Source organism: Garra rufa, chromosome 23, assembly GCF_049309525.1.
Source record: "Garra rufa chromosome 23, GarRuf1.0, whole genome shotgun sequence".
NCBI lineage: Eukaryota > Metazoa > Chordata > Actinopteri > Cypriniformes > Cyprinidae > Garra > Garra rufa.
In genome coordinates, this window is record NC_133383.1 from 12333868 (window position 1) to 12478046 (window position 144179).

The 144179-nt window shown below is 36.3% G+C and overlaps 2 protein-coding genes and 1 long non-coding RNA gene across 8 annotated transcripts in view; all 3 read right to left on the reverse strand.

The window, feature by feature from the left end:
* Positions 1 to 11286: 11286 nt before the first annotated feature.
* On the reverse strand, positions 11287 to 70105 carry LOC141299287 (uncharacterized). Its single transcript, XR_012341748.1, has 3 exons — positions 69767 to 70105; positions 31761 to 31814; positions 11287 to 11987 (listed from the first exon to the last, which is right to left on the reverse strand). It is a non-coding gene; the product is annotated as an uncharacterized lncRNA (long non-coding RNA).
* Positions 70106 to 83986: 13881 nt separating this feature from the next.
* On the reverse strand, positions 83987 to 119517 carry usp25 (ubiquitin specific peptidase 25). Of its 6 annotated transcripts, none has more exons than XM_073829078.1 (26): positions 119303 to 119517; positions 115813 to 115890; positions 115184 to 115328; positions 112983 to 113106; positions 112695 to 112857; positions 110915 to 111001; positions 109088 to 109225; positions 108319 to 108392; positions 107950 to 108023; positions 107320 to 107471; positions 105669 to 105796; positions 104267 to 104362; positions 103845 to 104009; positions 103487 to 103743; positions 103326 to 103396; positions 103018 to 103246; positions 101638 to 101859; positions 100257 to 100399; positions 96509 to 96682; positions 95878 to 95973; positions 93680 to 93858; positions 91336 to 91414; positions 89797 to 89876; positions 89354 to 89477; positions 88278 to 88473; positions 83987 to 85504 (listed from the first exon to the last, which is right to left on the reverse strand). In XM_073829078.1, the coding sequence occupies exons 1-26, from the start codon at positions 119342 to 119344 to the stop codon at positions 85326 to 85328; spliced, it is 3495 nt and encodes a 1164-aa protein (XP_073685179.1). In that variant the 5' UTR covers positions 119345 to 119517; the 3' UTR covers positions 83987 to 85325. The 6 variants fall into 6 exon arrangements, with proteins under 6 accessions (XP_073685179.1, XP_073685178.1, XP_073685177.1 ...); XM_073829077.1 differs by having other exon boundaries at positions 100257 to 100396; positions 108319 to 108395; XM_073829076.1 differs by having other exon boundaries at positions 108319 to 108395.
* A 9041-nt stretch (positions 119518 to 128558) lies between these two features.
* nrip1b (nuclear receptor interacting protein 1b) overlaps positions 128559 to 144179 on the reverse strand; it is a 32500-nt gene continuing 16879 nt past the window's right edge. Inside the window, exon 2 of the mRNA XM_073829983.1 lies at positions 128559 to 133713. Coding sequence (XP_073686084.1) covers positions 130254 to 133367 — 3114 coding nt within the window. The 5' untranslated portion in view covers positions 133368 to 133713 and the 3' untranslated portion in view covers positions 128559 to 130253. The remainder of the gene's footprint in view (positions 133714 to 144179) is intronic.

Sequence of the window (144179 nt, forward strand, 5' to 3'; positions counted from 1 at the left end):
TCTTTCTTAGCCTTTTATAATCTGAAGAACCTTCTTTCGCCACAAAGAACCTTTTGTGAATTAGAAAAGTTTTTTAGATGTTTAAGGATCTTTATAGAACCATTTAGACAAAAATGGTTCTTCTATGGCATCATGAAGCACTTTTATTTTTAAGAGTGTAGTTACTTTAACACCCCAAGCAAGCCAGTTTGTCCAGACATGAAGACGTTCTTTTCTATTTGTTATGTCCCATTCATAGAAGTATCCAGTAACTGCATGGATTTTTCCAGTGTAACAGTGTAACATCTGTGACTTTGTTTAATTAAACACAGCACTAGCATATGACAGCCAGATCACTACACAGACTGCATTACCACAGTTTTGCTGTGACGTATTGATAACCAGGTTTACAGAACACAATCAGCAAGTCTTTTAAAGATAATTGCTGCCTTTTTGTCGAAAGCCATATGCAGGTGATTGAGTTTCATAAACAGTGAGTCACACCTGTCCAGCAGATCCTTCTCAAATAGCAGGAACATCTGTGAGGAATCTTCCAGAAAACAGATTTAATGTATATATTAGATTAGGAGATAAGACTGATGTGTATTAAATGTCACTCCACTAAACAGGAGAATGATTGGGCTGTATAAGAGTTGATCTGTTGCGTTAGTGCTGGTCAGAGGTTAGAGTTTGAAGAGCTGGTTTCTCATCAGTATGAGTGGTCAAACAGAGCCTGTGGTCAGATAACTCACCTGTGCTGAGCATCACAGCCGCAGTAGTTCGGCTGCCATGGCAACGCAAACTTCATAACAATAATTCTGGAAAAGTGGAAGCGTAGGCCAACAGTCTTCAGGCTACAATAACCTACGTCTTGTATCCCTGCAAGACTCCAGTATCTTTTCCGTCATCTATCAAGAGGATATTTAATAACATTCATAATTTATTAACACAGGTAAATCTTTAGCAAATCTCAATATAAATGTACATTTTTCATTCTATAATAATGTTGTGGTACTTAATTTATTTGTATTTTAAAATTACAGTAACATTTTTATATACTGATCAACTATCTATAAAAATAATTATCGGCTTATTGGTATTGGTCAGAAATGTAATGTGACCCTGGACCACAAAATCAGTCATAAGGTTAAATTTTACAAAGCTGAGATATATACATCATCTGTCATCTGTTTCTATTGATATATGGTTTGTTAGGATATGACAATATTTGGCCGAGATACATCTATTTGAAAATCGGGAATCTGACGGTGCAAAAAAATCTAAATACTGAGAAAATCACCTTTAAAGTTGTCCAAATTAAGTTCTTAACAATGCATATTACTAATCAGAAATTACATTTTGATATATTTATAGTAGGTATTTTACAAAAAATCTTCATGGAACATGATGTTTACTTAATTTCCTAAAGATTTTTGGCATAAAAGAAAAATCAATAATTTTGACCCATACTATGTATTTTTGGCTATTGCTACAAATATACCCCAGCGACTTAAGACTGGTTTTGTGCTCCAGGGTCACATATCGCTTTAGTATATCACTATTTTGGTCTGATGTGGTGTTGCATCTGTTTATAATATGGCTCTAATGCAAATATTTAAAAACATGAATTATTTATTAACATAAATGTAATCTTTAACAAATCTCAAAATAAATATTCATTTTTCATTCTGTGTATAATAATGTTGTGATGCCTAAATTCACTTTATTTTTTGTATTTTTCTAAAATTACAATAACATTTTTAAATATTGGTCAACTATCTGTAAAAACAATTATTGGCTTATCGATATTTATCTGTATTTTTATACTGTGGCATACATTATAATGCTGCAATGCCTAAATTCACTTGTAGCACTTTAAGTAATTTTATTAGTAGTAGTATTTTATTTTTTAATGTAGTAGTAGTACATTTTATTTAGATTACAGTCAAACCAAAAATTATTCAGACACCAGATATAATTGTTGATATTTTTTACTAGTAGGTGCAGGACACTATAATTCATTTATATAAGTGAGGATAGCAAAATAAAGTAAACTGACATATTATACCCAAAAATTCATATAGTGGACTACCAGTAAAATTGATCAAAATTTGCAACCAAATTGTTACATTACCTTTCTATCAGTTATCTGACATTATCAAGATAAATTTGTTCTGACACAATTTAACTTTAATTTGACCTCTTGTCATATTTTATTACCATTTTCTAAACTACGGCAAATAAACTGTGATATTGTGAGACATTTTGAAGGTGTCTGAATACATTTTGGTTTGACTGTAATTTATTTGTGATTATCAAGATGAATTTGTTATGAAACTGTTTAACTCTGATTTCTTGTCATATGTTAGCATTTCATAAACTACAGTGAATACACTGTGATAATGTGAGAAATGCTCAAGGTGTCTGAATAAATTTTGGTTTGACTGTATATACAATTAATGTGAACGTTATTATCGCTTATAAATATTTGCCAGGCTCCAGTATATCACTATTTTTGTCTGATTTGACTTAGCATTTGTTTACAACAGCTCAGATGCTCATTTATACATATTTAAAAAACAATTTTTTAACACAGTTAATAAATAAATATACATTTTTTTCATACTGTACATAATGTTGATGACTATATACAGCATTTAAAAAAATAGCATTTCAGTTTTATTTTTTAATTTTTATTGATAAATGTAAATGATAAATGATCATTTACATAAATGATAAAAATTTAAAAATGATAAAAACTCACTGTGATTATCTACAAATTAAAATACTGGAACAATATATTTTTGTTTGTTTTTGTTTTTTTAATTGTTGTGGGTTCCATATATTATTATCATGATTAATATTTAAAGTGATGTTTGAGGATCAGACTTACCCTAGTTTTTTTTAACACAATTCACCAAAAATCACATTATGAAAACAGTAAATAGTAACTATTGCAAATAGCAATAGACAGTCTTATAACATAATTATGGCTTTACAAAAGCACATTAAAAAATTAAACAATAAATATGAGAGCATAATGATGTATTTAACAAATGTGACCCTGGACCACAAAACCAGTCTCAAGTAACGTGTATATTTGTAGCAATAGCCAAAAAAACATTGTATGGGTCAAAATTATCAATTTTGCTTTTATGCCAAAAAAACCATTAAGATATTAAATATAGATCATGTCCCATGAAGATATTTTGTACATTTCCTACCGTAAATATATCAAAACTTAATTTTTGATTAGTAATATATGCTAAGAACTTTATAGGCGATTTTCTGAGTGTTTAGATATTTGCACCCCCAAATTTCAGATTTTCAAATAGTTGTATCTCAGCCAAATATTGTCATATCCTAACAAATATACATCACTGGAAAGCTTATTTATTCAGCTTTCAAATGATGTAGAAATTTCAATGTCAAAAATTGACCCTTATGACTGGTTTTGTGGTCCAGGGGCACAAATATGTTTAATAAATTATAACATTTTCACAAACTGTGAGTAATTACAACTCTAAAATTTGATGTTTATGTGTTTGGCAATGGATCTTTTCTATCCCTAATCAGGCTTATTGTTTTGCATTTTAGGCTCATTTTGACCACAAAGTATGTGCTTTCCGCAAATATAACTGTGAAAGTGTAGTTTATTATTTTTTCGAGTTGTAACCGCGGAAGTTTCAGGAATGTTTAATACGGTGTGCAAAACAATCCCGCCTGGTCATAAAGTGCCCACAAACCGTATTACTTTAAACATGCATAGTTAGCATGTGACTACATTGAAATCAATAACAGCATCTCTTTTTATAATTGATGATAATAGCGCTCTGCTCTAGTCCAAGTTCTTCATGGTAGTGGCGCGCAAACAAACTCTTTATCGTGAAAAGTAAACCTATAGGTGAGGCTTCCGGTTCACTAACCGCTTTCGGGAAATAAGAGAAGAACAACGTAGTAAGTGGTAAAACTGTTTGCACTACAGTGTGCTCATAATTAAGACAACATTAAAATAATATGGCAAGACACACCAATTTGCTATATCAAGCAGCAAAACGAGTTTTGTACAGCTAGAAATATCTGAATGAGGATGAGACCGGAAACCAGACCCATAAACGGGACGACGACGTCTGCCCATCCTTTAGACAAATATTCAAAAATAAATATCGGTGAATTACCTTCATAATGTGAAATTAATTACTGGCTTATAAGTATTGGCCATATTGTTTTTATTTCACCTGTATGTTTTGCATTATGTGACATAGCTTGTGTTCCTCACCGCGAAGTCACCACGATGATGGACTTCATCTCACAGACCATTGAACTTCCACAGCTGTCCTGTGGACGAGACTCTCACTCCAACAAGCCGTCATGTCCGTCAGACTGGTTGCTCCATCTGTTTGCATGCTATAAAAGTTCCCCTCGTGTTCTGGCTGGGCTCGGCTGTCAGATCCCGCGCTGCGACAGACGTGCGCGCTCATGTCTAACACACAGCTGTATGAGTGTTTGTGTACGAGCTCCAGCAGAAGAACAGGCATCGCTGAGCCGCTGAGCGACAGGAGACACGTGGCCTCTTCTCCTCTACGGAACGCGGGAAAGCCCTCCTCCAGCCAGCTGTGGCTATCAATGCTATTATTACCGTCAACTATCACACTGTTTTGAAAGGAGAACCGTGATACTTTAGCATTACACGTGCTGGCGTGAGACCGGTGTGGTAAAGTCACTTGCCAGCACTGTGCTGGAATGTCCAAACAAATCATGTCATGATAAGGTAAAAATGTAAATCTGACTGATTATGAGATATATGTGAACAAAGTCCGACAATAAATACTATGATACCAAGCACAAATGTAGGTTAAATAGCTTTAGCAAGTAAATAAAAACATTTTGACGGTGATTTTATTAGCAACTGAACTACAAAATAGCTTAATACACAAAAATGCACCATCAGAGGATTATCTGTTTACATATTTTGATCATTTTATTTCATTCATTTATAATATATTTAAGCTTTACAAAAAGGGGAAAAAAGAAAACAGGTAAAAAAAAATCACATTAGACAAATATGACAAATTAAATGTATTTAAAAAAAGATATATATATACACACACACACACACACACACACACAAATACACAGTATATATAGATCTCAAAATATATTTTAAAACTGTAGAATATTGTGATAAAATTATTGATTTTATTTTTTGTATATTATTATCTTAGATAAATTGATATTCAAAAATGAATATTATTCAATACAATCTATCTTTCTATCTATATATTTAAATATTTACAGATATTTCTATTTTATTTATAATCAATTTAAGCTATCCAAAAAAGTAAAAAAAAATGTATTAAAATATACGTAATTTTGAATATACATACACACAAACACAGTATATATAGATGTCAGAATAAATATATATTTTATACTGCACATGATATTGTGATAACTAAATTCACTTGTAGCTATTAAAATTATTGATTTTATTTTTGATAGTATGTATTTTTTTAAATTTTTCCAAGATAAAATTGTATTCGAAAATGGATATTATTTAATCTTGTCTTTTGGTCTATCTATATATTTAAATATATCTATTTTAAATGTTTTATTTTATTTATTTGTAATACATTTAAACACCAATAAAATTAAATTTTACATTAGTAACAAAAGAAATAAAATAGTCAAATATGACAACAAAAATAGTTAAGTAATTACATACAAATGTGTGTGTAGATCTCAAAATAATTTTCATAATATTGTGATAAAATAATTGATCTTATATTATTTTTAATTTCTTTTAAATAGTATTCAAAAATTTTGAATATTATTCAGTTATCTATCTTTCTGTTTATCTATATATTTAAATATTTTATTTTATTCATTTAGAATACATTTAAACTATCCAAAAAAGGTAAAAATCGCATCAGTCAAATATGACAACAAAAATGGTTATTACATTTATTAAAATAAATGTACACACCATATATATATATATTTCATACTGTACATAATATTGTGATAAAATGAGTGATTTTAAATTTACTTATATAAAATAGTATTAAAAATGAATACTATTCAATGATCTATCTTTATATCTATATATTCATTTTTTATTGTATTATTTATAATAAATGTAATTTTATTATAAGTGAATAAAAAAAATGTGATATTTGAAATAAATGTAAAGTAAATAACAAAAATGCAAAAAAGTTGTTCAAGTAGTTTCTGCTATTAATCATTCCATTCAAGTAATTTTTACTGCCAAACATTTTTTTTGTTAGTTTAACACTGAAGTTATCTACATAAATATTAGGTATGTTGATCATCTGACATTTGGTAAGGATTTGGACACTCGGGTTAAAGAGTTTACTCTGTCAGCGTCCTCGAACTTCCAGATAACACACGAAGACTCACTCTCATGCTGGGCTTTGTGTCTCAACACATCTTCCCCCTGCTCTCAGCTGTTTTCTTTGGACTCCAGGATTCATGCATTGGCTTTGTTAATCTAAGAGAATGATTGTTTAGTTTGCATAAAAGATAATTCAGTTTTCCTTTCCTAGTTTTTCATTGGAGATCCCTCGAGGCTGAACTTCAGAAGGAAGGCCAGTAGATTTGATAACGTACAAGCAAAGCATTTGTTTTACTCACCCTCGAATCAAAGTTTCCTTTGTGTGTGGGACCGGATCTGTTTCCCAGGCCTGCAGACTCAGGAGGGTCCTTTGAGTTCAAAACAACAAAGAGGCCTGCGCCTCCAATGACTTCCAAGAGCTAGAACAGAATCGCCTATCCTCGCACACAGAAATACAGCCAGATAGACGGGCAACAGCCTGAATAAACAGATCTCTGGATCTATGAAAAAAGACTTCACTTGCTCCAAAACAAGTTTCCAAATCGAAGCTGGCTGGGGGAGTGACTATGTTTGGAAATTATGTAATTCTACCGTATTACTTTTTAAAAAATGTTTCAAATCTTAAAGAGATAGTTCACCCAAAAATGCCCTTGTGTCGTTCCAAACCTGTAAGACCTTCGTTCATCTTGGTCCTCTTGATAATGGTTGGAGGAGAAGAATTGTTGAATAAAGTCACTATTTTTGTTATCTTTGTACACAAAAAGTATTCTCGTAGCTTCATAAAATTACGGTTGAACCACTGATGTCTATTTTAACAATGTTCTTACTACCTTTCTGGGCTTTCACTCTTAAAAATAAAGGCTCCAAAAGGGTGTTTTTGCAGTGATGCCATAGAAGAACCATTTTTGGTTTCTCAAAGAACCTTTCAGTGAACAGTTCTTAAAAGAACCATTTTGAAGAACATTTTAAAAATCTAAAGAACCTTTTCTATTATAAAGAACCTTTTCTGCATTTGAAAGGTTCCATGGATGCTCAGGGTTCTTCATGGAACCATCAGTGCCAATAAAGAACCTATATTTTGTCAGTTGCATTGATGTCTATGTCTATGTCTATGTCTGTTTCATCAAAAATATCTTAATTTGTGTTCTGAAGATGAACAAAGGTCTTGCGGGTTTGGAATGACATGAAAGTGAGTAATTAATGACAGAATTTTAATTTTTGGGTAAAGTCTCCCTTTAATATTGTACACGGTCATTGTGGTTATTTCAATTTTTTATCCAGTTTTGTGTAAATATGACAACTTTTGGCAGTCTGATCAATTAAAGAGTCAGATTAAAGATCATCCTTGCTTACTAGCAATGGCAGGTCAAGTTGATCATTATTTGGCATTATTTTTTGCATACAAAAATGTGCATATATGCACAGTATGTGCATTGCATTATAAAGAAATAGTATTGTAGTTTGCAATTTTGGACATTCCCATGGTTTACAAGATCATTGAGGAAGTGTTTCTAACCGACAGGTCAGATTGTCTCATTTTACTATCAGTAATTTACCCACACTCTTAAAAATAAAGGTGCTTTAAAAGGTTCTTCAAGTGATGCCATGGAAGAACCATTCAGTCAAAGGTTCTTCAAAGAAACATCTCTGAAGAACCTTTTTTCACCACAAAGAACCTATTATGAAACAGTAATGTTCTTCAGATGTTTGAGGTTTTTTATGGAACCATTTAGTCAAACAATAAATGTCTTGTGAAGTGAAAAGCTTCATGTTTGTATAAAACAAATCCATTATTAGGATGTTTTAACTTTAATACATAATCCGTAATAATCCATAATCCATGATAATATTTCCTACACTTTTAAAAATAAAGGTTCCAAAAGGGTGTTTTTGCAGTGATGCCATAGAAGAACCATTTTTGGTTTTCCCAAAGAACCTTTCAGTGAACAATTCCTAAGAGACCATTTTGAAGACTTTTGAAAAACCTTTTTTGACTATAAAGAACTTTTTCTGCATTTGAAAGGTTCCCTGGATGTTCAGGGTTCTTTATAGAACCACTGATGCCAATAAAGAACCTTTATTTTTAAGAGTGTATAATGTTCCTTTACATATTTGTTTAGAACTATTTTGGTCGGTTTTGGCTTGTAAACTATGCTTGATCTGTTCATATTTCTCTCCTAATTCCGATTACTTTTTCCCAACAGGAAACAACATTATGGATATAAGACTTGTTTGAAGTTCAAAATGTCTTGATGGATTTGTTTGATACAAAAACAGCTTTTCACTTCACAAGATGTTAATTGATGCACTGAAGTTGTGGAAATTAGTTGTGGATTATTGTGGTGTTGTAATCAGCTGTTTTGACTCTCATTCCGACGGCACCCATTCTCTTTAGAGGATCCATCGGTAACCAAGTAATGCTAAATTTCTCCAAATCTGTTCCAACATCTACAACATAATTTTTAGGTGAACTATTAAAGGATTAGTTAGTTCACTTCCTAAATAAAATATTTCTGATAATTTACTCACCCTCATGTCATCCATGATGTTCATTTATTTGTGTCAAATTTATTTTTATTAGGATAAACCCCTTGAGATGCATCATCTCGTTTTCAAGGGGGTCCTAAAATACATCACGACCATCACAAAAGAACAATAATAAAATAAACAAGAGTACAATTGTGGAAGAGTACAATTCTTTCTTCGGTTGAAAAGAAATTCAGGTTTTTGAGGAAAAGGTTCAAGGATTTTTCTCCATATAGTGGACTTCAATAAAGATCAACGGGTTGAAGGTTCAAATTGCAGTTTCAATGGAGCTTCAAAGGGCTCTACACGATCCCAGCTGAGGAATACTGTCTTATCTAGAAAAACGATTGGTCATTTTTTAAAAAAATAAATAAAAATGTACTCATCGGACTAGCTTGACCTATAGCATTACATAGTCACGTTGGAAAAGTCACACGTGACGTAGATGGAAGTACCAACCCAGTGTACAAAGCGAACGTTCCAAGTCAAACACCCTTTACAAAAGCCTTTAAAAAGGTAAAACGTCAGATGATGTTTAAGTTGGAGTACACAGGCGAAGAACAAACCATGCGTGAACTTTCCAACATGATTAAGTGATTATAAAGTCACATATTTGTGGTTAAAAAGTATATAAATTAGATTTTTTTAGAAAATGACAGAGCGTTTCAATAGATAAGTCACTTATTCCTCGGCTGGGATCATGTCAAGCCCTTTGAAGCTGCATTGAAACTGCAAGTTGGACCCTTAACCCATTGGCCACCATTGAAGTCCATTGCATGGAGAAAAATGAGAATGTTTTCCTCAGAAACATTAATTTCTTTTCGACTAAAGAAAAAAAAAGACATGAACATCTTAGATGACATGTGAGTGAGTAAATTAGGAAATTTTCATTTTGGAAGTGAACTAATCCTTTAAGCCCAGAGTTTCAAAGTTGGAGGCATGTCAAATACAATGGACGCAGTGTCTGTACTGATGGTGGATTTCCTGAAATTTTACAATTACGATAAAATATTTAACATATTTAAATCGAATTCACAGCAAAACACACTGAGGCACATTCCTTACTCATCATTTTGTAGAAGAAGAGTTTTTAACGTTTTTTGGCTCTAATAAAATGGCTAAAACACACATAAATCCAACTTCCCTAGAGGACATAAACGTGTCATATGTAGAATATTCCAAATCACTCACTTATGTGGTTCTACTGCTGTCTTAGAGGCAGCTGAGATTGTAGGCAGCTCACTGGGTTTTGGAACAGAGCTCTACTCTTCGGAAACCACAGAAGGTCTGAAAGGTTTAAATCTGAACATACTTTGCATGATTTCAGCGTGTCTCTGTGAGACTTGTTTAATATGTGGTTGGGGCGTTTTGCGTTAACAGCAGCTAGCTGGCTAAAGCTCTCTGCTTTGTTCTCCAATCCTGAGGTTAACGATTTTCCATCGTGGGAGGCGGGGGAGAGCAGCGGCGGAATTAGGATTCAGCTCCCATCCTCAGCGCCGAGCGGCTGTCTGCTGCCTACCCAGCAACCCTGGCGCTTTGTGACAAGGAGATGGATGATATCTGCAGCCTGGCCGGCCGCTCTACGGGTAAAGACACACACACACACACACGTCTGCAAGCACACAGGGTCGCACACACACACTTTCCAAAGCCAGCAAGGTTGTACGCACACACATTCACACATGTAACTAATGCTGTGATGCTGCTGCTGCTACAACCTTTAACATGTAACACAGAACAGCAAAGCCGCATACAGGTTTCTTTGATTGTTTACTTCATTCACAAAAATATTGCACTTATACATAAGGTGGGAGTACTTAAAAGTGTGTTAGGTTAATGATTTCATGTGTTAATATATACCAAAAATGAGACAATAATTAATACAGTAATATAAACAATTTATTAGAAAGTCTTAAACATTTACAGCATTTAAATATACAAATATGCAAGAGATATTGTGTGTCTGTGACTGGACAGTGACACTATGTGAAAACAGAAGGTCAAAGGATCTGTCTTTCTTCTCCGCCTCCTTTAATGCAGGAGTGTATTTGTGTGTCAGACTCACCTGCTGAAACTGCTACTGCAAACTTAAACACACACACAGCTTCATTTCTGCAGTACACACTGTGAAAAAAACATTAAGGGTTAGAGATTGAGAAAAATATGTAAAAAATATTTATTTTTAATTAATACATTTGTGTTATTTTCCAGTAAAAATACCTAAACATCCTTAAAACATAATTTATATATATTTATAAACACACACATAATACAAATATTATTTTTATAATACAAATATAAAAATACAAAATCTTTTTATTTAATATACTAATATATATATATATATATATATATATATATATATATATATATATATATAAAGTATATATATAATTTTGATGTTATGTGTGTGTATATATATTTATATTATTATTTTTATTATAATTTATATATATATATATATATATAGCCAAACACTTGCCAGTAACTTAATTCAAGATCTTTCCATTCTACTCAGTGACAACTTTTGCACCTTTTGTTCCTGCGAGTAGAAGTACATTTATCTTTTTCCGTTTTTTTTAAAATGGAAAATAATACAAACATATTGAAATTATTTTCCAGTTAGCGTGTTTTGAAAAATGGTATCATTGTATGGCACATCTTAGTAAGACTTAGTAAGAATGTGTATAACCATATCAAGTGAAACTGCAAGCTAAAAAAAATACAATTATATCAGTTCATTCAAAACAACATCAACTCAATCTGAGATAATATTCTGGACAATCATTCACAACAGTCACTACTTTTTTTGGTGAGAGAGAGACAAAGAGAGACAGTTCATTTTAGGATACAGACAGGTTTATATCTCTGCCAGAGCTCACTGTGTGTTGAAGAACAAAAAGATGTCTGGGTATTGTGTGTGTGCGTGTGTGTGTGTGTGTGTGTGTGTGTGTGTGTGTGTGTGTGTGTTTGAGGATTGCTGGAGTGCTCACGCAGCTTTTCGTGCAGGTAACGGGAGCACCTGCGGCCACCGCTAACCGCCATCCGACGGGTTAAAAGCTCCGACTGGAGGAAGACGCTCAGAGCAGCCGCGGGTTCCACTGGAGTCCCATCGGCTGAGAGAAACCTGTGAGACAGAAGCTAATTATCCTCTAAAGCAAAAAGCCAGTTGTGGTTCAATAACTCCAGCACGCTGCCAGCCAGATACCGCGTTTCCTTGGCAACGCCTCCACAGCAGTACTGCAGACATCACAGAGAAAGGCAGGCGGTCACAGGGTACACAGGGCAGGATGAATCGGGGAGGAAAGACTTGAAGAGTGACGGGCCGTGTGGAGATACGTCCTCTACACTGATGCACGCCAATTATGGGCCATTACTCTCTGCTGAGATTGATTTGCTTTCTTTACGTTCGGGGTCCCAGAGATGTACCGTACGTATAAAAATAATGACATTTTCTAAATTACTTTCCCTTCAAATTCTTGCAATATCTGTGTCTGACCTAATCAAACCTCAGCAGACAGATCAAAGCTTTAACCCTTGGATCACAAAGTAGACACGCACTTTGTTCAAATATGATTGTTATCAACTAAACAATCATTTGTACCTCTTTAATATGTGGAAAACATCTTTTTTGATGTTTGATACATGTTATAAAGTTTAGAATCAGTTTTAATACGTTTGGTGAAAATAACAAAGGACCAATCTGAAACATCAAAGCACATTTTGAGATTTCGGCTACATCACACAAAGCTGATTTAGCCATCAAAACAACACAAACATACAAAACAGCTGGTTCTACACTCTCACAAATAAAGATGTATTGGTGTTGATGGTTTCATGAAGAACCTTTAACATCCATACGACCTTTCCATTGGACAAAAGAGTTTTTATAGAGTGTTTTCACAATGCTTCATCAATCGGCCATATTGGCGGCAATGAACGTAAACAATGCCACTGAACTGAACAAAACTTGCATATTTTGCTGATTACTGCTGCTGAAAATGATCAATTATTGTCATGTTATGGGATGTACTAATCAGTCAAACCGGGAAAACATTTGAACTGCTATAGACTGCCAAAAGTTATAACAAATCAAGGAGAGGAGTGCAAAAAAAACTGTCTGAGGAACAAAAGGCATTTGTGGTTGGCTAAACTGAACCAAGATTTCCAGGGCAAGAATCTTGAAGAATATTTATGAATATTTGCTCATCATTTCCAGTCAGGTAGGTGAAATATTAGGCTAATATCTTAATTAATACTGCTCGTATGCATATTTACCGCCTATTGTGCCCTTTCCTGCTTACTAAGTCCTTCTCTATATGATTTAACAGCTTCCACACGTTTTTTTCCATGGTTTAGACAGCATAAATTAGCAGAACAACGTATTCAGTAGTGCATTTTCCGTGCAATCCATGCTGTTGTTTACAGTGGAAAAAGGTAGAAAATCGATAATTTTGACCCATACAATGTATTGTTGGCTATTGCTACAAATATACGGTGCAGAGTCACTTATAAATGTAGCTCAATACCAATAGTCAGTGAAAGTTAAAAGTAACATGAAGTGTGCAAAACAGTGAGTGAAATGATTTTCAATAATCTTAATATGATATGACTATAACAAAATGACTAATACATGGCCTCCTGTGGCTTATAGCTTTAATAAAAGGGTGACAACAAAGAATGATGAATGACGCTTTGTTTAACACAGTAAATTTATTAACAATAATCTGATTATTATATACGTAAAATGTGCAAGTAATATGACTTACAAATTCTTTTTGTTATGGCCAATAACCAATATGATGGCTGGAACAGCGTTTACAAAATCTCAAATGTAACATTTTATATCTGTAAAGTGAAATTAGGAATTAAAATTTAATGTACAGCACAGATTATCAATACCTGTTTAGTACTAAATTAGACTTTAAATATACAGTTTGAATTGGAAAATATATGTATGCATATAAACAAGTGCAAGAGTCGTTTGTTCTCATAAGTGCCAGTATTCGTCATTCTTTCTGTCTGGATGTGTGCAGACATTCTGTGTTTGCCCCTGTTATTTGTACCTGCAGTGAGCGGTGAGAAGGACCCACTGTTTCCCCTGACCTGCACTGATAACATGCACCACAACAATCCCTGACAAGCAATGGAAGAAAGATTCCTGTAATCCTGTAAATTCACCCAGCTCCTGCAGTTTCTCCTGCCTGAGCTCTCAGTGCTTAATCTACTTTCAGTACCTTTATCCCAGACAAATGTTAAGTTTATTTAAACCGCATGCGGTTAGCGAGAACACACACACTCACACACACCATCAGCGGGCTCTTTTAATTCCTCAGTGGCCGCTCTTTATCTCCTGACATTTATTAAGGGAATCTTTCTTGCGGTCTATAACAAGGGCGCGACTCCGTGATTCTCGTGCGAACTAAACGATTCGATATCAGGTATGTTTTATATTTTAAAATGTTTGATTACTGCTGAATTTCTTTAACAACATTTCTGTCTTGTTGTCCAGTAAAATAAATATGCCTAAAACAACATAATTTTACTTTAAAATGTGACCCTGGACCACAAAAACAGTCATAAGGGTCAATTTGTTGACATTGAGATTCATGCATCATTTAAAAGGTAAATAAATAAGCTTTCCATTTATGTATGGTTTACTAGGATAGGACAATATCTGGCCGAGATTTGAAATGCTGCAAAAAAAATCTAAATATTGAGAAAATTGCCTTTAAAGTTGTTCAGATGAAGTTCTTAGCAATGCATATTACTAATCAAAAATGAAGTTTTGATAGATTTACGATAGGAAATTTACAAAATATCTTCATGGAACATGATCTTTACATAATATCCTAATGATTTTTGGTATAAAAGAAAAATCTATCATTTTATACCCGTGCTACTTACGACTAAATTTGTGGTCCAGGGTCACAAATTTGCTTTTCTTTTAAGCACAAGTCAATTAAGCAAGGTTTATGCACTGAATTATATATGTCATTCATTTCATTATGGCCTGATAAATGTAATCTCAGCCCATCTGTTTTATTTTTAGCTAATCTGACAGCCAGGCAATTTAGAGAAATAATTTTGTTAAGTTGTATATAATATTAAACTATTTCGCATTAATTCATCCATTGTTTGCATATTTATTTGTCTGGCTATCTTTCTGGACGCCTGAAGACTTATCAGCCAGAAAACTAAGCATTTTTTGCTCTGATACACACAAATGAAAGAGTGCTGTCAGCCAAAAATGTAAATACGAAACCGCCAGTGAGGCTGAGACATCAGACCCTGACGCTTGCTGGACCATTCAAAAGTCGGGCCGTTTATTAAAAAACAAAATCTTCGTTCCTGGCTAGTTCCAAGTCTTTGTTCCTTTTCTCATCTAGCTGATGAAATGGTCTGTGTGTGTGTGTGTGTGTGTGTGTGTGTGTGTGTGTGTGTGTGTGTGTGTGGGATGAGGGAGTATTTATGTGCTATCTCAGATGAATAGTGTGAGCAGCACACAAGATTTTATCTGTGCGTTGGCACTGCCAGCCTGTGCCGAGTGTCAGACGGATCCTAATAAAACTGTCTGACCCCGCGTTGGGCACCAGGCTGGCGCTCGCCGGTCGTGGCTGACTGCTTGGTATGCACAGAGCATGGCAGAGCTTCAGCTGTTGCTGGGAGCTTTGTGGCACAGACCCAGCCTGATTAGTTGGCATCCGCCATTGTTCAGAACGAAACCAAGCAGGGGAAAAATATAATTAGAGAAAGAGAGAGAAGGCGAGAGAGAAAGAGAGAGAGAGAGAGAGAGCAATAGGGAGAAATCAATTGTTTTGAAACTACATTTCTAATGTGGGTAATTTAGCAAAATTAGGTTTTCAAAAGTTAAACACTCCAGGGAGATAAAGAACAAAGCCAGGCGTTAGCCTTAATGAGTTCACATCTTTAAAACAGGAAGGAGCCCACAGCTCCGTGCCAGCCGGACCCCTAAAACCACCATCCGTCTGGAGTTCAATGTCATTTCTGCTCCAAAACAACATGACGACACATTGAGATCCGTATAAACATGGACGCCCGTGCGTGCCGTGCCTATAAACGCAATAATCTGCGAGCCAACAGCAAAGTCTGGTCTTCGAGAGGTAATGAAGTCTATTCATAGAAATCGGTTTTGTGTAAATGAAGGTGTCAGCATATGTTGGTTCAATATGTCGTTTGTTTTTTTTTTCACATGGACTTGTTTGGCTATGCATCAGACAGTTTTTACGTTATTGGATTAAACAAAAAATTACATTACATCTGGTGGCTACATGAGGATAGAGCCAAGCAGACTTGTTTTATAAAAGCGCAGGTGCTGGGATCTTCTCCGAAGCGCGTCACTATAAAAACGGTTGTACGTTTTAACTTCATTTAAGAGAAGATTCACGATTTTTTACTGTAAGAATGAATTGTGAATCGCAGGGAATAATTGATAATCCCGGCCCTTCCTCCAGCCGCCGATGCGATAAAGGTCATTTATAGATGAGCTGCAGTGGCGACCAGACAGCCAGACAGAGCGATTAGCATGACGACCCTCTCTGCGCCCCTCACCCCAAAGAAAAAACACCTCAGCAGACGTACAGGATCGAGTTTTATTTAAAAACCAGAAGAAACCATCATCATGTGAACATATTGAACATTCAATCTCTCAGACACGCCAGCGCCGCATCCTCTCTCTCGTCCACAGTTTCTCTTATCTCTCACAGACATCCGTCCCACGTCCGTCTCAGTCGGGACAAGCCAGGGAATTGAGTGCTTTTGCCCTCTGCCCAGGTCCCAAGAGCTTAACCTGTGATTTTTAGCACACAAAGCTCACAAGTTAGGGTCTCAGGGACCAGGAGGAGTGCAGTGGTGTCCGCACAGGTTAGTGACTCACACAAGCGCACACACACACACACACACACACACACACACACACACAAAGTATTGCACGCTCACGTCCTTTTTCGTCCAGCATAACAAACAATATTCTGCTAATAACGTTCGGCCTATGGTGCGCACAAGTATATCATGCACCGAATGGCATGCACACAAAAGCAGACGGACGAAAAAAAAAATCAGGTAAGAGGAAACCAGGACCAGGAGCTGTCCGTCGAGGGAGCAGACATAGCCTTTGTTGGTGGAGAAATGCCTCCAGTCAGATGGTCAGTCTCTCTCTGTCTGTCTTTCTCTTTGTCCTGTGTTTCTCATCCTCAGGATCTCTGGTGAGCAGAACCGCTGGCCTCTGACTGCAGCTTCAGACATGAACGTCTGTGTGTGTATGTGTGTGTGTGTCTGTCTGCGTCTCGTCTCCCGCCACTGACTCCATTACAGCGAAAAACGTGTAGCGGCAATTCATCAGCCACGTTCAAGAGCCGGTAAACCGGCATTGGGGCTAAACTAGCAAAAAAAAAAAAAAAAAAAAAACGGCCACCCCACGCCCACCCAGACGCAGTGCCTGCGATTCCCCCTCGCTGCTTTTGCAATAAGTTGTCTTTTTTGTGACTTTGTGAGCGCAGATGGGATCATGCAAGCTCACAACACTAACTGCAAGCAAATCCAATAATGCACACGGCAGCCAAAACATGCAAACGCACATCTGATGCACACATACACACCTTGAAGACTCCTCCTCCCCCCACAAACAAGAAGCATCGTTCATCCTCAGGGACCAGACGGTGTGGACACTCCCGGAAATGAGAGCAGCCGCCACGTGCCTCACACACACACACACACACACACACACACACACACACACACACACACACACACACACACACACACACACACGTCTACCTTCAAACCTGTGCCGACTTTGTTATCTTCAAGGGAAAGGAAAAAGAGAGAGAGAAAAAGAGTGAGGAAGGAAAGCATCCTCAGACAGTGAGATGTCACCAACATCATCTTCATCAGGACCACCGCACATCCTCTCATCACTGACACCCTCCTCACACTCGTCAGTCTGACACGCACCTTGCGCTGGCGACACGCACTCACCCGCTCATCCTCCTCCGGTCTGGACACCTGTCCCGGCGTCTCTGCACCTGTACCTGGGCCGTCTGTGAGACCCGCTCTCGCTCTCTCGGTGTGACTGAGTGCCAGCGAGCGGCAGATTCTGCAGCGAGAGCGCTACCCCCCCCACCCGCCCTCCCCTCCGTCTCTCTCCCTCCCTCCCTCTCTTCATCTCAGCTCCACTTCCCCTCTGCACTGATCAATCCCTCACTTTCTCCGAAGGCTCGAAAAAACGCAGCCAGCCAGCAGCCAGAAATGGCGTCTCGCTCTCCGCGGCGCTCTGTGCAGCCACACGACAATCTGTCTGTCACAATATTGTGACAACATTTCCACAACTGATTGAGGAGGGTCATCCGCCACCCCTCCGGCAAAGCTGCGGAAAAGTGTTTGACCGCCACAGTAAAGCAATTCGTAGTCGTTTTCATCAAATGAAGAAACTAAATGAATGAAACAATGACAATTTAAGGGGAACAAGCTGACGAAACATCAAACAAATGGGAGAAAAGACCATTTGAACTAAACAAAAGGAGATGAAACATCAAAAATCAAATAACAAAAAGCTATTTAAACAAAACGAGGAGGAGAAACAGCAAAATAAAGACAACAATGAGAAGATGAAACAACAACGTATAAACAAATGAAAATTTAAACTGAAAGAAACAAATAAAAAACAAAGGCAATTAAAAAAAAAACAAGGAGATGAATCTAAATAATCAAACGGTAGCAGGAGACGAAACAAAGAAAAACAAAAGCAAATGAAACAAAATAACTGTCATTTAAACAAAATGGAAACAAATCTATTGTAACTAAACAATAAAAACATCAATATAAACAAACAATAAGATGTTAAACAACTGAGTGAAACCCAATGCAAACAACCATCATCATGCAGCTGATTGAAAGTGCAATGTGAATCAAAAATAATAGGCCTCTCGAGACATTAGCATAACAAATTTCTGCATAAACAGTTTGTAAAAAACATTCAACACATTCGGTTTATTAGTTCATTCTCACGCAAATTGGACTGAATGACATATGCATTGTATTCCATGAACAAGTCCACCCTGGACCACAAAACCTTAAGTCTTAAGTAGCCGTGTATATTTGTAGCAATAGCCAAAATAACATTGTATTGGTCACAATTATCAATGCCAAAAATAATTAGGATATTAAGTAAAAGTTCCATGAAGATATTTTGTAAATTTCCTACTGTAAATATATCAAAACATACTTTTTGATTAGTAATATGCATTGCTAAGAACTTCATTTGGACAACTTTAAAGGTGATTTTCTCAATGTTTTGATTTTTTTGCACCCTCAGATTTCAGATTTTCAAATAGTTGTATCTCGGCCAAATACTGTCCTATCCTACCAAACCAAACATTAATGGAACGCTTATTTATTCAGCTTCCAGATGATCTGTAAATTAAAAAAATGACCCTTAAGACTGGTTTTGTGGTTCAGGGTCACATATACAAAACATGCATTAGTGATAATATATGCACTGCTAAGACTGATAAATATTAAACAAAAATTTTACAAAGGCGACGTGCACACCCTGTGTGGCTCTCCGAGCACCAGACGCATCTTTATCTGTCTGGCAGTGGCCCTGAATGACCTCTGACCCCTGTGCTTGCACTGGGGGGTGTGTGAGAGTCGTGACCCCATCATAGAGGGGTGCTGGGCGCTGACTGCCCACCGCACACATCATTGATTACGAGCTTAATGCACAAACTCGCCACGTCTGTTCTACTGCAATGCAGAGCTCCAAACACACACACACACACACACACACACACAGAGGGAGAGCTCACAAATCCACATAGATTCAGTGTTTAAACTCACACCATCTTGGGCAGTGTCTGAACACAGGTTTGTCGATACGACTGAGCAGCATACAGGTTCAAGTCTATCACACTGTAGGATGGAGAACTGTGTGTTTGTGTGTGTCTGTGTGTGTGTGGGGAAGGTTGGTGGGATCAGCAGGGACCGAAAGGGAATGATGGTGATCAATCAACACACACACACATACACACACACACACACACAGGCCATCAGCACAGCGCTGTCACCGCACAGTACCAGACAGCACACACACAAAGACACAATGAACGCTAGAAAGAAGGGAAAACACCATAAACCACTACACAAAGAGCAACATATTGAGTTCGACGTCCGTCTCTAATTAAACTGTGACTTTACAAGCCTTCAGACCCACTCAGAAATCTCTTATTTCTCATATCCTGGAACACAGTTCTAGTCATTTTAAAACACAATGACTCAAATACACAAATGAGACTCTAAAGATGTAGATCTCTTTAATCACAGCCAAACATTTTTTTTACTACATTTTTACATTTTGTGAAGAAAACGTGAGTAGCGTTTGCCTGTGCAAATCTCATCTCTACTATGCCTCGGTGTGGTTGCTAATGAGTTCTGGATGACTGCCAGGGTGTTGCTAAGGTGTTTCAGGTGGTTGCTTACTAGTTGAAGTCTAAAAAGCCAACCAAAAGTCTATATTTAAATTTACATGGATATGTTTTGCAGATGATTTTATCCAAAGCAACTTGGGTACACATTTTATCAGTTCTTGCTCTTTCTTGAGCTACAGGAAAGCTATAGGATTCAGGTACCTTTATTTGATACGTGTATTCATTGTTTTCAATTATTTTGGTGTCTACCAGTTTAAAAATGTATGCCTGATTGCTTAGAAAAGAAAAAAAACTGCGCATCTCCTCAAAATGCCAAGTGATTTGAGATCATTCATATCTGTAGCATAAACAATGTGGGATGAGTTACGCATCAAACTATAATAATTAAAGGGATCGTTCACCCAAAAATATAAATTCTGTCATTACTCACCCTCAAGTGGTTTTAAACCTGTAAGACCTTCGTTCATCTACAAAAAACAAATTAGGATATTTTTGACGAAACCTAAGAGCTTTCTGAACCTGCATAGACAGCAAAGTAACTACCACGTACAAGGCCCAGAAAGGTAGTAAGGACATTGATAAAATAGTCCATGTGACATCAGTGGTTCAACCGTAATTTTATAAAGTTATGAGAATACTTTTTTTTGTGCAAAAAACAAAACAAAAATACTGACTTTATTCGACAACTTCTTCTCTTCCCTGTCAGTTTTCGACACATGTTTTTTGTTCAAGGTTGAACCACTGATGTCACATGGACTATTTTATTGATGTGCTTACTACCTTTCTGGACCTTATCAGTTGCACTGCTGTCTATGCAGGGTCAGAAACCTCTCAGATTTTAATCAAAATATCCAACCCAGGCTCATTGGAAATACATGCCTCTATATACATTTCTCGAATACCGTAATTATGTACCTTACTGCATGTTTCACAACAATTTGAAAAGTGAAATGTCCAGAGAGTGGCACTAAATGGTTAGAGAGTCGGACTTGTAACCTGAAGGTTGCGGGTTCAAGTCTCAAGTCCAGCAGGGATTGTAGGTGGGGGGAGTGAATGTACAGTGCTCTCTTCAACCTCAACACCACGACTGGGGTCAGTCCCTTGAGCAAGGCACTGAACCCCCAACTGCTCCCTGGGCAATAGCAATATGGCTGCCCACTGCTCCGGGTGTGTGTATGTGTCACCATACTTGGCCACATGTCCTTTCCTTTCCTTTAAAACACACATTCAATACAGGACTGTGGCACATTTTTATTACGTTGGTACAGGCATGCATTGCTGTGTTTTCATTAGGTTGCTTAAAGTACATATTGTGGCTGTTCAGAATTCAAATATCTGGGAAGTGTCGCTAAAGGTTAATGCTCTATCGTTTTGGAAATATCCCCTACACCAAACCCAACCCTAAACCTAAACGACAGTCTTAACAAATGCAAAAGTGATATAAAAACGGATTTGTTGATGCAGCTGTGCTGTTTTAACTTTCTTGTGCAGATTTCAGCTGTTTTGTCGAACCGTAGTGCAACGGGGTTCGTACAGGAGCTCTTTAACTTTTTAAATGCAATGAGTGCAGTCATGTGAGCTACAAAGCAAACCTACTGAATTGCAAAACTTATGCATATTAGGGTTGGGTCGATAGACGATGCCATCGTCCATCGCTGATGGCCAAAAGACATCACGATGCTGAGCCTGCATCGCGATCCTCCGCCCCGCCCCCGCATCCTCCAAATGCATAAACCCGCGCTTGATCTTGTCTCGTCTGCACGCACGCACTGTCATGATCTAATGCACTTGTTAATTCCGGATCTTTAAAAACAAATACCGGAACGCAAAAATCCAAAATCGGACATTTTCCAGAACAGGATCCGGCTCAAATTAAGCACTCGTGGACATGGTAGGATACAATTAATTAATTCGTTATGAATAAATTATTTAACAACAACCATCCCTCACCCCCGCCCCCCGCAGACGATGCCATTGTCCATCGCGATGTTTCACATTAGACATCGTACGATGCCAAATTGGTCGACATCGCCCAACCCTAATGCATATGAAGCTCTATGTGACCACAACATTTAAAAATAACAGTTTTCAAATCACGCAGGATGTTAAAATGGTTTTGAAGCCATAATATAATATTCTGCAAGTAATTGTGTGAAAATTAGACTTTATTAATTAAAACTGTGGTGTAAATCGTACTTGAAAAGGAATAAAAGTTGTTGGAGTTTTACTGCCTCTAGTGTTCATTTCAACTGGAAACTGCAGTGATTGATGCATATAGGTATGTTTTTTTTAGTTTTGCAGAAATGTTTATAGAGGCATGTATTTCCAATAAGCCTATGTTAAAAAAAAGTTCCATTTGTGTTCCAAAGATGAACAAAGGTCTTACGAGTTTGGAACGACATGAGGATAAATAATTAATCAGAGAATTTTCAATTTTGGGTGAGCTATGCCTTTAACATGTGGGAATAATTCAGAATAATTCAAAATAGTTTTGAAGGTAGTTCCATCAACATCTTACAAGCATAAGAGAACCTTACAGAGACCATCTGAGTGCACAGACACACAGCGTTCAGGTCTGCTGAACGCAGGTCTTTAACCGCTATAACATCATGTCTGACTGGCTGGCGGCTGAGCGTGCAGGCCCCGCCCCTCCGAATCGAACTCATTGATCTCTCATGCAGGGTCAGAGGTCAAATGCGTATCGACTGGAAAAAGTGTCATCAGCAGCAGCAGCGGCCCTGACTCCAGACAGATCAATAGCACCTCTGTCTGCTACGCTTAGATTACTCTTATTCATCTGTCATAAATCTCAGCACCTCATCACCACGGTAACGTCTGGCGGCTCCTGATGCAGCTGTGGCCCTGTTAAGGTCGACAGTGGTCTGGGACCAGTAGGTCATGTTCATCAGCGCTTCGCTCTCGTGTACAGGGGGCAAAAGGCTAGACGGCCAATCGCAGACCTTCTAATCAGAATCAATGAGTAGGGTTTGGTCACACGTCTGGAAGAATCAGGCAGAAGTGGATGACAAAAGACATTCTGTCTTTGATAACAGTGAATTCAAAGACGACTTGAACTGATTTATCTTCGTTATTGTGCATCAGTGCATTATTTCTGAACTACACAGTGTTTGATCAAAGTGTTTTATCAAAACGTATTAAATTTGGACTTCTCTTTCCTGCTGATTTAAAGGGACAGTTCACCCAAAAATGAAAATTCTGTCATTAATTACTCATCCTCATGTCATTTCAAACCCGCAAGATCTCATCTTTAGAACACAAATTAAGATATTTTTGATGAAATCCGAGAGCTTTCTGACCCTTCATAGACAGCAGCATAACTGAAATCGTCCTAGGCCCAGAAACATAGTAAGGACAACAGTAAAACAGTCAACGTGACGTTAGTAGTTCAATCATAATTTTATGAAGCTACAAGAATACTTTTTGCGCTATGTAACTCTTGATAATGGTGGAGGACGGTGACTTGGAGAAGAATTGTTGAATAAAGTTGTTATTTTTGTTTTCTTTGCACACAAACAGTATTCTTGTAGCTTCATAATATTACAGTTGAATTACTTAAGTCACATTAACAATTTTATCGATGTCCTTACTACCTTTCTGTGCCCTTAAATGTGTCAGTTGTGTTGCTGTCTATGCAGGGTCAGAAAGCTTTTGGATGTCATCAAAAATATCTTAATTTGTGTTCTGAAGATGAACAAAGGTCTTAAGGGTTTGGAAGGACATGAGGGCGAGTAAACAATGACAGAATTTTCATTTTTGGGTGAACTATTCCTTTAACCAAAGTAAGACTGAAAAACTAATGCTAGCTAAAAACATCACAGCCTAACGTATCATGATACAATCACATTTTGAATAGTAAAATCAAACCCTGGATTGCAAATGTCACTTCATGTTATTTTAAGGGAATCTGTGAATTAAATATTTCAATATGTTTCAATACGTTAATTTTGTACGCATTTGTTCACTTAAGAACTGATTTGACCATAAAGTTTACCGATTAGTGTGTTTGCACAGCAAAACGCTGACAGTGATGAAAAAATGACTCATTATAGAAAACCCAACAACACAAGAAAACCATGTTTACACAAGATCTTCCGCAATAAATTGTCAGTTTCTCCTCAATCTTGACACCATATTGTAAACAGACATCTGCACACTGAATAAACTGACAGAATGGTGATAAATGCCTGTGTATACAGAGTAAAATGGAATCAACAAAATCTAGGTGTATTGGTCAAATCATTTATGTTTCTGTTACTGCAACATTTTAAAAGGATAGCTGACCCAAAAATGAAAATTCTGTCATTAATTACTCACCCTCATGTCGTTACAAACCAGTAAGACCCTTGTTCATCTTCAGAACACAAATTAAGATACTTTTCATGAAATCCAAAAACTCTCTGACCCTCTATACACTTATAAAAATAAAGGTGCTTTGAAAGGTTCTTCACAGCGATGCCATAGAAGAACCATTTTTTGTTCCAAAGAACGATTCATTCAAAGGTTCTTTAAAGAACCATTTCTTTCGTACCTTTTTATAATCTGAAGAACCTTCTCTCTCACAAAGAACCTTTTGTGAAACAGAAAGGTTCTTCAGATGTCAAGGGTTCTTTATGGAACCATTTAGACAAAAAAGGTTCTTCTATGGCACCTTTATTTTTAAGAGTGTAGAAAGCAAGGGTCTTTCCATGTTCAAGGTCAAAAAAGGTACCAAGAACTTTGACAAAATATTCCATGTGACATCAGTGGTTCAGGTTTTTTTTTATGTGCACAAAAAGTATTCTCGTAGCTTCGTAAAATTATGGTTGAACCACTGATGTCACACGGAATATTTTGTTGAAGTTCTTGGTACCTTTTTTGACCTTGAACATGGAAAGACCCTTGCTTTCTCTGTACCTTTCTAGACCTTGAACGTGGAAGGACCTTTGCTGTCTATGGACGGCCAGAGAGCTCTCGGATTTCATCAAAACTTTATAATTTCTGTTTTGAAGATGAACGAAGGTCTTACGGAATTTAAACGACATAAGGGTGAATAATTAATGACAGAATTGTCATTTTTGGGTGAACTATCCCTTTATGACATATACAGGACCTTACATTTTGTCCAATTACTGAGTGTGATCAGTGTAAGACTGTGCATGTAAACACACTGTTTATGGATATTGGTTGAAACTTCAAATAAAAATGTAAATTCAACACTTTAGCAGTTGAGTTGACTAAGAAAAACCTTCAGGACACTGCGGTTCTTCGCCTTTCTGAGGACCCACTGCTCACTGCAACAAAAGCTTCAACTTTCTCGCGATCAAATTCACTAATTTATTTGTTCAGCCATCACATAAATCTAAGCACAGCTGTAACCAACGAGTTGCAGCTCGACTTGCTTGCCAGCTGGACTCTGTTTTGCTGAACCAGCATGATTTCAAGCCGGGTTTGCTCCGCTACATCTGGAAGAGTCATCCGAGAGCAGAGGTGAAGGCGGAAAAATCCCTGCTAAAATGAAAGCAGCTCGACTCCCTTTGTCAGTTTAAACAGGAAATGGTGGGAAACAAAACGACAGGCTTTCTTTGCAATTCAACATACTGTGTGCTATTTCACCCAAAAATGAAAACTATTTCCTCAGTTTCATGTTGATCCAATCCTGATTGAATTTCTTTTGTCGGTGGAACACTAAATATCAATTTTGAAGTACATCCAGGCTATTCTTTTCGAAAATAATGAAAATGAATGAGGACTGGGGCTGTCAAGCTTTATAATGAAACAAAAAAGTATCAAACATTGAAGTGGTTGACAGTCATATGATAGTTTTGTGTGAAGAATAGAAACTCCTTAACTGCTGAAAATCTCAATATGTGTCCTACATCTTGGCAAATTCAAATGATTTAGTTCACAAAACTGTTTTTATCGTATCATGCGTTGTGGTACTGTCATGAACGTGCACTGAAGACTGACACGGAAGTTGAATAAAGCCATTTTTGTATTCTTTGCGCACAAAAATATGATTGTAGCTTCATAACATTACAGTTGAACCACTAATGTCACATGGACTATTTTAACAATGTCCTTACTACCTTTCTGGGCCTTGAAAGTGTCAGTTGCGTTACTGTCTATGCAGTTTCAGAAAACTCTCGCATTTCATCAAGAATATCTTAATATGTGTTCTGAAGATGAACGAAGGTCTTACAGGCTTAGAATGACATCAGGTGGAGTAAAAATGACACGATTTTAATTTTTGGATGAACTATTCCTTTGAATTTCACTCTATTTATTACATAAAGCATGTTGTATGATTTCAGAGTCATATTGATTATAATATTTTTTGCACTTTTTCTAAGCTTGACAGTCTTTGTTCTCACTCACTTTTGCTATAAAAGTTTATGACATGAGGGTAAGCAAATTAGTTTTTATTTTTGTGTGAGCTATCCCTTTAAGAGTTTTGACTGCTGTTTTCTATAAATTAAATCCTACGAGCCTGAACAGAATTCAGATGTAAGCTGCATGAAGGTTTGGCTGACAGAGAAAGACAGCTGACACCCGACTAAAGGGGACTGAAGTGGACTTAAGCCTTGGGTAGAGGAGCCGCGTCTTTTCAAGCTTTAGAGGGGCTGCATTAAGCCCGTTCCAACCCTGTCGTCGTGTGAGAGGGGAATCAATGACGGAGACTCTTACGCTTGCCCATTGAATCCTTGTTTATTTCACTGCTCATTTGTCTGTGCTTAATTGATAGCAGTTAAGTCCCTTTCACCATGTTGGCTGCGTTGCTGTGGGGCCTATGTGTGCTTACAGACGCTTTCAGGCCAGACTAAAATACTTCATGAACACTGGGCCTCACAGACTGCAGGCGTTCACGCTGGAGACCCACCAACACAAGATGCCGGGCAGACATATGAGGCTGTTAAGTGCATAGCTGCAACACGCCACTGAAAAATGAGAACAAAAGCTTATAAACCTAAATTCTGGAAGCATGCTGCAGAAGAAAACCTTTTCTTGGGTTTTGAATGCCATAGACATGCCAGATACTCAATAATGCATTTAAAAGCACTGCTTTTAGCTTGTTAACATTCCCAAACAAGGAGTTTTCAAATGCTGATCTGCTGGATTCATCAAATTCCAAGAATACTGAGTTATCTAAGACACATATAGACAATCAACGTCTTAAAGATGCTCAAAAGACGACATACAAATGTGACCCTAGTAGGGTTGGATATCGAAATTTTCAATAACCGGGTATTCAATAAGACATGCACTTCGATTCCGTTTAACGATTCCCACGTTTGCATTTTAATGTGATTTTTAAACTTATTAAGTGCAGGAAGGAAAAGAACTTGCACTCAAACAGTTCTGTGTATTTCCACTGCAGAAAAGGTTGTTCCGGTCAGGAACTGACTTCTCTTTCACATTTATTGACCGGTATGCACGAAATATGTCAGTATTATCATAAACACAGCGTTTTTTGTCTTAAGTGAACATAAACAGATAAGAAAGAAAACGCATGTGTAACAGTATTTTTAGATCTGTGTTCGCTGTTAAAGAGACAGTCGTCTAATAAACGTGCCGCCTGTCATTAATTTTAAAGAACAAGAGAAAATCACTGACTGACTGAATATCTTTCGTAAATTTAATGAGGATTAATCAATATATTATTTATGAAAAGAAAACTATGCAGTGTTTTTAAACTTTTGATTTCAATTTCTGTACCTGACATTTGTTCAGTTTTATTGATTTAGTAATGGTTTGGTTTGTTCCTATTTTATTACTTGTCTTTAACAATTTAATGTTTAATTTAAAGCAATCTATTGTTTTTTTCTGTGGTATTTTTTGGTAAAACTGTAGGCAAAAGGCAGAATAAATATGACATCTAAATGTTTGACTTAAAACTTTTTAATGGATTTTTAAAATCTTACTGGAATCGGAATTAGGAATCGATAAGAACTGGAACCCGGAACACAAAACCAGTCATAAGTCAACCAGTCAATTTTTCTTTTTTTTTTTTAAAGTTTTTTAAGTTGTCCAAATGAAGTTCTTAGCAATGCATATTACTAATAAAAGTTTTTATATATTTACGGTAGGAAATTTACTTAAAATTTAGTTTACTTAATATCCTAATGGTTTTTGGCATAAAAGAATCATTTTGACCGATACAATGTATTGTTGGCTACTGCTACAAATATACCCGTGCTATTATGACTGGTTTTGTGATCCAGGATCACAAATGAACTTTAGAGTAATGTTATCTAGTCTAAGACTAGACACCATTCAAAAGTTTGGGATCAGTAAGTTTTTAAGAAATTGCTAAGTTGTCATTTTAATAATGCTGTGCTTTTGAATTTATTCGTCCTGAAAAAATGTATCACCATTTCCACAAAAACATGAACTGCAAATCAACATTTTAGAATGATTTCTGAAGGATCATGTGACACTGAAGACTTAATAAATTTCATTAGAAAATATATTAACATAGAAAAGTCTTAACATTTTAATAATATTTTTAGAATATTTGCTATACTTTTGACCAAATAATTGCATTCTTAGTGAATAAAAGACATATAAGAAACTTCTTTTAACAATAAAATAATCTTACGACCCCAAACTTTTGAACATTAGTGTCTAAAGAGTGTTAAACTAGGATTGCAACAGCTCTGGAACCACTTAGCCTGAAATCTTAACTATGACTATATTTGTAACAGCATACTAACATGCTGCTCCTAGTATATCTGAGTATATAAAATATACAGAGTGCACAGTGTATATTCAATATTCAATATTCTGTATTCAATATAAAATAGCCAGATGACCTACTGCAGTGTTCACAAATGAGCAGTATACAACATATTACAGAGTGCACTTTTGTATGCCATAAAGCAATGTGCTTGACTTGACCTTTCATTTCCACCAAGATGGATGAATCAGAGGTAAGTTCTGCTGCAATATTTAGCATTTCTGGGTGGCCAAAGGGTCTAAAATAAAATCTTTTAAAAAAATCTTAAATGCAAAATGAAGTAAACTGTGAAATATTATACACAAAAATTCTTCTGACCATGTTTTTTGCTGAAGTGTTTTTCTTTTTTTGTTCAGACTGAACAAAATTAAGCATTGCTTGGTAATTGGTCAACAAAGTATTGATAGTTGTGTATATTGTCAAAGTTATCTGACATTATCAAGGTGAATTTGTTCTGACACAGTTTAACTCTGAATTCTTGTCATATTTTATTACAATTTCCTAAACTACAGTGAATAAACTGGTAATGTGAGAAATGCTTTAGGTGTCTAAATAAATTTTGGTTTGACTGTATATAAAATATAAAGTGCTATACAAATCTCACTTTAAAAATGCAAAACATCTAAATGTGTTACAGAATGCAACTTGCTGAATTAACATCCAGCATGATGTTCATAAAAATGCATAATTTTTTAGGAATTTTACACTTTCCCTTCCTATTAAAAAAATATTCATTATGCATTATACACTGTACAGTATTTAGGAAGTAGTGAGCTAATAGTCCAAATATATCCCACATTAACTACTTGACCAACTCTCACAGGAAGTGACATCAGTGCTGATTATTACAAACGCCACTAGATTCAGAAGCTAACAACACTGGTGCTGCACGCTACAGTAAAGATATTCCATTTCACACTCTGTTTATGGCCTGGGCCTCTGAAAATCCCTTTAATCCTCAACAATTCAGGGGGCAAAATAAAACTTGGATGTCAGGGTCTTTAGTAGGGCCACAGAAATGCATCTAGAAGCTGACGAGATACCGGATCACAGATCACAGGAAATTAATTTCTCATGCTAACAACCGAAATCTCAAGTTATATATCACCCAAAGAACTATTTGTTCTCTAAATGATGATTGATTTATGTGCAGGTTTACTGCTTTTTAGGGTTATCCAGAACTACATTTTCAAAATCAACTATTATTGTGCTGTCTGAACAATTAATGTGTATGTAATATTTCAAAGAGAAAGAATCAGACACGCAACTTTTCATAGAGGGTGTTTCATTCAAAGAGCTGCAGCACAGCATGCTGTCAACACACTAATTAAAGCCGTGTTGCTAAAATATTAAAGATAAAAAATATTTAGATAAACAGTCAATGACCATTCCCTTCGTTTTTATCCCAAATATCTGATGCTGTCTGATTATAACAGCCATCACAAACATCTCAGGGGAAAACAGGCTGATATGCAGCAGTGGTGACAAAACACAAGACAATTTGACATCGCACTCTGTCAGCTGAAAGGGAGACTGGGTGATTTCTGTGGTGGTTCCTGCTGTCGTTTTAGTGATGCTGTATTATATTACTAAAAATATGCTGCGTGTCTTCTGTCCAAAAGCAGATATGCACAACACAGAGTATGACAATGAAACTGGCAGCCTGTCCACCCTGAAGGAACAGGAAACATCAATTATCTGTATTATTCCGAATCCTCTGTGTGTTACTGCACTGAAATCCAACAAGCCAATATCTATCTCTTGACTTCATGTATTTGAAGATGGAAAAAGCAAACATATTCCATAATAAGAGATCCAATGGATGCCATTGAAAATTCCTACTTTGTGAAAACAAGTCTTGCTTGATGAAATGAGTGTACTCCAAGGAAAGCTAGAAGGTTGTACAGTTAACTCCCATGGTGTCATTCGAAACCATACAACCTACTACCTCAGCCTGGATGCACACGTCCACACTGACGTTCCTCTGGACCTCCTGGAGCAAAACAACTTCTGGCCTTTCAGAGAAAAAACGTCTTTTTTTTTCATCAATGATTTGATGCACTCAATAAATTTCAGCAGCGGTTCTCAAACTGCTCCATGATTTGATTGGCTCATTAAACAAATAAAATAGATAAGACAGGATTATAATTGATAAAAAGCACCAAAATTGAATTTATCGACTGCTTAATCAACCCATTACACTTGGATAATTATGTATCTGTTGTCTCATTGCGTAAAGTGCGCAAATGTACACTAATTTTTAGCAAACAAAGTCTAATTTATTTCAACGAAATAAGAACAAAACAGCAGTCTGACAAAATTATGTAATTAAGGACTATCCTTATAAAATAAGGTCATTTGTGCACTACTAAACTTGATGGCTTTTATGTTGTGGTCCACCACCTAAAAAAAAAAAAGTTTAAGAACCACTTGCGTAGCGAGTTCAAAGAGTGCGATGAATTCACCACAGTGACAGAGACCCACAGAATCGAGCTTGGGTTGCCGATTACGCCACAAGATCGGATCTACGGGTTTGTGACAAGTGGTCAGAGCTTCATATGAAACCCAATCCTAGGTCATACTCATGTCTCCGAGACTTTGTGGATGAGCTATCAGATCAGATAAACCACAGAAACATTCCTCGCTGCATGAACAAAACACTGTCACGGAGTCACTGTAAATATAGAAAGGAGGAGAAGAGACAAAAACATCTTCTACTGACCTGGTCGAGTTTCAGTGGAGATGTATCCATATCTGCTCTTGCCTTTTTTGTGTGCTGTGAAGAGAAAGAAATCAGAACGTCAGGAAACATCTTCACAGGTAAAAATCTATAGCAAATGTAATTCAGCATTGTGTGGAAAACAAATTAAATGAAATGTCGTTCACAATTAGGTTTGCTTGCAAGATGTGCCATTTCTGAGTCAAACAGGATATATAATGAAAAAAAAAGATAGGCAGGGACTTTATTTTATTCGGCAAGAATGCTGGATGTAGAAAAGTGTTTAAAATTTGAATTTAAAAGTAAAAGGTATTCTCAAGCTTTTGAAATGACTTGTTTGTTATGTGTGGTGTTGTGTTTTTGTGTGTTAAAGCTGCCGTGAAAATGTAATTTCCTGTAGAAGATCAATAAAGTATTGTATCATTTTGTCGAGGTGCTGTCAAAATTAGCGTGTTAACGCAGGTGATTATTTTTTCCAGTTTAACATGTTAAAAATATTTAATGTAGTTAACGCAGGGGTGGGGTTAGAGACACCCCACTTACAACTGCTGCTTCTGTCTCTTTTTTCTTGACTAGAGGCAAGTTTATTTAGTCACAGAACGTCTTCACAACCACATCAAACATGAGACTTTTCAGATGCGCACTCCACTTTACCTCAGCTGCAGGCGCTAGTTAAACGATTGCGGGAAAGGTAGAGATGACGAGCTTCGGTAGAACAACCGTAGTCAGATGAGGTGTTATCAGGGCATATGTCAGTACAAACGAATGTACCTGTCCTGTCAGGCGTTATACTGTGTTTGTAGTATTCATGCTTCGATTGCATGCACGAATATGGTGGCCCACGCTGTAGCTGTATCATTTCATATTAAACTACGAGAGAATGAAACGATGAGCATGCGCGTCAGATTCACGTCACGCTCAGCAGCGGCAGTCCTTAAAGTAATAGCAGCCAAATAAACTAATAACCCAGCTGCTGTGATATCTGTTTAAAATAGAGGAAATCAATATCTTTTGTTGCTTTAAGGATTCATCTATATTTAATTTAGTATTTAGTGTTTGATAACTTACTGTGTCTACTTGCTGAAGGGCACAGGTAAATAATAGGTTTGTTACTGTCTATTGGCATTATTTTTCTCATTATATTTTTACTATATTGGTATTTATAATTTGACTATTGTCTTTATTAATAGTGTTTTTACTACCTAAATTATATATATGTCTGCATTATGTTTGTATTTTCTGTATTAGAAGCTCCTGACATCAAGACAAATTCCTTGTGTGTGTAAACACACTTGGCAATAAATCTCTTTCTGATTGTGAATCTGAATATGTAAGGATTGATTTAAAGTCTAATAAATGTTCAAATTGACAGCTCTCTATTATACTGTAATGTTGAATGGCTATAGTTAATGGTTAAATATTAGAAAACATCAGTAATATTCAGTGATACCTTCAGTCATAAAAAATATTTAACAAATATTAAAAATATACTGTCCTTATGTTGTTTCTACACTAATTTGTAGATTAAATGCGAAATCATTGCAATATAATAGTGTATTTAAAAACTAACGCCGGTTTCACACTGCACGCGTAAGCAGGACGTAAGCAGCGCGTGCACAGCGCGTAAGCAGAGCAGAAGCAGCGCGCATCCATTGGGCTTTCACACTGGCAGCGTTTGTCGCGCGCAGCTGAACCGCAGCTTGTGTACTGCAAATATAGACGAGTATCGTTCATTCGGTCCCACATTTCAGGTGTTCTCCGACAACTGTCTGTCATGTGCATTGAATTGTGATATGGTGGTATGTTGTAGATTAAGTAGAAAATGAGAAACGCTAAACTATTGAATATATTTTTAGACAAAGATCTTAAAGGTCTTAATGATTACCAGTTTGGTTTAAGATAATTAAAGGCAACAGTTTTTCAATAACGAAAAGAATATGTAAAAGTATGATATTTGGGGTACTAATCGCCCCGTCTGTTGGGGCTAAAGGCACAATAATTTACAAGATAAGTAATAGATGACTGACTTTTACATTTGTTGACTCATATGGTATATAGCCTATCATATTTTTTTTATGGTGGTTGTCCTTGTCCAACTTTGAGATAATGAAACCATCATATTTAAAAACATGATAAGACATATCATATAAAAATATAATTTGTTGTTACTACTGTATATAAAATTATTATAGGATCTCCTTCAATACTTTCAGAATCTTCACTTTTAAAAATGATTTTGTTTCTGTATTTAAAATATGTTTTATATTAACATTTTAATGGCAGTAATATACATTTATTTATTCGTGTATATATCAAAACAAGCAGAAAATAGTACAAACTTTGCTAAAGTGATTGTTTTGAACAAGTAGGCTAACTAGACATTATTTACAAAAAAACAAAAAACATTATTTTTACTGGTGAGCCATTTAAACCGTGATTGTGTTACATGTGATACATGATTTTATGGTGAAATTGATATTTTTCGTGTTAATCAGGCCAGTTTTGATCAAGACCGATGCACTATGGCTTTAACCCAGCGTAAGCGGCGCAGCAAAAATAGACTCGGCGCCAAAACGATCACAGCACTGACGCTTCTGCTCTGCTCCTGCTACGCGCTGCCGCGCCGTCCCTGCGTGCGGTGTGAATGCTCTAATCTGTTAATATGGGCGCCGAAAAAAATACGCGCTGCTTACGCCCTGCTTACGCGTGCAGTGTGAAACCGGCATAATGTTTGGTGGGATTAATCTTGATTAATTTCAGAAAAAAATGTGTGATTAATTAGTTTTTTTTAACCGATTGATAGCACTACTAGAAAGCCAAAGTTTGTCAAGACAAACAAAAAAATGTTAGGATGAAGTAAGTGTTTCTACATGACAGGTATTTGTTGGGGAAGAGATTAAAAAAAAAATAAGGAGGGCTTGATGATGCCATCTGGGAAGGAAAGTCGTTTCAGAGGCGGAGCAAGTTATTACATTTTGATAAATAATTACAAAGACAAACATTTTTTCTTTAGAATAATGTGTAGTTGTGTAATCCAAGTACGTATCTTGCAGTTCAAACAATCGTACAAATGTCCAATACAAAGGAACGTAAAACAATTGCTTCACCATCCATATTTTCACTTAAATCAAATGGTAAATTCTGATGGCTACACAAACACTGTAGATGGGAAATATTGAAAAGTTTGGCGGAAACAGCTTGTTCGAACACATCCCTGCTAGAGAACGCCATGCGTGACTGTCTGCGAGAACAGGGTGAGCTTAGACAAGAACACGGCGGTTTTAAAAGACAACACACAAGCTGTCGAGGCTGTAAAAAGTGAGCGTTTCACAAACAGCTGCTGTCCTCTCACTGCCTCACCTGCTTGCTGATGTTCATCGGACGTAAATGTTCAACTCACGGTACACTTGAGCCATTCCAAAGTGGGCGGCGTTTTTTGCACCCATTCATTCACTGAATCATGACTTGTTTTAGAGTTTCGGAAACAGTTTGAGCACGGTTTATTACTCAAACTAAAACAACCTGTGAGATTTAAAATTAAAAACGGAATGGACGTATAAAAGTGGAACTAAAATACTTTTGCTAAGTAAGAAAGTCAGCGTAGTCCGCCATTTTCTCAGCAAGGAAAAGACAAGAGAGGGAAAAAAGAGAAAGAACTCTCACTAGCATCGCTTTCCAAGTTTCTCCTTTTCTGTTCTGGCACCTTCACAAAACCTTCACCAGTGGGTCACATGATGGTGCTCGAGCCCAGAAGCATTCAGCTGATGTTGAGTAGACATCTTTTGTCTAAAATCTAAAACCCTTTCGCCGAGCATTCCACGAAAAAAATGCCACCTTCCAGGGGGGCTGAAAAGGGGTGGCGTTGGGAGTCATGGCAACCTCTACCTGGCACGATGCCCATCGTAAGGACAACAGGACATAGAAATCAGCTGAAATTCAAACAATGATGCTAAGTCACTCAGAAGATGAGAGAAGAGGAAACATCTTTTAACGATGCTTTTGGAGTAATTCTCCAGCGACGCTGCACTGGAATGCAGCGAAGAGCGCATTCGCTTTGCAGATGGTAGTTGAGAAAAAACGCCCCGTCGGACTGCGTGTCTCCCGTTGCCTGTGCGTGTGAATGGAGTGACTCAGTCAAGCTTTATTTCAAACACACAGACAGCGATTCATCATCAATCCGTGAGTCATGATCGTAGTTTGTAGATTGTAGTGGGTTGATGAAGTTTCCCACTAGGGTTTTATAAAGTGTGATAGCAGACAACGGGGCGCATATGTGGGCGTTTCCTGCATCTTGTTAAAGCTGCACACATGAGATCACAAATGACCTCTGTATAGAATCTCTACAGTCTCAGAGTTGAAATGAGGTGAGAGCCAAACAACAAGAGGAAGTAGCTATAGTTAACAGGGGAAACGTATAATTTACGACAGAATAAGGTCTGGATAACTAGATTTGAATTTAATTAGAACTCCTCAAATTCCTGAATTTCAATTGAGGCAGGATGTAAAATTACAATTCAAATTAAAATTTGAATTTGAAATTATCTGAGAATTGTTAGCTTGACAAAGTCTTTTCAAGTTTAAAGTTTAAACATTTATGGACATTACAAAGAGAAAGAAAGTCCACAGAACAAACGGTTGAATAGTAGGCAGAACATTAGCTAGAACAACAGAAAGATAGATAGAACGATGACAGACAGATGGAAGGACGAACAAATAGATAGATAGATGACAAGATAGACGAAGGAAGGACAAACATAGATAGACAGACGGATGGACGGATGACAGACAGATGAACGGAAGGATGAACAGATAGATAGACAGACAGACAGATAGATAGATAGATAGATAGATAGATAGATAGATAGATAGATAGATAGATAGATAGATAGATAGATAGATAGATAGATAGATAGATAGATAGATAGATAGATAGATAGATAGATAGATAGATAGATAGATGGACGGAGGGACATACGGAGAAAAAGATAGATGGAAGGACAAACATAGACGGACAGACGGACGGATGACAGACAGACAGACAGACAGACAGACAGACAGAACATTAGCTAGAACAACAGAAAGCAATAGTACAAATGTTTGAACAACAGACAGGATGATAGAATTTTGGATAGATAGTTGGACGAACTGACGGATAGATAGACAGAGTGACGGATGACAGACAGATGAACGGAAGGACGAACAGATAGATAGACAGACAGATAGATAGATAGATAGATAGATAGATAGATAGATAGATAGATAGATAGATAGATAGATAGATAGATAGATAGATAGATAGATAGATAGATAGATAGATAGATAGATAGATAGATAGATAGATAGATAGATAGATAGATGACAGACAGATAGACAGATAGACAGACAGACAGACAGACAGACAGACAGACAGACAGACAGATAGATAGATAGATAGATAGATAGATAGATAGATAGATAGATAGATAGATAGATAGATAGATAGATAGATAGATAGATAGATAGATGACAGACAGATAGACAGATAGACAGACAGACAGACAGACAGATAGATAGATAGATAGATAGATAGATAGATAGATAGATAGATAGATAGATAGATAGATAGATAGATAGATAGATAGATAGATGGACGGAGGGACATACGGAGAAAAAGATAGATGGAAGGACAAACATAGACGGACAGACGGACGGATGACAGACAGACAGACAGACAGAACATTAGCTAGAACAACAGAAAGCAATAGTACAAATGTTTGAACAACAGACAGGATGATAGAATTTTGGATAGATAGATGGACGAACTGACGGATAGATAGACAGAGTGACGGATGACAGACAGATGAACGGAAGGACGAACAGATAGATAGACAGACAGACAGACAGACAGATAGATAGATAGATAGATAGATAGATAGATAGATAGATAGATAGATAGATAGATAGATAGATAGATAGATAGATGACAGACAGATAGACAGATAGACAGACAGACAGACAGACAGACAGACAGACAGACAGACAGACAGATAGATAGATAGATAGATAGATAGATAGATAGATAGATAGATAGATAGATAGATAGATAGATAGATAGATAGATAGATAGATAGATAGATGACAGACAGATGGACGGAAGGACATATGGAGAAAAAGATAAGACGGAAGGAAGGACAAACATAGACAGACAGACAGACAGACAGACAGACAGACAGACAGACAGACAGACAGACAGACAGATAGATAGATAGATAGATAGATTTGAAATGCCATTTAGAGAAAATTGGATTTAGTTTGTATATAATACAATGTTACATTTAACACATTTTTTGGACCAGGTTAAAGGAATCTTATATTTCACCAAACACATTTCCTGTGCTGACTTTATTTGAAGTGCAGTTCAGTAAATTTCTCTTCCTTTTATTTCAATTCAACTTCCTGGGGGGTGAGGCTAATTCAATTAAAATTCACACTTATGAACTGAATTGGAGCTAACTCTTCAGTTCTGAATTAAAAATGTATGAAAGCCATTACAGCTTATAGCAAAATACCAAACCAACTAACATTTATTTTAAAGAAAGAAGTTTTAAATTATACGCAATGAAGGCAAAATCCCTAAATACTGTAAGTGATGGAGCAAAACGTCTCAGAAAAAACATTCTCTGAAATGGTTTTGCCTCAATTGCTTGCAAATGCAACTTGGCTTGAGCTTGTGTGTGTAATGCAATGACATTCAGACATTTTGCGTGGCTTAAATGTCTGAATACTTTATGGGGCCACTTTAAGCTTCACCATAAACGTCAAGAACTCTAGATTAGAAACCGGACCTGCTGGAACTAATTCGGTTAAAGGCCATGTCACGGCTCTTTTGAATCTTTTCCAGGACACACAAGTGTACTTAAGAGCATCGTCTCGCTGAACCGAACACAAAATATGTCATGACATCCCGATGATCTCTGTCTAGCGCAAAACAAAAATTCCCACACTAAAATACACACAGCCCGAAATCGCCTGCGGTCCTGCTCATACCACTAGATGTTTGGATTTGATCACCCTGAACTCATCCACCCATGTTCCTGGATGGATGAATATCCCAACATACTCTGACAGCAGACAAACAGTCAGCAGATCTGCATCAAACCACAAGAGATGATCTGTTCAAGTTGATGCATGTGAGTATATATTGGTGTGGCCCTGAGCTCACAGGAAGAATGAACTGGGGAAAAGATGATATCTAAATCTAGTCCTTATCTGCAAATTGAATCTCAATATATAGAAAAAGTTTAAGGCAGAATATAATTACTTTTTTGTACATAAAATGACTTGTTGCAGTTCAGGGCCACATATAAATTAGGTGTTTCATTAATACACCCACACCCACACACAGATGTCTATGTATTTGAAAAGTAGTGATGTGCAATATATCAAGAAGCATATCAGTACCACAGAATTTTAATGTTCTTTTATCATTATTATGTTCCTGACTAAGCTGATTAGGCATGTCAGAAGATAATATTTGGCTTTTTCTATGCCAGGATTAAAAAGTAATACACAGTTGTTCTTTTTGATATGTCTTTTGTACATTATCATTTAATTTAATATAAATGCAATACTCATTTTATTAATAAAAAAAAGTAGCTTTAAATTGTAGCCAAAACAATTTCTAAATACCGTTATTGGTTATAAATAATACCATTACATTATTTAAAGACAGTATTTAAAGACACTAAGTGTACAAATCTACAAACACTGCCAATGCAAGCTTGATCTGTTAAACAAACCTCTGTACAGCAATCAATATGCATGCGTCTGAGTTTCTTCCTCGTACTAAACCACAGAGACAATCTGTGTCATAAACTATATAACACGAGGACTGTTTGTGCATGTGTGTTTCCTGATGGCGCGCAGCAGGCTGATATATGCTCTGGAGACGCAGGCCTGCGAGGATAAACTATTTTCACATCACTCTGAACTTGCACCCCTCATCCTCAGACAGTCACACCACAGCACTCGAACACAGCTCGCATTCAACAGGGGAAGGAATTGAATTTATGCAGCGAAACGCGTGTTCTCCTCACATCATTTAGCCAGGCTGTGTCAGCTCCATGCATGATTGAAAAAAACATACGCATGAGATGGGCGCTTCTGTCGCATGTCATTTAGAAGCTCTTCGGACTTGCTGATTGTGGTATATATACCACGGTACAAACAGATTTTTGTATGCATGTACCATGGCTTTTTTATGATGCTTTAGGTGACACCTAACAATAAGGTTCAGCTTGTTAACATTAGTTAGAGCATTACATATCATGATTTTTACAGCATTTATTATATCAATCCATAATACATTGACACTGAATTTACACTACCACTCAAAAGTTTTTGAACAGAATGACTTTTTATTTTTTATTTTTAAAGTCTCTTCTACTCACCAAGCCTGCATTCATTTGATACAAAATACAGGACAAAACTGTACAATTTTCAAATATTTTTACTATTTGAAATAACTTTTTTTTCAGTTTGAATATATTTTAAATCTAATTTATTCCTGTGATCAAAGCTAAATTTTCTGCATAATTACTCCAGTCTTCAGTTTCACATGATCCTTCAGAAATAATTCTTATATGCTAAATTGCTGTTCAACAAACATTTTATTATTATTATTTAAAACAGTTGAGTACATTTTTATATCTGATGAATAAAAAGATCCAAAGATCAGCATTTATCTAAAATAAAAAACTTTTGTAACATTATACACTTTTTTGGGTGGAAATAATAGAAATCGATATCTTATTACGATAGGATGCTTTAAACTGATCTAAAGTGATGAAAAAGATATTTATAATGTTACAAAAGATTTATATTTCAGATAAATGCTGTTATTCTGAACTTTCTATTCATCAAAGAAACCTGAAAAAAAATCTACTCAGCTGTTTTCAACATAATAATAAATGTTTTTTGAGCAGAATATTAAAATGATTTCTGAAGCATCATGTGACCGGAGTAATGATGCTAAACATTCAGCTTTGAAATCACAGGAATTAATTACATTTTAAAATATATTCAAATAGGAAACAGTTATTTCAAATAGTAAAAATATTTAAATTTTTTTACTGTTTTTGCTGTACTTTGGATCAAATAAATGCAGGCTTGGTGAGCAGAAGAGTTCTTTAAAAATAAATAATGCTATCAAATTGAACTGGCACATCAAAGAATGACATGACATGTGTCTAAAAAACAGTGTTACCATGATACATGTTGATGATACCAGCTGCTCCTGGGACTAATCTACTTTCATTGTTTAAACGCAGCTTGGCCATTCTGCTAAATTTCTCCTTTTGTATTCTACAGAAAAAGAAAGTCAAACAGGTCCGGAATGACACTAAAGTTCATAAATGATCAGAATTTTGGATGAACTATATATATATATACACAAACAGTTTTTCCAGAAATAAGCGCCATCTCGACACCTCACAGAATGACATTTCATATCCGGAGAAGCAGGACGTTGAGGTCAAAGTTCAACTGAGACCAGCAAAAAAAATAAAAAATCAGAGCAGAGAGGTTTTCCCGCAAGACAGATCGAACCACTGAAAACCAGACAGGGGGGAAAATCAGACAGACGTCGCAGTAATGTGAAACAGTCGTAATGCGGTCCCTTCAGCGGGGCGAACCAACTGCGCTCGCTGCTCGCAGGGGTGAAGGAACCAGATGGCTACGGAAAATCAACGCTGGGTGCTCGTCTTCTTAATGGCAATTATTCATCAACTCTATAAACAATGTCAGCGAAGGTGACGGAATAGTCTGAGTTTAATCTTCCACATATGATGTGAGAAACCAGAACGGCGTTCGTCTGCACCACAGACCCCTTCTCTAAACCACTGACCTCCCCATATGCGAACCGAGATGTTACTCCCAAAAGTAAAATATCAAACATTATTTCTACATGCATTTTTAATGTCCAGCAATTGTGCACCACTGCCTAAAAGTTCAAGGGCCAGATAGGTCATTTTAAAGACAAGCACAAGTGCAGCGGCTCTTCAACCACATCATTCTCAAGCCACAAAAGCAGTTAAAACAGACATGTGCACTCGTGTAAGTTGTACATGATAAATACAAGAAAATATCATGTTTAACTCGATATGTTACTTGCCGTTTCTTTGTAATCATTCGTTACATCTATTACAGTTTCTGAGTGAAAACTGTAAATCCTCCACAATTTTTTTTTTCAAAGTAACGTGACCAAAAACACCAGGGGAAATGCATATGCAAACAGATTTGTGAGAATGTAATGAAATGCATCTGCAGGCACAAAGGCTGATTAAACCAAACACGACAAACAGATCTGCTGCTCTCAATGCAGTTAGCAGTTTGTTTTAGACCCTCAGGAGATCGAGCCAACAAAAAAAAAAAAAAAAAAAAAAAAAAAAAAAGTTGAAGGCACAAATAGGTTTTGTGCAGTGAGATTTGAGGTTTCCCTGCGCAGAGAGGCCAATGCCTTCTGCTTTCCCTTAAACGCTTACAGAGTTTGCCAGGCAACGAGCCAAGAAAATGACTTTGTTTGACCCAACTGCCAATCAGTTCGGCTGGGTGGGTTCGTATTAAATGCCGACACCTTTTCTGCGAAGCTCATTGGCCGCAGCTGCCTCCGGTGGGTGGAGACAGGTTGAGAAACAAGGCTGTTGATGGGGAAAAGGGAAGCAGGGAGCTGGTGCAGAGCACACTGTCGGCCAATGGGAGCTGGGGATTCTAACACATAGAAAAAAGCGTTCAAGAAAATTGATTAAACTAAAACTCATCTCGTGAATTTATTTATGGGTACAGGCTTAAACTTTAATCGATACTCTTAATATAAAGTCCTTACATGGAATAACAAATCATAACTGTTGTATGTTGCTAGGCAGCTTTTATAACCACCAGACAGGTCATCCAATCACAACGCAAACTCTAATTTGCTGATTCGCAAAATGAAGAGATTATGCGAGAAGCAGCATCAAGTTTTCCCACCCCCCTCTTAATGACAGTTCATCACCTTAAAAACTAAAACGTGCACAAGGTAGAAACTCAAATCTCACTTTTCTCAAAAAATTTGAGAAAAATTTGGTTTGGCTGAGCTCTCTATTAAATTATGGTCAATAACAAAATCTTTCCTTCAGAAACCTTAAGAGGGCTTTTAATTAAATGACGTAATGCGTGAACAGTGCACATCGATTACCGAAACCACGCTAACCGTGAGCGACAAGCAGACATAGATCTTGTTTACCATCACAAAGAATCAATCAATACATCGAGACTTCTGAATATTAAACTTGCGCAGGGTAAAAAAGTATTCCACATGTGACGACGCAGGAGCCGATCAATAAAAATGGCATTAAATAAGACTTGAGAAAGCAGCATGTTAATTGACCAAGACCATTAAAATGAATTCAAATGTCTTCAGGCTTAATTAGCCTTGCTTACTCTCAGGACCCCCAGGTAACGAACCAGGGGGAAAAATGAATCTCAGCATAGCTCATCAACTCTTCTGAAACTCACCGGACTGGACACAAATAGGATTTCATGTTCATTATAACCACAGAGATGGAGATTTTTACACAAAGGAGGCTGTCAGATTGAATTGGCTAATCAGACGCGTCCTGAGAACAACTTTTCTTTAAGGATGAGAACAGTAAGGAATTTAATTATTCTGCTTCAGTTTCTGATTCCATTAATGGTTCAGTTTCTTAATTATTCAACATTCTCTAACAAAACGTGCGAAAATTGTACTTTTAGCTCATCACAGGAGCAGTATCCTCACACTTTTGCACACTTTTCTGACAGTGTATAAACATTACTTTTAGTAATGTAATATATTTGACTAAGAGTATTAGTTTAACCATTAGTTTTTGAACAGGAAGATTTTAAAGACGTTTTTAAAGACGTCTCTTCTGCTCACCAAGCCCACATTTATTTGATCTAAAGTACAGCAAGCGCACTAAAATTCTGAAATATTTTTACTATTTAAAATAACTGTTTTCTATTTTAATATATTTTAAAATATCATTTATTCCTCTGATTTCAAAGCTGAATTTTTAGCATCATTACTCCAGTCACAGCTCAAAAAACATTTATTATTATGTTGAAAACAGCTGAATAGAATTTTTTTCAGGTTTCTTTGATGACTAGAAAGCAGCATTTATCTCAAGTAGAATTTTTTTTTTGTAACATTATAAATGTCTATCATCATTGTTGATCAATTTGAAGCATCCTTGCTGAATAAAACAAAACAAAACAATTTTATTTTAGATCTTTCTATTCATCAAAGAATCCTGAAAAAAATGCACTCAGCTGTTTTAAATATTGATAATATAATAACAAAAAATGTATCAGCATATTAGAATGATTTCTGAAGGATCATGTGACACTGAAGACTGGAGTAATGATGCTTAAAATTTATCTTTGATCACAGGAATAAAGGACATTTTAAAATATATTCCAATAGAATTTGGTTATTTTAAATAGTAAAAATCTTTCACCATTTTACTGCTTTTTGTTGTATTTTGGATTAAATAAATGTAGGCTTGGTGAGCAAGAGAGATTTCTTTAAGAAAAAACATTCAAAAACTTTTAACTGCAATTGTAACTTTTTGGTTACGCATTTTAAAATCTCTCTATTATCGGAATACTATTAATCTACACTTTCTCACAGAGTAACCAGTCATTGCTAACAGACTTAGAAGCCTGCGAGAACACAATCCATTTTACTTTTGCAATGTGGTGCATTTTAGAGCGAAACAGAATTGAATTACTAAAACAGCTGCAATGCTTAAAAAGCTATTTGGCTTTCGGTTAATATTATCCAATAGATTGCACATCCTAAGTGAAAAGGACATCAGCAAAAAAGGAAAGATGTTTCAGAGAAGTTAGGAAGGCATAAAGTAAATAGGGTCAATTTTGATTTCATGTCGACTTTAAGTACACACAACAAACTATAAAAGTTCTCGATTCATTTCCAGTTGGATGCAATTAAAGTAGGTGAATAAATCAAGAACCACTCGGACTGAATCGGTGAGCGAGTCATTAGAGTGATTCAAACCTTTAACTCATAATCAGCAGAGTGGAAAACACATTCTCATTATAGCAGTATGGTGTTTGTCCACATTGTTTCTGAAGCAATAACAGAATAAAATTTTCTTTATTTCAATCCCTACCTTATATCAATAATGCACTTGAATCTTCCGAACAAATGTGGCATTCTATATATGTTTGCATTACATCTAAAAAAAAATGCTCGTGGCTTCAAAATAAATGTTTCCAGCTTCATAATGTGACAGCGCTGGGGAATTAGGCGGTCATTTTAACCTGCCTTTCGGCTTCCTGTCTTTCCTTCTGATTTCTCCTCTGGTCTGGCTTTTGTTGTCTTAGAAAATACGCTGCAGACGTGGACAGGAGATCTCAGACGCTGCTCAAATGTGCTCAAGCTTTTAAAAAAATGACACACTTAAAATACACATTTAAGGCTCATTTGAGGCAATCATCTACAATTACAGAGGCCGGCAAAAAGCTAGACTTCACAATCAAGTGGAATATATTAAATTCTATGCTTCTAAAATCCTGAAAAGGATGTTTTATTGAGTCCTGCTCTCTGACATCTCTAACATCATCTCAGGCTTTCACAAACCGGGAGAATAAAGCTCAAGCTCTCGATGTTCAGCAGCAGCCTGACAAACAAACTTAACTGGGTGAAATTTATACAATTATATGGACTGCAGCGCTATACAGACTCACACACACACTGCCTGTCCTGTTCTTAAGCTCATTTCTCTGCAGCCATGATAAATAGCGTTAAGCATGAAAATCACGGCATTTTCCGCTGCCTGATCCATTGCTGATTCAGCAGAAAGCTGGAAGGGCACAGCAGGAATGATATGGAAAGGCATAATTATGATTCACCCCTGCACCGTGCAGGAAATTGCTGAACCAAAATTGTTTTGCATTTTTGTGCAACGCACAAACCGCCACCTCTGACTGAACAAAGACAGCAAGACTAAGTGCTCATTTGCATACAAAGAGTAAACTAGTTTAATAAATAATGGGATTTGCAAACATGATGCTCTAAATGGTATGATTATTGATTATTAGACTGACAGAGCATTGAATAAGCCCTATGAAGGTGAGAGAAGCTTATAGGAAATCAGAAATTCTTAGTGGCACTTTTACAATAAGTCAATGAAATGGTCTAACGTACAAGCCAATCAGCGTTACTTCTACATGACACTCGTTAATTAAAATCGTTTAGTGCCATCTTCATGCACAAAAAGGACATATGTTGTTTTAAATCAATATGACTTTCTTTTTTCCAAAGAACACTAATGAAAACAATGCACAATACACAATAAACCAACTCTTTTACAGTGCAAGTAAATGGGGTCTGTAAATTTTCGAATATGACATCAAAACACCATAAAAGTGAATCATAAGTCATTCGAAGCCATTAAATTTCAGTATATATTAATATATTAACATTTCAAGATATTATACACAAACATGAAATGCACTGTAAAAATTATTGCAAATAAAAAAGATTGAAGTATGTTTTGCAAGACATGTTCTACTTCAAAATGTCACATTTAAATAAATGTTTCTTGTAATTCCTTGCAGTCATTTGCAAAATTTACTAGCATTTAGGGTTGGGTATCATTTCGTATTGTTCCGATTCTGCTTATCGATTCTGATTCAAAAACAACTAGACTAATATACATTTCAAACATTAAATTGATAAAGACAAGTAATTTTACCACTGAACACAGATCTAAAAGTACTGTTACACACGCGTTTTCTTTCTCATCTGTTTACGTTCACTTAAGACAAAAAAAAAAAAAAAAAAACTCTGTGCTTATGATGATATACTGATGCATTTCATGCATACTGGTCTAGAAATGTTAAAGAAGTCTGTTCTGACCCGGAACAACCTTTTCGGCAGTGGAAATGCACAGAACTGTTCGAGAACGGACACAGTTCAGGAACCCGGATTCAGATGTGTGCACTGCACGCAAACAGTGCACAAGTTCTTTTCCTTCCTGCACTTAAATAGTTTAAAAATCACATTAAAATGCGAACACGGGAATCGTTAAGCGGAATCAAAATGCACATGTCTTATCAAATACCTGGTTATTAGAAATTTGGAACCGGTTCTAAAATGAAACCGGTTGTCGATACCCGACCCTACTAGCATTTTCTGATTTTTCCCTTTTTTTATTTAGATTTTCATCAAATATAACCCTGGACATAAACCAGTCATGAGGACAAATTTTCTGAAAGATAAATGAATAAGCTTTTAGTTGATGTTTAGGATAGAACAATATTTGGTCGAGATACAACTATTTGAAAATCTGGAATCTGAGGCTGCCAAAAAATCGAAATATTGAGAAAATCGCCTTTAAAGTTGTCTAAGTTAAGTTCTTAGCAATGCATATTACTAATCAAAAATTAAGTTTTGATATATTTACGGTAGGAAATATCTTAATGGAGCATGATCTTTACTTAATATCCTAATGATTTTTGGCATAAAAGAAAATTTGATAATTTTGACCGATACAATGTATTGTTGGCTGTTACTACAAATATACTCGTGCTACTTATGACTGGTTTTGTGGTCCAGGGTCACAAATAATGATTAATGTTTTAGTGTGCATCTCTGTGGCAACCTATCGTATGGTTGTTTTAGAAGACTTCAGAATATAACACACAAGCTTAAGTACTACTTTTATGATACTTTTATGGTATTCTCATATTTCTTAACTTGACAGCCCTCATCCCCAAATTTTGCAAAATATCTTCTTTTATGTTAAATGGAAGAAAGAAACAACATAAGAGTTGACAGGCGTTTTGCATTTTGTGTGAACTATTCCCAGAAATTAAATGACAAAAAAATCAATTAGCATTCATCTTTTGTGAAACATATCTGCTTTAGTATTTTTGTAGAACAACAAACTCTTCTAAGTAAAAAAAAATAATGTCATAAAAGTAATTAAGTAGTTCAATCAAGTCAAATCCTCATAACAGTGCACATTAATATGCCTAGAAATCAACATGTGGCTGCCAACTCGAATTCAGCCCTGTGACAGACTCCTGATTCTGGGTAAAGCAAACAGGAAGTGACTGGGTCGAGATTATGGCTGCCTGGAGTTTCCACAGGGCCCCCTGCTGAGTTACATGTTCTCAGTTTCTTTTGTTTGCCGTTAACCCGTTAAACCCCTCATGAGAGGCCTTTGAGAAAAGTGTCACATACCCCGGGGGGCCATTTTGTTGGGAACAATGATCCTAAAGGAGTTACACACCATTGCAATAGTCCTCTTCCCAAAGGCTGAGACACTTACGCTCTAAAACAAAACAGAGGTAATCCATTCACATGCTTCAGCATCAAAAGCTTTGAATGATCAACACAGACAAGCGTTCACCTTAAGCAATAAATTGGAGCTGTCAAGAGCAACCCTTTAGTTCGTCAAATCAAATCCGGAGTTTGTTTCCATCAAGATATCTGCATTTACATGAGCTTAGTTGTTGGCGCTTAACGCTGACTTTCGGCCAAGGCAGCTAAAGGTAACCGCACAACTGTAAATCACAGCAGAGCTGCGTCTGTGTGATGGATGATCCTGAGCTCAGACACCGGCGGGAAATTACTGTGTTAAAAATACAAACAGGTCAACAAAGCCACTCTAACACATGTATGGTGTGTATTTATATTTTAGGTTGTGTCGGATTAAAGAAAACAAGGTCTGACCAAGTTAGAGCCTTATCTGATCTTTTTACATATGAGGAAAATATTAAATACATTCTGATTGGACTATACAGAGTTGAAGAGAGAAATTGACTTTGAAATTGTAATTCAATTCCTGAATTTAAACCGAATGTGAACTGTAGCAAACACAATGCAGAACTTGTAATTGCAACTAGAAAACCAACGTATGCTTTAAACTTTGAATTTTGGCATGAAAAAAGTCTTTGTTTAAAATTTTTTGAAAGTAAGTTTAAAAAACGTTGAGGTTTAAAGGTTTAGAGGCATTATGGATAAATAGAACGACAAATAGAACAAATGATAGAATGAACAGTAGAAAGACTGATATGCTGAACGATAGAACAATAACGTAGATAGAACAAACAATAGAACAATAAAATGAATAGAACCTTTGAACCAATGACAGAACAATACAAAGAACGACAGAACAAACGATAGAATAATAGGTAGACAGAACGATAGCTAGAATGAAAGAAAGCGGTAAAACGAATGACAGAATAACAGGTAGACAGAACAATAGCTAGAATGAAAGAAAGTGATAGAATGAATGATAGAATATTAGGTAGACAGAACCATAGATAGAATGAAAGAAAGTGATAGAATGAATGATAGAATAATAGTTAGACAGAACCATAACTAAAATGAAAGAAAGTGATAGAATGAATGATAGAATAATAGTTAGACAGAACCATAACTAAAATGAAAGAAAGTGATAGAATGAATGATAGAATAATAGGTACACAGAACGATAACTAAAATGAAAGAAAGTGATAGAATGAATGATAGAATATTAGGTAGATAGAACCATAGCTAGAATGAAAGAAAGTGATAGAATGAATGATATACAGAATGATAGTTAGAATGAAAGAAAGCATTAGAACGAACAAAAGAATAATTAGTACAGAACGATAGCTAGAATGAAAGAAAGCGATAAAATGGATGATAGAACAATAGGTAGACAGAGCGATTGCTAGAATGAAAGAAACGATAAAGTGAACGATAGAATAATAGGTAGACAGAACGATCGCTAGAATGAAAGAAACGATAAAGCGAACGATAGAATAATAGGTAGACAGAACGGTAGCTAGAATGAAAGAAAGCGATAGAATGAATGATAGAATAAGTAGACAGAACGATAGCTAGAATGAAAAAAAGCAATAAAACGAATGATAGAATAATAGGTAGACAGAACAGTAGCTAGAATGAAAGAAAGCGATAGAACAAATGTTTGAACAACAGATAGAATGATAGAATTTTAGACAGAACGTTAGAACGAATGATAGAGAGAGAGAGAGAGAGAGAGAGAGAGAGAGAGAGATATTGATAGAGAGAGATGATAGAGAGATAGATGGGACAATAAAATAAAAGTGATAGAAATGATAGAACAACAGATAGAATGATAGAATTTTAGACAGAACGACAGAGAATGATAAAATGAATAATGGAATGAACGAATGATAGATAGATAAATATAGATAGACAGGATGGATCAATAGATAACGAAAGACAGACAGACAGACAGACAGACAGACAGACAGATAGATAGATAGAATGTTGGACAGAATGATAGAAAAAAGATAGAATGATGGAACAATAGACAGAATGATAGATAGAACGATAGAACGATAGATTCCAGTTCAACTTCCTGTGATGTGTGGCCAATTCCAATTTATATCAATTGAAATTCTTCAGTTCTGAGTTCTGCATAACCCTGCAGTGTGGACAGACAAATTGCTTAACACTGGAAACTTTCCATGTTGTGCCTGCTTCTAACACTCTAGTGGTGCTCGCTGAAACGCTCTAGACAAACTCAGGCTCAACTCCAACAAGAGGAATGCAGTTTCAAAGAGAACAAATAAAAATGTTAATATTTCAAAGAAAACAAAAACTCTCCACACTGATTTATGTCAACGAAACGACTGTTTATGACAGTGAAAACTAAAACGCAAACAGAATCATCAACTACAGCGGCAGTCAAACAAACCCAACGCTCGTATGCCACAACTCAAGAGAGGCTTCTTAAACATTCCCAGAGTTCAAAGTGTAAGTCGTGCAGTACATCATTACTCAGCATCATGTGGAAGTGTTTGATCTCTCAGCTGCTGAAGAGCTCTTGAGTCTGACCCACGATGCCCCTGTGCTGTCAGCAGGCAAACGCCCCGTCACGGCTCCTGCGTTCAGCTGCTTTTATGAAACATGAGGGACTTGGACCAAGCACACAAAGATGAATGTCCTCACGTGGCTCTGCTAACAGAGCGCTCTCTGTCTTCACCTCAAATCCCTTTTGGCCCAAATTCCTGACTGCATGCCAAGATCCACCTCTCACGCTGAAGAACGACCGAGAACCGGGAGGAACGGCTGAAGAAATCGGCTTCAGCATGAGACCGAACACAAGACAAGTCCTTGTATCTTTCAGTCCGACGACTGATGGCTTGTTGTGTTTTCAAGCGCTGCTTTGCCCGATCGCACCACAAACAGCTAATGGACCTGCCGCCAGACATTTTATGCAAACCTTTAACAACATGTTAGATTTTCACATCTGTTTAAATATTGAAAAAATTATTGTAATTGAATATTGAACCATGCTTCTGACAATACCACAAATCTCATTTAGGTTTTATGGTGCAATCAAACAGACGCTTAATTTCAGGGTTGAGGCGGGACAGCCAAACAGCTCATCTGCCTTGTAAATGGGCAGCTTGATCAAAAATGAACATTTTGGCATCATTTACTCACCCTCAACCACACATATGACTTTCTTTCTTCTGTGGAACATAAAAGAAGATGTTCAGCAAAATATCTGAGCTGCTCTTTTCCATACAATTAAAGTGAGACAGGGAGGGACTGTCAAGCTCTACAAAGGATCATGAAAACATGACAAAAGTACTATTTCCCAAGCCTTCTGAAGCCACTTGATAGCATAGCATGAGAAATAGACTTAAAAAAAATCCAGGGTCATATTTTTATCCCTTTTACAATAAAACAAATGATATTCTTTAATTTATATCTACCTGGTAGAAAATATCATAAATCATAAAAACAACAAATGACATTCATGTCATCATAGTTGTATATACCTTGAATTTTTTACTTAATAAAAAAAAAAAACCTGTTTAACTTTTAGATTAACCTTACAAATGCATTTACAAAAGTGCAATTATTGCCAAAATTTGTTTAAATGTTCTCATTAAACACAAAGAGTCTGTATGTATAAACATGGAAAGCAGGTGTAATTTTAAATGTGTTTGTCTGCTAAAAATCTAGAAAAGCAAACAATCTCTTAGAATTAAAAACACTAGATTGTTTTCAACATCCTCATTAATGCCAGAAAATGCCAGAAAAAATAAATACACACTATACAAAACCTACATAGTTTTCAATTTTCAAATATACTAAGTATTTTGTATATTATATATGTATGTGCTGTAATATAGATTTCAAGCCTTAAATTCTAAATCAGATATATTTCTATTTCTAGAAAGAAATTTGTAAGACATGCATTACATAGTATTTGTATTGCTGATATATTACTATAATAATACTTATAATTATGGTTACACTTAAAACTTATGTATAATGCATTACAGAAATATTTTTATGCAGTTATTATGTGTAATGCACATTATAATGCATTGAATGGTCTCTTTAATAATTGAAACCACAGTTATAATACATCATGATACTTATCTATTCATTGAACACACTTTTAAAAAGTATAATGCATTAAAATACATGACAAATAACCAATTTTAAAATCTGCAAATGTTAAAATTCAATTATTATTATTATTATTATTATTCTTCACAGTATTAATGTGAGTCAAAGCAATCTGTTCATTAGATGTATTTTAAAAGAAAACATTCCAGGTACCCCAAATTTCAAATGGAGAGTAAATGAGACATATATCTATTCCAGGGTTCTGATGATCTATTTGTGTTCAGGACTGCGGGTTAAATCTGGGCTGGTGTTAATCCTGATGCTGCTCTTTGAGCAGGTGAACTCAGCCTAAGACTTTCCCACGATCCCCCGGCAAATCCTCCGCTCTGAACCCTCGGTAGACCGCTGCCATCTGGCCCCTCTGTGTTCTCACTGGGAGGGCAGGCGTCAGCTGCACGGCCAAATTCAGCGTTCCACCACAACCCCCACAGAAAGACAAACAGCAAACCGTCCGCTTACACCTCACATCCACCAACACAAAATACACTTGCTTTCCGTAATACGCAAATAAATGGCTTATAAATAACATTATATAAAAAAACTATAATTTCTCTAAAACAGGCTCTTAGGCAGAAATGAAATCTTTCTTAAGAAACAAACAAACCGCAATGAAATCAAATTACATAAATATGACCCCCACACAACAAAAGACCCCTGACTTCACAATATAAACCTTGACCTTTGGCCCTTTCTACGGCAATCCATCATCACAACGTGAGGCGGACCCCCCACCCCCTCCGGATCAGCCCCAGACAGAAATCCCGCTCCAAATATCTTACTCCAAAATAAGATTTTGATTTGCGATCATGTGACAAAATCTCTTCCTCTCCGCTAGCTCCCACCCCTCCCTCGGTTTGTCGCGTCTTCTAAGCTGCCATGTGCTATAGTTTGATTACAGTCGGGAAGAAAAAGCGCCTGCCCGATGAAGAGAGCATCCCGGACCGGCCGCTCTTAAAATGCGTGACATTTCCTTGGTGGGAGCATGAGAACCGATTCTCCACAATAGCGAGGTCTCCATGCCCGGCCAGTAACCATGGAAGCAGATGCTGTCGCTCTCCCCTGCCCCTTACCTCCCAGCGGCCACGGGCTGCTCCACACTCAAAAGAGGGTCCGCCTCAATTTCTCTTCATCCCGACCGAACTTGCGTGCTCTTCAAAGGGAGCTATTCAGCAGGTCATTGGTCTAGACTTGTTTGCACGGTCCACAGAGCAGCCTTGATGTAACCCTTGCTCTCTGCCTGCCGTGGAACTGCAGACTGCGGGGAACGCTGGGGACGTGGATTTGAAAAGAAGCCCGTCCGATTTTGCCATTGTGCCTTTTCATTCATCGATCGAATGCATATCGAACCTTCTGTCGGTGCATGTGTGAAACACTTAGCTTAGCCAGCATTTTTTTTTTCTTCTGGTCAGACTCGACTGCTCCTTCCTCGTTTCTAATTTCATTTAATGATCACTCATTTTTCTAAAGATATAAAATAATCTTTTTTCAATGTATTAAAAATCATTTTAAATCCCATTGTCTTTACTACTTCTCTTCCTCTTTCATCTTAAGTTAAAGAGGCGATTAAAAATAAAGCCAGTAAGCAAATAAAATGAGATAAGAGTGACAAAAAATAAAAATGATAAAGTAATACTTTTAAAACTATGAGATTTAAACAGAATGAGTCATGTAACATGTTGTCACAAGTGTATTCACCTGTAAAATTAATTGACATCAAAAAGAGGAAATTTTAATTTAAACTGCACATCCAGATTAATCTAACAGATAAATTTAAACTAATACTTCATTATCTAATGCCAAAATTAATTAACACATTCTCATGCTAAATATGAAAAGTCTGTATTTATGAAGGTAGTAGGTGTTAAATGACTCCTTTTTTTGCTGTCAAAGACAGCACACACACACACACACACACACACACACACACACACACACAAAGTAAATCTATTTAAAAATAAATCAAATAAACTACTATTCATTTCGATATTAAACATACTAATTAATATGAAACACAGACCAGAAATACATGCAAAAGCTTACAAATCATAAAAATTACTATTTTTAATTTTGCATTTAATATCTTGTCTAAATGTTTTATTTTTTCAGGTTTTTAATCAAAAGATTTCAAAAGCTAAATCTGAAAACAAGAATTACATTTTAATTAACAATGTCACGACATTGATTTTCACAAATTCTAACATTTTCTGTAAAAAAACAGCTATTTCAAATAAAACATATCATAAAATACTGTTTTAATTTATCATATATTATTTAATATAATTAAATAATCACCAACTCCTTGAAGAAATACATAATGTTATCAAATTATTAAGCGTTCTTTTTGAAATTAATTTCTAGGCTGCATTTCACTTCAAAGATAATTAAAAAGTCAGCAGTGAAATGCATTTTTAAAGATCCACGTATCTCTCCCTGTTCTTATTCAAATGATTTAGACACACAGAGACGAAAGCCTGTCCATCTGACGCAGAGACGTGGAACATGGACAAAACCACAGCAGAAAGTGAGCAAATTCAAAGGCAAAGGAAGGAAAGAGATCAGCCAAGTGAGAAGACAATGTCATTGTTGTCAGAACGCAGAAAATCAATGGCATAAAAGCAGAAAGGAAGGGAAAAAATTAGATCTGCTATAGGAAAAGACACAGACTACGAATAAAGAGCAGGGCAATTTTACCGCAGCTCCCTCAGATATAAGCACACCGCAGAATTGCATTAAAAACGTGATGTTTTACATAAAATCTGCAGCTCGATGTTAATAAAAGGTGATTTATAAGATAATCGAAAAGGTTTTGCCTTACAGACATACTGGGGATGTTATTAATAAGCATTGCAAACCTTTAGATTTTCTATATGCTGTAATCCAATTATTTGATTCAGGTTTGCAAATATTGTTAACAGAATAGACTAAAAACATAGATTACTAAAAATATATATTTTACAATTAGAATTTGCATTTCAGACAATTTTACTTCACAGTAATTTATACTGTTGAACATATAGTATAACACTAATGCACGCGTGTCTAATACATTACATATAAATAATAGTAAAAACAGACACTGATTATTATTTTTAAAGAGCAATTACAATATTATTTGCAATTATAATATAAAAATGTATGTTTAATGATTAAATCAGCTATGGAACTTCAACAGCTAAAACAGAATCTGTGTGCATATTTAAGTAAATTGTAGGGAGGAAAATAATATTTCTGTTTTGAAAATTATGGAATTGTAATAACAAAAATATACAGCAAATCCTGAGAGATCTCATTATTTAAAATGTCACTCATACAGGCATTTAAAACAATTAAATATGTTCTTTTCTATTTTCTAAAATGAGAACTGAATTAAATATCAGCATCTACTTAATGAGCATTATATATTTTTATCTCTATATGGACATCTATTTACAATTTTAAAATATTCAAAAATTCTCAATAGGCAAACAATGCTGCATACAGTGAAGGTAAAGCTTACAATAAAAAAAAAAAACAAGATGTAAAGCTGAATTCTCCTGCTAGTTTGTGAGAAATAAATGGGCTGTTCAGGAAGACCACATGCAGAGATCCACCTGGGTGGGAAAGACAGCAGAAAACACACTCCGGCAGCGTGGAGACGGAGAGTTTAATCTCTCCCAGAGAGCCACTGAACCCACATGAGCACACGCCGACACGACCACAACCATTCAGACCAGAAACATATTCAAGTTTAACTATTCAAGAGCCTATTTGGCAGTAGCTGATACTTGGAAACTAAACAAAAGAGAATTTAAAAAACACAAATTTGCAGCTAAATCCATCAGATTTTCTTAAAATCAATCAGACCAAAATAATCCCTGATCTACATCTTTATACAGGCTGTCATTCATCCATCACGTCTATGCCGTAACTGAACGACACCAGGACAAAACTGATTAAATGAAGCGGCGAGAGGAGAGACAGACTGTCAAAGTGAGACATTTTAAATGGTGCCATAAAACTGCTAAAAACAGTAAGAGTCTATGGTTTTATGTCAGTTCACAGTTTAGGTTGTTAACTACCTGCTGAAATAATCAACCCTGACAAATAATAAACAGCTGGGGTTAGCTGTCACAATCTTTACTCTTCAGAATTGTTTTTGACAGTCAATTGTATAGGCACAAATCTTAAAGTCTTGACTACAAAAAAGCTATTTATTATTGCCAAGAAAAACAAAAATCATTAGAAAGCCTATTATAGAATTTTCAGCCAAAATAAAAATGGTAAAGCAATTAATTAATATCAAAACTATATTAAAATAACCATTAAAATACAATATCAAATTGCAATTTATGCAGGTAAATATATTTTATATTTTTGTATTGAAACATTAATTTATAAAATATCAAAATTATGTGATATGTAACATTAGTATTATATAAAGTAATACAAAAATGCATCAGAAAAATGCACTGAGCATAATTAAAGGATGCTTAAAGCATCCATAAGAACTGAATGTATCCTGTCTGTATGGGCTGGAAAGGAGCAACACATTTAGAGCCCCTCGTTTTATAAAGCTCTCTTGTTTGACATTTAGAAGCCCTCCCACCCCCTACAGGTCAAACATACTCTCACCTGCTTTCAGACGCTGCCGTGGCAGACTCATTGTTCTTTAATGCATTGTAAAACGACCCTATTGTTAACTTAACGGCACACAATAGCTAATTAACAGCTTTATTACCCATTACTGCTGTCAACTTTTGCAAGTGTTTTAACCATCAAGTATTTTCTAATGAAAAGATTTATTGCTAATTACATGCAAAAACATATATTAGAATCCTTAATCATATTGACAGGAAAGTGTGAGGAAAATCTAAAGCCGAGATGATAAAGCTCCCACATTTCTGATCTCAGATCAGCTTAACAGGAACAAAAGAGCGGCCCTATCATTACAGCACAAAGAGCTTTTAATTATGTGCAGAGCAGTAAACGCTCGTCTGTAAGACAGCGGGACGCTCAAGCTCCTGGAGTGTCTAAACACCCACGTTTTAAGGACGAAGTAACGCTGTAGCACAGGTCTCTCCCTTGAGAGACACACACACACACACACACACACACACACACACAGAAAATGACGTCTGCATTTCTGACTCATTTGATGTTTTTTTAAAACCTAAAAATCATAATGACGCAACCCAGATATCATCTGCCAAAAGACACACATGATGTCAGTCATATTTAAAGGGAAATTCCAGTGAGTTCACTTCACTGTCTGTATACAGGGTGTCGCAGGATATAGGTCAGACGTTTCTGTGTAAAAAAATAAATAAAATGAGATAGGCGTTTGAGGTCATTTGCAGTCCTGACCTGCAGAATAATGTCTGGTTCAGCCCTTGGCAAATTTAACGAGAAACAATAAGCAGTCTGAGCATCGCTGAGAAAGGACATACTAAAAAAAAAAACCACAAATATACTACAAATGCTTCTTAAGAGGCAAATGTGTTCATTAGTTGAAATTTAATACAAAAATGACTGATAATATATGACTAATAAACCAAATGAATAAATAATAATAAAAATAAAAAATCCTACATCACAAAATACATTAGTACTGTTGTTTTAATAAAAATGATTAAATCTTAAATAGGAGGTTTTAAAGTATCGGTTTAAAAATTTAAATATACAAAAAATACAAATAAATTTGTTTTGTAACCATCAATATTGTTGATTTTTAACATCTAAAATCTAACAGATATATAGAGAAAATCAGATGATTTTCAAACATAAGAGACACACAAAAGCTTCTAAAGCTGGACAGATCATGAGTTTAACAGACAGGAAGCTGCTAACTGTGATAATGACAACCATTAGAAGGGAAAAACCAAAGTTAGATAATAAAATCTCTACTTGTGTGTTCGTGTGAGAGGACTCTGATTAATACATAATCAGGAAATGTAATGTGACGTAACAGACCAGAGTCGATCGGAGAAAGATTTCGTCCAGGACAAATATTATTCAGAAAAGAAGAAGAAAAAAAAAAAAGCCTGAGGGAATATTATATATTCTGGAACACTTTTTGTGCCTAATGCAGAATTAGAAGAATAAACTGCCAATGAAATTAAATTGGCTTCTTTTTATACCGGATGTGTTTGAAATAGTAGAAATAAATAGAACATAATGATTCAAAAGTGAACCCCTTTACCCATTTTATTTATTATTCCTTTTTGGTAAATATTCTAAAATTATTTTCATAAAAAAAATAAATTTAAAATGTTATTTTATACATTATAAATGACATTTAATTATTTAATGAATTAAAGTCTCACTGTTAATCAGTCAATAAAAACAAAGTAAAATATGTAAATTGAAATGTAAAAATGAATTACTCTTTAATAAAATTATTAATTAATTAAATTATTAATTCATAATATGTGACCATAGACCAGTCTTAAGTAGCACAGGTATATTTGTAGCAATAGCCAAACATACACTGTATGGGTCAAAATTATAGATTTTTCTTTTATGCTTAAAATCATAAGGATATTAAGTAAAGATTATGTTCAGTGAAGACATTTTTTTAATGTCCTACTGTAAATATATCACAACTTAATTTTTGATTAGTAATATGCATTGCTAAGAACTTCATATGAACAACTTTAAAGGCAATTTTCCCAACATTTAGATTTTTTTTTAGAACAATACATCAATAGAAAACTTATTTATTCAGGTTTCAGATTAATTTACCCTTATGGCTGGTTTTGTGGTCCAGGGTCACATATAAAATCTTTTATCATTTTATTTTAAAGTCCCACTGTCTCTCAGCATAAGTGAAGAATTTAAAAAAAGAAGCAACAATTAATTAAGACCACAAACGTGACAGCAGAACAATCTAACAACCAAAACATATGAATCCTGATCAGATCCCACAAACCATAAAAAAAACATTAAAAGAGGAGAATTGTGGTCTGTCTTTGACAATGCTAAGCTCTATGTGTGTGTGAGGGAGAGAAAAAGAGAATGTGTGTGTGTGTGTGTGTGTGTGTGTGTGTGTGTGTGTCGGGAATCTGAACGGGTCGGGGTGGTTGGTGTCTCCGGGCAGTGGAGAGGTCAGGACAAACACAAGCTGCTATTCATGGACAAATCAAGTTTATGTGAGAATCTGCCCCCCTCTCTCAGCCCTCATTACCATCTGAATGCTTCATAACATCAGCGCCTGAAAGTGCAAGATCCTGTCAGAGTGGAAGTCAACAGAGGGACCGGGAGTGAAAAAAAAGAAACAAAAAAAAATTCCTCTTTGCCTTGTGTCTCTCCATATAGAATAGAGCCCCCGCTCTTAAACAACACCTCTGCCATATGTAAGCCTGCCGCGCACGGGTCAACAGAGCAGCTTGGCGACCCGAACACACATGCGCACACACACGTGCATATATGAGCACATGCATGTGCAAACACAAACACAAACACGCACAATTAATATTCCACCCATCACAAATCTGTTGGGCTCATCCGGGTTATACGAAACACACCTCATTTCCTGTGACGCCATGTCAACGTTCATAGACCCGGAAACACGGCGATGAAGAGATAAATAAAAAAAAGAAACAGACACAGTCTGTGCTCTTTAAGGTGGAACCACGAAGAGAAGCTCAGCCAGAGCGGGATAGAGACAGAACGGAACAGGATACTAAGTAAAAAAAAAAAAAAAAAAGGGAACGGGATCCATAGAGACGACAAGCTGCCTGAATGCCATCACAACGAGGATTTACACCTTACACACACACACACACACACACGCACACACCAGAGAAAAAAATCTAAATTTAACCATGTAAAAAATCCTACAAATACTGTTTTTATTAAAATATGCAGAAACTATAATTCGTTTTATATAACAACAGTACAATTTATAATATCCTCTTATTTCTATGTGTGCTTTTTAGCTTTTTTGATTTACTGATTTTAGCCATATAATTTTCTAAAGGATAGCAATTATAAAACAAGCTAAAAATTTCTGTTCTGTAAATCTGAGACATTCTTTTACTGACATATTTATATAAACTGCAAACAATGATTTTGTCTTGTTTTTTTTTTGGTATAAATATTTAAAAATTCTTGAATCAAGATGCATTTATTTTACAAGCTTGTTATGGCTTGTTTTCAGTAAAAATATCACAATTTTGTTAGTTTTTACTTAAAACAAACAAAAATATCTGCCAATGGGTCAGGAAAAATAACCTTGTGTAACATTTGAAATAAGATTATTTGTCCTACCCCATTGCCAGATATTTTTACTTTGATTTTAGGCAAAAACTAACAAAGTTTTGATCTTTTTTTTTACTTACAAGACAATGTCAAGTAAATGCATCTTGATTCAAAAATGTTTAGATATTTATACTAGAAAACAAGACAAAGATACTAAGCAAGAAAATAATTTTTTAGTGTACATAAATCCTTCAGTATTTGTCATACAGTGACAGTATATAAGCCTCAATATTTACTGCTGTATCTTTAGTGACGAAACATTCTCTTTGACTCCATTTAACAATGTTTTTATTCTCTCTAGAAATTCACCCCACAAAGGACATACTTATTATTCTACACACTGAGAAGAATATATACCAAGCTAATCATTCAATATAGAGAGGGCAAATTCATGTAAATTGAGACAATTTTTGCAATTGAACTGACTGTCGAAAGTGTCCAGATTCACCTTATATAAGTGTGTGTGTGTGTGTGTGTGTGTGTGTGTGTGTGTGTGTGTGTGTGTGTGTGTGTGTGTGTGTGTGTGTGTGTGCAGTGAGGAATAACTGACTTAGCCTCTCCATTCAGTTTTAGCACAGCTGCTGAAATTGTCATGCTTATTAAATTAGATATTACAAGTTATTTTAATGAATATTAAAAATAGTGTAATAGTTTACAAGGGTCAATTTATACATCAAAGCTGAATAAGCTTTTCATTAATGTATGGTTTGTTAGAATAGGAAAATATTTGGCTGAAACACAACTATTTGAAAATCTGGAATCTGAATATGAAGAAAATTGCCTTTAAAGTTGTCCAAATTAAGTTCTTAGTAATGCATATTACTTATAATTTGATATATTTACGGAAGTTTAAAACATCTTCACAGAACATGATCTTTACATAATATCCTAAAGATTTTTTGGAATAAAAGAAAAATCAATCATTTTGACCATTTTGGCTATTGCTACAAATATACCCGTGCTACTTTTGACTGGTTTTGTAGTCCAGGGTCACATATGCACAAATCAGTTTCTTGGTCTTTTACTGGTCTTTTTAATTAAAATTAACAGATCGAACAGAAAGGGTGAAGAGATATGTAACTTTAATATGCTTAAGAAATCTTGAACTGCTTCATAAGCATGCAGTTCAATTTAAAAAAAAAGAATAGACATTTACACCTGACATCAACCAATCAGACTGTAACAATGCTGTGACATAAAATCTCTTTTAGAACCTTAAGCATTTCCCTGTGAAATAATTCTGTTTAGAAATCTTTCATGTGAATTGAATTTTTAAATGTAACCAGCAGAACAAACGCATCAACATGAGATACAATCAAAAATTCCGAAACACAAAGCATGTCTAATTGAATCATAGTAAAGGATCCCAAAGGCAGCTCTGTGGTCTAGGGAACATTAATAACATTTGTGGATTGAACCAAAGATGCCGTTCCAAAAGAAAAAAACTCAAGCCTTGATATTGTGTTTCTGTCCACATCGAGTCTTCTCCTGACCTTGACGTGTAACAGGTCCGACATTGGACGCAAACACAAAATAACAACATGACATCAGCTCGCGGTTATTCCAAAGATACACTCAAACCTCTGCTGCCCCAAAGCCCAGACTTATGCAACCGACACTCCAGACAGAGCCAATATGGACCCGATCTCAAATATACCCTGACCACCATTAAGGTCCGATCTTATTACAGCGTGGCCCCCCCCTCTTTTTCCCCCCGACACCGGGGCACAGAGTTCACCGCGCTCGGCTGCTGGCAGACGGCTCCGGTTCAGACTTCTGAATCCCTCAGCTGTGTTACGCTCGCCCTCTGCTCCGGCGGACCCCTCAAGAGCTTTCTGTCTCATGAGCGCACGCATATGTTTGCCTCTCCGGCCGGCCGTAAGTGAAACCAATCACGGAGGCTGTAAACAGAGACCCAACCCCGCTCCCTAAAGGCCCGTCACGGCCCAGATTGGGTTCCCACTTACAGAGGAAAAAGCCTTAGTGTATCGTCCTAGTGGAGGGTTTTTGATCAGTAGAGGAATCAAATTTTGTTCAATTTTAAAATGTTTAACCTATAAAGCCAGAAAATGTTCAGTTTGGACAATTACCAGATTCAGAAATATTACACACAATTTAAAATAAATAAAAAGATATAAGGGCTGTACAATTAATCAAATAAATAATTAAGATTAAGAGTACAGATGGAATCATTAAAATTTTCAGTTACAACACTGCATTTATGTCTATTTAAATTCTGTTACATAAAAAATATTTGACTTGGTACATAAAACATGTTTTGACATGGCAATTATAAATAGTTTGCTAAAAAAAAATCTGTTCTATCAATCAATCATATTGCTTAAAATAACATGTTTTTTAATCAGAATTATACAGCCCTAAATTACATGAATAACTTGTAATTTGCTAATATAATATAATATAATATAATATATTATATAATATAATAATATATAGATGGGTTAAACTTCAATGTCAAAAATAAAACATGGCCATTATATAAAAAAGGTCTATTCTAATAATCTAAATAATAGTGATGATTTAAAGAACATTTTTTATCAGAGTTGTACAGCCCATAAATTACCTACTTGTAATTAATAATATAATAAATATAGTATAATATAATATATAAATGGGTAAAGCTTCATTGTCAATGGCCATTATAGAAAATGTGTTCTATTAATCGAAATAATAATGATAATAAAAAAAATATATATATTTTAATCAGAATTGTACAGCTCCTAAATGACATGAATAACTTGTCATTTAAATGAGAAAAAAATTGGATTAAAAATAAAAATGTTCTATCAACCAATTCTATTAATAAAAATATTAAGCATGAATAAAATAACTTAATCGTTTTATTAGAATTGTAGAGCTATAAATGACATGAATAACTTGTAATTTATTAATATAATATAATATAATATAAAAAACTGGTTAAGCTTCAATGTTAAAACTAGAGCATGGCCATTCTAAAAAACTGTTCTATTTATCAAAATAATAATCATGATTGAAAAAAACAATTTTTTAAAACTGTGCAACCCAAAATGACTTGAAAATTCTTAATATAATATAATATAATATAATATAATATAATATAATATAATATAATATAATATAATATAATATATTATAATATAATATAATATATGGTAGCACTTTACAAGAACATTCCATTAGTTAATGTTAATGTATGAACTAACATTAATAAATACTGTAATAAATGTATTGTTCATTGTTTGTTCATCTTTGTTAATTTTAGTTAATGAAATGACAGTTAATGTTAATTCACAGTGCATTAACTAATGTTAACAAGCACAATGTTTGATTTTGAAATTAACATTAAATAAGATTAATAAATACTGTAGAAGCATTCATTCTAAGTTCATGTTTACTAAAGTCGCTAACTAATGTTAACTAATGAACTAATGAAGTAATATAACGTAATATGATGTTTAAATTTAATTTATTTCAATTCATGTCAATACAGTCAATTCAGCTGTGCCCTTTTTTGTAAAACACCTGCACTTTTGAAAATGTGAAAGGAAAAAAAAAACTATAATCTCCACTGTCCTGCTCCTGAGACGTCACGTAAGGTTGAAAAAAAAATCAGAAAGGGAGACGGAGGGAGGCTGGTTAGCAGAGCGACAGCCTCATTTTAAACCTCCATCTATTCATTCCCTGCATTTCAATTATTTTAGATGTGTAATCCTTTCACTCTCAATAGCAAATGTAATCGTCCCCATGGCCACCGCACCAGACCGGTCAATATAAACCTAGACGACTCATTACTTCACAGGCTGCTGTCTACAGATGCTGGAGACTTCATGAGCACAATAGCAACACAAGCCCCTGCCGCTATTGAGTTTCCACTTCCCAGATTTCCCTTTATTGCCCCTAAACCTGCCTCTCAAGGGCGCTTTAGTCCAACACATACACACACACGCACACACACACACACACACTTTGCCAATGCATTCCCCTGTGTCTGCCCCAAAACGGGAGGATCCCTTTGTATTTTGAGGAATTTTCCCAAAAACTCCAATATTAAAAAATCTAAAAATATACAACATTTGAAGGATGTTAAATAAATGTTAGCATGCTCATTTCATACCTTGAAGTTTTAGAGTTAGAAAAGGTACAAAATAAAAAAATAAAGGTTAAACAGCATAGGAACTAAATACACACAGTAGTAGTGTAGAAATAGAATAAATCTGTAGAATAATAAATCATATGTTGCATTGTGACATTAATTTAATGTCAATTAGGCAAACTTTTCTACATTCCAATTACTGCATTGCTTAAGGGCATTGTACTGCTACATAATTTTGTTTGTAATTCCCATTATTTTGGAGATTTTAATTTATTTTTATTTAAATAAATTATTAAAGGTTTCATTTAAATTAAAAATTAGCAGTACAAATACTACCATTATCTATAAATATTTAACCATTTAAAAAAGGTTTATTTGGTTGTAAAATGTGCTTAACTCTCACAAAATAAAGTCAGATTCTATATACAGTAATTTCTTTCCAATTAATTTTACATTCTGTGGTGAAATACGACCCAAACACATTCTTGACAGGTTCCTTAAGTGTTCAACCCTAAAGTCTTGATGACAGGACAAGACAAACTAGTGATCTTCTAATTGCGTCCAAACAAAAGGAGAGTTTAACCCCTCACTGAGCTGCCCAGGACAGCCTTTGTCTCACACTAAATATGTGTGTTTGCCTTTTGTGTCTGAAATACTCCCCTCTCTTCATACAGCAGTCAAAAGCCCTTGATGAAGAGCAGCTCTCAATACAGTCCCACCCCGTCCCTTTAGGACATCAGAAAGCCAAGAATGAAAGATTGCTGGACATTTAACAAGTAAACAAAGACAAAACAAGGACTTTGAGTAGCCGTTAAAAGCAAAGAGATGGGTTTCAACTCTAGAGCCGTCACCGTGCACCTGCCACTCAGAAATTATGTCCCACAAACGTTAACTAAACACGTTTCTTTTGTTTTGTAATATGCACACACTTCAAAAGGTCACTAAAAATATCATATAAACAGTTCAACCACACCTGCACAAACAGTTTTTTGTAGAATATGTGTAAACATACAACACAGATTTTTTTTTTAAAGTCTGCTTTAAAAAAAGAAAAAACCTCCATGAAACATAATAACACAAAATAATTTTATTGTTAAAGCTTTCCTTATATAAATAGCATACTATTTATATTCCTCAGTTTTGCAATCATCATAAATCCTCCTGGAATAGGTATAAACTCTTAAAATGCGGTCTGTATTTTTATAGAAGATTGAGTTAAATTAAATTTGACTAGAATAGGGAACTTTCAGGCCGTCTGCTGGGGATTTCAGAGCTTTTTTTGGTCCTTATTCAGAGCGATCTGGCCCATTCAATGGTTCTGAATGAGAAACGGATCAGTGCAAACACACACAGTCTCCAGTTCAGACATGACATCATCTCTTTTATGGCTCTCCAGGACACGAATTTTGTGTGTGTGTGTGTGTGTGTGTGAGAGAGAGAGAGAGAGAGAAAAAAAGAGGGAGAGAGAGAGAGAGAGAGAGAGAGAGAGAGAGAGAGAGAAAGCTTCTTAGTGCCTTTTTTGTATAACAAAACCTGCATGTGTGTGTGTGTGTGTGTGTGTGTGTGTGTGTGTGTGTGTGTGTGTGTGTGTGTGTGTGTGTGTGTCTGAGTGTGTGTTTCCCTCTATAAATCACATTAAACCAGGGATTGGAAACCCTTAGACTGACAACTAGTCAAACTAATAATTTGTGGAGTGTCTGAATAGGACTAAACTAATGTACCAAAGACTGAGGGAATGCATTTTTTTCCTTTAAACAAAATATCGGTGATACTTGAAATCTTAAATTAAAATATAATAAAAAGATAGTTAGTTCTTAAAAACTCTGAGTGGAGAGTTGGAGAAGCTGGCATTAGAGTAGGATCCAAACGGCATTTTATTAATATGAACAAAAAACAAATAAAAGGCAAAAAGAAAGTTAATCTAGAGAAAGTCAAAATTCTCAAAAATAAGTTGCACAATCCAGAAACCATCCAGGAATGATCTTTACAGCATTAGCTTCTGCAGAAACCCAATACCTAGAAAAACATGTTTCAGGCCCAGATCCTGATCACCAGCACCGTCTGACCACACAGCACCTGGAAACTCACAGCTCATAAAGCTCTGTGGCAAACTGCGGTTTTCACTCTCCTCCCAGCAAATGACAGTGTGACAAATTTACAGCCTGCGAGGCAGTTAAACACATTCAGCACTCGGCGTTCTGCCTGTCAGCCGAGAGCAAGTACGCATCCACCTTTTAGCCCGTTAGAACCGCAGCGGTGCGACGAGAACACACGCACACACACAAAATAATAATGTTCCTTTCCTTCCTGTCAAAATCACTAAGTTAAGAGCAGTGCTGCTCATTAGGGAATGAGCCGATGTTCCCTCTTAGCTGCAGCACTTCCAGCGTAGACCAGAACAAACGCAGACTCAAAATGTGAGGACAAAAGCTAGAGATTACCTAAAACAAGAGGCAAACAAATAAACAGCATTTTTACAGCCTAATTAAAGATATTAAAAATCTTGTGGAAACACGGGTTAATTCCAGAGACAAGAACAGCATCAGTTCAAGCTCATAGCGGTACAAAATGGAATCGCTAAAGTAATGACTGTTTCCAAACATACGGAAGCCAACAAAGGTCATGCACTATTATATTTCTTTTTTGATTTTCAAATCATAGGCTATTATCTCAACTTTGAAGTTGACAGGAGAAAACAGTAAAGCCAATATAAAGTATAACCAATATATAAAGCTTTTATTTGCAAAAACTGATTTTTTAATTCTTTTTTACTTAATCAAAATAACCCAACTGCAGTTTGATTTTGATTAATTTGAATGCACAATGAAAAAAACATGATTTTTTTTTGCAAATTAACTATTCATATCTATATCAAATTCCATTATCCTCCTGCCACAGAAATAAAAGACCCAAACTGAGAGGAAAACAGACATTTCCTAGGATGTAAAAAGCTATTTTTGTCTTTAACATCAATTTCTTACTTATTTGCATGGAGTTTTAATATATATATATATATATATATATATATATATATATATATAAAAATACACATTTTGCCTAAAATATTGTTAAAAATAATGTGGTTACTATAGATGAAGATGTAGTAACTAGAAATTGCATGCTAAAAAAACCCCACCAATGTAGGAAAAATTGAAGAAAAAAATGATTTTATAGGGTCAATTTTTTTAAATTGAAATTTATACAACATCTGAAAGCTAAATAAATAAGCTTTCCATCGATGTATGTTTCTTAGGATAGGACAATATTTGGCTGAGATGCAACTATTTAAAAAAATTGAAATCTAATAATCAAAAAATCCAAATATTATGAAAAATTGCCTTTAAAGTTGTCCAAATTAAGTTCTTAGCAATGCATATTACTAATCAAAAACTTTTATAAATTTATGGTAGGAAATTTATAAACTATCTTAATGGAACATGATCTTCATATCCTAATGAGTTTTGGCATTAAAGAAAAATTTGTCATTTTGACCCATACAAAATGTATTTTTGGCTATTGCTACAAATATATCCATGCTACTTAGGGTTTTGTGGTCCAGGGTCACATATATAATATATAATTCATATGTAATTTAGACATTTTCCTAGGTTTGTAGGTGTTTCAAAAATGTTTCTTCTCAGGTGACTGATGGGTTCACCCAATAGAAATAGGTTTTCCTCAACATGAACCTCCAATTAGATGACACACTGGTCTAAACCGAGGACTGGCGAGAAGATCAAAAACGAGATCTTTGTGTTTTTTAAAAGCTTGGCCATCAACTTGATGTGCCCTGAAGAAACTTTAATATAGAACAGCAAAGTGCCAAAAATAAACCATCTGCCACAAAGACTTCAGAAGCCCTCATTAAGAAGGTGTGCAGATCTTCTACTTCAGAGGATAGTGACCTACATACCTAAAATAGAGAACTAGATTCAGCGGTGGCCCCTCGCTCACTCGCTTTCTCTCTCTCCTTCTCTGTGCTCTGTTGACAACTAAACTGCAATATCCCACCTTACACAAAAAGAAAATGGCCTGGAAACCGAAAGCTAAGCTAAAACTACTCTACTTTTTTGCCTTTCTGTCCTCCGGCATTTTTCTTTTTGTGCATTCCGTCTTTTCCATGCCTCTGGCCGTGCTTTGAAACAGCACTCCAGAAGAGAAAGCCGCGCGATAATGCCTGTCCAAACATCTCATTCCTGTGACACAGGGTCGTCTGAGGGGGCAACGCAAAAAGGTGAAGCAAGGAAAAAGACATTTTACAAGACTCAGGCTCTGGAAGAATAGGTGAAGTGCCACAGCATCAGATAGACAGGTTGTCTAGAAAACCAAATCATGTAAATAAAAGAAAAACAAAATATGCTTTTTGACAGAATAAAAATATTTATACTAAAATGCCTCGTTACTACAAATATATATTGTGTATTACAACAAAAGCAGTTCAGATCTATTGTCAAAGTTCTTGAATTAATTAACAAGCTTGATACTAAACTTTGAGTATTTCTTTTTTTTTTTTGAATTCGAATTGTCCATTTCAGCTACATATCGCATATTAATTCAGCTTCTCAATGAAATCATAGCTTATAAAGGTAAACAAAAGATGATTTAGATACAATATACATTGAGATAAAGTTAATGCTACACCCTTAAAAAAAACTTCCTGAATACATGAATGAATAAGTTCTCCTTAAATGCTGTGAAAGCAGCACTGATTCAAAACCCGGCAGCCATGAGTGTGTAACACTCTGAGTCTCTGTACAGTCCCTCCAACAGTTTACGCAAAGTTTCTCACTCTCTGCCAAGTTCAAAGCATGCTGTCACGTCCCATAACTTCAAAAAGCAATGCCAGAGGATTTACAAACATTTATAAACGCTCTTTATCTGATCGTCGTCCGTATTTGGTATGTACATACACACACAGCATCGATGCCTCTGGCCGTGACCCTTTAGCCCAGCTGCAATTCAAAAGCACAAAGCTCTCTTTTCACGAAACCTGCAGCTCGAGGCGAGTGATAAACTGCCCGAGTTGTTTCTCACAGGAAACTGAGCTCTTGACGGTTTAGAGAGGCAGAGAGAAGCCAAACAAAACAGCACAAAAAGAACAGCGAGGATTGTGCGATCCTTTGTGTCCATGTAACTTTAGCAAAAAAAAAAAAAAAAAAGAAAAAGAAAAGGCAGAGTACTCACGGAGAACACGAGCGCCTGGCCTTGTGAAGGAAAGAATCCGACTTGTTCTGGTCCATTCCGCATTTCGCCACCACCATAAAAATCTCCCTCCTAGACCGGAGCAGCGGAGGCTGGCGAAGCAACCCTAGGGCCCCCGGGGAAACAGCCCCGGCACTGGCTGCCTCTCGCTGCCTGTCAGGCTGGGAAACCGGCTTCTGTGTGGGGAGCAGCTGTTCCCCTCCACCTCCGCCTCCTCCTCCCAACCGCAGCACTTCTGTACAACCACACAAAAGCGGACTGAACGCGGCTGCCTCCTCCCAGCGATCGCACAAGCGCAGACAAGCGGGGCTGAAAGGCTGAGGCTGGTGGTCAGAGAGGCAGGTATTTAGTTCGCACCGTTTTCTAGTTTGTGGAGTCGCTGCTTTTTCAAGAGTGGGAGGGGACAAGCTGAAAGCTTCTGGGCGAGGAAACGGCACATAATCCCTAACGGCAGAAACTTCCTACTCTCTGGCAATAAGCAGGACATCCCCCGTCCGACGGAGCAGGAATGCGAGGCCCACTTTCAAAGAGGCCCAGTTACAAACAGGGCACAAAGTCACTTGAGCATGACCTGGGGGTCAGACATGGCAAGTGCGTGTAAGAGAGCCTGTGTGTGTGTTTAAGCAGGCATGACTGCTAAACAGACATGTGTCTAGAGAAAGTATGGTACTGCTGAAACAAAAGAAGACAACCGTTTGAGGTTTTTAACTATTCATTATTATATTAATATCCACCTTAATGTGAGTCTGTGTTTATATGATTTTGATTTATGCTTCTTTCATAACTGAAAACAATTTCTTTTTGTGAAAGATTAATCTTTTCTCGGGAAAAAAACCCTGCTCCGCCTCTGAAACAACTTTTCTTTTCAGCTGACATCATCAAGCCCTCTTATTCTTGAACTCCGCCCTTTTAACCACCTGTCAGAATAGCAAACTATTTTATTAATAGACTGTCAAAAGGTCAGGCATTTTATTATTAATTAAAATTAAAAGCGCAAATACTATTTTTATTTGCGAAGACAAAATCTTGACGCCATTTCCCAAACTATACATGCAATTTAGATTTTTGTTTTTGGCAGAATTTTTTATGCAACTGACTTACAGTCAAAGCAAAAATTATTCAGACACCAGATATAATTTTGGATTTATTTTTTACTAGTGGGAGCAGGACACTATAGTACAATTATGTAAGTGAGGATAGCAAAATAAAGTAAACTGTGACATATTGTACTCAAAAATTCTTCATAGTGTGGACTACCAGTAAAATTGATAAAAATTTGGGACCAAATTTTTTTAGGGTGTGTTCACACTTGTCATGTTTGGTTCGATTAAAACAAACTCTGGTGTGATTGCTCTGTTAGTGCGGTTCATTTGAGTAAGTGTGAACGCTGCCATCCAAACACTGGTGTGCACCAAACAATCATTTTAACGGTCTCGGTTTGCCATCCAAAAACTCTTATGCGATTTGAATGAAATTTGAACACAACAAGGATCAAATACTTTTAAACTAACTCAAAACAGGAAATAATGACAAGATGCGACACTATGCGACAGGAGTTCATGAAGCGGTGTATCCAAAAAATAATGAGCAGAGGGCAAACGTGGAGCAACGAGGAAGTAAAGTGTCTTTTATGAGCTCTTTGTAAGTTTGCAAGTGGTGAAAATAAAATCAGATACAAGCAACGAGTGTGCTTAGTCCAGCAGACGGTATTAGGTGTATCTGACTTAAAGCGATGCTAAGCAGACCAATCAGTGAATGGGTACTTTGATGTCATACACCCACAATGCCGCTTTAAGTTGAAAGTAACCTTTTCCTTTTGTTTGGAGTGTTCGGTGAGTTCCACCACAAAATATATGTCAGTCAACCCGACCAATCAGGTTGTGAACATATCACTATGCCTTTAGGTTCGGTATCTTTAAGTTCACTGTCAAAAATGACAGTTTTTAACGCTAAGCGGATCATGACCAAATGTATCATTTTTCTTTTTGGTCCCGATCAAATTAACTAAACAACCAAACTACTAGTGTGAACATACCCTCAGACACTTTGACCTGACCATGTTTTGCTTGAGTGCTTTTTCTTTAAATTAAGCATTGCTTGGTAATTGTTTGACCTAAATTGGTATTGTCTAATTGTGTACTTAAATTTTACAGCTGACAGGTATTCAACCTAATATGCTACATACCTTTCTATCAAAGTTATCTGATATCATAAAGATGAATTTTTATTCTGACGCAGTTTAACTCTGAGTTCTTGTCATATTTTATTAATATTTTTCAAACTATAAACTGTGATAATGTAAGAAATGCTGCTCAGTGTCTGAATACATTTTGGTTTGACTGTATATTGCATTTAATGTACACATTTCAAAAGTTCATGTTTCCCTGCACTCTTAAAAATAAAGGTGCTTTAAAAGGGTTCTTCACAGCGATGCCATAGAAGAACCATTTTTGGTTCCGCAAAGGACCATTCAGTCAAAGGTTCTTTAAAGAACCATCTCTTTCTTACCTTTTTATAATCTGAAGAACCTTCTTTCGCCACAAAGAACCTTTTGTGAAACAGAAAGGTTCTTCAGATGTAAAAGGTTATTCATGGAACCATTTAGACAAAAAAGGTTCTTCTATGGCATCGTGAAGCACCTTTATTTTTAAGAGTGTGGGTACTGTCGGCGCCGATAGCCTTGTGGGCAGCGCGCCAACATACAGCGCCGTTGTGCCCCGGGCATCCCGTGTTCGAATCCCGACTGGAGGACCTTTCCCGACCCCGACCCACTTCGCTTCCTCTCAATTCTATGTTTTTTTAATATGCTGCAAAATGCAAAATCACTTTACATTAATACTAGCAATGCTTCGATTGATATTAATCCACTCGAAATGCAATTCATTAAGTTAAATTAAGGAATAGTGTAATGTTAAAGGAATGTTTAATAACTGACAAAAAGATAGTTTAATAAAGAAACGCATGCCATTTAAACAGCAATCATTTTATTTCACTTTTTCTGAGTCTTAGTGTGCAAATCTCGAATCAAATCATTAATGTTTGCCAAGTCAGTGAATACATTTTAAAAACTATTTGTGCAAAGTGGATTGTCTGTTGGTGAACTGTCAACAAAATTCTAGCCATGGCAATATTAGTATGTAGCATATCAATTTCTTTCACAAGACTGATTTCTGACAAATAGTTGTCATTAGATTAGGAGAACTGACAGGGATCATTTATACTTTTACATTTAGCTGTTTAATCTGCTGTTAGTTTTAAGTCCGTATTCACAGACTATAGCCTGCCCTGCTATAATGAATGTGCGTCAAAGCGGTAAAAAACCCCCCCACTAGCATTAACGTTAACTGTTGTCGTTACTTTGATGGACTTTGATGGATTCACTAGCAAACTTTAAGTGACTTACACTTTTCTTTGAAAAAAAGCTCCTTTTGTCCAGCTTCTTTTTTTGCTGCCGCCATCCTCACATGTATGTCACCCAAAACACCTTCTTGGCACGGGATAAAAAAATCCACTGCATTGCATTTGGCGCTGCTTGTATCTGAACGCAGCCATAACCTCTCACATGATAGCAGGGAAAGGCACAGCCAATCAAAATGTTCATATGTGTTTTGGGGGCGGGAGGACTCAAGGAGAGAACGTGATTCATCCCTTTCTGCGTGTCTAGATTAATGTTGACAGCGCGATTTTTTTTTTTTTTTTTAAATCGATTAAATTATTGGTGGGGACATTTCAATGGTTGGAGGATATTGGTGGGGACACATCCCCTCCGTCCACCCTAAATCTACGCCCCTGCACTGTGCCATACAACTATTTGAAAAGTTTATAGAGGAATTATGCTTACTGTTTCAATAATTATAAAAAAAGGCTGTATTTAGTATAAACTGTGTTGTATTCAGTATGCTAGCATTCTATTCTAAACATAGTCCAAGAGATTTTCCAAAAACAATTTTCCAATACATTTATCTAATTTTAAAGGAAAGGAAAGGAAAGGAAAGGAAAGGAAAGGAAAGGAAAGGAAAGGAAAGGAAGTGAAGTGAGGCCAAGTATGGTGACCCATAGGAATTTGTGCTCTGCATTTAACCCATCCAAGTGCACACACACAGTAGTGAACACACACCCGGAGCAGTGGGCAGCCATTGCTGTGGCGCCCGGGGAGCAGTTGGGGGATCGGTGCCTTGCTCAAGGGACTCACCTCAGTCGTGGTATTGAGGGTGGAGAGAGTGCTGTACATTCACTCCCCCCACCCACAAACCCTGCCGGACCTGAGACTTGAACCTTTGGGTTACAAGTCCGACTCTCTAACCATTAGGCCACGGCTGCCCAAATTGATAAAAGTTCTGCCCAAAACTTTTTCCCATTTCACTTGGAAAAACAACATATTACGGAAGTAAGATGGGCTGCCATTTCACGTTAACTATGTCAATAACAGAGCTAGTAAAAATGTGACATTGGAGGAAATGTGTTTAGTGTGTTTTGTCACCTTCTCCAGAAGCTGTTAATCTCCAGATGTCAGCTGGCCGGCTGGGTCACTTGAGGAGAGGCGAGTGGAGAATGTGGAGAATTCAAATCATGTTTAACGAGGCTGTGGGTCTTTTGACTCGCGTCACCGTTTCAAGTGTCTGCAGCCAAAAAAAAAAAAAGTTGTTAACGACAGAATAATACGTATATAACACACAATTGAAACTGCCGTTTGAACTCCTGTAGTAACTTCAAAGAGTGATGTATTTTAAAGGAACCGTATGTAGGATTGTGGCCAAAACTGGTACTGCAATCACTTTCAAAATACTGTAGAACGGTGTATCCCCTCCCCCTCCCCCTGACTCGAGGTTGCCAGCTAAGCTGCAGGATCCAGCAGGAACGTAGGCTGCTACAAGGAGCTTCCAATGGCAAGTGACGAGTCCTACACAGTAATTTTTTTTCTTCTGTTAATTATGTTTATGCTTCACGAGAGATATTTTGCGAAGTAATTATGTATCGCAAAAATGTACTAATGGCGATTAGCGAAATACTTCGTAAAGATGTACTGTAATATCACATTTCAGTCGGAACATAGATTGTTTTCATACCCTGCTAGTGGTGCGATATAAAGCTTTTTATGAACACATTTAGCACGGGTGACCGTGGAAAATCCACTGTGTACGGAAGCAAAGTTAGCCAAACATAGATGAATCTTACCTGTTCAGGAGAAAATCAGCAACGATGGCGTCTGTCTTCAAATTCTTCTCCGTTTTCAGCCGTCTGCATCTTTCAAAGGCATCTCCTATACAAATCCTCGTGTTATTTTGGACTTTGTCACAACGTATTTCGGATTCATAATGAGGCTTTTAGGTTTCGTAACGTTATACATGTTTTATCCGACACGTTCGTAACTGCAGCTGAGCTGGCAACCCGGAGGACGAAACTCTACTGACTTTGTGATTAGTAGATAGCTGGAGGGTGGAGCCTCAGACCAAAACACAAAATGACAACAATAACATCAGTCGTGGGCTACAACTCTCACTTTTAAATGACAATATCCTGGCCGGACCACTGTTGTCAGTGATATAAGTATTTGAAATGAACATGATTTCTTAATGTCTAGTGACATGTCAGGGTCATTTTATGATTAACTGAAATAAATTTCTTACATACAGTTCCTTTAACACTAAACATCCTAATGTAAATATTTTAATTGCCTTTAAAACTCTACCTATACATGGCCATCTTAGAGACAATTACATTTTCTTATGGAGGCAAAAAACGTCTGAATCAAAACAGTTCAAGCAAGTTGAAATGTGAACAATTAACTGAGAGGACCTTAAGAATAAAGCATCTACAAACTGTTTTATCTGACATTAAAAATCTAAAGAAAACAAACAAATCAAATTTGCATATACAAGCAAAAGTGAGATATATTTAAGAACTCAGATAAACATCTTGTATACATTCCAGTTTCATTTGTCTAGACTACAAGACTACGGTACATGCATTCATTCAAAAATACATTGTATGGGTCAAAATGATTGATTTTTCTTTTATGCCAAAAATCCTTAGGATATTAAGTAACGATCATATTCCATGAAGATATTTTGTACATTTCCTACTGTACATATATCAAAACTTAATTTCTGATTAGTAATATGCACTGCTAAGAACTTCATTTGGACAACTTTAAAGGGCAATTTTTGATTTTTTGGCACCCTCAGATTAGAGATTTTCAAATATCTTAACAAAAAATTGTCCTATCCTAACAAACCGTGCATCAATGGAAAGCTTATTCATTCAGCTTTCATACAATGTATAAATATCAGTTTAAAAAAATTGACCCTTATGACTGGATTTGTGGTCCAGGGTCAGAAATCACAAAAAACTGCATGTTCATTCAACTTAACCAACAAGAACATCCTAAATTAACTTGAATGTCTAGCATGGAACATCTTACAACTTCCTTCCAATTCATTTGTTTTTAAAACTGGAAATTGTGACAAAAAAAAATGTATCTCTTTATCCTTCGTCAAACACCTTTATAACACTTTCTACACTAAAATATCATTCAGTCAAACCAGAAGTTTTGTCAAGATACCTTGACAGATTTACTCAGATCTTTTTAGCTGATAGCTTAAGCAATATTCAAGTCAACATTTATTTAGAAACAGGCCATTTGGTAGTGGTCAACCAATGTATGTTTTTCAATGGCCAATGCTCCACATCTAGATACAACACTTGTTTTACACAATATTTACTCTAGGTTTCAATAAATATATAGGGTTGGGGGAAAAAAAGAAAGATGCATACAATTCACACAGAAGATGAAAGATTTGAAACTGACTCGAGGGGAAACTACCACTTCTGTTAAGCTGCCAAACAGGCATGGATATCAATGATGCCAATACTTTCAAAATGGACAAATATATCTCAGAGTGTCTCTAAATTCTCCAGTGTCATTTGGTGAAGAATCGATTGCCATCTATGCATTTGAAAAAGAGAGAGATAGAGAGAGAGAAAGAGAGATGGACGGCATGTCAGGGGTAAGTGAAACTCTGGAACCCGTCCAGAGTTGAAATGACCTAAGAGCTATTCATCCATCTCATGGCATATTTCCTGTAATCAGAGAATTATGGTGATTGAAAGTGATTGGTCAGGGTCAGCACTAATGCACAATAAAACCAAATGCAGAGCTGGGAAACATGGAGACCGATCAAAAGGCCCCAACCGTGCAATCCCGTAACCAGGACAAAGATAGTGAAGAGAGATGGCCTTCCTTCAGCAATGCCGCTCCGACTCCAGAGGAAGAATCACTCATTTGGAGAACCAATCGGCCTTAGAAAAGCTTTACGATGAGCCTAATTCATTATCGGATGATGTCACAAGACTGCTCACCTGCGATTGGTCGCAGAGAAGGCCCATTTGTCGAAACGAGGCCACTGGGGGGACGCGATTGGCTGTCGGCTCCTGGTAACAGTGCGGCCCGTGTGGAGACAGAGCCCAGCTTGTCTCTTATTTGTCGACTGATGGGAATCTTGTTCAGCCAGCTGCGTTTCCATGGAAGAGGCACCTTGAGAGGGTCCCGAAACCACCCAGAGCCCCCCTAACTCTCTCAACCTGACTGCCCCCGTCCCGACCCGTCTCGCTATAACCGCGCACCCCGCTGAGCTGCAGTGTTTGCGGTAAAATCACGGTCTCTGACACCCAGACGCCAGCCGCTCGGAGAGAGCATCATTAAACACGAAGGAACGGCTGGCTGGCAATTTCACGTCATTTTTCTCTCTCTCACTCTTTCGTGCTTTTATTATAATTTTTTTTCCTGGAGGTGGCGTGATTCTATTCCCGAGCTTTAGCACACTAAAGACGCGGCCGTTGATTGATATTCAGTTCAGGACAGGGAAAAAAAAATCTCTCGAACAAAAAATATCTCCATTGAATAGCTTTGAACAGAATGTCCTCTCTTGCCGGGTTCTCAGAGAACAGCCTCTGGCTGCCTCAAGGGACCGGGGATATTTTAGCAGCAGGTTACGCTCTGAATCCACTCTTGGTCCTGAATTTCATCAGACAAGATCATCCCGGACAGTCTGAAATGAAATAATAATGTAAAACGGCATATACAGTAAATCAAACACAGTGTGCCGTGACAAACGGCCAATCACACGGGACTCAGCGCAGCAGAAAAGACAATAGAGCGGCCATGTTTGTTCAGTTCTCATTTTAACTGCTGATTCAGATTGACATTATTCAGCAAATCTTAGGAACTCAACCTAAACAGAATTTTTAATGACAAACCACCAGATTTAAATAAACAAAGCAAAATAAGTCAAATAGGGGTTGTGTTGCTACTATGGCACTTCTGCAGAAAACAGCATGCTGAGAAAGATGGATGAGTAAATTCAATTAAGATTAAAGAGGAAAACCAAGATCAGTGCTTGAATTGTTATTAAAGTGCTGCAGGAATGAGTACTAAAACCCAGAATAGAGTAGACATATGTGGACTTCAGGTTCCATTGTCTATTATTTTTTTATTATTGTCTAGTATTTAGAATGGCTTTGTGATTAAATCCCTAAAATAAGGTCTTTGGTTAACACAAGCTTCATATATTTTCACGCTTTATTTTATGACATAAACCAGTATTACAGCCCTAACAAGTGGATAAATGGGACTAGAGGCTGTCACAAAAATTAAACATCACGCCAAACAGGAAAACTATTCTACTTACTAATATACTTTTAAAGTTTGTTGTGTTCATACTTAAGTTATTATGTAAGTATTCTTACTCAAACTTTCCAACTTTGTTCACCCAAAAATGAAAATTCTGTCATTAATTACTCTCTCTCACGTCGTTCCAAACAAAAACCTTCATTCACCTTCAAAATACAAATTAAGATATTTTTGATGAAGTTGAAAAGCTTTCTGAACCTGTATAGACAGCAACACAAACTGACACATTCAAGGCCCAGAAAGGTAGTAAGGACACGTTAAAATAGTCCATGTGACACCAGTGGTTCAATTTGTCATTATGAAATTACGAGAATAGTTTTTATGTGCAAAGAAAAAAATTATGACTCAACAATTTCTTCTTTTCCATGTCAGTCTTTGATGCACATTCACAAGAGGTGCATGCATGTGTATTGCTTTTAGTACCTTTCAGGACCATAAAATGTTTCAGTTGAGTTGCTGTCTATGCAGGGTCAGAAAGCTCTCATTTTTCATCAAAAATATCTTAATTTGTGTTCTGAAGATGAACAAAGGTCTTACAAGTTTGGAACGACATAAGGGTGAGTAATTAATGACAGAATTTTTGGATGATCTATCTCTTTAAAAGATTTGTCAGAAAGTTAGCAGTTGTGACGAAGTTGTACAAAGTTTTTTTTAGTTGTGCAAACTTGGTGTAGTTGTTTATAGCCTATTTGCACTTAGGCTACAAAATCTCATATAATATTGTGATATGAAGTCCACAATACAATATATTATATAATATATAATATTGTGATATTAAAAAAAAGAGACAAAAGAAGAATTGAGAAAAAAAAATTGTAAATTTAAAGTCAAATTATTCTATCTAATGCACTTTGAGAATTCAAAATGAAAAATCATGTTCTTAACTAAAAAGAAATTAAGTCAGAAAAACATCAGTGAATTGACTTGCACCTGAACTTTAAAGGGGACTCAACCTTCTTTTTATATGTGATATACTGTCTCAGTCTAAATTACATTCACATTGGTGTTTTATGAAGCCAAACTAATTAGAATATAATAATAATTAATAATAACAACAACTGCACTGTAAAATAAATGAAAATAATATTCCAAAGGTATATTATTTTTGCTTTACACTACAGTAGGGAAATTACAATACTTTCTTAATTTCTAGACTTGAGATGTTTTGAATTTAGACTGCATTAAACCACTAGCTGTCAGCAATTCATACTGCACTTTTAAGATTTTAATTTGATGGAAATGAGAGTAGAGCTTCAATTTGGAAGGAAAACTCCAGCTTCAGTGAAAACAGCCTTACAAAAATGAATCTCACTACAAATCTAGTAAAATGCTGTAACCATCTGCTGCAAATATAAAGCATAACTGGTGGCCGTTGCATTCCCAAATGTGCACTAAACTCACAGTACATGCAATAAACACATGCATTCACTGTGAACTGAGCCGTTCTGAGTTGCGGAAAACACTGGATCACAAGCTGATCGCCTGAATGAAGCGCATGCTTCACTTTGAAGCGCAGTGAAAACAGACTTGAAGGGATTAAGCCAAATTTTGTTTCGGTTTTAGCTTGTTTGAGAGATACTGCGCCTAAGCATAATAGCCGAAAACACAACTTTAAAGACCTTTTACGTTAGTTAAATATATTTTAAATACTACACTTTTTGCCCAGAAGACCTATCGTTTCATACTGTCATGTATCATACTGACCATAATAATATTGACAGTTTTGCTATCCCGATATTACAATATTGATAATATCGTTACATCCTTATTATCAACTGAAAACTGTAATATTATGTAAAATAAGAATTGTTGCCTTGATTGATAAATTCAAACTACTTAAACTAAACAATAAATGAAAGCTGCATAGAAATATTACCAAAAAAAGTTACAATGACGGTGTGTAAACAACAGCAGAGTTATCATTTTTGCGCTAACATTTAACCCAAGTTATTCAAGCTTATCATAATTTCTATTCAAATACACAAGAACATGCGTGTCATTCAGTAAAATGATGACAAATGGCCTGACATTATTAAAAGGAGCAGTGATTTAAACAGGCCCCTGCATTTTGCGATGTATTTGCTAATGTCTCTGTGGACCTACAGCAGATGCAGAGGGCAGCTGAGCCTTCGATTTTTGACTCGCACGGCCAACCGCGACCCCCGGGCCCGACGTGTCAGGTGTCAAAGGGTGTCTAGACAGTCAGACAATGAAATATCTCCATGGAAACGGGCAGGCTGTTATCAGCCGAGTGTGACAGTCAACAGTTGGGACAAGTCATGTTTAACAGATACACCGCCTGACCTTTTGAAGACAAACGAATAAAAAAAAAAGCCCCCGAAGGCATCAGAAAGCAATGATTCATTGAAATGAGGAAGAAAGACGAGGGGACAAAAACTCAATTACAAGGTAAGCAACAGTTCCGGTTGTCTGGACGTGGTTAGATAATGAGACATAAGCAGATAAATCCCTTCACAGATTAAGATGGTCCCAGTAAAGCAGCTCTGCAGGAAATTCATATTGAGGTATAATCCAGGGCTGAATGAACATATTCAGGATCAGGTGGGAACAAATGTAATAATTGAAGAATTAAGTATTGAACCCATATTGGTCAACCACTATTATGAATACTGGGGGAATTCGGATGCTCTAGATTAATATTTTCCTAAAAAGGAAATGAGCAAAACTACAAAACTTCTAGGGGAAGAAAACATCAATTTATACATTGTGTACATTTGCCATCCAGAAAAAAAAAAGAAATAATGATATGAATAAACATTATTACAATATATAATGCTTACAAAATGCGTTTGGGGTTGGCCAAACTGAACCAGGATTTCCAGGGCAAGAATCTTGACAACATTCGTGTTTCGTGTTCTTATTATTTCCTGTCAGGTAGGTAAAATATTAGACTAATATCTTAATTAATACTACTTGTACATATCTTTACCACCTATTCACTTTAGTTTGTCAAAATATGATGCCCTTTTCTGCTTATTATGTCCTCCTCTATATGATTCAGCAGCTTCCACACATTTTTTTCTGTGGTTTGGACAGCATAAATTAGCAGAACATCATATTCAGTGGTACTTTAACCGCGCAATCCATGCAGTTATTTACATCCGAGTATCGCCAATATGGTCGCGCATCCGGGTAAATGACCAAAACGTGACATAAGTGCAAACCCTCTATAAGGGGGGAAAACATCAATTTATAAATGGTTATGGTTGCCATCCAAAAATAAAAAATATTGATATTAATAAACATTATTACATGCTCCACACATATTAATGTACATTTTTACAGTCATGTCTCATTAAACTTTAAATTAAATTACTGTTAAATTTCACAAATGTGAAGTATCCTCAAAACTTTTCTTCTCTTTTTAATATAAATGTGTCAAATAAAACAAATTTATCCAGTTCAGTTACCAGCAGGAAAAGAAAAACTATAAAACATTTTAATACTTTTATAAATAGGCCTAACTACAAATCGACATTTGGCCTCAAACTAACCAGCTTCTTCTGAGTGTCATGTTTATCTTGTCTTGATTTTTCTAGTGTCATCAGCATCCAAACTTGAGCTGATATAACATTAATTGTTATATATCCAATTGCAGAATCTGAAAATCAAAAAAATTAGAGGGATCATACAAAATGCATGTTTTTTTTTTATTATTATTATTATTTAGTACTGACCTAAATAAGAAATTTCAAATAAAAGATGTCTACAAATAGCCCACAAGAGAAAATAATAGTTGATTTTTTTTTTAAAATCCATCTCTTCAAACTGAGGACAATTCCAGAAGGTTAAAAAGCTCACTGATGCTTCAGAAGGAAAAACAATGCATACACTTTTTAAATTGAAGATCAGGGTAAATTTGACTTATTTTGTCTTCTGGGAAACATGTCTTCTGTGGCTTCTGAAGGGCAGTACTAAATGAAAAAATATGATATTTAGGCAAAATAAGAAAAATTTACACATCCTCGTTCCATTCAAAAGTTTACACCCCTGGCTCTTAATGCAAAGTGTTTGCGTCTGGAGCATTAGTGAATGTTTGAACCTTCTGTAATAGTTGCATATGAGTCCCTCAGTTGTCCTCAGTGTGAAAAGATGGATCTCAAAATCATACAGTCTTTGTTGGAAAGGGTTCAAATACACAAAAATGCTGAAAAACCAAAGAATCTGTGGGAGCTGAAGGACATTTCTGAAGAACAGTGGGCAGTTTAACTGTTCAGGACAAACAAGGAACTCATTGAGAACTATCACTAAACAAACAAAGAAACAAACAAACAAACAAACAAAAAAAAACAGCTGTGGGTCTCTTATAAATTTAACTATTGTTTTCTCTTGTGGACTATATGTAAACGTCTTTTATGTGAAATATCTTATTCAGGTCAGTACTAAGTAAAAAATAACAGGCATTTTGTATGATCCCTTTTATTCTGGTAAAATAATTAACATTTTGCAGATTCTGGCAAGGTATATGTAAACTTTAGACTTCAACTGTATATTCACTTTTGACTGAGTTCGGTATTTCAGTTATCATTTGGGATGTTTGGTTTGAGTTAAAGTAAACAAAGCACACATTGTTATTACCTTCTTAAAAAATCTTCATGTACATGTCAGGGCAGGACTGTCCATCATTTGGTCTGAATATTATCCAGGAAAGACAAAATACCGTTTTTGTTGCAAACAAAGTAACAAGCGCCGTTAAAACAATTCAGCTGCGTCACATCACTAACCGTGAACGCTGGTCACAGTTTCGCGCCAAACTGACGTCACGGGTGAGCTTCTCATGAGTTCCAAATCATTTTAAGCGATTCTCACATCTCTTTATCACGAAAGTATGAGCACTGAATATTACTTAAACGAAATCAGGATTTATGTATTTTTTTTTATTGTAGTCGATTATAGTTCGTCCCTGAATAAAATAAAAAGCATTGTCATGTCAAATAATAATACAAAAAAATTCAACTTTATCTTAATACACATTCGGTCTTACCTTCACGTTCATGTACATGTACAGTAATGAGGTTTTCAAGACTGGATCTTGGTAATAGATTACTGTATGCAGTTAATCCACATATTCGATGAAACGCCATTTTCTGCCCTCAGACATTCCATTCATTTCTTTCTGTTTAGTAAACAAGTCTTTGGTTAATCTCGTGATAAAGTGACTGCTCTGCATCTCGCCATCAGTGACCTTATTTCTCTCTATAAAGTGGGTCATTGGGTGCACAGCTCTGGCAGAAATCTAATACAATAAAACTGTTCCTAGAAAGCCTATTCCTGCTTTCAGGTTTTAAAGATTGCTTCTTAGAATTGTTCAGATGTATCGTAATATAATGTCCAGAAGAGCTAAGAAAAGATAAACTACATTAAACATGAATTTACAGCAGTGCAATAACAAAGTGGGTGTGGCAAAACGTGAAGGCGTGGTCACGGCAATAAACCCCTCCCCCAAGTCACTCAGTTGTACATCAGTGCATTAAATCAGAGAGAATCATGCATTTACAGTGGGTTTTGGTTTGTTTATTTGTGTCAGCTTTGTTTAATAGCCTTTAAAGTCATATGCGCTGAACAAGCTGCTCTGATCAAAAAAAGAAGAAAAACAAAATCACACTTTTTGACACAAACATAAGGGTGTAAGTATGTACAATGGTAATGCTGAGTGCATCCATTCAGGAATTTTCCACCAGTGTGAATGCTAAACTTTCACTTCTAGTTGATGCTTGGCATCAAATCCCTCTTGAAGCTATTTTGAAACAATGCACTCTGCACATTATTCTATGAATGCACAGCGATGGACTGTGAAAGATTCAGTATAGTACTGTGTTCGCATCAGTTTTCTTTGGGAAAGCAGTAGTGTTTGTGCCTTTTTACTTAATACCTGGCTTTTTCTGTATCTACGAAACCTCTTATGGTAAACCAAACTCAGGAAGAGTCTAAAAAGGATTCAGATGCAGTCAAATCTCTCCGAGTCCATGGGGAAAACATACTCTGTTTTCTTTGAGATACCCAAAGTAGCACAGCACAGTTTCATTCAATGCGAAGTTCAATAAAGATTAGGAACATTTAAAAAAATATGTATCTGGCCTAAAAGAGCCATAAATAAAACTTTATTCTCTCAATGTATTAACAAGCCACAGTATGTCCCATGGCTGCCAACCACAGCACTTAAAACTTGTGTTAAAGTCCCAGTCACCAGGTCCGCAGACCTGTCCAAGAGCCTCCAGCTTTTTGACTCACCGTCCTTAGAAAAAAAAAATCAAAACAAAACAAAATGCAGTAACACTGTAACAAACTGAGGGCGGCGCGGCAGGTTGATCCGCTTTGAATGTGAAAAGGGACGATGAGGGGAAAATAAAACTAAAGTAAAACAAAACACTGAAATGAATCCTCAACCTCGTTTCACAAAGCTAAAGCTGCATGCGCCAATGTCTAAAGCACCACCATGATACCACTCTTCGTTTGGAAGAAATAGTTCACTTGAAAATCAAAATTCACCATCATTTTGTTTACATCCCAGCACATCTTGAACATTCTGCTAGACATCTCCTTTCATATGGGTTTGGAACAACATGAGGTAAATAAATGATGACTAAACTTTGATTTTTAAGTGAACCATCCTTCTAATGCTGATTCTTCGTCTCCACTCAGTTTCACACCATTCTTACTGTTGTATTAGCTTTAAAATATAACAGAATCCTCAAAATAATATTAATAATACCGATAAGGATAAAGGTAAAATCTCTAGCAGCAAAAGAGAAAGGAAAGGTCGGTAGGTTTGGGAAAGCCCTGCTTTAAGGAAGGCGTGTGTTAGTGGAGGGGAGATGAAGTCTGCGCAGCTCATCTGCCGTCTGCGGGGGTTCGACTCAGGGTGAGTGACGTCATGACTCGGCCGTAACGCTCGCACAGCTCCAGCGTAGAGTAAGAAGGTAGTTTGGGAGGGTCGTGAAAGCTTTTGATCTCGGTTGAGCAGTCAAGGAGCTTGGGCAGGAAGTCGGTCAGTTTCTCTTGGAGATTAGCTGGAGAAGAAAAGGAGACAGGTTTGAGAAGGTGTGTGGGACACAAACAGTTAATGACGTATCAGTATGGTGGACTTACCAGGGGGAAAATCTTCTACCAATTTAAATTAATTCACAAATCTAAATGTTAGCTAATAACAGAATGTTGTTGGAACAAAAAAGGTAGAAATCAATTCAAATTCAATTCAAGTGCAGTGCAGCACCCGGCAAGTTCAGAAAGTGTGTAGAGATGCAGCAAATTAGAAAATATACTGAATGACAAAGAATACAGTTCCAAACAAAGCTACAAGAGAACCATTGCATGTCTCTGAGCGACAGTTACAGTATTTAACTCCTGAATAAAACTGGGATTATGAACGATTTGTTTGATTCAATGACCTCGACGGTGGCTGTTGTTTAGTAATTAATTTAGTAAAAGTAATTACTTCATGACTGTAAAAAAAAAAAGTGAGTTCTATATTGTATGGATGTACTACATTCATTATGTTGTCAATGTCATGTGACATACTGGAGTTGCTGCTTCACTGCCATTCACAAAATCCTCTCCTGTGGCCTCATGGGATAGTAAAGTGTCTATTGAATGGCACGAAGGGAATCTCGGTGGAAGTAGTATGTCATCCGGATAGGTGTTACCTAATGCTTGAAATCTGACATACTACTCTATTTTGTCTATATAGTATATAATAAGGAAGTATGTGATTTCAGGCACAGACAGTGACTTCCTTTGTTTCCTAATGAATCTGCTGTTTTGAATGAATTGTTTGAATGAATGATTCAATGACTTGCTCATTAAAGGCGTAGTTCACCCAAAAATAATAATTCTGTGATTAATTACTTGCGTCATTCCAAACCCGTAAGATCTTCATTCATTTTTGGAATACAAATTAAGTTATTTTTGAAATCCAAGAGCTTTTGTGACCCTGCATAGACAGCAATTGAACCACAAACGCATGCGTCGTGTTACTTTCGTGAAAGTACATCAAAGACTGAAACAGAAAAGAAGAAATTGTTAAATTAAGTCGTTATTTTTGTTGTCTTTGTGCACAAAAAGTATTCTCGCAGATTCATATGATTAAGGTTGGACTACTGATGTCACATGGACTATTTTAATGATGTCCTTACTACCTTTCTGGGCTTTGAACATGTCAGTTGCATTGCTGTCTATGCAGGGTCAGACAGCTCTTGGACTGCATCAAAAATATCTTAATTTGGGTTCCAAAGATGAACAAAGGTCTTACAGGTTTGGAACAACATGAGGGTGAGTAATTAATGACAGAATTTTCATTTTTGGGTGAACTATAACTTTAAGACAGGGAAATGCTGCCACGTACTGCAAGTTAATTTCATAATTAAAGTATTTCATTTTAAAATCATTCTATTTTATTAAAAAATATAATTTATGCAATTGCAAGTGCAGTGTAAATGCATTCATGACACCTTTTAGGTGTATTAAAAATTGTTGTATAAAAAATAAAATGCAGCTTCTGCCAAATATGGTTTATTTCCAAACATGTTTAATTTGATTGGTACTGACATTATCAATATTGTGATATCGCGACGGCAAAACTGTCTCTATATTATCATAGTCACATGACAATATGAAACGATAGGTTTAGTGTAGTTTTTAAAATATATATTTAAACTTCTTATTCTAACATAAAAGTTCTTTAAAGATGTGTTTTGGGCCATTATGCTTTGACACAATCTCTGTCAAACGAACTAAAACCGAAAGCGTAATATGGATTAATCCCTTCATCAAGTCTGTTTTCGCTGTACGTTTCACAGCAAAACGTAAAACTTCATTCAGGCGATCAGCTCATGATCTGGTTTTTCCACGTCTCAGACGTCTTCCACGTCTCTCAACTTTGGGAATGCAACGGCCACCAGTTACGCTTTATTTTCTTGGTATTTTATTGCAGCATTTCACTAGACTAGTTTTTGTAAGCCTGCTTTCACTGAAGCTGGAATTTTCCCTCAAAATAAAAGCTGGGTTGGAGCTCTCAAAATAAAAGCTCTACTGCAGTTTCTGTCAAAATAAAAGCTTAAAAGTGCAGTATGAATTGCTGACAGCTACAGGTTTCAATGTAGCTTAGTAACTGTTTAAACGTTACTGCAGTCCAAATTCAAAATATTTCTTCCAAGTGTAGAAATTATGAAAGAAAAATTGTAATTTCCCTACTGTAATGCAAAAATAATATACCTATGAAATATTTATTTTCATTTATTTTGCAGTGCAATTGTTTTACAATATATGGCTATTACTGTTATTGTTGTTGTTATCATATTCTAATTTGTTTGGCTTCCTAAAACACCAGTGTAAATGTAATTTAGACCGAGACAGTATATCACAAATAAAAAGAGGGTTGAGTCCCCTTTAAAGTCAATTCACTGACTTTTTTTCTGACTTAAGTTTTCTTAGTTAAGAACATGGGTTAGAGCTCTCTAAGTGCATTAGATAGAATAATTTAACTTTAAAATGTACACTCCATTTGTCTTTTTTTTTTTTTAAATCGCAAGAAATATCATATCGTGAGATTTTGATATCGTTACATCCCTAGTAACGGACCTATAGTCTCTTATTTCAATTTTAGCTACTGATTAAATATAAAAATTTGACAACTGAGACTTTGAACACTATCATCCAGAAAACTTACAGAACTGTTATTTTTGTACTACGTTTTATAATACCAAACTGAAGTTTGATTTTTAAATAAAGAATCGATTTGATCATGACCCAGAGAATATACCTGAAATTCCCACTCCCAAGACTTACGCTCCATTTCCTGTCCCAGGTATGAGCACCATCGGTTCCTCATGTCTTCAACAGCCACCATGTCTTTCTCCTCCATCTCATCCACCAGCAGCAGTGGAATACAGGCCACCACCAGCTCGTTCATGATGCTCAGACCCGTGTTCACTTCTGCCTCCTCACCTGTCTCAAAGAGGGCAGCCGCGTGTTCGTTTAACTTCTGTGAGAGACACAAAAAGAGCCCACAAAAATCAATAAACAGAATCACAGTAAACACTCGACCCTTCGACGAAGCATCCTCCACATCCGAGAATGTTTTTATTGATGCAAAAAGCAGATGTTCTTTGCTATCCAATTAAACACTCTCAAACTTCAAAATGCGGCAGGTAAACTCTCCAACCCCTTTCGCCACTCAACTGGAATGAGCTACTGGCTAGAATATGCCAAAGAAAAAACATCGCAGTACATTAGCTATGTCAATGTTAGCAGTATTTTCAATTAAAGCGAGCAGAGGGTAAACAGCACAGTTTGAGATGAAGTCAAGTCCTCGCGAAAGGTGAAACAAGGACAACGACGTGCTTCCCGCTAATGTGTTTACGCACTGAGCGCAGTATGCTTCCTATTCCAGGACTGATGATTATATTACGAGCACAATGGCCGTGCGGGGGTCACCGGGTACATAGATGGGGAGAACAGCGAAGTCAAAGCAAATGTTTATTACAACTGATTTACAACAGCAACAAATAGAAGCTTCAACGTTCAGCTTTTAAATCTAAAGTGAATCCAAATGCCATAAAAGTATGAGAAATGCTCCTTCCCCAAAGCGAAACTTTGACAGGAAATGAAAACGGCATTTTGGACTTGAAAGATAAAATGTTTATTCATAATTGTATTTGCGAAACCACATATATTCAAACTATTGCTCTTAATGCACTCTGCAGTGAAATGCTAACCAGATTTATTCCAGTCAGTGGTGTCAGAAACAATGTTTACAGGAAAGTGTGTGCATTGGCACGAATAACACTGATCTGAGAGCTGCTAGGAGCACAGTTTGAGCTAGTCGTAGGTCCGGGTTAATAGGAGGTGGTTGATTCACTTACTAGGAGGCACTCTCTGCGGTAATAGGCGATCAGTTCCTCGTCGTGGCCTCTGTACGGCCCTTTTGCCAGGAGCTCTTTGTTGTACTGATAGGCGTAGATCAGGTACAGCAATGCTTCCACGTAACTGCAAGAAAACAAGTGACAAGAGCATATTATGGCTTTTTAATTTAAATAAACATAGATAAGACACATTTGCAATCCTGATGAATTATAAGGAAATTAGTAAAAGATTACATAATAGATGTTTCTGGAAACAATAGCTGTGGCGACCTAGAGTTGATAAAGCAGAATATGCTGCCATCTAGTGGTGACATTATAAAAAAGGAGTCTAGTAAGAGCTGTTCCCTTCTTCATTTGATCAGTTTTGATTGTTTTTAGAGACAATATCCATCTTGAATGAAAAGAGTCTAGAAAAGTCTAGAAACACAAGACAAAAGCTTCACCTTTTCTTTAGGAATAATTCCAGGCCGATTAACAGGAAAACTGTCGTGTCACGGAATTTCCTGTAATCCTGATGCCATATCTGTGCCAAAAGAAGAAGGCATAAGATTACAATTGAAGTACTCAGAACATGCAAACTGCTTGTCCCTGTTGTAAGGCATTTTGGGAAATCTAAGTCCTCTCTTTTGTTTTTGTTTTATTTGGTGATGAAAGAAATACAATTTCCTGCTGACATTGATTATATCAAGAAAAATTAAAGAAACAGGAGACCTTTTAGACGGATTATCTAAAAGTGCATTTTTAGCATATTTATTTAGTATATTTGATATATTTGAATATTTATTAATAATAAATAATGTTGTGAAAAAAATAAGTACATTTATGAATTTATAAAAAGGACCTGGTTCAAAAGTTTACATCCTCTTGATTCTTAATACTGTTTAATACTTCGTTTTTGTTTAGTGATAGTTGTTGTTTTTGTGTGTGTGTATCTGAACCCTTTCCAACAATGACTGTATGATTTTGAGATCCATCTTTTTACACTGAGGACAACTGAGGGACTATGCAACTATTACAGAAGGTTCAAATGCTCAGTGATACTTAAGAAAAAAACAATGCATTAATTTGAAGATCAGGGTAAATTTAATTTATTTTGTCTTCTGGGAAGCATGTAACGATCTTCTGTAGTCTCTGAAGGGCAGTACTAAATGAAAATTACAATATTTAGGCAAAATAAGAAAAATGTACACATCCCCATTCTGTTCAAAAGTTTTCATCCCCGGCTTTTAATGCATTGTGTTTCCTTTTGAAGCATCAGTGAGCGCTTTAACCTTCTGTAATAGTTGCATATGAGTCCCCTCAGTTGTCTTCAGTGTGAAAAGATGGATCAAAAAAATCATACCGTAAAAATCATTGTTGGAAAGGGTTCAAATACACAAAAATGACAAGAATTTGTAAGACCTTGAAGGATTTTCCAGAAGAACAGCAGGCAGTTTAACTGTTCAGGACTAAAAAAAAAAACAGCTGTGGATCATTCAGGTAACAACAAAGTATTAAGAATTAACGTTGAACTGGGTCATTTTTATAAATTCAACTATTATTTTCTCTTGTGGACTATATGCAAACATCTTTTATGTAAAATATCTTATTCAGTTCAGTACTAAATAAACAATAACATGCATTTTTGTATGATCCCTCTTATTTTGGCAAAATAATTAACATTTAGCAGATTCTAAAAGAAGGATGTAAACTCTTGACCTCAACTGTATATTATATATATATATATATATTTATATTTTTAATGTTATATATATATATATATATATATATATATATATATATATATATATATATATATATATATATATATGAAGATGAATTCACTTCGCTGAAATGTAAAGAAATTCAACATAGTTGAAAGAAACTTAGTTTCTTTCCAAATACATAATTCAAATGCCGATTTTGCATCCCGTTTCCTTGCTTGTCATTCACAATTCAATTCCAAACAGTGGCCAAACCTGAATAGGAAACGCTTCGCTCACCTCGTATTCCTCCATGTTCACCTCGTCAGGCTTAATGAGCTCCAGTTTAGCACGTGCCACCTTCATGATGCTCTTACACCTGCAGGGAAGAAGAGGGCCGCCACATTAGAGCTCAGGCGTGACTCATGAGATGCTCTCAGGAACGAGCTGCGTCCTCTGGCCATGAATCATACTTTATTACCCAAAACAAAATGGAAAGAGAGCGTCGCATCTGGGGCCGCGCTCACATCAATCTAATTACCTCGCTCAAAATAGAGGAGAAAGAAATCAATTTGTTTATGAATATGGATCACGTTCCTCACCGGAGCGTGCAGTCTGCTCTGGAGACACGCAAGACTGTGTAGCGAGACAAAAGCCTTTCGGGCGTGCAGACAGGAAGCTGTTTGGTAACACAATGATCAGAAACAGCAGCGACTGCTGTGACGAGCTGATAATCACTGTCTGTGTCAGTCTGGGAGGCTCGAGACGGAACTGGTCTTTGGATGAGGGTTCACTTCTTCTAAACTCAATCAGTTATCAGTGAGGCGGTCCTGTCAAGCTATGGCATTGTGTGTGGCTAATGCTTGTCTTTCATATTTGTCAATTTGATGCTCAACTAACTTTATGATACAATCGCCGTTCAAAAGTGAATTTAAATGGCATTTCAGAGCCAGACTTGGTAGAAAACTTGTTAAAAAAGTTGTACTTGGACACTTCAGGTTAAAAAAAAGGATTTTTTTGCACAAAAAAATAAAATAAAAAAAATCATATATTTCCACAGCTTTTGAACAAAGAACTTCCATGAATTCAGAAGTAGTTTTAATGCATTTTCAAACACATTTTATAAGGACTGAAGAGCAATTTTTTAGCTGACAAAATATTATAACCTGAATAAAAAAAAAAAAAACCATCACAGTAAGTCATGATTTACTGAACTACTTTTTTTACAGGCTAATAAATTCCCTAATGTTTCCAGGCCTTCTATGATGGGAACCTTGTAAAATAAATGCAACTGGGCATACTATTATATAATCACATTCATAAGTGTGCTTTAAAAAAAAAATACAAAAATATTAATAAAATAAAATGAAAAATAAAATATTTAGAACTTGCTTGAATTTTACAGAGATGCTTTGCAGTTTGTAGGAATGAAAAATAAAATAAAATAAAATAAAATAAAACAAAACTAGTTTTGTGCTGTGTATATAGAATCATTATGATCTGAACTAGAATCAAGTAAAAGCTTTTTGGAAAAATAAAAATAAAAAATCAAACTAAATTAAATAATAATAATAAAAAAAAAAAAAAACAGACTCAAAAGCAGTAATTTTATTTAGCACTTGCTTGAATTTTAGAGTTGCTTTGCAGTTTGTAGGAATAAAATAAAATAAAATTTAATTTATTTTAATAAAATATAACATTTAAAAAGACTAAAAACAGCATTTTTTGCCACTTGCTTGAATTTTAGAGAGACTGCTGTTGCCGTTTGTTGGAATAAAATAAAAATAAATAAAATCTGATGAAGAATCAGGTAAAAACTTGATAAAAATAATAATAAAAAAATTAATTAAATTATATATTAAAAGAATAAAATAAAAATAATCAGACTGAAAAGCAGTATTTTTTTCTAACAGTAGCTTGAATTTTAGAGAGATGCTTTGCAGTTTGTAGTAATAAATAAAATAAAAATTGAATTAAATTAAATTAATAGAATAAAAAACAGACTGAAAAGCAGTAATTTTTTGCCACTAGAATCAATAAAAAAATTGATGAAAAATATATTTAAAAAAAAAAATTTAATTAAATAATAATAGAATTAAAAGCAGTATTTTGTGTCACTTGTTCAAATATTAGAGAGATGCTTTAAAGTCTGTAGGATTAAAATAAAATAATTCAATTAAACTTTAAAAGACTCAAAAGCAGTAATTTTGTCACTTGCTTGTATTGTTTGTTGAAATGAAATAAAAATAAATGAAAACTGTAGTTTTGTGTTGTGTGTATAGAATCCTTATGATTTAATGTAGAAATAGGTAACAGCTTGATAAAAATAAAAAAATATAATTAAATAAAATAATAAAATAAAATCAGACTAAAAAGCAGTAATCTTTTAGCAGTTCATGCAGTTTAAAAAAATAAATAAAATTAAATTAAGTAATAATAAAAAAATATTAAAACAAAAACTCAAACTCAAAATGAAATTAAATATTAATAGAATAAAAAAAACAGACTCAAAAGCAGTATTTTTTGCCACTTGCTTTGCAGTTTGGAAGAATAAAAAAAATAAAATTTAATAAAAAAAATAAATATTAATAGAATAAAAAAAAAATAGACTCAAAATAAAATAAAATAATCATATGACTCGTACCTTTCATCAAAGCCAAGGTTTCTGTCGGCGAACTGCATGAGCAGAGTTCTCTCCACAATCTTTTTGGGTGCCTGGTTGTGAATGAAGTAAACAATGACGTGCTGCAGTCGGTAGTCCCTCTCGGGGGGTGTGTCCTCCTGAGCGAACCTCAGTAAACGAGTGTACTCTACTTTCATGGCCTGTTACAGACAGAAAGAAGCCGAGAGATAGTGGGAAAGAAATAAAAAGAATTAGAGATATGCAGAGACGGATGAGTTTATTCAGTAGGACCAACCGAATTCTTCCATCTACACAAGAAGATACAAAAAAGTAATGACTGATTTGGTGTATGTGGTTGTAATGTATATGACTCAAACATCTTCAGCTGCAGAAATAACAGCCCGTGTGCAGAGTGAAAATACACAGCTGGACAACAAGTGAAGACACAAAACAGGCCTACAGTGTTTCTGATTACATGGGAAAATTCACATGAATATGCGGCACAATTAGCCAAAAGGCTATTTTTTTCATCTATAGGTGCTTGACGGTGTTAAAAAGTCTAATAGACAAAAGACAATTATCACTTACCACTTGCTGTCTTAAATTATTAAACGTGTCTTTTTTTAATCAGTACTCAACTTTTTTTCCATATTGTGTGAAGTACACAATACTGCATAGCCTAAGATACCAAAACCAATGCTAGTTTAAAACAAAAAACCTTTATAACACACAGCAGCAACTACATTTAACTGACAGCAGATGGGGACAGAAGGACTGCATAGTACATGAACACCTAAAAAGAACAGGGGTACCTAAAGATGATAATTTTAAAGAGTTTCAATACCTGATCCGAAAGGCGCAGTGGGAATATTTTCTAAATATAAACAACTTAACATAAATACATTTAATTTAATTTTAATTTTTGATGAATTATAAAATCCCAACACATACAAATTTTACAAATTACTTTGTTTACTCTTTTTAAACAGAAATTTCATCTACAAAGAAATATTGATTTAATATAATTTGTGTATATTTAAATAATATTTATTTATTATATTATTTAATTCTAACTTTTAATTAATATTATAATTACTAATGATTTACAGATGAATTGTCAAATCCAAAACACAAATTATTTTACAAAATAGTTTTTTCCCTGAGCTGAATTCCTATTACACACACATATATACATACATACATACATATATACAAAACATAAATACATTTCATTTAATTATAATTATTGAAATATTAAATTCCAACACATACAATTTGTTACAAAAAATACTTTAAACAGAAATTAATGTTTCATCTACAAAAATATTATTTAAATTTAATGTAATTTATAATATTTATACATTTATATATTTACATATGTATTCATATATTATTTGTAATATAATTTAATTCTATTTTTAATTAATATTATAATTAATGATTTACAAATGAACCAAATCCAAAACACAAATTAATATTTGTTAATATCTCCTTAAACAGAACTGAATGGCACACATACACGTATAAACATCCATCCATCCATACATACATACATACATAAATAAATAATTAAATATAAATGCATTTAATTTAATTATAATTATTGAGGAATGATAAAATCCAACACATGCATTCTTTTTGACTAATTACTGTTTATTTTCTTTAAACAAAAGTGAATGTTTCATCTATAAAAATATTAATTAAATATAATTAATAATAATAATATTTACTTATATAATATTTATTTATAATATAACTTTAATTAACACTATAATTATTGATGATTTACAAATGAACTGTCACACCCAAAACAAATAATTTTCCAAACTACTTTTTTTTTTTTAAACAGAACTGAATGCCTATCACCTACAGTAAATAAACTTATAAATAAATAAACACGAATTACTGACATTGAAATTTATATTGACAGCACTACTTTCATTTCATCACTATTGATACAAAAAAAACTGGAGGCTGATATTGATCCAATCTTAGGTGTCAACAAAACCTACACACACTTCTCTATTTACAGTGGATAATGAATATATAATAAATAAAGAACCTCATCTGCATAATAAAACAGGATGCAGAGGGCCTCCATAGCCTGCAGTGTAAAAAGTGAGCTCACAGAGATAATGAGATGCTCAGGGGGGAGGAGGAGGTGTGGTCAAAGAGCTAATGAGATGCACAGAGGGTTTGGCATGCAGCAGGTCATGTACCTTGAAGAACGCTGCTTCAGGCCCACACTTGTCATAAACACTCCTGGATTTGCCAATGGCCATTATGACACCCTGCATGTTTGGGGTCATCATCGCCTGCCCAAGGAGGGAAGGATATTACTACACCGGCCACACCTCCAAAACTCTCATTGGCCACTCCGCATGCCAATCACACCACAGCTCAGCCACCAGCGAACAAACTCAAGCCAACCCATTGAAGTAAACGAACTGGCTTAGAACAGAAAAGCTAATTTGACGTCATGCCCACAGCATAGAAAATGATTCAACATAACCAAAACAGGATCATCATGCAGGTTAATGCGTATTTTGTTTCTTTGAATAAATAACGAACACCACAGTGAGCTGTGAAGTCGGTAAAGTAAAGCGAAAATAAACAACACGATGATTTGAAGCTTGCGCTACATGCTTCATGAAGAAAAACAAACTCAGGCAAAACAGGACGTTTCCTATTTTCTATCGTTTTACCCCGGGGGCAACGTTAGTAGTTTGGGAGTTCACTTGCATATAATGTTAATCTGAAATGGGTTTGGCATGTCAGAGCAGGTTGTGAAAAGGATGCTGGGAGTTTTAGGGCTGCACGCTCATGACCGATTGCCTTTCAGGACTCTACCTCATCATCATAACCTCCCTCCTTCGACTGAATGACGAAGGTTCCTACATTAGGAATGGCCACCTCCACCACCCGCTGAGGTGCGGGCGGAGAGGAGGCGGAGTCGTCCTGCTCAGGGTCAAGGGGAGGACAGGGGTCAGAGGTCACCTCGCTGTCGGGACGTGGCGACTGAGACTAAGAGAGACAGAAAGAGACAAAAAAAAAAAAAAAGAAGCTCGCCGAAAGAGAAAGTGGGCCAGAAGATCTGAGAGAGCGTGTCCTTGTGGGTAAACTAATCCAGTTCATCTTTTTTATTTATTATTATTACCAATAACTCAAAGAGGTCATAGACATAAACTGCCCTGGTTTGTTATAAATCAGATTCGGTATTTTAAAGCTTAAGTGTGTAAAGTTTTATCTGCCACTAGTGTCACCAATTTCAGTTGGGACATTGTTTCTGACCGGCTGAACAAACAATATCTCCGCTATAATCAAACTATTGCTTCTCACATTTTGACATCTGAAATGAGACAAGCTCAATGATGGATGACAAATGCAACCTCAGAGACAGCTTATGAATCACTTATAGTTGTCTTTTTTATATTAAACTGGGATAGGAAAAAGTATGTGGGGAGTAAAATGTCTGTGCACTTTTTTAATTGATATATTTTAAAAATACACTACCAGTCAAAAGTTTTTAGACACCAAGGTTTTTAATGTTTTTAAAGAAGTCACCAAGCCTGCATTTATTTAATCCAAAGTACAGCAAAAACTGAAAAAATGAAATATTTATTTATACCATTTAAAATTAATAAATAAAAATATAAATATAAAATATAAAAATATATTTTAAAAATGTAATTTACTCCTGTGATTTCACAACTGAATTTTTAGCATTATTACTCCAGTCACATGATCCTTCGGAAATCATTCTAATATTCTGATTTGCTGCTCAAAAAACATTTAATATTATTATTGTTGAAAACAGCAGAGTAGAATATTTTAGATTTCTTTGAGCATTTATCTGAAATAGAAATCATTTGTAACATTATAAATGTCTTTATCATTACTTTTGATAAATTTAAAGCAACCTTGCTAAGTAAAAGTATTAATTTCTATCATTTGTATGATTTCCAAGTTTTTGAATGGTATAGTGTATAATGTTACAAAAGTTTTTTTGGAATTTCAGATAAAAGCTGATCTTTGGATCTTTCTAGTCATCAAAGAACCCTGAAAAACTGTACTCAACTGTTTTAAATACTGCTAATAATAATAATAATAATACTAATATAAAAATGTTTCTTGAACCGCAAATCAGCATATTAGAATGATTTCTGAAGGATCATGTAACACTGAAAACTGGAATAATGATGCTAAAAAAAATTCAGCTTTGATCACAGGAATTACATTTTAAAATATATTCAAATAGAAAGCAGTTATTTTAAATAGTAAAAATATTGCTGTATTTTGGTGAGCAGAAGAGACTTCTTTAAAAAAATCATTAAAAATCTTACTGTCCAAAACTTTTGACTGGTAGTGTAAGTATTGTTTTTATTATAATTATATATTATAATTATTTTTGTAGTTACATATAAATATAACTGCAAATTAATTGCTGAAGACAACGCATACAAACAAATATTTTCTCTCCTTAAAACTGAATGTCTCACCTAAAGAAAATCGTTTTAAATAACATTTTACTTGTAATAACTGATGAATTACGAATGAAAACCCAACACATCCAAATTATTGTACAAAGTACTATTTTGTTTTCTTTCCTTAAACGGAACTCAATCTGTTTCACCAAAAAAACACTAATATATTTAATTAAAATTTTAATGAACATATTATAAATTGAGTTGGAAAACTCTACACATACAAATTGTTTTACAAATAGTTTTCTCTCTGTAAACATAACTAAATGTCACCTACAAAAAGTATATATTTTTAATGAACAGATTTTAATTATTGATGAATTACAAATGAATTTGCCGAACACAATACACATCATTTAAAAAATGACAGTTTTGTTTGCTCCTTAAAAAAATAATGTGCATCATCTACAAAAAAAATATATATATTACAAATATTGACATTAAAGGGAAAGTTCACCTAAAAATGAAGTTCCGTCATTAATTATTTACCCTCATGTCATTCCAAACTCGTAAGACCTTCATTCATCCTCAAAACACAAGAAGAAATCTATGAGCTTTCTGACCCTGCATAGACAGCAAAGTAACTACCACGTTGAAGGCCAGAAAAGTAGTAAGGACATTGTTAAAATGGTCCATGTGACATCAGTGGTTCAACCGTAATTTTATGAATCTATGAGAATACTTTTTTGTCTGCAAAGAAAACAAACGACTTGATTCAACAATTTCTTCTCTTCCATGTCAATCTTTGATGCACGTTTTGGAGAGTACCGCAATATATTAATGTGTGTTCTTACAGGTTTGGAACAACATGAGGGTGAGTGACAGTGTTGTTTTTGACAACCATCTTAGATTTAGTCTTAGTCTTAGTCTTTTGGACTAAAATGGTTATTAGTTTTAGTCAAATTTTAGTCACTTCTATATGTGATAGTTTTAGTCCAATTTTAGTCGACGAAAAGTCAAGAAGGTTTTAGTCTAGTTTTAGTCGACAAAAAGTCAAAAAGGTTTTAGTCTAGTTTTAGTCAAAAAAAGGGGAAAAAGTAGTCTTTTAAGAAATTAATGTAGGTCAGTAAGTATTTTGCTGTTGGGTAGTGTCACTTATAAGTTCTGAAAATAGCAGATCTATAGTTCAACACAATGTGAGCTTCCGGATCGACTATTTTTACCAATAATTACAATAATGAAGGAATGTTTTAAAACATAAAAGACAAACAAGGATGGAATGCTAAAACAGCTTGCCATAGTAGTATGGCAAAGAGTATTTAATGCTAAAACGGCTTGCCATAGCGGCAGATATTTTTCGGTTTTAATTGGCATGCACAATAAGCAGAAATGTCATGCATTTTAAACGTCTGACGGACCACCCACTAACATTTTCGTCTATTCTCGTCTCGTCAACGAAAACTCACACACGTCTCGTCATGTTTTAGTCATCAACGAGCCATTTTTATCTCGTCAACGTCTCGTTATCGTCATGGAAAAAAGTGGCGTCAACGAAATGATTTCGTCATCGTCATCGTTGACGAAAACAACACTGGTGAGTGATTAATGACAGAATTTTCATTTTTGGGTGAACCATCCCTTTAAACTATATACTGACAGCACTACTTCATATCAGTACTAAAATACTGGAGGCTGGTTTCAATCCAATTTTAAGTGTCAGCAAAAACCCACAGAACCTAATCAGCTATATCTACAGTGGATAATGTGTATTATAACGAATGAAGAATTCATTTGCATAATAAGAAGATAACTGCATAATTATTATTTTTTTTAAATGACACATTATTCTGATGAATGAAGCAAAGCGCAAATGCAACACAACATGGATAAAGAGCTTTTTTTGGATATTTGAGTGATCAGAACCAAATACCCAAAGTCCAGTGTGTTTATAAGACAGATGAAAAAGCATGAACAGTATGAGATGAAAACTAACACATATTTTACATCTTATAATAATTTAATCTTACTGGCGTTTCTTCTCATTTGTAGACATGAACGCTTGCCCTACATCCAACCGCACAACAGTAGAACTTTCTAAACACACCTTTTAAAGAGTCTCCAGAACCATCTGAAGGACTCAGACCTGGTTCATGATGTGTTTATGTATGTCTTACTGTGTTGAGCAGGGCCTCTGGACTCTTCTCATCATGCTCAGCCGCCGCTTTGCTGATGGCTCTCTCCGTGTCCTCCTGAAGGTGTTTGGAGTCTCCGGTGGGCGACTGCTGCTCCATGTACTCTGGGTCATGCTGAGGGGCTGCTGCGGGAGCAAAGAATGAGTTTCCATGAGTTAAAGATGACCTATTTTGCCTCTTTGTACAATATGTAATAAGTCTCAGGAGTCCCCAGAATGTGAAGTTTCAGCTCAAAATAACTCACAGATCATTTATTATATCATTTAGAAAATTCCCATTCCCAGTGCAAGCAGAAACACACTGTTTTCGTAAACCACGCCCATCACCCAATCCAACACTCTCCATTGACTTTGTATTGCGGGAAGCTGCCTCCTTGTCATTTCTGACTTATAACAATGTCTAAAGGCTGCTATGTGACAAGGTATACAGTAAACTAGCTTAAAAAAAACAAACAAAAAAAAAAACACAGAACTAAGTATTTATAAACTGTCGATCTAAAAAACAAGCGTTTAAGGACACAAAAGTAGAGCACAACATGTCATATTACTCTGAGAACTATGCCCGCTGGAGGGAAATTTAACGGCAACAGTAAACATTCATTATTTAACCATGTCAAAGGATTATTTTACCACCCTGAAAGGAGGAGATATATTGAAAAACTACATTTTATTGGTCTATGTAACTCCTTTTCCTTACCTTCCTTTTGTTGGAGAAATGATCCAATTGAATGGCCAAACGTGAAATAACCTGACATCTACAACTGTTTGTGCCCTTAAACACTCGTTTTTTTGGATTGACAGCTTAAAAAACATAGTTTTGTGTTTTTTTAGCTTGTTTACTGTACACCTTGTCACATAGCAGCTTTTAGACATTGTTCTGTTTTTTGTTATAAGTCAGAAATGACAAGGAGTCAGCTTCCCGCAATACAAAGTCAACGGAGAGCGTTGGAATGTTTTTTCACCGGTGGGTGTAGCCTAAATTGGCTCTGTCTCTATAGGGCTGTGCTTTCACAGCTTGTTTTTGATTATCATGTCTATCGCACTAAAATCAGTCATTTTAAACAATAATACTTTAAACTTTTGATATAGGGTTTTCTAAACGCACACATTCGAAGCACATGCACAGAAAGTGGCAGTCACAAGGCATGTGGGTACTAAACTAAGTTATCTTTCATGTCTCATTGTGCTTAAACTGTTAATTACACACAAGTTTATGTTAAAAACACACACAAGTTACAAAAACAGTCTGTGAAGGTATCGCATGTTTATATTAGATCCGTGTGGCAGCAGCGTAATATACTATAAAAAAAAAAATGAATAAATATGTACATATGGCCACAGATTCAGACATGTGAAAGGCTCACCTGTGTTGTCTGGAGGGCAGGGCTCAGTGCTCATGGGCTGGGCGGCCACACTAGCGGCGGCCAGAGCCAGTTTCTCCTGCTGGAGTTTGCGAGCTTGTAGAGCATCCCACTCCTCCATCTCCCTCTCAAACAGCTTGTTATCTGCCTCCACAAACTCCTTCAGATCAGGTGGGAGCTTGTCCAAGCCACTGAGCATCTGCCCTGTCTCTTTATCAAACTCCTCTGAGATACACAGAAGCACAGAGTCAGCATTTCACACACATGGAAATGAAGGAAAACACATTTCACGTGCTATTTTTTTAAAATAAAGCCATATATGATTATGACAGACAGTTTAAAATGGATCCCTACACCTTAAAGAAAACTTTTTTGAAAACACGCGTAGTGGGAGGTTGTCATCACATTTGTGACCCTGGACCACAAAACCAGTCTTAAGTAGAACGGGTATATTTATAGCAATAGCCAAAAATACATTGCATGGGTCAAAAAGATAGATTTTTCTTTTATGCCAAAAATCATTAGGATACTAAGTAAAAATCATGGTCCATTAGGATATTTTGCAAATTTCTTACCGTAAATATATCAAAACTTAATTCTTGATTAGTAATATGCATTGCTAAGAAATTCATTTGGACAACTTTAAAGGCGATTTTCTCAATATTTCGTTTTTTTTGCACCCTCAGATTACAGCTCTTCAAATATATTAACGAAAAATTGTCCTATCCTAACAAACCATACAGCAATGGAAAGCTTATTTATTCAAAAAGCGTTTTTTAGGAAATGTTGGATCCAAAATACAGATAAATAAACAAATTATAGAGGACTTTTTTTTAAATTGTCTAACAAAACAATTAAAACATGTTAAAATTTGTAACAATTAAATAAAACATTAATAAAACATTTTAAAGTTTAAATTAGACTTTTAAGGAAAATGATCATTTGTCAAATGCTTTCTTTATAGATTTGTCAATTTAGTTAAATTATGCCATTGGGTCGGCACCAATAGCCTCGTGGTTAGTGCGCCGACATATAGCACATCTGTGCTCATGGCGACCCGAGTTTGATTCCCGTCTCAAGGTCTTAAAATGCAAAATAAATAATTTAATAAATAGTTTTAAAAATTTGGCAATTTGAAGTAATTTATTTATTTGCCACTTACATTTTTTAATTAATAATTTTTTTTTTTCAAAAACGGTTATAAAATTATTTAATTACATTTTTATTTTTTTAATTAATTAATAATCTGAGTTTTGATTCCATTTTATTTTTAAATGTCTTTAAACGCTTTAGATTCCACTACTTAGCTCATTAGCCGTGTTGATAACTCTAATTAATAAGAGACTAATTAATGAGTAAATGTGCATATACAGATTAGGTTACCTGCAATAAGGAAGGGTTTTTTATCATCAATGTACATGAGGCAGTACGCGCTGGCATTGCGATATCCACCGAATGAGTCTCGCACCAGCTCCTCCCAGGATGACTTTGTCACTGAAATGTCATTGTATTTCATCCATCGCTGTTGATGTGGGTCGAAGATGTACGCCCAGTAGTGACCTGCGTTAGCCTGACCCTCGTGGACCAAAACAGCGTGCAGCCGGTATGGCACCTGAAACACATCATCATGAATAAGATGAAGATCTTTCTGAGATGGTTAGAAAACAATCCGAGATCTCAAAAACTCTCACCTGCATCATGGACTTGTCAGAATACATAAGCTCGATGGTTCTGTGGATTCTAGATATACTGGCCTGCAGATCTGACACACACCAGAGAGAAACATGTAAATGTACAAAACCCAAAGCAGTATACGCATACACATATGCTTTGCATGCATGTGTGTTTGTACCCCTGGTGTCGTTCTCCACCTCGCTCCTCCAGCGGTGCAGACAGCCCTCCAGCACCCGCAGCTCCTCCTCTGTGATGTGCCGTGGGGCGGGGTGCATAGGTAGATCTGGTGGCACACGAGACTGAGTAAACGGTTTATGGATCGAAACCCGTTGCTGCTGCTGTTGTTGCAGTTGCTGTTGTTGCTGCTGCTGCTGGGCCTGTGGACCAGAGCTGGAGCACTCAGGTGGAACAGATGCATCCGGCTGCTCCCCTGTGCTAAAGTCCATACAGAAAAACACTTTATTATCTAATAAATGTATTAGAGAAAAAAGGAGCTATTGCAAATAAATGTTAAGTCTTGGAACAGGTGAACTTGCCTTGCTGGAGGTGGCAGCTGTGCAGTCGTGCCACCAGGTGGAGCTGTTGTATCAATGTCCTCTACAGGTGATGTGCACACAGGCTTGCTGGAAGCAAACTCCATGGCGTACTGGAGAACATCGGCCAGGGGAAACCGCTTAGGCCCTGAGCCATAGCTCAGATACCTGTCACAGAGGGAAGTTTAGGAAGAACTAATCACAAATGAGCAAAAGGGTTTTTTTTACACATAGAAGTGGAAGTCAGAGTGTATCCTCTTTCTGATTCTTCAGGAAAGTTAAAGCCAAAACTCAGCATGTGACTTTCATCTTTCCATTAACAATCTAAAAGCTGCTTTCATGCTTTTAAGCTGAGATTTCCCTGCTATGTAAGTTAACAGCAAGTTATCTCTACATCAGGGCTGAGGATAATAGAGTTAACAAACCTCTCCAGTCTCTGCTGGAGAACAGTCAGGTGCTCCTTTAGTCTTCTGATCTCTTCTCGTTTTATCCGTGTGATGTCTCTGTTCCTGTCCATGTACCTGGAGTCAAATTGCACAACATGCAGGTTCAATGAAACCTGGTAGTATTTTGTGTTGCCTATACAGAATCCTTATTGTTTGATGAGGCATCAAGAAACAACTTGAACAAAACAAGAACAAAAATTCAGTCCAGGTACAAACAAAGACTGTTCAATTTGGATGCTGAAAATGGGTTCACCCCTAAATATTTTTTAGATTTCAATATATTATATTTTAATATATTTCACCCTTTATAATTTACTCACCCCATGTCATCCAAGATGTTCACGTCTCTCTTTCTTGAGTCAAAAAGAAGTTAAGGTTTTTAAAGAAAACATTCCAGGATTTTTCTCCATATAGTGGACTTCAATGGGGATCAGTGGGTTGAAGGTACAAATTGCAATTTCAATGCAGCTTTAAAGGGCTCTACACGATCCCAGCCGAGGAATAAGGGTCATACTTTTAATCACAAATACTTGTCTTGCATTAGCTTGACTTCATGCACTATGTAATCAGGTTGGAAAGGTCACGCAGGATGTAGGCGGAAATACCGACCCAGTTTTTACAAAGCGAACGTGCAAAGAAAGTCAAACGCCCTTTGACTACAAAAAAAGGTAAAATAACATTGCCGGACAATTTTGAAGTTGGAGGAGAAAATGAGAACTTTTTCACCCTACCCTAAATATTGGAACCAGTATACACAGACAAAGAACTAACCACGCATAACCTTTCCAACGTGATTACATAATGCGTAAAGTCACAGACGAGCATTTGTGGTTAAAAAGTATATACTTTATTTATTTTTTTTGAAAATGACAGATCGTTTTGCTAAATAAGACCCTTATTCCTCGACTGGGATCGTGTAGAGCCCTTTGAAGCTGCATTGAAACCACAATTTGGACCTTCAACCAATTGAACCCAATTGTAGTCCACTATTTGGAGAAAAATTGTGGAATGTTTTCCTCAAAAACCTTAATTTCGTTTTGACTGAAGAAAGAAAGAAAGACATGAACATTTTGGATGACATGAGGGTGAGTAAATTATCAGGAAATTTTAAATTCAGGAGTGAACTACTACCAAAGATTGCAAAACAGCCAAAACAAAAAGCAAAACGAAACAAATACAACAAAGAAAAATCATTTACAATTTGTTATGCAAGTAAATGCAAGAGAAAAAAAACACTATTACACTAACATTACAATGACATCAATGATATTGGTTCGATTAGGACTGCCAAATGATAAAAGAAACATTTAGACAAAAATATCTTTAAAAACACACAAAAACATTTACATACATATAAAAAATTAAAATTAATAGCACTAACCTGTCCATGTATAGCATGGCGGGAAACTCTAGCTTGTTGTGAATCTTCTCAGGTCGGCCTAAGGTTTGATTAAACTCAAACCTCGACAGTTCGAAGGTCAAAACTGGTGGAAGCTCTGTGAACCAGTGCTGGGGAAAAAAAAAAAAAACACTAAAATTAATACAAGGACACTAAAGTCAAATGTCTTCTTTGTCCATATACAGCATGTCAACAATGAAAGTGAGAAAATGGCTTTAGAGTCTTTAAATGAATTTGATTGATTTGATATACTCCATTTTCTCTGAATCTAGAATTTCTTGCCTTAGAAAATGTTTCTTAAACATTTTATTTTCCAGATATCTGTTGTTTAGTAGTATTTGAACTCCAGCATGCTCCATGAAAAACCCATCCATGTGACCCATCCCAGCTCCGCCTCCCATGCTGACAGCTGGAATGAACACTGGTGACCTGATCACATTCTGAGCCCTGAGAGAGACACACAGTGTGCTGGGCTTTCATTAACATCCCAGCCCATTGGTGCCCAGAATAATGTACACCAGAGAATCTCCTTCTTTACTTGCACTCAGCTGAAGTAATTAGCAGGAAGCAGCTGCAAAGGGAGCTGCCCAGGGCGGCACTGATGACTGAAAAGGCATTATGTAACATCTCGGTCAGAGGTCACATGCTTTTTTTTCCTTGTACCTCAATTGTGATAGGATGGCAGGAAGGAATATCTTAGAAAAGGGAACAGTTTTACAGTTTAAGTCAAAAGTTAACATACACCTTGCGGAATCTGCTAAATTTTAATTATTTTACCAAAACAAGTGGGCATGTTATTTATTTAGTACTGACCTGAATAAGATATTTAACATAAAATATGTTTACATATAGTCCAAAAGACAAAATAATAATTGAATTTATAAAAATGAATGAAAATTTTATATACACTTGATTCTTAATACTGTGTAAGAGTCAGGGGTGTAAACTTTTGAACAGAATGAAGATGTATACATTTTACTTATTTTGTCTAAATATCTTTTTTTTTCCATTTAGTACTGCCCTTCAGAAGCTAAGATACTTACATGTTTCCCAGAAGGCAAAATAAGTCAAATTTACCCTGATCTTTGCTCTAAATGTATCGATTTTCCTTCTGAAGCATCAATGAGTGTTTGAACCTTCTGTAATAGTTGTCCTCAGTATGAAAATATGGATCTAAAAATCATACAGTCATTGTTGGAAAGTCAAATACACAAATGCTAAAAAACAAAAACAAAGCATTTGTGGGACCTCAAGGATTTTTCTGAAAAACAGTGGGCAGTTTAACTATTCAGGACACATGAACAACTATCACTAAAAAAAAAAAAAAAAAAAAACACAACACAGTATTAAGAATCAAGTGTATGAAAATTTTCATTCATTTTTATAAATTCAACTATTATGCTCTCTTGTGGACTATATGTTAATGTCTTTTATCGAAATATCTTTTTCAGGTCAGTACTAAATAGAAAAATAACATGCATTTTGTATGATCTCTTATTTTGGTAAAACAATGAACTTTCTGCAGATTCTGCAAGTGTATGTAAACTTTTGACTTCAACTGTAGATGTTTGAGCATATTGTGGTGCACTGGGATAGAAAAAAAAGAGAAAAGAGAGACAACCTCTCTACAAACCTCTTGCCCTGATTTGGCGGAGTTCTCGGCAGAATGCAAAGACTCTATTTCTCCTTCAATCATGGCTGCCTCTAAACATTCGTGCAGATCTTTGAAGCCGTTCACCTGGAGGGGGTACTGCCCAAACATCTCAGTGTTCTCAAATTTCTTTCCTGTAAAAACACACACAAGCTCACATCATTGTCTTTAAATATGCTCCACAATGTGCTCTGCATAATAATAATCTTATAAGTGTAATCTCTCTATTTAGCTCCCATTATATAGAACCTTTCTGATCCTACACAACGGCAGTGTACTTATTAAATGACTAAATCGTAATTATAAATACTAAACACTCATCCTTACTAGATTTACAAGAATATTTTGAAAAATTTGGTACTCAAAAACCAACAAAACATTGTTGCATATGTAAGAAAGTCTCAAACATCCTGATAAGGTAAAAAGTTCACAAATTGAACAGTGTGTGCATAACCAGCTATGATCAGCGCTGTCATGTTTAATAACCCCAACACCACTCACACATCAATGACCATTACATCGTTTTAGATTTTGGTTTCTCCACATCACATTAACGCAAGGTCACTTTTCATTAACCAGGAGAGAGGACCCATACAGTCGATGAATGCTTACCCTCCAGGACACCCACAGCCAGGAAACGTCCATAAAACAGGTCAACCATCGGGTTCTTCGGCTTCTCTCCCTCTCTGTGTAGAACAAGAGCAAACATGGAGTCACACGGTGCTGGAAATGTTCTGAACTAGAGGAGTCGGTGTCCTTTGGCTGTAGGAGTCACATGAGGACTGTCTTCAGCGGGTATTTAACGGTGCTAATTGAAGTCATACAGGTTAATGTACCACATTAATCATCATTAATGTCTGTTCCAGTGGAATCTGTGGTGCGCTCATACATCATTCTGACTGATATGATAGAGGAACACAGAGATACAGTGAAACGCTTGTGAAAGCATCATCAGATATTGTGGGATGTATATGGTCTTACCTGTCCTCCTCTGCCTTTATCTGAAAAGCGTCCTCTAGCCAGTCCAAGAGTTTATGGGTGAACTCACTCACATCCTGCTGTAACAAACAAACAAAAACATCAATTTAAATCCTGCACAAATGTATTCTTGGTCTCAATTGGACGTAGAAAATAACAATTTTGCCCTTGTCTGTGCTCTCACTAAGTGCAAATGTGGCACCAAAATGTGTCCAAAATAAAAACGGTCACACATACCATATTAATCAAAATATGGTCAGACATCTATGATGCTGGGAGTGTATAAAACAGACTGACCCTTGGCACAGATATTGAGAGCTCAATAAGTGGACCTATTTTTGCATTTTATTTTCCCCTGAAGCCCACTTATGATTCTACTTTTTATATTGCTCCAAAAAAAGTCATGGGCATGGGCATTTTACCCATTCAATGATCTCTGGAATGAAAAACAATTTGTGACCCTACCCTGGACCACAAAGCCAGTCTTAAGTAGCAAGGGTATATTTGTAGAAATAGTCAAAAAAACATTGTATGGGTCAAAATTATCCATTTTTCTTTTGTGCCAAAAATCATTAGGATATTAAGTAAAGATCATGTTCCATTAAGATGTTTTGTAAATTTCTTACCATAAATATATAAAAACTTAATTTTTGATTCGTAATTTGCATTGCTAAGAACTTTTTTTTGTGTGTGTGTATGATCTCTAAAACTCTAAGGTGTACTGTAACTTTAAGACTATATACTGTACTGTATACAACTGACAGAAACTTACCTGCTGAGATTCACTGGACTTAAAGGCATCCTTGAGGATCTCCACGGCCCTGGACGGGTCCACATACTTTCGCTTGGAACCCACCAACAAAGAGAAGAGGTGCCTCAGCTCCTGCATGAAAGGCAGATTCCTGTGCTCCTGTGGGAACGCAAATGGAGACCAAATTAAAATCTTAATAAGTATCAAGGGCATCAAGGTCGTGGGTTTGATTTCTAAGGAGTACATAACTTCTAAAATGTTAGCCAAATGTAAAATGTATCACTGGTTTTGGTGAGTTGTATGTTAACTTAAAGGAGTAGTTAACCCAAAAATGAAAATAAGCTCATTATTTACTCACCCTCCAGGCATCCTAGGTGTATATGACTTCCTTCTTTCAGACAAATCTAATCGGAGTTATATTGAAAATTATCCTGGCATTTCCAAGTCTTAGAATGGCATGGGTGGGTGTTTCTCTTCAACAGAACCTCCAAACAAGTCCAATAAATTACATCAATCCATAATAAAAAGTGCCTCACACGGCTTCGGGGGGTGAATAAAGGCCTCCTGCAGCCAATCAATGCATTTTTGTAAGAAAAATATCCATATTTAAAAAGTAGTAATCACTTTAATCTCACTGTTGTACACGGAAGCTGCTCAGGGGCGGATGACGTACAACATCAGAAGTGACGAATGCGAACTCACCGTGGAGAGATCAAAACAAAACAACAGTCTTGAATTAGAAGTACAAAACGAGGATTTGTAAAGAAAAATGATGGAGGATTTCGTTATAAGCCAAGAGGAGACTGTTTTTCCTTTGCTAAAGTAAGGAAACTTTGCTTCCTTTTGGTTCTGTAAACAAACGTTAGTTTTCACAAGACTCACAGGCGCAACAGTGAGATTAAAGTGATCATTACGTTTTAAATATGGATATTTTTCTTACAAAAATGCATCGATTCGCTACAGTAGGCCTTTATTTACACATAGGAGCCAAGCGAGGCATCATTTTATTATGGATGGATGCACTTTATCGGACTTGTTTTGAACTGATGAAGAGAAACACCACCCATGCCCTTCTAAAGTTTGGCAGGATAATTTTTTATATAACTCTGATTGGATTCATCTGAAAGAAGGAAGTCATAGACACCTAGGATGCCTGGAGGGTGAGTAAATAATGGGCTAATTTTCATTTTTGGGTGAACTATTACTTTAACATTGATATAGGGTATAATGGTGAATAGCTGATGATTAGAGTTGATTAGTTAGGTCTGTCAGCTTTCAAGTAAAGATATCTTTGCCTTACAAACATCTCAATGTCAGACAGGGGTCATAAAACCTCCACCAGATCACACCATCTGGATTTTCTTCTTCAGAGGACACTTTTAATTGATAATAGATTAAAGTCTAGCAAGAGCTTCTCCACTGAGATGAAAAGAACGAGCAATAAAGAGCGAAAAGGATGAATTCAGGGCTCTGTGGTCTTCTATCAGTGGATGAGGTTAAGCTCAGATTAGCGGCCATGTATGCTGACCCTGTTCACAGGCTCAGGGCCCCCAGAGGAACGTACTGAAGAAAGAAATCAGACAGACAGCAGCTAGCCTGCTGAGCCAGACAGGAGCTGATGTGACAGTTTAACAGCTAGAATACAGGGACCTTGAAAAGCACTTCCTCTGCTCCAGCTCCTCTGGTCAGATGGGTGAAAATCAGTACTTGTAACAGTACGATAATGTCACAGCATGCAACGGAGGCTTTCAAACCAGGTCAAGCAAGGTCACAGTTGCTGGAAGTGTGTCTCGGTGAGAAATGGACGCTCTTATGGCATGTGAGCTAAGTATCGGGCGGCAATCTCACCTTCTGATTGCGGGGCAGGTCCTGCATCCGTGCAGGGGGGGAATAATGCAACACCAGCCTCTGGAACTCCAGGAGGTTAAACAGAGACTGAAATATATAGATAAAAAGATTAATATCAGTATTTGAGAACAGAGTGTACCAGCTCTAATGTCAACACAACCTTGTGACTATACGTAAGCCAAAATAAAAAGGCTGCATTTGGCATTTTTTTCACACTTAGTTGAAGTGTCACTAGAGTTTCACTGTGTAAATGACTGACGGATTGTTTTTGGTGACAGATTCACACATTTAGTGTCTCCTCGTCCAGATCTATAAATCCACAGAGCTCTGAGCGCCAGAGCGGCTGTGGTTCTTACATGAGCGGGGGCTTCTTCAGGCGTCAGGTTACACACAGGAGGTAAACAGCATGTGACGGTAGTCAGCGATCATTACTCAGCTATCAACATGGTTCATGTTCTGACATCGTAAAACAGACACAAACAATCAGGCCTCAGTAGGACCTGAGGTCACATTCAAAGTTGTTTTAAAAGGCAATATATGAGGGCAATATTAATGCTGTTTGGCAATAGTAAATATCCTACAATTATGCTCATAAGCAATATTACATGTAATAACAAATTATTTATTTAAATATTTTTACTATTTAAAATAACAAAATTTTCAGCATCATTCCTCCAGTCTGCTAGAGATAAATTCTTCTAATATGCTCATTTGCTTTTCAATAAACATTTTTATTATATTATTATTATTATTATTATAGATATTTAAAACAGTTGAGTACATTTTTTAAAGATTCTCTGATGAATAGAAAGATCCAAAGATCCGCATTTATCTGAAATAAAAAGCTTTTGTAACATTATACACTATATCAATCAAAAGTTTGGAGTTTTTGTTAGTTTTTTGGGGAAAGAAATTATAGTAATACTTTTATTTAGCAAGGATGCTTTAAATTGATCAAAAGTGATGATAAAAACAATTACAATGTCACAAGATTTCCATTTCAGATAAATGCTGTTCTTCTGAACTTTCTATTCATTAAGGAAACCTAAAAAAAATTCTACTTAGCTGTTTTCAACATAGTATTAATAAAAAAAAAAAATTGAGCAGCAAATCAGAATATTATAAAGATTAATATTTTGCTAAATTATTACATCTCAAAATAACAAAGTAATCCCTGTGATGGCAAAGTTGAATTTTCAGCATCATTACTCCAGTCTTCAGTGTCACATGATTCTTAAGAAATCATTCTAATATGCTGATTTGCTGCTTAAGAAACATTTTTTCTTCATTTCTTTCTTTTTATTCTTTAAAGAACAAAAAGTTGAAGGTAATATTGAACCTTTTTGTAACATAAATGTCTTTACTGTCACTTTTGATCATTTTAATGTATCCTTGCTGAATACAGTTTTAATTTATTTAAAATTATTTGACCAAGAGTGTATATTTATTTTATAGTTTCTTGGCATATTTCATCTACTTCAGTACTCCAAACATGCTTCAGCACCACCTAGATACACATATTCCATTCTTTTCCAAAATTAAACATACTGATGCAATTACCAGCAGTATCTCTGAATTAATAACTACAATAAAAAGCCACCCGACTTCATTAAGATCTGCAACACATGTGGGACTACCATAATCAAATTGTCTGCAGCATTATCAAATCAAGTAAAACACAATTAAAATTAATTCATTAAACTGTCGTTTGTTGTTTTCGGTTCATTAAATAGCAAAATGTGCTTCTAATTGTAAAGCAATCACAGTGGCTGACACTGACCTGTATAACTGCGCTGAACCAGCACGTGTTCCCCACGTTCTTCAGCCCTACGGGACAGTTCTCCTGACGCTTCCTGTCGTGAGGGTTGGGCGAATCGCTCCATACTTCTGTGTGTGTGCGCTTCAGGCTAGCCTTGTTCTCAGCAATGCTGGCCTCCAGAACTCTGAAGCACAAAGACACCAACTTATAAAACACCCACATGTAAAACAGTTATGCAATAACTGGTCACGTGGTATGATTTTTGTACTAAAATCTAGAATAATACAAAATATTCAGGTGATACCCCACCTGCTGATAGCCTGCTCTTCATCAGTGATGCCCGTCTCCCTGAAGGCCCTGTTGGACTCCTCCAGACTGAGAGCGATGGCCCGCTGAAGGTCATCTTTATCATCTCCAGTGAGATCAATTACATCTGAAACAATCAATGTTAGAAATGTATTGGTGGAAATACTTTACAAAGACTGTGAAAATCATAAAATCATGTCTCAATGACGTACAGGAGCCACTGAGCATAAAAGATGTTTACATATAGTCCACAAGTTTACATCCCTTGATTTCTTAATACTGTGATGTTACCTCAATGATCCATAGTTGTGTTTTTTTGTTAATTATAGTTGTTCATAATTCCCTTGTTTGTCCTGAACAGTTAAACTGCCAACTGTTCTACAGAAAAATCCTTCAGGTCCCACAATTTTTTTGGTTTTCCAGCATTTTTGTGTATTTGAACCCTTTCCAACAATCCATCCAACGATCCATCTGTTCACATTGACTACAACTGAGGGTCTCATATGCAACTATTACAGAAGGTTCAAACACTCACATCTTTATTTTGTTCAAAAGTTTACACCCTCGGCTCTTAATGTATTGTGTTTCCTTCTGGAGCATCAGTGAGCATTTGAACCTTCTGTAATAGTTGCATATGAGTCCCTCAGTTGTCATCAATGTGAAAAGATGGATCTCAAAATCATACAGTCTTTGTTGGAAAGGGTTCAAATGTACAAAAATGCTGGAAAACCAAATAATTTATGGGACCTGAAGGGTTTTTCTGAAGAACAGCCAGAAGTTTGTTTGTTCAGGACAAACAAGGGACTCATGAACAACTATCACTAAACAAAAAACACAGCTGTGGATCATTCAGGAAACAACACAGTATTAAGAATCAAGGGTATGTAAACTTTTGAACAGGGTAATTGGTAACACTTTACAATAAGGTTCATTAGTTAAAATTAGTTAACCACATTAGTTAACATGAACTAATAATGAACTGCACTTATACAGCATTTATTAATCTTTGTTAATGTTAATTTCATTTACTAATACATTATTAAAATTTTGTTAACATTAGTTAATGGAGTGTGAACTAACATGAACAAACAATGAACAACTGTATTTCTGTTAACTAATGTTAATATAGATTAGTAAATACAGTAACAAATGTATTGCTCATGGTTAGTTCATGTTAGTTAATACATTAACTAATGTTTAACTAATGAACCTTATTGTAAAGCGTTACCGGGTAATTTTTATAAATTCAACTATTATTTTTTCTTGTGGACTATATGTAAACATTTTATCTGAAATACCTTATTCAGGTCAGTACTAAATAAGCAATAACATGTATTTTGTATGACCCCTCTTATTTGGGTAAAATAATTAACATTTTGCAGATTCAGAAAGGGGGTGTAAACTTCTGACCTCAACCGTATATGCCCTTTTCATGTAAATGCATATTACCTGGTTGCTAAAATTTACAAAACAGCTTTGTCTTCTTATTTAAATGTATTAGTATTTGAGAGTTTAGAGAGGCATCAGCTTTCCAGCAAGTTAGCGTGGCTTCAGCGCAGACAGCGGACACGCCCCCAGCATTTAAAAGTAGACAATACGTATAACTTAATTTATTTACTTTGGCAGTTTTTTATCATTCAAATTTGGCTGGGTGGTTAATAACATTTTTCTGTGGTGTGACAACCTCAGAACACATATTTAATAATGCTTACATTGCTTTAGACGCATGTCAAGAGCTCAAATAAAAACATGAGGCAGCATGCCAAACTGACATTTCCTCTGTAAGCATTTTCTCAGCGGTAGGACAAGAGATTGTTTCATCATCATTTGAAGCAAGCTGGGAGGAGTGGCGGGCTGGGTTTTTAAAGGTCTGGCTCTCTAAGATGATGTGCATGTATTTATAAGAGAGCTGCCAGAACTCCCACTGCTACGAGTTGCATGATGTCTCATTTCGATATCTCTTTCCTTTCAGCAGGGTGTGTGGAATAATTATTAATTCTCTGGTCTGACACAGCAGTGCTAATTTACTCCTGCAGTTTAGAAGTTAATGAATCAATCCTAAAATCCCACTTCTTAAGATTGAAATCCAAGGCAGAAAGCATTTACAGCTGGTTCTTCACTCAGCTTTCATTTGCGTCATGGCATTGCAGTGTAACCTTCCCCTGGATTCTGGCCAATCATTGTTCTGAGATTTAAATACGTACTTGTGTCAGCCTGGCTGCCCACACTGATGTATCTATCATTGGTGATTTGGGCCGTCTGGTAATAGGTGGCTTCATCTTGCTGCGGGACCTTGGCGTTCTTCTCGGTGAGAAAGGCCACTGCCTCGGCTAGGTCACCATTACTGACCTGGAGACAAATGCAGATGTTGAAACACCAAAATGTGACCCAGGACCACAAAACCAGTCAGTAGGGTCAATTTTTTTTAAATTGAGATGTATACATCATCTGAAAGCTGAACAAATATGCTTTCCATTAATGTATGGTTTAACTATTTGAAAATCTGTTATCTGAGGGTGCAACAAAATCTAAATATTGAGGAAATCGCCTTTAAAGTTGTCTAACTTAAGTTTTTAGCAATGCATATTACTAATCAAAAAATATTTATGGTAGTAAATGTATCTTTATGAAACATGATCTTTACTTAATATCCTAATGATTTTTGAATTTTGACCCATACAATGTATTGTTAGCTATTGCTACAAATATACCTGTACTACTTAAGACTGGTTTTGTGGTCCAGAATCACAAATATCATATTTGCATCTATCAAATCTGTTGGAAATAGAGTATATGAGCCATGCTATACTAGTTAATGAAACAGATAGTTCACCTGCAGTGCCTGCTGTAACAGCTGAACATCTGTAGTTCCAGTAACTTCCCTCAGTTGGTTCAGTAATGTCTGCTGGTGCTGTGAGAAAAACACAAGAGAAACACATTTTAAAACAACAGAAATCGACAAAATAAAACATATTTATTCTTAGTGGTGACAAGGCATCCTGTCTATACTGCTCCACATTAAAGGATATGTATTTGGACATGCTTATTTTCTCTTTTTTACATTAAGACTACATTACATTAGTATATTCATAATAAACCTCTGAAAGAATATCCATTTTCACACAGTATGATTTAATGTTGTTATGCTTAAATGTAATTTTAAGTGCTTTTTTTTATTTAGACAATATTGTATAGAATTTCAATATCAAACATTAGGGGTCTGGATAAATATCGATGCCAAAATTAAGCATTTTCATGGCTATTGGTATCGGTCATTTTCAACACATATTCTTTGTTTTTTCAGCAATGACTGTGATTTTGAGAACCATCTTTTCACACTGAGAACAACTGAGGCACTCATATGCAATGATTACAGAATGCTCAAACACTCACTGATGCTCCAGAAAGAAAAACGATGCATTAAGAGCCGGGGGGTGTAAACTTTTGAACACAATGAAGATGTGCACATTTTTCTTATTTTGCCTAGATGTCATTTCTTTAAATTTAGTACTGGCCTTCAGAAGCTACAGAGGATACTTACATGTTTACCAGAAGACAAAATAAGTTAAATTTACTATGACTTTCAAAATTGAAAAGTTTTCACCCCCTAGCTCTTAATGCATTGTGTTTCCTTCCGAAGCATCAGTGAGCGTTTGAACCTTCTGTAATAGTTGTAAATAAGTCCCTCAGATGGATCTCAAAATCATTGCTGGAAAGGCTTCAAATACACAAAAATACTAAAAAAAACAAACAAAGAATTTGTGGGACCTGAAGGATTTTTCTGAAAAACAGCGGGCAGTTTAACTGTTCAGGACAAACAAGGGACAAGAAACAAGTGTATGTAAACTTTTGAACACGACCATTTTTATAAGTTCAACTATTCTTTTCTCTTGTGGACTATATGTAAACATCTTTTATGTAAAATATATTATTCAGGTCATATTATTCAAAATAATTCTGCAAGGTGTATGTAAACTTTTGACCTCAACTATATCGGTCAACCCCTATTAAACAGATAAGTTAACAGTGGTAACATGAAAATATTAAAGTTCAAAGTTTACGATCTTTGTGTTATCAAACCCTGTAAACAAATATGATATCCATTAGCACACATGTTTATTCTCAAATGTACCCACCCCAAATGTCATATTACAAAAGCAAACCGCATTGGTCATATTACATGTTTCTTCGTGTCTAAGTGGGCGATTTTGGCAGAATAAGCCTCCGTTGAACGTCTGGCCCTGCAAGACCAAGATCTGACTGGTTGCTGTCACCAGCACCACTCAGGAACAAACAAAACAAAACCTCACACCTCTGGCTGGGAAACACAGAGTACTGTCCCTTTATATCAATCCTGGCTGCGATCAGGAACGGCATGAGTCAAACACAAACTGTGCCAGGCTGAAGAGGGAGGAACAGCACTCCTCCCTAGACTGAAACGCAGTATGACTGATGTGTTTCTACTCGTCTAACCACTACTTTGCACTCTACCGAATCCTTTACAAATGCTCTCCTGCTTGCTTCATAAGTATGAGTTGATATCATTACATAAACTAAGGGCCAGAGGCTAACGGATGCAGCACTGACCTTTTAATGTACTGCATGACTTTACGTTCAAGATATGACATGTAACGTGTGGAGCGAGCACGTCCCAACCCTCTAAAGGTGGCACACCCCTCCTTAAGATGGGCTAAGTAACACGCATTTCTCAACAGTAACATGATAAAGCAACACAAGCTCATAGCCAAATCAGGGCTGCTGAAACTTACAGCCCGTTCACTTTTAGTTTGCGCAAAATGCTTAGTTTTATATTCCCCAACACCTGCTGTAACTCATTTAGTCTCATTAAGATCACTTCTTCAGTTACTGCATAATACTCTTCATAAATCATCTGCCTATTCAACTAACTAGATCATTATACTATTAAAAGCCTAAGCAACCCCTCAGCACTTAAGAGGTATTATGTTAAACAACAACTACAAAAAACACCTCAATCTACAAACCCTACTTTTTACAAACAAATTAAATAATACAACATAAAACAGATACATCAAGAGTCTATATACAAACATATGTGACCCTGGACCACAAATCCAGTCGTAAGTAGCACAGGTTTATTCGTAGCAGTAGCCAACGATACGTTGTATGGGTCAAAATGATCAATTTCTCTTTTATGCCAAAAATCATTAGGATATTAAGTAAAGATCATGTTCCATAAAGATATTTAGTACATTTTCTACTGTAAACCTACTTTTTTTTTACTTTATTTGGACAACTTTAAAGGCGATTTTCTCCATATTTAGATTTCTTTGCACCCTTTGATTCCAGATTTTCAAACAGTTGTATCTCAGCCAAATATTGTTGTATTCTAACAAATAGGATTCTTTTAGATGATGTATAAATCTCAATTTTAAAAAAAATTGACTATTATGACTGGTTTTGTGGTCCAAGGTCACATATGATGTTTACATGTAATCTTTCGAAATAACATAAATCCACAAAAGAGAAAAAATAAACAAAATAAAAACGTTTAAAAATAGATTACATTTAAATCAAAGAAGAAAAAAGTCCTAACGTTTATAAACAAATGAAACAAACTAACAAGACTAGTGTTTATGTACTAATAAAACTGAAAAAATAACGTCACTTTACAAACAGATGAAATTGAAACCGACATAACCACAAACCAAGACAAGACGTAAAGTAAAAAAAAAAAAAAAACAAAGAAGATAAAATAAACAGACAAAAAACCAAATACATGGTTCAAATCAACAAGAAACGCCTAATGTTTACAAACAAAAAGACCAAAGTATGAATACATTTTATGAAGCAGCAGTGTGGCTGTCAAAACATAAACAAACCCGCTATACCAAACATAAACTCGTCGTGAGGTATCATTACACTTCTGAACACTCAAACAGAGACTTTGCGAGGTATTTACTGAGATTTAAGAGAGTTTTGAAGGGGAAGTTCAGTAGCTTTAGCTCTGTTAGCACAAACGCGACTGTAAACGTTTAGTTTAGCGGGCGTATGCTGTTTTATGTATAACAGTTAGTTGTTTATTGTCTTAAACGTTTTAAGTGTTTTAAAACGCATACGTGTGTAAACACAAATACTCAAGTAAATAAAAGCAAACACAGAAACGTGAGGCGCGGCTAACGTGATGCTAACACTAGGCCTCAGCAATCAAACTGAACCACTGGAACTTTCAACGCGCCCATAAACCCTCCTTATGACAGCAAACGAACCGAGCCGACACGAACCGAACTGGACCGAACTGGACCGAACCGGGTCTGTGTGTTCGGACGGTGAGCGCGCCTTACCTTCTGAGAGTGCTGCTGCAGGACATTCTGCTCCACGGTCATGGCCGGTTCCGATCCAGACGAAATGGACTCAGGTTCTCGGGTAAAAGCGGAGCATACAGGAATTAGAGGAGTTTAATGTGGGAGAGATTAAAAAAAGAACAACCCTGTACTCATCCGCGCTGCAACGGCGCCATGACGAAGTCGAACAGTACAAACACATCTGACATCTCTGACATCCATTAGCTGGGTCTGAATCACACGCGCGCGCGCCTACGTCATAGCGATGGAGTAAACACACCCCTATACGCACACATTGAAACAGTATAAACAAAACAACACACTCATAAAGCAATAAAGACCTGACTAAAAAACGATACTGTTTCCTAAAAACAAAATATAACTGTCTGTACACGAATATATAGGCTACACTGTCACGTTGTATAGGGGTAAGTTGTCACAATGGAAACAATGGGATAGGCTGTTTTGTAAAGCGATTATGAAACACAAAATAATTCACAGAGCTGTGAAGAGTTAATATACAAAAATAACAAAACATTGCCGTTGGCCAACAAACATCAAGCTATAATTATTAAATTGTAGTGAACTGGAATGTTTTTGAAACAATTATTACATGTGACAACTTGCCCCAGGTAAACACCGCTGCATAACAGCCCAAAGTCAGCTGACTTGAGTTTTGTAACATTCATGAAACGAAACTGAAAGTTTTTCAAACAGGAGAAACCGTGTGTTTCTGTTTCTGTTTATTGAAATTGTAAGTATGACACTTCACAGACTGACTATCAAAACTGATGCATATTGGTCCTTTATGAATATTAAACAAAAGTGTAATATATAGCCCTATTATCAGTCAAAAGTCTTTGAACAGAACAGTGTTTTTTAAGAAGTCTCTTCTGCTCACCAAGCCTGCATTTATTTGATCCAAAGTACAGCAAAACAGTAAAATCTTAAAATATTTTTATTATTTAAAATTACTGTTTTTTATTTGAATATATTTTAAAATTATATTTTTTCCTGTGATCAAAGCTACTTTTTCAACATTATTACTCCAGTCTTCAGAGTCATTCCTGATACTTCAGAAATAATTTTAATATGCTGTTTTGCTGTTCTAGAAACATTTTTATTATCAATATTATTATCAATATTTCAAACAGCAATACATTTTTTCAGGATTCTTTGATGGATAGAAAGATCCTAAAATCTGAAATAAAAGGCTTTTGTAACATTATACTCTGTACCAATCAAAAGATTGGAGTCAGTATTTTTTTGGAAAGAAATTATAGAAATTAATACTTTTAAGCAAGGATGCTTTAAATTGATCAAAAGTAACGATAAAGTATTTTATAATGTTAATGTTATTTCAGATAAATGCTGTTCTTCCAAACTGTTTTTTCATCAAAGAAACCTGATAAAATTATATTCAGCTGTTTTTAACATAATAATATAATAAATGTTTTTTTTTTTTGAGCAGCCAATCAGAATATTAGAACAATTTCTGAATGATCGTGTGAATGCTAAAAAATCAGCTTTGAAATCTCAGGAATAAATTACATTTTAAAATATATTCAAATAGCAAACAGTTATTTTAAATAGTAAAAATGTTTCATAATTTTACTGTTTTTGCTGTTCATTGGATCAAATAAATGCAGGCTTGGTGAGCAGAGGAGAAATAAATCTTACTGTTCAAAAACGTTTGACTGGAAATGTATATTTTAACTTATTAGTATTTATAATTTTTAAAGTGTATGACCCTTCACAGACTATTAATATTAAGTTAATTACATAGTGTGCAGTCTGACAAATGCATCTTAATATTGATTCATATTGGTGTTTATAAATATTAAATAGCCATGTGTTTATTAATAGCATGTCGAAATTCAAGAAAGACAGAACTCCGTGTTCTGCCAGCAGATGGCGCTCATGTACATGTTTTCAGTCAATGTAACGTTGCATAAGCATTGACCCAGGCAGCAGAGTAAAGGCCAAGAGGACTCAAAAGTCCTTAATTAGAGGTTGGGATGTTTGCACTGCTTTTAGACCTGGTTTAATAAAAGTTATGAACTTATTTTAGGAGTAAGAGAAACACAAAGCACCAAACAGGTAAACAAAAACATAAATGAGAACAAGACCTAGATGTCTGAATGTGTCATTTTGTAGCCCTGTTCCTGGTATAAATATGGAGTTTGGTCTCTCATGATCCTTACGGTGTGTCATATTTCACTACAGTAATAATCTGAGGAGTATCAAAACTGTTTCCTGTACAATAATTAAGCACAGCTTTCTCTGATTATATAAGACAGCATGATTTATTTACAGATCAGAGGTCTCTAAAATCTAAGCATGTAATGTGAGTTCAGGTTACTTGCATTCTGTAAGGTTAAAAAAATAACACTCATAGTAAGTAGACTCTCACAGTGATGAATTCATGTTTTTAATCAAACTATATCAGATAAATCTGACCTCCACCTCTGTATCAACTCTCAGCTCTCTTAACATTTATATGAAGCCTAATTCAAGGTTTCACGGGTCAGTCTGGGGAATTTCCTTAACTCTGAGATCTTTGGCAATATTCTGTAGAAATGCGTTAGTTACGGCGGTCACTCTCTAACCTTTGCCCTCAGAACCAATAGTTCTAATCTCAATCTGGCCTCAGTGAGATTGCTTGACATTAAAGCACCCTTTCACATTTAAAAGTGATTTGTGGAAAGTTTGCAAGTCCATGACCCATGAAGTTGAATTTGAGCTGGTCATACATAGAACATCTTTAAAGAAAAACAAAAGTTTTCTTAGAATTCTGAAAAACCACACACATGGATAGATTGAAGAATCTATCATGGAAAGAGAACGCATTTTAGTTTGAATGCGTGAAACTGGTAATTAAAACATGTTTGAGTGCACTTGCATATTCAAGGTTTTCTTATATCATGAACAAAACTTCAAAGGTCACAAGACCCCATCTGTTCCAGCACTGAACATGAAATATCAGTCCATTTATCGTGCCATTAAGCCATGAAACGTTAACTCCAACATAAGTTAAGTGTGAATCAATTTTAAGCTCTTTTATGCTCCGTGGCACGAGGTCAACACACCACCAGTTGCCCGCGATCAACAACAGGGCTCAGTGAGCGCTCTTAATGAAAGGAGAAGTTCTTCTGCCAGCTGTCACATTTCTGGTGGCCTTTGAAGAGGGGGCTGCTGGGAAAAGGGAGGGAGGGAGGGGGGGTCACAGCTGCAGGGCAACTGCAGATCAACCACAGTGAGTGAGCTGAAGATGTCAGAGAGAGAGACAAAGGTCACAACCCCTGAGGCTCTGGCACAGACTTCAAGAAGCTCACCTTCACCAGCATCTAGCACAGGGGAGAGGGTGAAACAATGGAAACAAAGAATATCTCCAGCACACAGCACTGATTAAAGAAAGAAGCCAGACGAAGACACGTGTTAGAGTGATTTTACCGCAGTTAATAGGTGTTTGAGTTTATACAGAGAAATCCCTTTAGATGGGGGAAAAATAAAGATTTTCACAATGTACCTTGTTTCAAGCAGTTTCTTGTTCAAGAAATAATGACAGTAATCGGAACAATCAGGTTGTGCCGCATTCAGAATTCAATTGAAAATGACTTTTACATTGCAATTCAGATTTTGAATTTGAACCGAGGTAGCAAACAGGGTACAAAATTGTAAGGAAGCAGAATTTAAATAAATCGAATTTAGAGAGCTTCACACACCAGTAACTAACTAAAAAAAGGAAAGTTGGAATGTTTGCTTATTTAAAAGTTTTGAGGAAATAAGAAGTTTTAGAATCCTTGAATTTCTAAAGTTTTCAGACTTCTAGACAAAGAAAACAATAGATAGATAGATATTGAACAACTGAACAACAGATAGATACAACAGAACAATCTGCATTTCATTGGATAGCACTGGATTTACTGGAGTGTGCAGTGAAGGTGTCAGCCATTCTAATATATTTCACTGGATATCATGAATGATATAAATAGGATATTGAAATGGCTATTGTGACATCATCTTTGCGCACTCCATTACATCCAATGGTATCCAGTGAAGTGCAGTTATGTTGTTACAACAGCTATTCTGATATCACTTTGCACTTTAATCCTTGCATTTCACTGAATACCACTGGATTCACTGAAGTGTGCAGTGAAATGTAGAGATCAAGTGAACTGTGATGTCAGACTAGATAGCAGAATAACAGCCATTCCGATACCATATTTATATTATGCCTATGATATCCAGTGAAACATGATATCAGAATGGCTGTTGTGACACCATCACTGTACACTCTAGTGAATCCAGTGAAATGCAGTAATTATATTTGTGACCATCCCACATATAGTTTGGGTCACAAATTAAAAGATTTGTATATATTTTACTTTTGTGTATTTCTATTTATATGTGTATATAAGTTGTATTTAAATTACTTAAAAGCATGTATAATGAGTTTGCACTGAACAATTCAGCTGCATCTTCTGAATTCTGAGTGGCAGTTGAGAGAGTTGGGTTACCGCGGCGACTGCAGCGCATCCTCAGACAACAAAGAGGATGCGTGAAAGTAACAACCTAACATTTGTCTCTCTCTTATTTACTGATAAGGTTAGTTAAATTTATTAAATATCTTATCAAACTGTAATTCACATGCTTTAAAGTACATATCATTTGTTTCAACTGTTTATTTTATTAATAATTTTAAGATGTCTATGTCATAAAGAAATTTGTTCATGTATTCAACTGAGTGATTTATGCGTATTACTTACTGTAACTACTTACCTGAGTTGTCTATCTGACATACTAATGTTAATTCAGCCTGTTTGTATAAGGATTAGAGCATTTCTGTACATATGGTTAAGGTTTCATGTTGTTATTTGTGCATTGATTTATTTATTCAGATGTGATTTGATTCAGTGTCTATTCAGTGTGTGTTAATTATCCTAACATGTTTATGAATCATTTTGAGATTTAAAATGTGTTACTGACTCTAAAATACAAATGTGTATGTGTAATAAAAGACAACAAAGAGGATCTGTGAAAGTAACAACCTAACATTTGTCTCTCTCTTATTTACTGATAAGATAAGACTACTGCTTACAGTCTTCCCGACAGCCAGGGACCTGTAACATATTACAACAGCTATTCTAATATCACATTTTACTTTATCTCTGCATTCACTGGATACTATTGGAATCACTTGAGTGCACTGTGATGATGTCACAACAGTAATTCCAATATCATATTTATATTATAAATATGATATTCAGTGAAATGTGATATCAGAATGGCTGCTGTGACACCACTGCACACTCCAGTGGTATCCAGTGAAATGCAGTGATGATGTCACAACAGCTATTCTGATGTGTTTATATTAGGGGTGGGCATAGATTAATTTTTTTAATCTAGATTAAAATGGCTAATTTGAATTCTGCTGAAGGCATTCAGAATATGTGTGCTACCCAAATAATGACTTAAAGTCTTTGAGAATGGATCATAAAGCTCATAAAGCTGTTCTATGATAATTTGTTGATGAAAATAAATTATGTTCAATTAGATGTACTTGTGTTTACTAACTAACTAACTAACAATGAAATTATTTTTTCTACCTATTAGATTGTTTTTTTTTTTTTACGTCAACACCTACCCAGCCCATTACATGTTACACCGTACTTTTATTTTGACAGGTTGCCGTGAAGTTTCTGTGTCATACAGTATGATATGATGCTAGTTTTCTCAAATGAAACGGTAAAAGTGACACTCACAGCAGTTTGGGAGATTGAGTTTATCTGTTCATGTGAGATGAAAATGCCAAAAATTACCGGGAGCGTCAGTATGCGTGTAGTAAAAGCTCGTCTCCGCAATGCATACATACAGCTAGGCAAACGGAACATACCGGATTCATATTAAAACGGTCTTTTTGCATTTCAGTTTTCACATACACTAGTCCATATCGCGATTTGAATTAAGTGACTGACCAACATTTGATTTATGAATCCAAAAAACGACGAATTTACGTGGCATTTCGCTATAGTAGATTCGGTTTTTATGAATGGAGGACGACGCGACCCCGTCTGTGTTTTGGCGGAGGAGACTTAAACGCGCGACCATATTCTACAGTCTTCGGTATACATCCGCGTTAAACTATCAAGGTGAAAGTCATCATAGCTTGCGTAGTTTAGACCCAGCTCCCAACCCAAATTTGAGAATAGATTAACGGCGATATTTTTTTTATCGCGCGATAAGAGTTTCACGTTAACGCCGATAACGGCCCACCACTAGTTTATTTCATAGCTATGAAATAAAGCTATCTAGTGAAATGTGATATTAGAATGGCTGTTGTGACATCATCACTGCACACTCCAGTGACTCCAGTGAAATGCAGTGACGATGTTACAACATCTATTCTAATAACACATTCCAAAAATGTAGAGATTAAGTGAAAAGTGATATCAGAAAAGTTATGACATCATCACTGCATTTCACTGGATACCACAGGATTTACTGGAGTGTGCAGTGATGTCACAACAGCCGTTTTGATAACACATTTCATTAGATATGATATCAGAATGGCTATTGTGACACCACCACTGCACACTCCAGTGACTCCAGTGGTATCCAGTGAAAGCAGTGATGTTACAACAGCTATTCTGATATCACATTGCATTTTTATCTCTGCATTTCACTGGATACCACTGGATTCACTGGAGTGTGCAGTGATGGTCTCATAAAAGCCATTCTGATATCATATTTCACTGGATATCACAGGGTATGATATAAATACGATATCGGAATGGCTATTTTGACACCACAATCCAGTGGTATCCAGTGAGAGATAAAGTGAAATGTGATATAAAAAAAGCTGTTGTAACATCATCACTGCATTTCACTGGAAACCACTGGATAGTGATGATGTCACAACAGCATTCCAATATCCTATTTTTATCATACCTATGATATCTAGTGAAATGTATCAGAACGGCTGTTTTGACACCACCACTGCACACTCCAGTGACTCCAGTGGTATCCAGTGAAATGCAGTGATGATGCTACAACAGCTATTCTGATATCACATTATACTTTATCACTGCATTTTCAGAACACATTATCAGAATAGTTGTTGTAACATCACTGCATACCACTGAATTTACTGTAATGTGCAGTGATGGTGTCACAACAGCCATTCTAATATCACATTTCAGTGGATATCATAGTGGATGTCACAGGCTATTGTGACATCATCACTGCACACTCCAGTGAATCCAGTGGTATCCAGTGAAAGCAGTGATGATGTTACAACATCTATTTGGATATCACATTTCACTTCATCTTTGCTGGATTGTGATGATATCACAATAGCCATTCCGTTATCATATTTATATCATAATGCAGTGATGATGCTACAACAGCTATTCTGATATCACATTTCACTTTATCGCTATATTTTCAGAACACATTATCAGAATAGGTGTTGTAACATCACCGCATACCACTGAATTCACTGTAATGTACAGTGATGGTGTCACAACAGCCATTCTACACTGTAAAAAACTATTTGTTGAGTCAACTTAAAATACTTTGTTACCTGGCTGCCTTAAAATTTGAAGTTGTCACTAACTAAACTTCAAATTTTAAGTTGAATCAACTCAAATATCTAAGGCAGCCGGGTAACACATTATTTTAAGTTGACTCAACAAATAGTTTTTTAGTTTTTTTACAGTGCAGTATCACATTTCAGTAGATATCACAGGTATGATGTAAATATGACATTAGAATGGCTATTGTGACTTCATCACTGCACACTCTAATGAATCCAGCAGTATCCAGTGAAATGTGATGTGATGATGTTACAACAGCTATTCTGCATCACATTTCACTTCATCTCTGCATTTCACTGGATTCCACTGGATTTACTGCAGATTTCCTCATCAAAGACCAATTTTGTCAGGAAGCCGTGAAAATCACTCCTGCAGATCAGCTCGCAGATGTAATTAAGCACCTGTGAATGAGTGTTTTCTACACCAGCAGCTGTGGACTGCGATGGATTCGGGTTAAACATTGACCCAGAAAGCCGTGCCTCAGCGCAGGAAATACACACAGCGGCTCCAAACCTCCATTTCAACCTGCTGAACCTTGCTGACCCGAGTACTTTGTCTTCCTGGAAGACCAAACCATTTCCTTTGTGTAGCGGGCTGTAGTTAAATTATAAGTAGCTTTCTGGGCCGCCTCCAAACCCCCCGTCCACCGGCACGGTCCAGGATATCAGAGGATGTGAGACAGACAAACGGCCGTTTGTGCACTTTAAACGCTGACCTCGGTTCAAACGTGTGACTTGTGCGTTTGCCCTCTCCTCTGTTTTGAAGCCAAAAGGAAACCGGGGGTTACTGGCAGTTCAAGCATGATAAGCATCTCTGGATGGAGAAGTTCACATGAAGGAAAGGTTATGTGAAGTTGAAGAAAAGAAACCTCATTAGCGGATTAAGGAAGGGGAAAGAAGGCAGACAAAAGCCTCGCCTTCAAAAAGAGCCTGGAAGTGGAAACACGCAGCGAAATCACTATTTCTATTCACTTTACAGCCACCCCTAAATAAGTTTGGCATTTTCGTCACACTTAAAAACAATAAAATATCAAAGCGAACGTTTTTAAGGCTTTATATTTAGTTGAAATTGTATTTTTTTTTATCTTACGAATGCCATGTTGCATGCAATGCAACAACTTTGGCTCAAAATGTTTATTCCGAAGACTGTTTTAAGTGGCCAAAAGGAAGTGCAAAATTGAGATCAATGCGTTTCTCTCACAATGGCTGGACAAGGCACTTTTCAAAATGGAAGCCAACTACCTGTTTTCCCATAATTATGAAACAATGTTTTCCAAATCCTCCTTACCATCTCTTTCCTGCTATTGTTGAAAACTGGCAGTCATGCAAATACCAGTTTGGAAAATCTTTTTATATATTGCGCTCACTTGCGACTTGGAGGCAAAGACAAGGAGGCGATTGTCACGACGAATGCCGGTAGTTCAAATGTTAAGTGTTGGTTAACCTGATTCTCACATAGTTGCTTGGAGATGCTCATAATAAAAAGCTTGTTTTCAACAGGTTCACTCATGTTCATCTGAAAACCGACAAATGTCAAAGATTAAAATTTTACCTCTGGCCTCATGCAAGGTTACGGTACGGTTATTTATTAAAAAGTTTTGTAACCTTGCATATGTAAACACGGTAAAAGATGACAAACCCTCATTCACTTCTGTGCATTTCAATATTTTATTACGCTATCAGTGCAAATAAACACCAAAGACAGAACATAAGAAAACCGAAAGGCTCCAGTCATCACAGGAGTATATAAAAACAAGGTTGTTTTTTTTAGTTATTCACAATGCAGAGCTATTGCAGAGTGATTCTAAATTAAACAAAGCAATGTTTTTAGTTTGCTTTTTTAAAACCAAGAACAAACAAAACCATTCAGAAAAAAATATGCACATATTTCCTCAGGTTTGAACAGTCAAGGACTGCATTTGCAGACGATTATGGTTTAAGTACCCATCTCTCCATGATAAAAACATCTATTTTAAGACTTGACATTTCCCCATAACAGAGGGACTCCCCATGCGTGTGCATGCTACAGGCAGCAAAGAGCCTCGGACAGAGCAGTAGATGTGAACAAAGATTATCGTTAGCACAACATAGACATGCAGAAAAGTGTCATCCTCCAGTACCCATATTTACATTATTACAGTTTTCTTATGTACAATGCAAGACGTTAAAAACTATTTTTTTTTTGTCTTGAACCATACAAAATAGTCATCTTGAAAGCAGTATTTACATAAATGTATCTAATCATTGTCAAAACGTATGAATCGTACAGAGAATGTGGAATAAAATCGATTTTTTTTTGTTTGTTGTGGTTGGATAATGTTTAAGACTTAAGTGATGGGCCTTTAGCTGAAACACAAAAAGAAAAATGCAAAGAAAAGTGAACATAAAAACAAACAAAACAAAAAAAAAATCCATTCTCACAGTAGAGCGTCTGATTCACACAGTATCCTGAAACATCCATAAATATCATAATTACCCATCACGGCTTTGGTGGATAAACTATCTCTCTGAATATTCAAACTCTTGTCGACAACGTAAATGCATGAATGCTACATACAGGATATTTAGATATAAGATACAAAACAACAAATGATACAAAATTGTAAAAAGATACATTTCATTAGCTAAAAATATGACACTCAGGTTCGTTCATTTTTTTTTTAGACGTCATGCCATTATCACCACATAACAGCTATAGTTTCATTCCTGATGAAAAATAAAGCACTGTAAATCTAAGCTACGATTATAGAACATTCCAGTAAGTGTTGTTGCCTTGCGATCACATGTGAAATCCTCTTGACCTCAGCTAGCTTTGCAAGAAAGATACCTGATGGATTACACTGACGTTCCTCTAAATTCTGCCGTAAGAAAATATACTTTATAACCGGATGCCACGAATCCAATATTGTGCTTAGACTGTACAATTTTCTTTGCCTCGATAAAACAGAAAGGGTCCTGATTTGGCTGTAGATAAATATAGTGTGAAATTAGCAGTAACGTTTCTGGATTCATCAATAATACACATAATAGGATGTACTTCAGTTGTGGGAAAAGGAAAAAGCTTTTTGTCGTGGACATTTTACATTGTGCTGGACAAAGAAGTTAGCTTAGCATACTTACATACAAAAAAAAAATCATGACATCAATAAAAATAACAAATGAATCAAATGTACAAATGAAATCAGTGGCGAAAAGCCAATGGTTTTAACTGAATTTATTCAGTTTCTGTTTTAGAATGAAAATTAATAAACAAATCTTATAGACAAATGACCATACACACAGTTCTTCAGCTCCACTGTCTTTGGCAGTTCATATCTACCATTTTTTCACAGAGCCGTTTAGGCTCTCTTCTCTCTAGCTGTGAGTCTGTCTGTGGACCGGAGAGTCATAGTGCTCATAGTCAATGCACGGCTCCACTTTTGCACCCATGATACAGTGGGTCGGCTGCGCCTGGTCCCGGAGCTCAGGTCTAAGCTGACCGTTTCCCCGCTGTAGCATGTAGTAAAGAATCGGATTAGACCTGGTTAAAGGAGGTGAGTCTGGACTGGATCTCTCTTCTCTACTAAAAGTTTCTCTAGGAGACCCCTCGAGTTCTTTTATGACAGGTTTAGGACTGGTTTTGGGAGAGTTCCTAGGCCAAACTAGCGACCCCCCAGTGGTATCAACAGGTGTACGCAGCACTGTATTAGGATTTGTATTGAAAGAATAGGGGTACCATGGTAGGTTCGACAACTCCTGAGGAAAACCAGACTGGGTTATGCTCCCATTGGATGCACAGTTTGCCTGAGGGATGAAGGGACTTGGGGTTCCTCTGGGTTGGGATAGCTCTTTCAGACAGTTTTCTGAAAGGAGGAGTTGTTTCAGAACATTGAAGCCTTGGCTTTCTCTGGAGAGAGGTGTTTTGCTCCTAGGACTTGGTACTAACTCCTCTTCTTTTGGTTTTACCATCCCTCTAACGTTGAATTCAGGTGTTCCAGACACCAGATTGTCACTAGTGGTATCTCGAGACGGTTGACAGAGTTCATTACTTAGGCGCTCTGCTAGCTCAATGCACAGTTTTCTTTTTTTAGGAACAGGGCTTTGAAAATCCACTGGCTCCTCTTTTACGGTGTCCCTGAGGAGCCTGGTATGAGGGTTTGAATGGTAGGTAGCATTCTGCTGTTTCAGAAGATGGCTGAGAAGTCCAAATTTAGCAGCGGTTTCTGTAGGACAAAGTTCGGGTTTTGTTTCCTGTGCTTCAGTAATAGGTGAGTGTTGTGATGGTCGTCTCTGATGGTACACCCCATCATCGGAGCTATCCGATGAAAAGTTCTCCTCTACCGGTTCGGTTTTGATTTTGAGGTCTGGAGAAGGTCCATTTGAGCTGTCACAGTTGACAAAGCCCCTCTGAGGTTTTTCCAGCCCCTCTCTGTGCCCACTGGTTCTATCCTTCTGGGAAGCCGTTCCCAGCAGAAGCTGCAGTACAGTGCGCTTCTCGAGAAGGTTTTCTATCTGCATTGATGCAGAAGGTGATCGCTCACATTTGTGAGCTGGGAGAGCAGGAGGAGAGCCTCCATCCAGCAGGGAGGCTCTATTCCGCTTGGGTGGAATGACGAGTCGATCCAAGAGGGCCTGAGGCTTGTCCAGCTCAAGTTCTGGACTTTGCCTTCTGCTTGTCGGCTTGTGAGAGTGTAAAGGAGGGGGGGAAGGTGATAAGGTCTTTATACCACTCTGGGCCAGATTCTGTAGTAGCTTGCTGGCACTGAAAGGAGGCTCCGGTATCTTTTCACTTGAGTGAGCTTTAGACTTACACAGATCTAAAGGACTGGACTGGGCTTGAGGTGAGGGGAAGGAATATGAAGGGGAGATCGAACTGAAGGTAGCCGTTTGCCGGTCTAGAGGACTCCGTGTTCTGCTGTCCTCAGGTGTGCCAATTCGTTTCAAGCTGCTGATTATTGTGTCAGGCCGCAAACTAGGATTATCTGAACTCTTGTTTACCTTCTCGTTATTTCTGCGTTCCAGCAGTAACTGCATTAGAGTGACCTTATCATGGGATTTCACGTCTGGGCTGGTATCAAGATCTGTGGCCTCACGGACCTTTGGCACAGAAGGTTCCGGCTTCCATTTGTTTATCAGAGACTCTGTGAGCTTATCTACAGAAGAGCAGACCTCAGATTTTTGGCTAGGCACTCTGCTTTTCATGGAGAGGTCGATGGGGGAACAGCTGGAGAAGCTCTCGGCATCACTGCTGTCTTTGGTCAGGCTGTTATCCTGGCTGGAGTAATCGCTCTCAGAGGAGGCACGGCTCGGGAGGATGCCATAGTCGTCCTCTAGGTGTCCGTTCCTGGTGAGCTGCTGCTGGGAGTTGTGATTGTTCAGAAGTAGAAGCAGCAGGCTGCTGCAGTTTTGCGGTGGCCGACCATGTCTGTCGAAGGGCCGTCTGTCTTTGGGGGGTCTCATGGAGGATGAGGAAATCGAAGGGCTCTTTTTGCCGGAGTTTACCGCTGGTGGGGGGAGTGTTCCGTTTTGAACATTTAAGGAGCTTAGCATGTCTGGGGCAGTTGTTGGCTGCCCCATACTGGGAGGCCTCATATCCTGCGTTTGCTGAGTAGCCATGGCAGCTAGCCTCTCACTGGCTGACCGACTGGTTAATTGTGCTTTTATGGCCTGCTCTCTGGAGTACTGCTGTAGGTGAGCCTCACTGGACAGCAACAGGGCCAGCTGACTGCAGGCGACACTGGGCTTGGGTGAGGGTGCCGGACTGGTCCTAGTCCGTACCATATTGGCAACAGCCTTGAGTCGCTCTGTGCAGGACAAGGATTCAGAGCTAGTGGGCTGGGCAGAGCTTTGAGAAGAATGAGGAGAATCAGAGCTTCGGTTTTGGTTGCTCTGACGAGAGTAAGGCACGGTGTTATGGTTCTGTTGCTTGCTTTTCCTCATGAGGCTTTTCAGGCGACCTGACGCTGTGCCATAACTCTGGTAGGTTTCCTTCTCAGCAGGAGCACTTTCACTGCTGTCCCTGTCGTGCGGTTTGTGGCTTTGAGAAATGTGCTGTGACAAGGCGACGCTCTGCAGCCGGGAGCTGAAGGACTGCAGCAGAGAAGCCAGCAAGGTGCTCTCTCCCTGCTCAGAGCCATCCAGGCCTCCTTCATAGTGCTCTTTTCTCTGTTCGTTCACTTGTTCACCTGCTCGTTTCTGGGTGTTATCTTCACTCCATGCTCCTGAGCGAAGCAGCCTGGCTTTTTTAAGGTGCTGCGAGGCCGCACTAGATGGGCTACCCTTGTCTGGTGAGAGGGAGCCATGGTTGGGAAGCTGAAACACCCTAGTCACCGTGTTGGCATTCTCTTCATGGCTGTGGACTGGTTCTGATCTCTGTGTAGCAGTGGCAGCAGGTCCAGTGGCGACCGGATGCATTAGCAAACCTTCCAGATATGTTAAAGCAGCAGAATCCTGGTGAGTTTCAGGGCCAGACTCCACCCCATGAGTCATGTTCAACAGTAGGATGCCCTGATGTGATGTTTTACAACTAATGAAAATGTCTTAGTAAGATATGTGCCATAAATGATGAGAGCAACTCCAGCAATGCTTTGGATTTTATTCCTTTTCAGTCAAAGAGTTTTACATATGAAAAACAAAAACCCAGCTGGCATCGCTGTGCATTCTATGAGCAAATCCACACTGCTTTAAAACATGTTGAGAGCACAGTCAAAGGAATGAGGAGGTTTCTCTGTCCCGATGAACCGTAAGCTCTATATTTGGGAGATCTTCTGGGAGGAACCAAAGGCTCGGCGTTGTCTGTTTGCTCTTCTGATCTCAGATGTGGCCACACGGGAACCTACAACACAAGAAAAGAAAACACTACATGAGTGACAGGCGTCAACATCCCAGCGTCATCAAAACAAGCACTGTAACTTTCTTTGAAGTTGCTGTCAAAACCAATTATCACAAAAGAACTGATTAAATTCAAGCAAAAGAGAAATTTCAAAGTGAACATAAAACTTGTTTGACAAACTCTTTATAGGGACTCCAGCAAGTGTCAATCAAACTGCTCTGACACTAAGCTGAGATTTCCTTTTCAGGACCTCTCAAATGTTTTCTCTCATATGTAAAAAAGGTTTTAAAATGTCCATTACTTCTCATTTGGCTGATAATTTCTACAAAAATAATCGCTAAAAAAATAAAGTAAAACAAGTTTTTCTTCTTTCTCAGATAGGACAGTCTCCCTGGCATAACAGGATTAAAGAAGTGAATACCCATTCAAAAACGGCTGTCAGCAGCCCTTCACGTTCAGGCCGATAGTGGCTCAGCAGGGCTGGCAGGTGTAGAGGGGCACACATGGCACACCTGTCAGACCGCTCCTCCACAGAGCCACGGCATCAGATAACATGACAGCACCGCTGGCTGCTCGCTCGACGGGTCTGAACCCTGTCAGAACTGCTTCCATAAACACTCCTGACTTCCCACTGTCAGGGCCACCACCACAAAGGTTAATTAATACAGGATTCCAGCTCCCCTAAAGCAGTGCTCAGCTGCCAGAGAACATCTTACCCTCCATGTCTTGGCCCTTCAGCAACGGGGTAACATGTTACAGCGGTTTGCCGAGGAGTTAAGCACAACCTTGAGCTGGGGATGCTGTTACAGTGATTCAACAGCACGCTCACGCCTGGAATATCCTGAATGTGCCGTAGTAACTTAAGATCCTCAAGATGACGTGACAGGAAAATCCTGCGAGAATCAGCACAAGGTCACTCGCATTTAAATTTGATGCAAACTGCATTAAGTTGCAAAGGTCGGGTGCAACAGGTTACGATGGCAAGGAGGAAAACTAATTCATTAACTAATTCAGTCTCAGTTACAGTCACAGCCTGGGCTACTGACCTAAATTTAACAATGAAGAGGACAACCTGCTAGAATGGGGACATGTGACGTCTCACGCTAATCTTAACGGGGCAGATTAAGATTAATTTCCTGCCAAAGGAGGTGCTGCTACCCTACAAATAAAAGTTCAAACTTGGGACAGGCGAAGATAGATAAACAGAGCAATGAAGTAAACACATCATTCAAGACAAATCAATACTGGGTTACAATCGGATCAAGCTAGATTAGATCTGTCCATGAAAACAAAAGGAAGACATTAAGGGATAGTTCAGCCAAAAATAAAAATTCTGTCATCATTTACTCACCCTCATGTTGCTCTAAACCTATATAACTTTCTGAAATCTGACCCTGGACCACAAAGCCAAAAATACATATAGGTCAAAATTATTTTTATTTTGTTTTTATACCAGAAGTCATACGGATATTAATAAAGATCATGCTCCATGAAGATATTTGGTAAATTTCCTACCGTATTTTATAAGTAATATGCATCGCTAAAGAACATCATTTGGACAACTTTAAAGGCGATTTTCTCAATATTTAGATTTTTTGCACCCTTTTAGATTTTTAAATAGCCGTATCTCGGCCAAATATTGTCCTATCCTAACAATACATGCATCACCATACTTCAATGGAAAGCTTATTTATTCAGCAGTGTTGTAGAAATCTACATTTCAATAAATTGACCCCTATGACAGTCAATGGGGTCCAAAACATGAAATCTTTCAACTGAACAATTCCTTTGAAATCCAACAAGTAAGACTGGTGTATGAATACTTATAATGCAAGTCTTATTTCCTAAGAGTCTATTTTGAAAGGAAGTAGGCAAGGAACAGGTCTATGGGTGCGATCTTACAGCATACCCTCCATTCGCCTTTCCCACACATGACCCTTCTGCACAAGAAATACAAAATATGTTTTCTCTCTCCCTCTCTCTCTTTTTCCCTCCATCTCTCTCCCTCCAGCAGTCCGCAAGTGATTATCCATTATCTCTGACAATGTCAAACATTCACACCCAACAGCATTTTAAGTGATTTCACTAGCCAGTGGTGAAGGGAACAGCGGCAGACAGGAAGCTTTATCATGGCAAGGCGTCTTTCTTTGCTCACCCAGACACTATGAGCAGGAAGGTCAAACCATCATCAGTGGCTGAGAGGCAATTTCCCTTGAGGAGCCGGACAAAAAAAAAAAAAAAAAAAATGGCCTTAACTGCGAATGCCGGACTTCTTGATGCAAATGTCAGGGATTTGAGATACAAAGCCAATCCGGCGATGCTCGCATGTGGGGTATGAAATTAATTGGAATTCAACCCGTCCCACAAAGCACCCTAACAAAAAAAAAAAGGTTAATGAATGATCCCCATTATAAGGAACCATAATCCATTTGCGCCATTTAAAATGCATGATTAAAAATAGGGTGAGCCGCGGGAACTGTGCTGCGAGTCAAGGTCAAGTACGCCTGAGTCTCGGTGCACGCAACAGCTGGAGTCCATGCAAAGCGCTCAGTGTTAATAAAAAGTGACAACCCAGTCCTTGCTGCGCGTATCGCTAATATCTGACACCAGACTGGCAGACGCTTCCCCGGCGTTAAAGGTAAGCCAAGGTTAAAGAAATTTTAAAGGAAAGGGAGCCGTGTGAATCGCTTTCCATCATGTTAGTGTAGGCAGCTGGTGTTCAGCCAGGGCTACGGCGTTCACTCTGATACGCAGGACAGAGTTTGTAAATCCAATATGGCTCGAGAAAATTAAATAAGGAGAGCGACTTGCTACCTAAACAAACACGACTGTAAAGTCCACACCAGTGAACTTTTGCTCTTTTGCAGTAAAACACAGCAAATAAACAGCCCCTCCGATGCCACAGAGCTTTGCAAACTGAGTCTGCTATAAATCTAAAACCAAGTCAATCAGAACAAACAAACTGGTGAAAAAGACAAACACAAATGCCCCTTGACAGTGAACTTATTTAAAAGAAACATGACCAGTTAGTAAACACAACAAACTAAACCTTCCTTATAATTTAGTTTTCATATTTAAAAAAAGAAGAAAAGAAAGAAGGGAAAAAAGAAGTAGAAGACAAACAGTAGATTTAGAAATTGTGCTGTTTGGAAAAAAGAGGTAGTAAAAAAAATAAAATAAATAATAATAATAAATAAAATAAAATAAAATAAAATTGTATGGTACATAAATATAATCAAATAAATAAAATCCAATATATATATATATCTCAGGTTACTATTGCCTTCAGCTCATTATAATTCTGCTGGTCAGCTCATAAGGAACTCCAGCACTTCCATATTTATAAACTTAAGCGTAAGTCTAGAAATTACATTCAAAACTGACATTCTATTCATTTCCTTAATCGATTAAGTGCACTTAACTGATGAAAAAACAAAGCACCTGGGTTCCTCCTCTTGGCACATCATTCCAGCTGGCAAAAATGTTGGCAGGACATGCCAACGAAACGCCACCCGAGTACAATTACAGCATCTCATTCACTCTTATCACTGGGGCTGTAGAACTCGCACACACACACACACACACACACACACACACACACACACACACACACACACACACACTGGTTTACATGTTTTATGGGGACATTCCATAGGCGTAATGGTTTTTATACTGTACAAACCGTATTTTCTATCGCCCTAACCCTACCCTACACCTAAACCTAGCCCTCACAGGAGATTGTGCACACTTTTACTTCCTCAAAAAAACTCATTGTGCATGATTTATAAGCCTGTTTCCTCATGGGGACCTGAGAAATGTCCCCACAAGGTCAAAATTTACTGGTATTCCTATCCTTGTGGGGACATTTGGTCCCCACAACGTGATGAATACCAGGTACACACACACACACACACACACACACACACACACCTGCTACTCACAGAAACACTTTGACTCCACTTGCCAACTCCTCCATATCTACTCACCCGCTGTCTCCTTAATCACAACACAGGCAGTTCCAAATCGATCTTACCCTGTTCCTTGCTGCTCCTACTACTAGTAGAACACCACAGATCCTGCTACACCTTTAAGCTTTGAATTGAATTGGCCTTTCCCACAAGAAGATAAATTGGAATTTGAATTGCAAATGATATGAAGTGGAATTTGCCGAATTGCAATTCAAAGAAATGTAACAGGTAATGGCACTCTAGGAAATGAAGTGTTCGTTCATCTTGATGTAGATTTTAGTTTTTTTCTGGGAATGATTTTTTTAAATTCTAACTATACAAATTTAAATTTTAGTTGTAGTTCAAATTTAAATGTCAGTATTAGTTCAAATTCAGATTTTTTTAAATTAGGTTTAATTAAGATTTAGGTCCTAACTTAAATTCAGATTTTAGTTCTACTTCAAATTCATGTTTCAGTCCTAGTTCTAATTCAGATTTCAGAACTAGTTCTAATTTCAGTTCCAACTCAAATTCAGATCAGTTTTACTTCAAATTCAGATTTCAGTTCTACTTCAAATTCAGACTTTAGTTCCAACTCAAATTCAGATTTTAGTTCTACTACAAATTCTGATTTCAGTCCTAATTCAAATTCTGATTTCAGTCCTAGTTCAAATTCAGATTTGTCATGTTTAAATACAGATTTCAGTTGTAGTTAAAATTTAGATTTCAGTTCCAAATCAAATTCAGATTTGTCATGTTTAAATTCAGATTTCAGTTGTAGTTAAAATTCAGATTTCAGTTCCAAATCAAATTCAGATTTTAGTTCTACGTAAAATTCAGATTTCAGTCCTAGTTCTTATTCAGATTTTAGTCTTGATAAAATTCTGATTTCAGATTTACTTCACATTCTGATTTTAGTCCTAGTTTAAATTCAGATATTAGTTCCAACTCAAATTCAGATTTCAGTCTCATTCAAATTCAGATTTCAGTCCTAGCTCAAATTCAGAATAAAAACGTAACAAAACTTACAATTCTGACTTTTTTTTTTCTCAAAATTGCAATTTTACATCTCGCAATTTTGACTTTTTTTCTCAGAATTGTCCTAGTTCAAATTCAGATTTCAGTTTAAATTTTTTAATTCTGATTTCAGTTCTAGTTCAAATCAAATTTCAGTTCTACTTCAAATTCGGATTTCAGTCCTAATTCTTAGTCAAATGTCAGTCCTAGGTCACATTCAGATTTCAGTCCTAGTTCCAATTCAGTTTTCAGTCCTAGTTCAAATTCAGATTTCAGTCCTAGTTCAAATTCAGATTTCAGTCCTGGTTCAAATTCAGATTTCAGTCCTAGTTCAAATTCAGAATAAAAAATCTTCTCAGAATTGAGCGATATAAACTAGCAGTTGCAAGAAAACAGTTCTAAGAAAGTCAGAATTGCGAGATATAAAGTCACAAATACTGAGAAATAAAGTCAAAACTGCATGACAGAAACTCACGATTCTGACTTTTTCCCCTTAGAACTGCGAGTTTACATCTCACATTTGTGACTTTTTTTCTTAGAATTGCCCTAGTTCAAATTCAGATTTCAGTTCAAGTTCAAAGTCAAGTTAGAACACCGTTCTGAATGACATGCAGCTCTGGTGCATTCAGGTTCATTCCTCAGCACTTCACAAGTGTTTAGCACAGATATGAATTTCCATGCTTCTGCAGTCTTACTCCAAAAGGTCACCTAGACAGATGAGTCAATTTAAAGCACACAGAAACGCACAATCTATTCCCCTCCAAGAAAACACCTTTAACAACCGCTAGAAATCTCCACTTCAAGAAAGCCCTCAGGACTACAACAGCAATCTTCACACTTGCTAGAACTACGTAAGACAACAGTGTCCTGACTATAAGCTTTGTTTAATGACGGCTAATGAGAGCAGCCCTCCGTTAAGGAGGCGACGGGAGCACAGACAGAACGGGCGTCTTCGCTGCAGATCTCGGGAGGCTCAGACAGGTGAAGTGTGGTAATCAATTTGCTCTACCGGCAGGACTCCTCAGCAGAATACTAATGAATCTCTCTCCCCACACACACACACTCTCACACATACACAAATAATCCCAGGCTCTCACACATTCACTCAAACACACATTTCAACTCTTTCCTTGGCTGGAGGGAATGAGAAAACAGCTGGGCTGATCACTGCTGCCCTCAAGGCTGTGTGAGAACGTCAGGGTACAGATTACATGGTCGTTCAACTCGACACTTTCAAAACAGCTACGGGGGAAACGAGGTGAAAGTCAAACCTGGAGTACAACTCCAGCTGCACGTCCCCGTTTGAACAAACACACGCACGTGGACACATTTAGAGCCAGGAATATACAAAACAGAAACCAAACACGCACCTGCAGCCACCACACGCAAGTACAGATGCGGCCGAGGTAAACACCAAAGAAACACATGAGCAGTCACCCATATAAACACTCAAGGGGAAAGGTATGTCAGAGGAGAAAACCAATTTATCATAATTTAGGGATGAGATGAAGCTTTAAACCCTACCTCCCAGACTCCCAGAATCTCGATCTGTACACACACACACACACACACAGAACAATGTTTTTAACATAGTTTTATACATTTATGTGTTTTTCCCCCACAATTTATTTATCTGTGTTTTATGAAAGCCCGTTTTTACCACTAAATTAAAATTAGATTGTGAGATAGAAACTCACAATTCTGACTTTTTTTTCTCAGAATTGTGCATTTATATCTTCAAAATCAATTCTAAGTCAGAATTGTGAGATATAAACGCAACTGCAAGAAAAAAAGTCAGAATTGCGAGACAAACTCACAGAATTTTGAGTTTATATCCTGCTATTCTGACTTTATAACTCACAATTGTTAGTTTATATCACACAATTCTGAGGAAAAAAGTCAGAATTGCAAGTTTGTATTAAGCAATTCTGAGGAAAAAAAATTATAATTGCAATGTAAACTCGCAATTGCGAGAAAAAAGTCAGAATTGTGAGACACAAACTCGCATTTGAGAGAAAAAGTCAGAATTCAGAGTTTATATGCCGCTATTCTGACTTTATTACTAGCAATTGTTCATTTATATCACACAATTCCAAGATAAGAAGTTATAATTGCGATGTAAAATTGCAATTGCGAGGAAAAAAATTCAGAATTGTGACAAAGAGTCTTGGAACTTGGAAAGAAACTTCAGAATTCCGAGTTTATATCCACGCTATTCTGACTTTATAACTTACAATTGTGAGTTTATATTATATAATTCTGGGGGGGAAAAAAAATCAGAATTGCGAGTTTGTATTAAGCAATTCTGAGAAAAAAAGTTAGAACTGAGATGTAAACTTGCAATTGCGAGAAGTCTTTTTTATTTTTTTATTCAGTGGTGGAAACAGGCTTCTATAGTATTTACCTTTAAAGTAAAAAGACAATGGAAAATCATAGTTAGGATTAGAAAATGGCCTTAGATTCAAACTTGGTTTGCATTCACACAAGTACTACTATCCAACGTGTCAAAACATCCACTAACTGCTAGGCCACGTCTCTTTTATTGATATGACAGTGAAACGATGTTAGAAAATGACTGGCAGAAGAAAAAACAGGATGTGAAATGTTGACTTGATGTGTTGAGCTGGATTCAAAATCACATCGCCACATAAGCCGTAGGGCTCAACGTGTGAGAGTATGCAACTAACTGCTAGGCCACGGCTAGCCACTGTGCTGTTCGTCCCTTCCGCTCTGCGGTCAACAGGGCAGCGGTACAGTAAAGCCAACAGCACATTTTACATCAGCAGGAATAATTCACTTTTTACACATCGAGTGTCATTAATCGCCTCTAACAAGAGGACACAACCTCACCTTGGCAGTTTCACACACAGCTGGAGAGTAGAAAGAGAAGCTGCACAGGAACACACAGGAAGCTGCCATCCTCTCCGAACTGATGTGTGAAGACAGCCAGGAGCTATAAAACTAGACTGAAAACCTCAAAACGAATGAACTGAAAAAACAGGCTGCCGCAGCGCTGCTGATGTCTGCGCCCTTGACACACTGACACTGTCATGTGACACTCTGTCATCCGCCACCTGGCAGAACCCCACCCTCTCACTTCCTCCTCCTGGTAACCCAACGGCATTGAACTACATCACACCGCCACCCCCCCACCAACGCCAGCGGAAGGTAGAGAGGGTCACCATGTCCTCATCTGTAATCCTCTGCCATTCTTCAGCAGCCCGGCTGGAGGAGGCGGCACCTGCCACAAGGGGAGAATGCCCAATTAGGCAGCTGTCACGCAAGGCAGAGGCTCCAAACTCATCCCTGTCGAACTGGAGAGCAGCTGTGGGTGCCAATTACAGCAAAACATTAACTGCTTCGGTTCCAGGAAAAAGCAAGAGCCCGGGCAACACATGATGTTTGGCGATTCCAGGTTTCCGGCTGCGAAAATTATTATTATTATTTGGTAATATTTCCAGGTTTTTTTATAAAATTAAATGAACAAACAAACAAACAAACAAACAAATAATAAATTAATAAATAAATAAATGTACTAATAAATGTAATTTAATTTTTTTTTTTTTTTTTTTTACAGTTTTGCAAAACTGTATTTTTTTTAGGATTTTCTTTTTTATATAAAATGGTCTGTTTATTTCCAGGTTTAAATAAAAAAATGGTTTTGTAATTTTTTTTTTTTAAATGGTCTGTTTATAAAATGTCAATTTAGTTTTTATTATTTTTTTCCCAAATTTCCCAAAACATTATTTCTATATATTTTATTGTTTTTTGTTACATTAAAAATTGTTTTGTAAAACTGCATTACTCTTTTTTGTAAATTTTTTTTAAATAAAAGAAAAATAATAATTAAATAAACAAACTTTTTTTGCATTTGCCAATTAAGAACGTCTAAATAAGTAATAACTCTGCATTTCTTAGTGTGTTCTGTTTTTTTTTTTTACATTATAAAACGGTTTGGAAAAATTATATTTTTATTTTTTTGTAACTTTGTTTTAAACAAAGTATTTAAAAAAAAAAAATTTTATTACACTTTTTTTGTAAAATGGTCTGTTTATTTCCGGGTTTCAATTTCAGGCAATCCTTATATCAATATTTTTGCATTCATATAATTTCCTCAACTAAGGAAGAAGCAGAACGTCTAAATAAGTAATAATTCTGCATTTCTTAGTGTGGCCAAAACCATACCATAAAAATAGTAAAATTAAATATGCAATTGAACCACAGTTTTGCTTGCACATACATGCTGCGGTTTTAATCGTGATTCAATTATGATATTGTTTAGCACTGTGATGTATTGACTTGTGTATCATAATACATATATTGTAAGGTAGTATGCGGTGCCTAACACTAATGTGGAGGACCGGAGGGCCAAATCATCTTTTCACTTCCTCTCCAACCTTTTTGTGCCAAAAGAGCGAACAGTAATGTAACATTTCCATGTTTAAATCAGATCTTCACAGGCCTGAGGCCTCCATAATCTCCCTACTGTTAATTAAATGACGAGGGAGCGTAGGCGAGCCGAGAGGAGAGAGGGACAAAGCTGCTGGGTCTCCTGCCACAGCAAGACTCGTTAATATTAAAGATTTATGCTCTTCCCCCGCCATCGCTACAGACCTTCCTGCGCGGTGCGTGTCTGTTTGGGTATGTGTGTTTTTAGGACAATGCATTGCAATGCAAACTAGGCAATCGCTTCGGTTTCAGCAGCGTGTCAGGGAGCACGGAAATTGCTGACAAATTTGTTGTGATTGTATAATTTATCATCTCAAAACACTTCTGTTTTGAGTAAGACGGAAACTAATCTGCAACTGCGAAATGAAATGAGCTGGACGCCAGCCGGCGGAAGATTTACGACAAAGAGGATCCGGAATCATGACAGTGGTTATTGATCATTTAGTCTCCATGGTTTCTCCGTTTAATTGAAAAGTCGCAAAATGGTGATAACAGACGCCTGAGGGACAGATTAGATGAGCACCAAAAACTGCTACCTCAAACTGCTTTTTGATAGGCTCTTTTTCCAAGTCAACATCAGGTCAACTGGGTTCACATGCTAAGAAAACTCTACTTTGACTTACTTTCTTCTGTTAAACACCAAAAGAGAAATTTAAAATAATATATGGTGACCCAGGACCACAAAACCAGTCATAAGTGTACATTTTTTGAAATTGAGAATTATACATCGTATGAAAGCTGAATAAATAAGCTTTCCATTGATATATGGTTTGCATGGTTTATATACAATATCTGGCTGAGATACAACTATTTGAACATCTGGAATCTGAGGGTGCAAAAAACAAAAAAAAAAAAAAAATCTAAATACTGAGAAAATCGCCTTTAAAGTTGTTCAAATAAAGTTCATATTACTAATCAAAAATTGAGTTTTGATACATTTACGGCAGGAAATTTAGAAAATATCTTAATGGAACATGACCTTTAATAATATCCTACTGATTTTTGCCATAAAAGAAAAAACAATCATTCTGACCCATACAATGTATTTTTGGGTAT

Coding starts and splice junctions, on each gene's coding strand:
- usp25 (XM_073829076.1), bottom strand. CDS start 119,344: ATGACCGTGGAGCAGAATGTCCTGCAGCAGCACTCTCAGAAG. Junction 113,107..115,183: donor GGGCAGCCAGGCTGACACAA/GTACGTATTTAA, acceptor TGATTGTTTCAG/ATGTAATTGATCTCACTGGA. Junction 109,226..110,914: donor ACCTGCCCCGCAATCAGAAG/GTGAGATTGCCG, acceptor GCGTTCCCACAG/GAGCACAGGAATCTGCCTTT.